The 121,896-nt window shown below is 36.1% G+C and overlaps 1 protein-coding gene across 1 annotated transcript; it reads left to right on the forward strand.

Moving 5' to 3' along the window:
* Positions 1-8,148: 8,148 nt before the first annotated feature.
* Positions 8,149-110,615, forward strand: swm (Zinc finger protein swm). Its single transcript, XM_089088471.1, has 12 exons — positions 8,149-8,256; positions 26,249-26,367; positions 30,943-31,145; positions 65,672-65,850; positions 70,195-70,412; positions 71,915-72,142; positions 80,755-80,865; positions 84,552-84,757; positions 94,732-94,904; positions 104,464-105,172; positions 106,899-107,129; positions 110,308-110,615. The coding sequence occupies exons 1-12, from the start codon at positions 8,198-8,200 to the stop codon at positions 110,371-110,373; spliced, it is 2,502 nt and encodes an 833-aa protein (XP_088944597.1). The 5' UTR covers positions 8,149-8,197; the 3' UTR covers positions 110,374-110,615.
* The last annotated feature ends 11,281 nt before the right edge of the window (positions 110,616-121,896 follow it).

A 121,896-nucleotide genomic window follows, 5' to 3' on the forward strand; every position in this document is an offset into this window, starting at 1 on the left:
TATTTTTATTTATTTCTTTTTTACTCTTCGTATTCGGAGGAAATAAAAAGTTTGAATTGAATTGAAACTTTACGATACGCACACTAACCTTTCCTAAAACAAATGATAGGAAATAAAAGGCTTGATATGACGATCTTCTACTCCAATGCCTTTACAATGACCAGTAGATAAAGGTAGTGCCTAACGCTACTCAAGGACCCCTATAATTGCATGCCTTGTAAAAAGCTAGGGCATTTGATATTTAGAACATCCCATTTTATTCTACTTTCATGTATTTCAGGCACATTCATGCGTTTCCAGAAGCTCAACCATTCTTTTATGGAATTAATTTAAAAAACTTTTTCAACAAGACAAGTTTTTCAAAGAAAATCGAAGAGCTTCATTGAGCCATGAATGAGCAAAACTGAAGTAAAATAATCTTCCAAGCGTAAAACTACCAGAAATCACTATCAATAAACAAATGAAACTTAAAATGAACAGAAATTACAAAAAATAGGCGAGTAAAACTCAAAACAAGCAAAAATTAACATGAGTAGGGCTGATAACTCCTATGTCTTTTCAAGATTAGAACAAAATTTGCACTTTACTGAAAAAAAAAATGACCGTGGATTGTCAGTTAAATTGACATACACTAAAACTTCTTCGTTAAGGTTTTGATAATTTTTCATTAATAAAAGTAAGAACATGAAAACATTTCAAGTGTATTTTGTTTTCAGTAAAGCGTAAATTGTGTTGGCATAGGGGTTATCAGCCCTATTCATGTTAATTTTTGCTCGTTTTGAGTTTGACTCGGCTATTTACTGTAATTTCCGTTCGTTTTGAGTTTCATTTATTTATTGATAGTGATTTCTGGTAGTTTTACGGTTGGAAGATTATTTGACTTTATTTTCACTCATTCTTGGCTTAATAGAGCTCTTTAGTTTTGTTTGATTAACTTGTCATGTGATAAAAAGTTTATCTAAATTAATTTTTGTTCGTTTTTTATGGACATAGTCTTTTTCATGGAAAAAAAAAATATTGTGTATCTTTTCAGTTTTCTTCTATAAGAATTCATAGTAACGGGTGCTATTTGTATGTTGGAGAAATTTTTTCGACAATTTTTAATCCCGACACGAACAGTATTTTTTAACTTAATTTTATAGCTTCTGAATCTTACCTGAAAAATATAACTTAATATCACTCCAAAAATATTTCATCTATGCTCTTTGACAACCTGGATACACTTACACTTTTTTTATTTGTTTAAATTATAAGAACAGAAGAAGTAATAGTAATATCCCCAAAAGTTATCAACTTAAATTCGTTCTCGATACATTGCTGAGGTGTCTTATTTGCAAGTATTTAACACAATGGCTTTTGATTTATTTTAAGAACAGCATTTAGTTTTAAAGTATAATGGGCCAATTGCATAATTTTGGGAGTTGACATGCCTAATATCCCTAAAGACATAGCTGCTGGACAGTTCTACAATGCTGAACAAAATGACTGTCTCGAAATTTTGACTGGATGCGTAAGGGAAAGGAATTGGCTTGAGAGAAGGGTTGGTTGCCCTCCAATCACTTGTTACTCGTAAAAAGGGCACCAGACACTCGCGCTGTAATTGGAGTGCAAGGGGGAGGACTTCCCCCTTCATTTATCTAGTAAAAACATTTTAAACAAGTAAAAACAAAGTGAAAACATTTTAAATATATTTCGTTTTCAGTAAAGTGCAAATTATGTTCTTGCCTTGAGAAGGCATGAGGATTATAAGCCCTATTCATGTTAATTTTTGCTAGTTTTGAGTTTGACTCGGTTATTTATTGTATGATTTAAATAAAATAAATACTTTTAAATATATTTTAACTTTTTTAACTTTAATAAATTAGAAATTCTTAAAGCTTTACGGAATATATATCAGTATATGTATACTAAACTGACAATCCACAGCCACCTTTTTTTCAGTAAACTGCAAATTATGTTCTGGTCATGAGAAGATATGGGGGTTATCAAAGACATAATTTCCAGACCTTTCAACTACACTGAACGAAATGGCTATCTCAAAATTTTGATTAAATGTACTTTGGGAATTTATGGGCGTGGGGGGTCTTGTTCCCCTTTTGACTAATGAAAAGGGCACTAGCCCTTTCAATTTCCAATAGAGCGAGCCTTTTTCTAAGTTTCTACGACAGCAAATGACGTAAACACATTCTAAGACCACACTGGCTATACATGACAAATGAAATTCAGAGAGGAAAGAAAATAACAAAATGAAAAATAAAATAAAAAAAAGGTGAAAAAACGAGGATTTTTCAGCCAGTGGCGAACCATGAAGACAAAGAAACAAGCAAATATTTCGACAAGGACCTCCGCCAAGTCGTCCTCAGTGCTAAAAAGAGATAAGAAAAAAGAAACCAACGAAAATCCAACCTTTCCAAGTTTGCCTGACAACGACGAAACAAAAACTAACGAATAATCAGGTTGGAATCAATGGAAAATAAATTCACCAAGAAGATTGAGCAATAATCCTTTGTTTTGATATAGCTCTAGATGGTCTATAAATTTGGTCTTCATTTTATGTGCAAACAGGTTCTCTCAAGTTAGATCGGGCGAAAATATTTATTGAGTCCTTCAAAATTAAACTGTTATAAATTGGGCTTAATGAAATATCTCCAATGTCTCTATTTATTGCTAGATTTTGGTTTATGTATTTTATTTATCTCAATTACGTCTTTAAAAGATTGTGGCCATTTACAGTAGATATTAAGGTTGCCTCGTCAAAAAGAACCAGATGTGTTGGAGTTTCAAATATATGCAGGGCCAATGCTGAATGAAAGTTGTCATTTTTATTTTCCAATCTCAGGGATTATCTATTGAAATTTTGTGTTCTTGCAAATGGTCACCTAGTTGTTGATGGGTCCTACCAATGTAAAATTTACCACATGAACACGGGATTCTGTAGACACCACTACCCAGTACATGGTCAGTTTTATCTTTTCCTGAGTTGAAAAAATTTTCAACTTTTTGTTCAAATCTGAAAGAAACAGAGGCATTATATTTTTTTTTTTCATTTTTTGGAAGTTTATCGCCAAGTTTTGGGATGTATGGTAAAGTGGTGAAAGTTTTTTTCTCAATTGCCCGGGTAACTGAATCAAGGGGGACGGGCTCCCTATTTTCTTGTTTTATCTTTTTTAGTCGTCTATCTATGATATTTTCAATTAGTTTTATTGAGTTGCCATTGCAGAATAGAATATCTTTGATATAGTGTAATTCGACTTGGCGGAGGTCCTTGTCGAAATATTTGCTTGTTTCTTCGTCTTCATGGTTCGCCACTGGCTGACAAAATCCTCGTTTTTCACCCTTTTTTTATTTTATTTTCCATTTTTTTATTTTCTTTCCTCTCTGAATTTCATTTGTCAGCAAATGACCATCTCAAAATTTCCGTCTGGTGCATTAAGGGAAAATACGAGGTTTGGAGGGGTGGGGTTATCCACCCTCCGATCACACTGAATCTTAAAAAGAGGACTAGAACTTCTGATTACGAATCCAACGAGCCCCCTCTGAAGTTCAAACGATCACTTTTGCTATAAATATATATATATATATATATATATATATATATATATATATATATATATATATATATATATATATATATATATATATATATATATATATATATATATATATATATATATATATATATATATATATATATATATATATATATATATATATATATATATATATATATATATATATATATATATATATATATATATATATATATACATATATACATATATATATATATATATATATATATATATATATATATATATATATATATATATATATATATATATATATATATATATATATATATATATATATATATATATACTCTCTCTCTCTCTCTCTCTCTCATCTACTACATCTCTCTCTCATCATATATATATATATATATATATATATATATATATATATATATATATATATATATATATATATATATATATATATATATATATATATACATATATATATATATATATATATATATATATATACTCTCTCTCTCTCTCTCTCTATATATATATATATATATATATATATATATATATATATATATATATATATATATATATATATATATATATATATATATATATATATATATATATATATATATATATATATATATATATATATATATACCCTCTGGTATAACTTACCCGCCCTAAGGGCTGTGGGGGGGGGGGAGAAGGCTGTCATCTTCAAAGACATAATTTTCGGTCCTTTCAATTACGTTGAACAAAATGGCTATATAAACAATTTTGATTGGATGTGTCAGGGGAAATAGTGGGTGACGGAGGAGGGTTAGTTGCCCTCCAATAACTTTCGACTATTTAAAAGGGCACTTGCCATTTCAATTTTCAATCGAATGAGCTATTTTTGAAGTTTATACGACAAAAAAAATAGCCATCTCAAAATTCAAATGTATTTTGGGAAAATACGAGGTGTGTCCCCTCCAAAGATTATACGATCACCCTTTCTATATATGCCTCATATACTCCAGGGCATAACTTACAACCCTTGCCCTGAGGGCTGTGGGGGGCTGTGATCCTTAAAGGCATAATTTCCGGACCTATTAACTACGCTGAATAAAATGGTTATCTCAAAATTTTTATTGGATTTTTTGGGGAAATGGTGGTTGTAAGAAGGGGGAGGGGATTACTTGTCCTCTAATCTCTTTTGACTATTAAAAGGGACACTAGCCACTTCAATTTGCAATCTAATAAGCCCTTTTAGAAGTTTCTACGACAACAAATGATCATCTCAAAATTGGTATCAGATGCATTTCGGAAAAATGCGAGGTGTGTGTGGGGGGGAGGTATCCACCCTCCGATCACTCTGAATATTAAATAATGCACTAAAACTTTTGATTCCCAATCCAATGAGCCCCCTCCGAAGTTTATACGATCACCCTTTCTATATAAACCTTAAATGCCCAGGGCATAACTTACGACCTAGAACTTCTGATTACCAATCCAACGAGACCCCTCTGAAGTTTATACGATCACCCTTTCTATATATACATACCTTAAACGGCCCCGCGGTATAAATTACAACCCTTGCCCTGGGGGCTTTGAGTGGGGTGTCATCCTCAAAGACATAATTTTAGGATATGTTAACCAGGGGCGTCCCGGTGGGGTTGGGGGGCTGGGAGGGGCACGCCGCCCTTCCAACGGTTTTGGCATTCGGTAAAATTTTCGCCGAACGCGGAAATTTCAGCACAAATTTTGCAAAATTACCCGAAATTTAGCAAAATTCTTCATTTGTGCAGAAAATTCGGCATAAATCAGGTATCGATTCGGTAACATTTACTGAAGATCACCCCCCCCCCAATGAGAGAGTCTCGGGACGCCCCTGCTGTCAACTATGTTGAATAAATGGCTATCTCAAAATGTGTTTGGGGAAATGGTGGGCGTGGAAGGGGGTTAGCTGCCTTCCGATCACTTTCTACTATTAAAAAGGCACTAGCCCTTCTAATTTCCAAGGGAACGAAAGAGCCCTTTGTGAATTTTGTACGGCAACTCCTTTGATACGAAGTGCCCTGGTCTAAGAAAAAACCATTGTACCCACATCACTCTTGACTTAGGAAATGCTTTTTTGCTGCCTATGATACCTAATATGCACCCAGGGCTTAACTTATAACCCTTGCCCTAAGGGATGTGGGGGGTTTGTCATCCTTAAAGACACAATTTCCAAGCCTTTCAATTACATTGAACAAAATGGCTATCTCGAAATTTTGATTAGATGTGTTTTGGGCAAATGGTGAGCGTGGGCGGAGGGGCTAGTTGCCCTCCAATCACTTTTGACTATTAGAAGGGCACTAGCCCTTTCAATTTTTAATTGAATGAGCTCTTTTCGAAGTTTTACGACAACAAACGACCACCTTAAAATTTCTATCAGAGGCATTTCGGGAAAATACGATGTGTGTGTGTGCGTTGGGGGGGGGGGGGGTACCACCTCCGATCTCTCAACATCTTAAACAGAGCTCAAGAACATCTAATTACCAATCCAATGAGCCCCCTCCAAAGTTTATACAATCATCCTTTCTATATATACCTTATATGCCATCAGGGTATAACTTACAAACCTTGCACTGAAGGCTGGGGGGGGGGGGATTCATCCTCAAAAACATAGTTTTCGGGCCTTTCAACAGCGTTGAACAAAATGTCAATCTCAATATTTTGATTGGATGCTTTTGGGGAAATGGTAGGCGTAAGAAAGGGTTGGTGGCTCTCCAATCACTTTCGACTATTAAAAACGGCGCTAGCCCTTTGAATTTGCAATCGAATGAGTCTTTTTTGAAGTTTCTACGATAAAAATAGCCATTTCAAAATTTCTATCAGATGTATTTTGGGAAAATAAGAGGTGCGGGGGGGTATCCACCCTCCTGTTATTCTGAATCTGAAGAAGCGCACTAAAACTTCTGATTAGGAATCCAATGAGCCCCTTCCAAAATTTATACGATCACCCTTTCTACATAAACCTTATAAGAACCTAGGGCATAACTCACAATTCTTGCCCTGAGGGCTCTGGGAGGGGGGGGGGGCTGGCATCCTCAAAGACATAATTTTCGGACTTTTCAACTACGTTGAACAAAATGGCTATCTCAAAATTTTGATTGGATGTGTTTGGGGAAATGGTGGGTGTAGAAGGGGTGTTAGTTGCCCTCTAATCACTTTCGATTAATAAAAAGGGCAAAATTCCTTCCAATATCCAATCAAATGAGCCTTTTTTGAGGTCCTTACGACAACTCCTTCCATACGGAGTACCCTGGTGTAAAAGACAAAAAAAAATAATAATAATGCATTGTGCCCACATTGCTTTTACATAGGCAGCGCTATTGCACCGTCTATGACAGATCAAATCGTTTAAAAAATACATTAGGCCTTATGGAATTATTTTGCCATGTGATTGACGCATTAAAGAGTGACTAGGGCACTGTATAATAAATAATTAAGGTTAAGTGACCTTTTTATCTATTGTGTATATTTTATGATATTTGAAATTTTAAGAACATGTTTGTTACATACAGTCAGTTCTGCAAATTTTTATGTTACTAAGATCAAAAGTTTTACACAGTTTTTTTTTTTTTTTTTTACTTTTGGTTTTTCTGTCGGCATAAATATGAATATTTTTTTATACGGTTTTCAATTCACCGTTTATGTCAATAAAGAAAAAGACGACAGAGAAGGAGAGCTTACAATTTGCTTTTTCGTCAAAAGATGACATTTATGTGATCAAAAGCTCTGATTTTGATGTCTGTAGATAGTTTTCTGACATTAAAATTACGTATGTTGAATCCTTCTGTGGCACAGTGGATTGATCTCTATTTAGCAATACAAAGCTCTCACAATACTAGGCAATACAAGGCCCTGAATTGTAAGGAAACATTGCTTTAATGTCTTCAATTAAACAAGGAAAAGAAGGAGAAGTAAGCATAAGTTTAAGATAACGTTAAACATTAAAAACATATGCTACTAAAATAATTACGTTTTAAAATTAGCTATTCTTGCAAAAGTCCAATTTTCGTAACTTGTAAATTCTACGCAATTCTTCATTAGCGTCATCAGAAAAGTATGATGTACAGGGGCTGAGGTACGCAACTTTGATGTCGTAAAGTCTCTTTTTTGATGTCAAACTCTTTTCTGCATAAATTATCTTTTCTCTCGGCATGTGCCCCACGGTTGACAGAGCTTATTACAGTTAATTACAATTAAGCGCAATAATTGATTGAATAGATATAACTACTGTTCTCGGTTAAACTTGGCTTGAGGATAAATAAAGGTTTTTTACAAGAACAAAAATTTTGCAAATCGATGGAACCTTTTGAACTATCCAAAAAGATTGTTAGCTTATACAAATATTCCAAGAATTTTCGTTCAATAGAAGGAAAAATTGCGAGCTATAAGGAACAAGAAACAAATAATGTTTCATAAATACTTTTCAACACCAACATTTAAAACCAAAAAAAAAGAAAAATTGAATAAGCTTATCTAGCGTGTGATTTTTTAAAACAAACGAATTATGAATGTTGTTGATGACGGCTGTTTGTTAAGTTTCACATCCCAGACCTAAAATAAAGAAGAAATAGAACAAAAAACTTCCAAAGCCCCCTGGGAGAGAAAAAATTGTCAATTGAAGTTAAATGTATATTGAAAACCCGGAAGCTTTGAAAGCGTGGCTTTCTAATATTTTAAAACCATTGTAAGCATTTATATTGGCTCAAAATCTTTGTTACGTCAAAGCAGATTCAAACTAAATAGGCTAGGTATAATTGACTGCTAGCCTAGTCTGTCACCTTAATGAGTTTGAAAGCTTGTGGTAGGCTATTTAGAACTGCATTCCTTCAGAGCTAATTTTAGGTTGTATACTAACTGTGTAGTTTATCCTTGGTACACTTGTAAACACTCCACTTTTCACTAGGCTCTATAGGAAAAGGGTTAGGTTGGGAAAAGCCTAACTGTTTTCCAATTTAGCAAAAAGTAGCTTGTCTAGAATGTAACTTTTTTCTGAACTTAACATTAAAGGCATGTAAATAAATTTGCAGCTTATTTCATTAGCCTACAGTAACTCAAATCACACCTTTGTGTGAAGTGGCCAAAGAATTGTTCATCCTATTTTACACTCCTCATTTTCCATTCAGATATAGCCTACTATATATGGTTAACTCTTGTGCTTCCCAGCTATGCTTTTTACCACTCCTTGTGAAAGTGTCTGTTTTAAAATTTAAGTGAAAATGGTCAATGGGCCACACTGTCTTTTTTTATGTTAGTAACAGTCTGCTAAATTTGCATTTTACAATGTAATTTGTGTAGGATGAAAGTGAATGTATTTATCACTTGATGCCTTTTTTTATATTTTCATAATTCAATAGATGCTTGTGGGGTAAATTCCATTTTGAGCCCTTAAACAGCTAAGAGGACTCTAAGGGATACCACCAGATGGCTAATTTGACAGTGTATATATAGACAAATCTTTGAATTAGCCAACAGACCAACCAGTAGGCTATTGGTTATTGACCAACCAACCAACCTATTTTAAGCCTAGGAGTCCAGCTGGACATAGGGAAACAGCCTATTAAGAAAACAATTCTTACTCCATAATATAGCCTACAGAATAATTCTAGTTAACACATTTTACAGGGGGAGAGCCTTTATCTTCACTTTTTTCCTTGTTTTTCCAGTTTTCTAAGAACTTCATGAATTTCTTAGAACCTATATATTCACAGAATATATACCTCCACCCCCCCCCCTAATGTGCAAATATATACCTAGAATTGCATCCTCAGTCTAAATATAACATCCATTTACATCACAAATGAACTTATTTGTAGCTGATTCAGGAATAGTAGGCCTAATTGTTATTTTTCCTTAGTCTTTATAGTAAAATTTTATTTTGAAAATAAATTTGCAGAATTTTTTGAAGAGCCTAAAACACCTTAAAAATGATGCCAGTTTTGCAATGATGTCATTTTTTTCAGGCTTGTCTTGAAAAATTATACAAGTTTGTTTTCTTTATAATATTATACTATTAAGAACAAGAATAATTACCATTTAATCATTGAGAAAATAATAATTTTGATTCCTGAATCAGTTGCCAATGGCAATTTTTTCTCCTTAGAGTTTTTTTTTTCTAAACATGCAACTAAACTTTTGGCAACTATGTGCTGTTTTACCTTTTGGGACCCCACTTAAGGGCTCAAAATAGAATTTGGTCCAGATACAATGATAAAACTATGAAAGCACATAAGAAAAGGGATCAAATGATGTATTCACTTGCATCATAGCTAGATTATGTTGTAAACTGCAAATTTGCCCAGTCTAGAGGCTAAAGCTCAAGAGTGGCTACTCTCAAGGGTACATTCTAAAACAAAAAGAGAATAATTTTTCAATTGCTAATTTTATAACCTATTTTTATGGTTAAAGTCATATTTTTGTGATAGCTCACCTTACCCATCATGATGGTCCCATGTTCATCCCTAGGATATAGGCAATCAAGCTAAAAAAAAACAACAACAACACTAAAACATTGAAATTTGTGCTTTGTATTATGCAGCATATGTATTTTAATTGGATTATCATGTTTTCTTCTGTTATTATTCACATTTTTGTTTTGTTTAAAATAGTATTTTTATCCAATATTCAACACAATCACTCAAGCTAAACAAGGTACAGGGCAGCCAGTTTTACAGTAGTCTAGATCAAGCAATTTAAAGAACAGCAAGTTCATATATTAGTCTTTTTTTTTTTTAGCAAATCAGTATGCTAAGGTTTTACATCTTTCAAAACAAAAAATAATCTTAATGTAAATCTGAGGACCAATCTTATCTTTTAGGCTTAAAAAATCTTCCTTTATTCTACTCTTTTCAGTAGCCAAAAGTCCTTGATGAGATTGTCATTAAGTTATCTTTTGAGTCTTCTATTTTACAGTAAGCTGTAAGATATTAGCATTTTGATGAAGCAAAAAACAATAATCTGATAAAAAATAAGATCTTGGATTAACATCTTAGCACTTATTGAGTAAAAAAAGAGTATTAAAGTGTTGATATTTTGTATCTTTACAGAAGACAATTTTAACAGAAATCTGAGGACTCTGATCTTACCTCTTAGGCTTGAAAAAAACATCTTTCTTCATTCTACTCTGATCATTGGTCTAAAGACTTTCATGATATTGTACTCAATGTTTTATTTGGTAGTCAGTTGCAAAATCTTAGTACTTTGATGAAGCAGAAAACATTAGTCTATGGGTTGTATGGTCTTAGCACTTATATGAAGTGAAAAATGATCATCTGAGCATGAAGAAGTAAGATCTCAGATGTAAGACTGTAACACTTTGGTGAGAGAGAACATGTGCTTATTATTTGAGCTATAACCTTATTGCAGCTTGGAGCAAATCTAAGGATTTTTCATCCTTATAATGCTCTTTTATGACTTCTGTAAATTGTTTGCTACATTTGGGCTAAGGACTCAATGGCTTCCCAGTTATACAGGAATTCTTACTGTAGCTGTTCTTTGTGAAGATTTTGCTTGGATGCACCTGTTGAATCAGCAGCCACTGTATCTTCAGAGAGTTGATTCTGCAAGTTTGTTACTCACTGGCTGAAGAAATGGCTTCCTTTTTGGATTGAGGTGTGCTTCTTGAAGATTTTCTTGGAATGCCCTCTAGTCACAGAACATTCTGGGGGGGGGGGGGCAAGGAGACCAGGGAGAAAAACTTTTGAAATAATTTTGTGGGCCATAATCATGTTGCCATGTTTCCCCCAGTATGCAAGAGTAGGAAGCTTTAAGTGATGTAAAGGCTCTTTGTATGGCATTTGTTGAAGCCCTTTGACCATTTTGGTTGCTTTTTGTTGTACTCTTTCTAGTGTTTCTTTGTCCTTCTTTAAATAGGGTTATGCCAGGGACATTCCAACCTCTAGGCATGGGCAAACTAGTGTCTTGTAGAGCTTCATAAACACACTTGGGCATCTGCTAGAGATAGTTCTTTTGGTCATTCTGAGAGGTTGGAGGAGAGACAACAATACAGATTTTGCATGGGTGTTGAACTTAAGTTGACTGTCAACAATGACTCCAAGGTCTCTTTCTTTAGAGACTGCAAAAAGGGGCTATCTTGGAGATGGTACTGCTGATGTCTGTTATGACTGCCAAAGTGGATTACATGGCATTTATCAGCATTGAAAGAGAGGAGCCATATATCAGCCCAAGTACCAAGAATGTCAAGGTCCTTTTGGATAGATTGCAGGTGAGAGGTTGTGGCTGCTTTACCAACAAGTTTTGAATCATCAGCATAAAGAGTGAAGAGGTTAGAGAGAAGATTGGGTGCACCATTTATCCTCATGAGTCCTGAAGTACTTCCTGATGTTCAATCTTCTTGAAGTTCAAATTTTCCCAACAAAAAAAAAATTGAAGATTAAGTTAATACCAATAAAACAAATTTGAGTTCCAAGGGGATGGGGGCTGTTGTCCAACCAGAAGTAATAATCAGTTACAAAATACTAAAAAAAAATTAAAAATATTTGGCTGTTATCTTATTTTTACTTGTGGAAAACAGTAAAACACTTGCATATGTCTTTTCCAACATGAAAGCACAAGAATAGCTGGCACTGCTCACAGAAAACTTTTTTTTTTCTTTCAACTGGGTAAGCAACACCTTACCAAAATTTTCAGAGTAGAATCAAACCTTGGCAAATAATTGGCACCAATTGTTCTTTCATGGCATTATAGTAGTGAACATCACCATCTCCTCTTACTGGATCCACCTTCATCCTCCTTACCTTCAAGGTGATTCTTGTAGTCTGGGGCCATTGCTATTTGATGCCACATGATCTGCTTTGAAAGCCAAGTATTCTCCAACATGAAATCTGAAGTACTGTAACTGTATGTACTTGTCCTTGGCTGCTATTGCATCTTCCCAATACAGGAGCCAAGCATTAGACAGTGCAAGATTAATAAAATAATGTATGATTATGAAACCACTGAGACATTGCAATGGTGTTATTTTCTCTGACAAAACTAAATGACATGCCTCTCCCTAGGCACTTCAGATCCCTTTCATTTTTCACTGGGACACCTTCCCGATGGTTCTTCATATGTGCATTTACTTTGGCCAGTTGCATTTACTTTGGCAGCTGTGAGCTCTTCTAAAAGCTGGATGCTGGTGAAATACCTCTAAAAATGGAGGTAAGGGCCCTCTTTCACCTCTTTCAAAAGATGAAGAACAGCTGCAGTTTCTAATCCTTTGCAGGTCTGGGGGGAAAGTGGTTTATACCTGGTGAATCAGGAGATCATACAGCAAGCCTGAGGATCCAGCCAACACAAAATTCTTCAGTCCAAGGGAATAAGGTTTGTTAGGAACATACTGTTTCAGACTGCACCTTCCTGTGAACAGAATCAGCAGCTCATCTATACTCACAAACTGCTCTTGCTTAAGTTTCAAACACTGCTTCTAGTAGAAGCCTGACTTTCCACAAGCAGTCTGTCTTCTTTGTCTCTTGTTTGACATCTTCATAAACAAGGAACTTTAAATTCTGTTGTATTTGAAAAAATCTGTCTTGAGACATGTTTTGGCAGACAACGGGTACTTTGAACTTCTGGCTCCAGTACATATGTATTCTCAGGAATTTCTGGCTGCTCATAATAATTGACAGACCAAAAAAAACCTTCAGTTCAGAAGACAATACCAAAAGGTATTTGGCCAGATTTTCTTTCAGGAAATTGTAGTTCATGGCAAATGTAATTGTGTCTGGAAAGTACTCAAGGAAATATTGATACAGTTTCCATTCAATCCTTGGAGAAATATCATCAGTAGTTGTTGGCAGATACTGAAAGGGGTTGTTAAGTGAGGACAATTGTGTCCATTTTCCAAGTGGGTGATATACTTTGCCAGACCTAGTCTCTCCTGCACCACTACTTAGAATACCTGGTTTGTCTTGCACATTGGAAGCTGAAGGATCTTCCTCTTCATCATCAAAAAGAACATTGAAGTCCCTGATGCTCAAAGTTTCAAGAACTGGCTCTTCTTCAGTATCAGGTTCATCATTGTTACTGTCTTCTAAGTCACTGAAATCACTTTCATCAAGTATTGACAGTGTATCTTTAACCAAAACTCGAAAAAAAGGCAAATTTAGGCAACTGAAAACTTGATTCAGATTACTTATCAGCAAGAACAAAACCTGGTTCAGCTAAGTTAAATATATCCACCATATCAACATACAAAAGCTACCAAAAATAGGCCTCTTAAGGCAGCGTTTTAACTGGAACTTCTTATGCACAAGCACCCATCCATGCTTAGAGTAAATTCCCTGGAATTTTCATTTTCTTTTAAGTCACTGAGTTCACTGTCATCAAGTAATGACAGTGCATCTTAAACCAAAACTGCAAAAAAAAAAGGTGAATTTAGGCAACTGGATTCAGATTACTTATCAGCAAGAACAAAAAAAAACCTGGTTCAGCTAAGTTAAATATATCCACCATATCAACATACAAAAGCTACCAAAAATTGACCTCTCAAGGCTGTGTTTTAATTGGAACTTTTTTTGTACAAGTGCCCACCCATACTCTTGAGTAAATTCCCTGGAACTTTCACTTTCTTTTAAGTCACTGTCATTAAGTAACAACAGTGCATCTTTAACCAAAACTGCAAAAAAAAGGCAAATATAGGTGACAGAAAACTGGATTCAGATTACTTATCAGTAAGAACAAAACATGGCTCAGCTAAGTTAGATACATCCACCCTGTCAAAATACAAAAGTCACCAAAAAATAGATCTCTCAAGGTAGCGTTTTGATTAGAACTGCTTTTGCACATGCACCCACCCATGCTTTGAGTGAATATGTCATCTGGTTCTGTCAACACTGATTGGCTGCTGTTAATAATTTACATGAAGGTTTTGGGCATTAACATGGTTGTCAGTAAACTAAAAATGACTACTGCAATCCTAAGGTGGTGCCTATGGGTTAAGGACCCTACCTTGGTTTTCCAGCCCAGGAACCTCAACTTGTTTTATCAGCAAGAACCTCAAACGCCTTGAAAAAAACAAAACAGTCCTTCTGGTTGGACTTCTGTGTTCAGACCAAATGTCTAGTTGGTTGGACATGAAGAAACATTGACCAGTAGATTGCACTACACTTGAACATTATCAATGATCTTGGCCTAGAGCAGTAGCCTAGTCTCAGTTTGTACTTGCCAGATTTTTTGCAGCCCCCAAAAGTATAGGCTACTATAATATTTTTTTTCAAATTTTTCTTACCTGGGCCCCTTCCTCAAAGTCCAGACCAAGTTCTCCGCCATTTCTTTTAGAAGTGAGAAAAAATTCATAAATGGCCCTTAAAGTGTCTTCTTTTGAGCTGTGCTATCACTGAGACCAAAATTTGGTCAGTTTGGATGAGAAAAATTATGAAGCAAACGTCCAACAGGTTGGACAGCAGGTCCCAGGAGGCCCAAGAATGGGCCCCTGGGAATGCTGCTTACAAGAGTTGTAGACAAGGAGAAATGAGGGACACCTTGAGAGTTCTGAACTCTTACAACTTGGATTCTTTCTGAAAGAAAACCCTGTATCCACTGGACAATAATATCATCAACAGCTGCTGCTTTTAGTTTGATGATGAGGAATTCATGACAAACCCTGTCAAGTGCTTGAGGTCCAAGAGCACCATGTCGATAGGTATACAATTATTCAACAGTGATGTAACATACTTGTATGTGTGTATTAGATTATTATCAACCAATCTTAAAGACCTGTAGGCATGTTGAGTGGAAGTGAGGACGTTGTTAATTTCCAAGTGCTGAATTAGAGCTCTGTTGACAAATCTTTCAAGCACCTTTACAACTACAGAAGTGTTGCTGATAGGATGGTAATTTTCTGCATGATCTTTGGGGCCTTTTTTGTGGATTAATTAAAAAAAAAACTTACCGAAAAATAAGTTTTTGAAAGAAAAAGGCCATTTTAAACTTGAGCTCAGGAGATACAAATACCTGTTAAAATTCAAACTCAAAACCACCAGAATTTACTATTAAAGAATAAACGAAACCCAAAACGAACAGAAATTAAATAAACAATCATAGCAAAAAACATACAACAAGTAATAATATAAATGAATAAATAGATCTTATAGCGAGTAATGCTTGGATTGAATATGAATATCAAGCTTAAAACGAAAACAAATATTTTGCTTTTAAAGTAGAAATGAAACTCAAAACGAACAGAAATTAAATAAACAATCAATGCGAACAAACATACAATATATATTAATGTAAATGAATAAATAAATCTTAAAACGAGTGAAACTTAAATTGAATATGCAAATCAAGTTTGAATTGAATAAAACTAACTACAAACAAGAGTTTGGGTATCATCTCACTGCAGAAGCCTAAAACCTACTGCATCATTGGCGCTTTACTGAAAACAATTCTTTGGAATATTTTCACTTTTGTAACTTTAAGAAAACAAGAATTAACTAAGATTTTAAAGAATAAATATCAGCATTTTTATATTAAATTGAAAATTCACATTTTTTTTCATAAACTCATTTGAATTTTTTTCAGTAAAGTACAAATTATATTCTGACTTTTAGAAAGCATAGGGGTTTTGAACCCTACTCACATTAATTTATGCTCGTTTTGAGTTTGACTCTAATAATTATTTTAATTTTTGTTCGTTTTGGGTTTCATTTATTTATTGATTCTGATTTGGGGTAGTTGTATGCTTGGTAGATTATATGATAGTCCAGACGCCAGGTGTTGAAAATGTGAACCATACCACAACGGAATGGGGCTGCTACAAGAATTAGCCAACCCTCCACCCCCTAAATTGACCTTGCAGATGGAAATATACCAATGGCACTTGCTTGCGAGTGGTGGAACACTCCAAAACTTGACATTTATTATATTTTCGTGTTTCAGGCAAGAAAATGCATGTTCTACAAAGTTTGAGGTGCAGTTTTCCACTCAAATAGAAATGCCTAGAAGCCATAGAATGTTTTCATAACAAACTAACACGATTAGTGACAAAAAATGGCAGAGTTAAAAAAAATGGCAAAACTATATGAGTCTTGAACAGTCTTGGAAAGTATAAACAAAATCAAATTGAATATTAGATATATAATGATATTAATTGTTGAAAGATCCATCAGTTCAAATTTTTTTTTTCAAAGTAATTTTTATTTTCATTTTCAATGCTGTAAGAACTGGAAAATAACAAATTTTTAATATATGAGTAATTCGTTTTCAGTGAAGCACCAATGACGCAGAAGGCTTTAGGTTTTTACAGTTAAAGAAGGGGGCAGTATCCAAATTTTGATTGTAGTGAAACTATATTTGTCTTGACTAATCTTGAAAAGAACTAATAAATTAAACAGAATATTTGATGCATAAGGATACTAATTGCTAAAAGCTCATCAGTTCCATATTTTACTGTAATTTTAGTATTTATTTTCAATATTAAGTACAAAAGAAAACATTTGTAATATAATTCGTTTTCAGTAAAGCGCCAATGACGCAGTAGGTTTTAGGCTTCTGCAGTGAGACGATACCCAAACTCTTGTTTGTAGTAATTTTTATTTAATTCAAACTTGATTTGCGTATTCAATTTAAGTTTTACTCGTTTTAAGATTTATTTATTCGTTTACATCAATATATATTGTATGTTTGTTTTCATTGATTGTTTATTTAATTTCTGTTCGTTTTTAAGTTTCATTTTTACTTTAATAGCAAAATATTTGTTTTCGTTATAATCTTGATTTTAGTATTCAATATAAGCTTTAATAGATTTAAGATCTATTTATTAATTTATATTATTGATTGTTGTATGTTTTTTGCTATGATTGTTTATTTAATTTCTGTTTGTTTTGGGTTTCATTTATTCTTTAATAGTAATTTCTGGTGGTTTTGAGTTTGAATTTTAACAGGTATTTGTATCTCCTGAGCTTAAGTTTGAAATGGCCTTTGCTTTTCTTTGAAAAACTTATTTTTCGGATTTTTTTTTTTAATAAATTTTTGTTCGTTTTTGATTGCAAAAATTTTCAAGTTTTTATGGCATGGGGGGGGGGGTGTTCTTACTGTCCGATTATTCTTGACTTTTAAAAAACGGATCTACAACTTTCAATTTAAATGGAATGAGGCTTTTTTCAAAGTCTATATGATTACCTCTTTGATAAAAACCTTATATATGAACAATAGACAGCTTGCATAACTTGTGGACAGCGATTGACAACAATGAATGGATTGAAAAAATAGCTCCAATAAGGGGGTTTAGACTATTTCACTTGTTGACAAAAAGGGATCACGACTGTTTGGAATTGACCTTAATAAGAATTTGTGTGCCAAAACAATTTTGCATCTATCACAGAGTATGTATTTTAACCTTATAATTGGATAATTATAATAGATTTCCTATGTACTCTTCCCATACAAAACCCCTTCCCCTAAGTTATAAACCCTCTTTAATAAGTTATGCCCCAGGGCATAACTTACAACGCCTACCCCTGGGCCCTGGTGGGCTGTTTTGACACCGGAATTTTTTGTTATCAGAACTTTGAACTATTTTAACAATATGTCTATCTCAAAGTTTTTATCTGATGCATTTAGGGCATGGAGGAGGTAGAGGGGCTAGTTGCCCTTCAATCTCTTTTAACTCTCAAAAAATTAACAAGAAATTTCAATTTTCAATCATTTGAGCCCTTTCTAAAGTTTATAAAAGCATCCCTTGCAAAAGAAATAATATTAAGGATTCAGAGAATCCTTAAATTATAACCCTTGCCCTGAGGGCTTTGGGGGAGTTGTAATGCTCAAAGACCTAATTTCCAGAACTTAAAACTACGTTTAATAAAATGGCTGTCTTAAAATTTTGATTGGATGTGTTTGGGGAAAAGGTGGGCATGAGAGAAGGGTTAGTTGCCCTCAAATCACTTTCGACTATTACAAAGGGCACTAGCCCTCGGAATTTCCAATCAAATGAGCCTTTTTTTGAAGTTTCTATGACACCACCTTCTATAAAAACCTTATATGCCCCCTGGGCATAACTTAAAACCCTTACCCTGAGGGTTGTGGGGTATTGTCCTTCTCAAAAATATACTTTCTATCTGGAAATAAGCTACGCTTAACAAATTGGCTATCTGAAAATTTTGATTGGATGTGTTTGGGGAAATGATGGGCGCGGGGGGAGGGGATGGGGGCTAGTTACACTCCAATAACTTTTGACTATTGAAAAGGGCACTAGCTCTTTAATTTCCAATGGAATGATCCTGTTTTGAAGTTTCTATAACAACGCCTTCTATAAAAACCTTATATGCCCCCAGGGCATAACTTAAAGCCCTTGCCCTGAGGGTTGTAGGGGTGTTTCCACCTCAAAAACATATTTTCTATGTAGAAATCAACTATGCTGAACAAAATGGTTATCTCAAAATTTTGATTGGATGTGTTTGGGGGATTGATGGGCATGGGGGGGGGGCTAGTTGCCCTCCAATCATGTTCGACTATTAAAAAGGGCACTAGCCATTTAATTTTCAATCGAATGACCCTGTTTTGAATTTTCTACGACAACTCTTTCTATAAAAACCTTTTATGCCCCCAGGGCATAACTTAAAACCCTTGCCCTGAGGGTTGTGGGGGATTGTCCTCCTCAAAAACATATGTTCTATCTGGAAATCAACTACACTGAACAAAATGGCTATATCAAAATTTTGATTGGATTCAATCTGAAAATGAACTATGCTGAACAAAATGGCTATCTCAAAATTTTGATTAGATGTGTTTGGGGGAATGATGGGCGTGGGGGGGGCTAGTTGCCCTCCAATCACTTTTGACTATTAAAAAGGGCACTATCCCTTTGAATTTCCAATCGAATGAGCTTTTTTTGAAGTTGCTACGACAACGCCTTCTATAAAAACCTTATATGCCCCAAGGGCATATCTTAAAACCCTAGCCCTGAAGGTTCTGGGAGAGTGTCCTCCTCAAAAACATATTTTCTATCAGGAAATCAACTACGCGGAACAAAAGGGCTATCACAAAATTTTGTTGGGATGTGTTTGGGGAATTGATGGGTGTGGAGGGGGGGGGCGAGGTGTATTCCAATCACTTTTGACTTAAAAAGGGCACTAGCCCTTTAATTTTCAATCGATTGAGCCTGTTTTGAAGTTTCTACAACAATGCCTTCTATAAAAACCTTATATGCCCCCAGGGCATAATTTAAAACCCTTGCCCTGAGGGTTTTGGGGGAGTTTCCTCCTCAAAAATATATTTTATACCTGGAAATCAACAACGCTGAACAAAATTGCTATCTGAAAATTTTGATTGGATGTGTTTGGGGAAATGATGGGTGGGGGGGGGGAAGGGGTCTCTCTCTCTCTCTCTCTCTCTCTCTCTCTCTCTCTCTCTCTCTCTCTCTCTCTCTCTCTCTCTCTCTCTCTCTCTCTCTCTCTCTCTCTCTCTCTCTCTCTCTCTCTCTCTCTCTCTCTCTCTCTCTCTCTCTCTCTCTCTCTCTCTCTCTCTCTCTCTCTCTCTCTCTCTCTCTGCTAGTTACACTCCAATCACTTTCGACTATTAAAAAGGGCACTAGCTCTTTAATTTCCAATCAAATGAGCATGTTTTGAATTTTCTACGACAACGCCTTCTATAAAAACCTTATATGCCCCCAGGGCATAACTTAAAACCCTTGCCCTGAGGGTTGTTGGGGAGTATCCTCCTCAAAAATATATTTTCTATCTTGAAATCAACTACGCTGAACAAAATGGCTATCTGAAAGTTTTGATTGGATGCGTTTGGGGAAATGATGGGCGTGGGGGGGGGGGGGGGCGAGTTGCCCACCGATCACTTTCAAATATTAAAAAGGCACTAGTCCTTTAATTTCCAATCAAATGAGCCTGTTTTGAAGTTTCTAAGACAGCACCTTCTATAAAAACCTTATATGCCCCCAGGGTATAATTTAAAACCCTTGCCCTGAGGCTTGTGGGGGAGTGTCCTCCTCAAAAATATATTTTCTATCTGGAAATCAACTATGCTGAACGAAATGGCTATCTGAAAGTTTTGATTGGATGCGTTTGGGGAAATGATGGGCGTGGGGGGGGGCTAGTTGCGCTCCAATCACTTTCGACTATTAAAAAGAGCACTAGCTCTTTAATTTCCAGTCGAATGAACGTATTTTGGAGTTTCTACTAAAACGCCTTCAATAGAAACCTTATACGCCCCCAGGGAATAACTTAAAACCCTTGCCCCGAAGGTTGTGGGGGAGTATCCTCCTTAAAAATATATTTTCTATCTGGAAATCCACTACGCTGAACAAAATGGCTATCTCAAAATTATGCTTGGAGGTGTTTGGGGGAAGGATGGGCCTGGGGGGGGGGCTAGGTGCCCTCCAATCATTTGAGGCTATTAAAAAGGGCACTAGAACTCTCGATTTCCAATCGAATGAGCCCCTTGGAAGTTTCTACGACGACCCCTTCCATATGAAGTGCCTCTGGGAAAAAAAAAATAATAATAATAAAACATTGGAGCTGTACGGCCTTTACTATAGGCAACGCTACAGCGTTACCTCTGATTGGTGTGATGTAGGTTTTTTTCCAACCTGATGGTAGATCTCTGTTTTGTAAGGACAGCTGGAAGAGTCTACACAAGGGAGAACTGAGAAAAATTGAGCTATATATGTGTTGATTGATGGGGGGATGGAGGGTGCATTGTTAGGGAAATTGCTATTATGTTGAAAAAGAGCATAAAATAAGGAATCTAATGGTACCATTTGCATTTTATGGTAGTTTTATATATAACCTAGAGCTATTTATAGGACCATCAGGGGTTGGGGTGAATTGGCACAAACACAACTTTAGCCATAAAAATAGGATAAATTTGGCAATCTAAAAATGTCTCTTTTTTGTTCTGGCATATATCCTTTTGGAGAGCTGCTAATCTTCAATTCATTCCCTGGAGTTATAGATCTTCTTAGGAAAACATCAAATAACATAAAAATAGTACATGCATCAGTTTAGAATTCTTGCTCTCCAGAAGTGAATGCTGTAAAAATCTAAAATGCTTACTTGTTCATTAATTATTGAATATTCTTAAGGAATACCAATAAACTTACCCCTCCCCCCTTCTAATAGACAAATATATAGCCTAAATGAAATATATTTCGCAAATTTTCCATTGATCAAGTCTTTTCTTCACATTAATTTAATGGTAAACAAGCAAGACAATGGCATCAAGCAACAGGGAGTTGGCCTGTAGAAAATTTATAGAACATATATACTTCTATAGAAAATATGTATGATATATATATATTTTCTATTGAAAGTATATAAAGTATGGGTGAATAATGTATATATTCCTTGCTGTGCATTGCCACTACAATGATTGCATTTTCTTTAACCAGGGATTGTTTTTGTTTAACTTCTGGATAGCATTACATAGTTTTGAAAGAATAAGAACAAATGGATGGATGGATTCTATAAGGGTGGGTAGGATATGATGTCAAATTTAGTATGAAGAAGGTAGCTCATAAGAAGGTAAATTGGTTGTCAGACCCAATGAAGAGGGGACTGGTATTTCTAAGAGGTTGAGTATAATACATAGATACAAGCAGTAGCTCTTGTACAAGTAAAGAAGGTAGGGGTTAGTGAAACAAAGGAGGAGGATTCATGTTTAAGAAAAAAATTTTAAACACTAAGTTGTGCACCAGGACCTCTGATGGGGATTTCTTTGAATGGGTATCATGTATTAAAAAGGGGGGAGAGTGGGGCAATTCTGACAATTCTCATAATTTATGGACTGATACAATTTTCTTACAGATGATAGATATAAGGAGGTAGGGGCTACCATAATCCAAGTGTTAGTAGAACCAAAACAGCAACTGCTGTAAAAAATGGTCCAAACATACTAGCATCTCTTCATATTTTTTTTTATTTTTTTGACAGATCTGGTGAGTAGCTTGATTTGCTACTTCTTGAACTTGTATCAAACTTCTTGAAATGTAGTTATCAGTTTTGGGTTTTTGGCAAGAAGAAATTAGGAAAATTACCAACTTATTGCTTTAGCCTGCATATTTTGGTAATTACTGCAACTTTGAAGATCTTTTCTCTTTCTTTTTTTCTCTTGGCCCCCTTTCTTAGGAAATAGCAAAAATTCAAGTTTTCGTTTTAATCTATTTGTGGTATTAACAGTTCTTGACCTAGTCACAGGCAGAACAGAGGGTCAAGACCCTTTTTAGAAATCCATTGATTATACCCACTGGAAATTTTTTTGAGTTTCTTTGTCACAATAAAAAAAAGAAAAAAATCACCAAGATTCCCACCTTCAAAGCCAATTGATTTTAAGCCATGTTTTTTATTTTTCCATAAAAAAAAAAAAAAAATTATCCAATTTGTTTCAGCCAAATTAGGCATATTTCTTATTCTCTGTTAGTTTTAAACTCATTAAACTACTCCTCCCCCCCCCCCTCATCCCCTCCTAGAGGTCTTGTGTTGAAAAAATGTACCTTAAGTTTCAGAGAAAATTTATTATATTGACAGACCTAATTGTCCATTTTTTATTTTTGGGAATACTAATGTTGAAAAAATCACTAATTTGCTGTTTTATGCTGTGTATTAGGGCTTTAAAGACTTCACTGACAAGCTCTTTTTAAATCAATAAGCCTTTCTTCTCAAGGATTAGCAAAATTCAAGATTCCCTGGAATTAAACAATTTTTGACTTAGTTATAGGCAGAATAGGGGGTCAGTGCCCCTCCCAGTAATTCATTGTCCTTTTGCCCTAAAGAAAATCCTCTGAGCATTCCCATCACAGCCAAAAAAAATTTCCTGTCTAAAGTTGTCTTTATTTTGATTGTTGGTTTTTTACAGATATGTGCTTCCCTTAGTCTTCTCTGAAATTTTCTGTATACAGGCTTGCATAAATAGTCCTACTTTTGAATAGGTAGCACTTAAATTAATAATTGGCAAGAGATCACATTTTTCAGCTTTTAACTATCAAACTGGTGACACGTTTAATATCCTCCATTAATTTTGAATCAAATTTTAATCAAGCCTATTGTTATTGTGAGAGCTGTTTCTTGATGAACTTTACAGACTGCCTAGACAACTGGCTCTTAAAAGTTTTGCAAAACATAAATATATACTCTGCAGTATTTGGAGCCTTTTGCCTACTAGCAAGCTTTATTCTTTGGAAGATTAGAAAAGTTTTATGAAAGTTTGTTCAGCTTTGTGAGGGATTAACCCAAAATCAAGCTGAGCTTTTTAACAGCAGAATGGGAGCCAATGGCATATCCAAGATTTGTGTTTTTTTTTGGGGGGGGGATGGGGTGGAGGGGGAGTGCAAAAAAACTTTGTCAAACAAATAAAAAGTTTGTTTATTTGCATTTTTATTACTTTTTTACAAGTTGGACACAAATTTTAGGGAGGGTTTCAAACCCGTTAACCCCCCCCCCTCCTGGTCACAGCCTTGATTGGAGCTTTGGATAACAGCTTGCAGATTAAAGTCACATCAAAATCAAGATCTGGGCCACCAAATGCAACGTAACTAAAAATTTAGTAGATGTTCTAAATGCTTTAGATAATTTCGGAGACCACACTGCCTTTCCATGACGATAAAATAAAAGTACAAAATAGGAATAAAATCCTTTTTAATAGACAGTGTATAGAAATTCACAAAAATATCCAGATATTTCGGTTACATATACAATGACCGTCATAAGTAGTAAAACTAAACTAAAACAATTTAAAACAAAAGTTTATATACGAAATCTAATAAAACTATATATTGTTCAATTCTCTAATTCTTTTCAAAGTAAAGGCGGAATCTAGCCTCTTTGACCTTCTTGAGTTCAGTTCATTAGTGTTCAGTGGTTTAACATTTGGACAGAGGTCAACTACATTGGGTGAATTGAACTTTACTCTGTCAGATTTTAATAAATTATCATAGATAGAGTTCAGCCCAAATTCACCTGTATCCCGATTCAAAGCAATATTCTTGAATATGATTTTCTTTATTTCAAGAGTTTCACGAAAATTTTGCTTTAAATCCCGATTCCTAGAAATCAAAGAGACATTCTCAAACAAAATAAAATGGTCTGGAAAATTGAAAATATGTTCTGAAAGGGCTGAAGTAAAATCTTCAGACTTTAGAATCTTGCTTTTAAAGCAGTTGTTCTATTCACTGTGATTATTAAAGCCCCATGGATTGCTTCACAGAGACACTTGATGAGGGATTGCTTCACAGAGACACTTGATGAACTTGGGAGTGCAGAAATTGGAAGCAAGATGTTCAGATAACCAGTTTATTTAGACCCAAGCATCTAAAAAATAAGCAAGCATAAGGAAATAATAATAGGGCATGCACAAGCAAGGAATAAGCAATTACGATATAAGCATGAGCACCTCTAGTAACTAAATAAAATACTACATAGCACAACTGTTTCAGGGAGGTTTCAAGAATGTCTGGTTTATATGGATATTCATTCTCTTCCAATTAGTTTAAAGATGCTATTGAGTAAAACTCTTCCAACCATCTTCCTGGCTTATACCATGGTGTTCTACAAAAATTATCTGTAAGACCACGAAGTCTGCTTTGGTATTTTGTCCAGGCTAAACTATTCAAGCCAAAGTTAGATCCCATTAAAGCCTGAGCTTAAGTGAAAGAAAGATCCTGAGCTGTTTGAAAGATTAAAGTTGAAGGTTGCCAATGAACCTTTAATTCACCAGTGAATGTCCGAAATTCCTTTTTCTCTGCTTGGCTTTGCAAATCAGCTTTTTCAGTCTTATGCAAGCTTTGGTGGTAAAAGTTAAAGGTGGGTTAGGTTAAGTTAAATTAGGTTACAAATCTCATAAATGGGCTAAAAACCTAACCTAACTTAATCTGTCACCATCAAACCTTGCATAAACTGATAAAGTTGACTGGTAATGCTGACTAAAACCAAGGAGAACAAAAGGTATTTTGGGCATTCATGGTAATATATATATATATATATATATATATATATATATATATATATATATATATATATATATATATATATATATATATATTTATATATATATTTGAAGCTTTGAGGAAATTAAATTATCCTTTAAATTATTAAATTATTCAAAACATCTCTTATGGTCTATGTAAATCAAAAGCGATTTTTTTTTCTCTGTTCCAAATTAGTTGCCTCTCAGTGTTTTTTTTTTACTAGTTTTTGAATATACTTTTCTCCTTTAGATCCATAACGAATTTGTCAGTATTTGCTAAACAAATGGTTAGTGTAAGTTGTAATTGCTGCCCCTTGGCTAATTGTTGTTGCTAATGTCAGGGCTGTGTCTCCAAGGCAAGGGCAAGCTATTTGAAGCCCTCCCCCCGACCCCAAAGCGTTGTTTTAAAACTAAATCATAAGGCACTGTGTGTATGGTTGCCAATCAGACACCACAGCAATATATCAAGAACAATCAAATTGAATTATGTCTCCAGAAAATAAAATTCTGTACCTCTTCTAGATTTTACAGAAATAATTCTCGAAGATTGATCCCAAAGGCTGAATTCTAATTTTTGGGTTGTTTTCTGAATCTTATTTATTTGATGCCTTTGTCCAACTCTTAAAGAAGTTTCAAAAATATTTATATATAAGCAAATTTTGTTGCGTTTTGTAAAGTTTTTTGCCCCCCCCCCCCCTCCCCCAAACAAATAATTTTGGGTACGCTCTTGGCTGTTGGGGTATGTTTTTAATTGTTCATTCCCTTTCCAGATGTGAAGCTGACCCCTCTGCCTTGGCAAAATATGTCCTAGCCCTTGCAAAGAAGGACAAGACAGAAGAGGATCTTAGGGCTTCAATGATTAGTCAGTTAGATGTCTTTCTTCAAAAAGGTACTTTTTCAGATGAAGCTTTGTTTTCTTTAAAGTCTACAAATTTGGAGAATTCCACGGTTGAGTCTACAAGTTTGATTAATATGTATTTTATATATCTAATTCTGATGTTTTTTTTTTTAACTTTTTTCAATGGAAATGAAACTTAAAGTCTTCAAAGAAAATACCTAGAATAAATCTAAGAGTGGGTATTCCCCTCCTAATTGACACTATTGCAAAAAGTGAAAGATATCAAAATTTGTTATAGCTTCATTTTTAGCTCTGTTTGTTAACACAAGTATTGACAGTAGCTATCCTCTTTTTAAATTCCTCAAAACAAAAATTAATTTTCTATTTTTCGCTACCTATTTACTTATCAGTAGCGTTAGGACTACTTATTATCAGCTAACATTTTCCAGTATTTAGTCAAGGACCCACGATACAGAAAGATCGCTAGAAAATAGTTACCAGGCTTAAACAAGCCAAAGAAGGTTTGAATATGGAATCTAGGGCAAAAATAAGCACTGAAAACGAATATCTGGTGGCGCATTCAAAATTCCTTGCCCCAATGGCAAAAAGGGTGTTTCTGCAGAAAAAGGAAAAAAAAAAAAACAGAGATTGGGTATTTTTTCTTGGGAGCTTTTATGAGCAGTTTGTCTGGTAAAATATTTTTCCATGAGTGCAAGTTCAGATCCAATTCCATTAATGAGGGATTTCAAGAGTAGAGGGGAGGTCTTATCTCTCCACTCTACTTTTCACATTTACCTTGCCTTAAATTTGCATTAAGAATTTACGAGTTCTTCAACTGATTGACATCAGCGTGAAAAAGCTATACTATGTGCAATACCAAGTGTTTTTGCAAGTTTTGTCCCCTCCCCTGACCCTATCTCCCCCAATATGACCCAGATCTTTCTACACTCGGATACCCTCTTTGCACTGCACTTATGTACCTAGAAGAAACTTTACATGATTGCTACCTAGCAATGCAATCCCATAGCATGAACTTCAATGTCATCACTTTATTGATAATCTAAGATTATATTCAATGTGAAAAGGCGACCAGGCTTGTTTAACCTTGTGCCGCCAGATCATACTGTTGAATCCACCATAAATAATAATTCAAAAGAATTTCTGGTCTGATCGATGTTACAACTACCCAACTATCAGTCGCAAAATGGATTAATACCATACCTTTTGTGGCCTTTGTTTTGTCTGCTTTGTATGACCTTATTAATATAAATGAAACTTCAGAGTTTGATTCTCCGCACCACAAAGATAGGTCAAAATTTATTTAAAAGTAGATGATACTTGTAAAAACAGCTGTGTCCTTGTTTCACTATCACAGACCAATTTACTACAACTGAAGAGATGCTTATGAATGTGATAACCAATGAGCAGGCCAGTCCATCGGCTCCGAGCTCAATACTTGCAGCTGAGGAAAGAGGACTTGAAGCTGTATCCATGCATGTCAAAGGGGATGAAAAAGCCTTTTCAAAAGTTAAAGTAGCGGAAATTCTGTTGCAGCGGAATGGATGTTGCTTCAAGAAAATTGGGATCAAAAACAAATGCCGTTGAAGTTTCTTCAGAGCTTATGACAGTGAAACGAATCCTGTGTGGGATAGATTCCGGCACTAACAGTGGACTGAAACAGCTAAAAAATATTCTGAGCTTTGAATTCGTTTCATATGCTCCTTCAATTTTTGAGCTCAGGAATTCTACGTTGACGCTTTGAAGTGGTTTTAAGTCTACCGTGCTCTACTTTTTGAGTGAAGCCAGTGGCTTGCGTGAATGACCTGAAAACCCGAACTTCGAAGAGGAACGTTGCTTGTATTGGCGGGAAGCCTTTGTTATCGTTTTAATTACACTGGTTCGCCAAAAGCCACTAGCTGTACATGAAACTGTCGAAATCTATGTCATGTGGTTGCTTAAAGCCGTGTTGAAAGGGATACCTGAAACAGCAATTGAAATTCATATCATGGGTCACACTGATACAAATGGTGGCAGTATATCTTTGAAGTACTGCAGTGGGTGTCACCAGTTACGTGGTTGGTGCTCGACAGTCAACTCCTTCTTGGCGAGCTCAAAAATTGAAAACTGGACAAAGATTGTTGGAATTACAAAGAGCAAAGCAAATTGATGAAAGCAATTTATGAAACATGGGAAGCAAATGGATTTGACTGTATAAGCAGCCTATGTACTACCGACACCTTGCGTGTATGGCTGTCTGGAGGATTACAGGATGAGAGCTGTATAGTCATGATGTTGATTCGCTCAGTTTTGAGGAATTTCTGTGTAGCACACATGAGGAAGCGGACACCAGAATGGCTCTGCACGTTACCTTTTGTTTCTAAAACATCTTTAAAAGGGTGATTGGTTGTGCTAATGATACTGATGTAGTTGTGACACTAGTGGACTAATTCCCTCGTCTCCCTAACATTTTCCTGTGGAGAATGTTATGCCTTAACTTCTCGTGAAGTTTCCAAATTATTATGTCCCCGTTGATGTTTTGTTCCAGAGAATGGAGAAGCAAATGTTGAACTCCCTGGGGTTCGTTCACTGCATCTCGGGATATGACACAACGAGTTACTTTTTCTCTAAAGGAAAACGAACATTCTTAGCGTCCGCCAAGAAGAGCGGTATGTACATGGAGATTCAGTGTGAAATACAGAAGTTGAGAGATGAAACCTTCACGGAAGCCAGTATGTTCTCCTTCCAAGATGTTGCAAGAACGCTGATAATCAGCGCTTATGGAAGTGATCCTAATAAGTTTCCCCTCAGGGATTTACGTGTACGCTTGTACCCTTGTAAGAAGGAGCTGAAACCGTTGCCTCCTACAGAGAGGGCGCTTGATGAAGATTTTAAGTGTTTTTACTATCAGCTTGCAATCTGGAATGCCTCATTGATTGCAAGACCATGTCTGCCAAGTCCTTTGAGTTATGAATGACAATTTTCTGGACACAAAGTTGTTCCTGTTGTTTTGAGCGCTTTCTCGCTTCCGTTGGGATATTCATAACTCTTATGGGTGTAGCAAAAAGTGCAAAAGAACTAAATGTCTTCCTTGATTTTGTGATGTTCTGTGTGCTTGTGTCGGAAAGGGTGATAATATGCCCAAAGAAGTGTAATATATGCTTAATTTCTGGTAATTTTCTTTAAGTTTTTTTTCTTTCTCTCTTTTCCCCATCAAGAGCTCTATTTCTGCAGATAATTTTTTTGTTATGGATGCACTTTTTACGAGGCAGGGATTCAATATCAGAGCATTTTAATTTATTCCAAGTGGCTTTTGTTTTGACGCCACTAACGGAATGGAGTTGCAAAGGTGTTGCCACCTTTCTGTGCAGCCCCAATTGCTCTGTTCCTCCACCTTTGAACATAACTCTAATGCAAGTACAGGAAAGCTGGTTTTTGGTGTCACTTCTTAGGTATGTTTTAATAGTGTGCAGTTAGTAACTCATAATTTTTTTTCTTTTCTCTCTCGGTATATTCTGTTTCACATTCTGAGTTCACACCTCTCATCTAGGTCAAAAAACAGAAAATATAGCTGATAACGTCATCGATAATGCGAATTAGGTGAAATCTCCTTTGGCACAGAAAATTTTCGTTGCGCCCGCCTATATTCGTTTTCACCAACCAATTCTGACCCTGATAAATTCCTTATACCTTTAGCTGGTTGAAGCCTGTGATGTTAGAATTCGTTGGCTGGGTCCCTAACTAATTGTTAGCACTAGTTAGGAGCCTTGATAAAGCATTTAGCTAAAATTCTTTCTTAAATTGCTTGTATGATTGTTAAATCCATTTCGATTACTTTTTTCAAGTTTTAAGCACCAGAAACATCCCAAATTTCTTAGGAAATTATCCCAAAGTGTAGGTAAAAATGCACCCATTAAGTCTTCAAAACGGAACTTCGTTTCCTTCAGTTGTACAAGTTGTGTTTGTTTGCCTAATTTCCAATAACTATATTTCCTTTAAAACCCAAGTTAAGCTCGCCTTTTTTTCTTTTGTTGTAAAGTTAAATACTTCTAAACTTAAATTAGAAAAATTTAGAAATTAAAATTTTTAGAAAAATGATGTTCAGATACTCTGCCACATTCCATATTAGTTGAATTAGTGAGGTCTATAAGGAAGTTATACAAATAGACAGCAGCTTATCTCTTCACTCTAGTTCTTGTTTTTCTTCATTTTGTTTTCTCAGTCTGGCAAACATTACAAATTTAAGCATTCAAACATGAATGTTTTAGTAATTCCTTGTAGCCCCGTTTGAAATCTTGGAATTAACTTTAATTACCTTAGAAAGCCTTGAAGTTTACTGCTTTGTCTTTTTAATGAACCTTTCTACGAGCTTACATCCTTCTTTTTTTCTGTTTTTTTCTTTTGCAAAATCCAGGAGCTAAGCTTGTAAAGCAGATCACTACCCCAACTAGGCCTAAAAAACAAACAATCATATAAAGATCACTAATAAGCGACTATACCACCCCTACTCTTTTTCCTTAACATTAGTCTTCCTAGCATTAGCCTGAACAACTTTCTATAAAAGATGTGCCTATACCCCCCTCCCTTCCAAGGTCAGGCCTATGCCCTAAATATGCTACATCTTTTCAGAGACTATACATTTTGTGGATACTCTTTTCATAGCATTAGAGACCAAGTCTTACATTCCTCCGGTTTTGGGTACAGAGTCCGTAGTACCTGAAAATGCACAGAACTTGGAATTTGCGACAGAAGCACAAACAAGTCCGCATGTTGGCTACAGTATGGATGGACCAGTTGGAAGACCTGAAGTACATATCAAGAGATCTGAAAGTGTAAGCTATTTAATTTCTTGTTCTTTTTTTTTAAAGAAAACATACGGTATTAAAGTGAACCCAGGTCTATAAAATAATTATCAAAATGTGAACCCTCGAGGTTTAACTTAAAACCCCTGTAGTACATTATAGTTGTATTTTGCATCAGTAGTGTAGCCTTGAACCTAACTAAACCTCACAGTGGTTATCATGGTTGCAGCATCAGATGCATCCTGGTAAAGAACGAAGTCTAGCCCCATAGTATATTACTTATTCCAATTAAGACAAATTGATGAGAATCTCAAAAAATGGCCTGAAACCTCCCAAAAACAGTGTTGGATCGAAATGAAACCTGCACCGATGGAACCACCATAGTCGAAAAACCTCAGATAGGAGAATCACAGTCCCCATCTTGAATAACAATGAAAAGCACCTTTTGTATTGGGAGAACTAATGTCCTCTTCTTTTTTTTTTGTCTTTGCTGCTAGTGGGGCATTGGAAAATTACAGCAAGCTGTATAAGGGCTTATTTGAAAGCTAATTTTTATAGTACGTGATTTTTGTAAGTAATTAAAGTTAATATTAAAATAAAGTGCCTTTTTTATGACGAATCTGTGGATTAGGATTCAGAGGGGTCTTTTTCTTACAAAAAGGGGGCTTGGGTTGCTGAATAATCCGTAAATCATAAAATATGAACAGTTGCAGTGCGAATTTTGAATTATAAGCTCTTGAACAATGTCACGAGTTGACTAAAGATGGTGAACATGATAATCATGACTTGGATATATATATATATATATATATATATATATATTCCAAGAAATATTGGGTTGATAAACGAACATGTATATATTTGATGTATATATTTGGATATATATACACGTCGATATAATTATGAGAACTGGCTTTCATACCAATTTGGGCATAGATTAAATTTGAAATAGCTGAATATTTAAGGTATGGGATTTAAAACCAAATATTATAAAATTTCTCTGATTCTAACTTCTTTTAATGTAGCTTTTTGCTGGTAATTTTACTGGCACTATTCAATTTAGATTTGTTCAGTATATAAGTGTCTGGTCAAGTTTATCTCGGCAGAATTTATGTCTGGCTTATTGCAATTTGATTCATAGTTCTTATCGCCAAAGTTATTATTTCTGTTTAGTAACTAAGCAGAATATTTCCCTCCATGAAAACTATAATACTAGATCAAATTACATTTAGATTTTAAACGAAGTTTTGCTGTTTTATTGCAATACGTTTTCGTTAAGCTAGAAGAAGTAGACCTAAATACATTCTAAGACCACACTGGCTGTACATGACGTATGAAACCAAGAGAGGAAAGGATATAGTAAATGAAAAAATAAAATCAAATAGGGTAGAAAGCAAGAATTTCGTCAGCCAGTGGCAAAATATGAAGACGAAGAACAAGCAAATATTTCGACAAGGACCTCTGCCAAGTCGTCTTCAGTGCTAAAAAAAAACCAGCAAAATCTAACCTTTCGAAGTGAACTTGACAAGAGGAGAAAAGATACTGAATCAAAAAATCAGCCAGAAATTAATAAAAAAGAATTCACCAATCTGATTGAACAAGTATTCTTTGCCTTGCAATTGATTTTGCCTGTCTGTAATTTTGATTTTCATTAGATATGTGGACAGGTTGTCTTAAATTAGACTGGGTGAAAATATTGATTGAGTCTTTTAATATTAAGTTGTTATAAATTGGGCTTAAGGAAATATCTCCTGCATCTCTTTTTATAGCCAAATCTCTGTTTATATATTTTGTGGTCTCAATTGCCTCTTTAAAAGATTGCGGCAGGCCATTTACAGTAGATGTTAAAGTTGCCTCTTCAAAAAGAACTAAATCCAGGATTTTCGAAAATATGCAGGGCCAAAGCTGAATCAAAGTTTTCATTTTTATTTTCAAACCTCAGGGACTTATCCATTGAAATTTTGTGCTCGTGTAATCGTTCCCCGAATTGTTGATGGGTCCTACCAATGTAAAATTTCCCACATTAACACGGGCTTCTGTAGACACGCTACCCAGTATAGGGTCAGTTTCATACTTTCCCTAGTTGAAAAATCGTTCAACTTTTTGTTCTTTTTTGAAAGAAACAGAGAGATTATGATTTTTTTTTCAAGTTTCTGGCTGCTTTTCGAGTTGTGTTGTAATGGGGTGAAAGTTTTTTTGTCAATTGCAGGAGCAAATTAATCAAGGGGGACGAGCTCCCTATTTTCCCTTTTTATCTTTTCTAATCGTCTATCTATGGTATTTTTTATAAGGTTAATTTGGGTAGCCATTGCAGAATTGAATATCTTTAGCATAATTTAATTCAGAATTTACATGATTACGGGAGCAGATTTTTAGAACTCCTAAAGAGATTATTGCCACTCTTTTCACTGAAGGGGGATGATTTAACGAGAAATGTAGATACCGATTATGCGGAAAATTCAAGGCTAGAAGTATTTTCTATAATTAAAACATAAAAGAGAGGGAGCTTTCCTGAATCTTCCAGTTCTATTGTGAATTGAAGATTTGGATCAGGACAGTTTAGATGTACCAAAAAATCTGTTAGAGAGTGCTGTACATGTTCCCAAACAGAAAGAATATCATCAACAAAGCGAAACCAGAGAGTGTTTTAAGTGGAAACTATTCAAAGCAGATTGTTCTATGAAATCTATCTCGCTCAAAATGATTGGCTTTGTGTGCGCTCGGAATGATCGGATGTGTGTGCGCTCGGACGTATTAATAGCGTACTACTAACATCGCCAGGCATCACAGGGCTAATCTGCAGTCCTGACGTCCTCCCACCACTGTGGTTTAAGAGGTATCTCCCTTATACTCTTATTCGTTCTTACTGCCGTCATAAGCTGAGAGGTCTTGGTCAACCTCTTTTGCATCCTCTCTTTACGGCAACCCTCTTAAAGTGTACATTGGAGTCGATCCTGTCACATACGTAGGGCGTGGCCAAGTTACGTCCATCTCCTACGTTTCAAAAGGTCAGTAACTAATCGTTGATCGGTTCGCCGGTAAACTTCAATATTGGTGACTTTCCTCTCAGGATATGTTCAGTATTCTTCTAAGGCATAATTTTTCAAAGGCAAGGACGCGTTTCTTCAGTTGGAAATTTAGTTTCCAGCATTCACTGGCATAGATGAGAATGGACACCACATTGCTGTTCATGAGGTGGAGCTTCAAGTGCATAGAGTATTTCATACTGCACCAGATTGGTTTCAAACTGATTTAAAGCTGATGTCGCTTGTTCAATCCTCCTCTTGATTTCATTGGCTATTTCATTGGCTATTCATTGGCTATTCGTAATAGCCAATGAAATCAAGAGGAGGATTGAACAAGCGACATCAGCTTTAAATCAGTTTGAAACCAATCTGGTGCAGTATGAAATACTCTATGCACTTGAAGCTCCACCTCATGAACAGCAATGTGGTGTCCATTCTCCTGGACACCCTCTATTGAATATAGATTATATTCAATCTAACTGCCGAGGTACTTAAATTCACTGACCTGTTAATTTGCTTTATCTTTGCATTTCAGTCTCAGCGGAGAATCAAATGTGGCCATGCTCTTTGTCTTACTGACATTCACTGTTTAAGTTCCGCTTTTTGACCTTTTCATCTATGATGTAGAATATTGTCCATGACACTAGCAAACAGAAATGGGGATAGGACAATTCCTTGTTTGACACTAGACGTTATTTTAAAGAAACGCGTGTCCCAATTTTCTCTGTGCACACAGCATTCACTATCTTCATAGAGTTCGATTGTCATTCACTATTACAAATAGCCAAGTTAGACTTAACTATCCATTTTAATTTCTGTTTGGTTAGGATTCATGTATTCATTAATAACAGCATATATTGTCTTTGTGTTTGATAAGACTATTCTTTGTTCTTTTCGTTTCGGAGTTCATTTTTTCATTCATAGTAAGTTTTGTTGGTTTTTGATTTGAGTCACAATTTGACTTCATTTTTGATCACTTCAGGTTTTAACATGACTCTCTGTTTTTCTTTGAATTAATTTAGGGAAAAAAATTTTTACAAAAGAAGTTTTTTGACCAAAATTAAAGATCTACATTAAACCAAAAATGAGCAGAAATAAAGTCAAATTGCAAAACTACTACAAATATCCATCAATAGATAAATGAAACCCAAAACGAACAGAAATTACACTAAATAACTGAGTCAAACTCAAAACGAGCAGGAACTAAGATGGGTAGAGCTGACGTCTCGTATGCCTTCTTAAGACGATAAAATGATATGCACTTTACTGAGAACAATCCTCGTTTCGAACTGAATGTTTCTGTTTTTAGTAATATAAAAAACAAAAATTAACGCCATCATAACCAAGATTACTGAAAAAAAATACTGTGAATTGACAGTTTAATATTTATATATGCTGATATTCATTCCTGAAAGTCTTAATAACTTTAATATTTATATGTGCTGATATTCATTCCTGAAAGTCTTAATAGTTTTGAATTTATTATAGTTAAAAAAGAGATTTATTATAGTTAAAAAAAATGTAAAAATACGTTTAAAGTGTATTTTGTTTTCAGTAAAGTGCAAATTATGTTCGAGAGGAGTATATGAAATAAACGAAAAGAGAACTAAAAACTACAAAATAACACTTCTGACGAAAAGGACGACAATAAATAACTCATAATTACTCATGAATAGATGATAAGTACCTCACTATAGCTCGATAACACATGACAATAAAGCACTCATAAAATAACCCCTTCCCGGAAAAAACCCCCCCCCCCCCCCCGTGCAAATTAAGGTTTTCCAAATTTGAGAATTTTATTTTTCGTAATATTTTTCATTTCTGTGGGGGGGGGGGGGACGAATTTTGGTACTAAAATTCGAGAACACACCAGTTTTGTCGTTAGTTTTTACGTTACTTTAGAAGTAAATCTGGGCTATAGATTTGCATATTAGAGGGGAGGGGGGTAAATTATAGCGGGTCTGCATGCAAAATGTGTTTGGTACAGTTATTCTGCATATTAGATAGATTGACATAGAAGTGCATTTTTAAGCCAACGGCCATTAACATAGTACGATAACATTAATGAAAGGCCCAAATAACATAAACTTTGATCAGTGATTATCAAAAAACACTCCATTGAAACACTACATTAACCTAATAATAGTAATTCATACTTAGAAAATGGGTCATTAAAAAAAAAAAACTTAACACTTGGAAAAAAAACACTTAAATGAAACATTACATTAAATTTATACTGGTATTTTTTTTTTTTTTTTTTTTTTTTTTTTTAGTTAACAAAATATCCAGATAACTCGCTATTTTTCTGTAATTTTTAGCGGCCATACCTAGAAGGAATTGTTTTTTGACTTCAAACTGTCCAAATACTTTACCCCCTCCCCTCCCCCTATGTGCAAATATATAGCCCCAATTATATATTTCCCATCTATTCTGTCACTTGTCTTTGTCTTGTCTCATGCTAAGATGAAAGAAACTAACGAAGAAACCGTTTTGTACTCGAGTTTTACACAGCGTAAACTTGAGTGAGTGGCGGATAATACAAAAGTACCAAAATTCCTTCCCCCTACGTAAATAAAAAAAAAAAACTCAAATAAAATTCTCAAATTTGGAAAGCCTTATTTACCACGAGGGGTATTTTATGCGGGGGAGGGGTGGAGGTAAACGCCGGCTACCATAATAAATAGCCCAGTTTTATTAAAGCTATGGCGACAAAATTATTTATCCATCAAACAAGACAGTTAAGGGGAAAATCGATTCTATTTTCTGTAGATTGTCTAAGAAATCGATCGTATTGTTGATCCGTTTTAACAGTAATAATCCATATTTTCGGATAGAAACGATGAAAAATACATGAGGTGCAAACATTGAATTATAAATTTTAGCAAGTGTTTGTTTATCAAAACAACCTTTCACCAGCAGTCTATAGTTTTCTAAGTTTTTCCAATACAGGCCATAACATCAACTTGCGCCGTAGCTTTAATTGTCGGGCCGAAAGGCAACCCAAAGTATTTAATGGATTCTTTATTAAAGATTTGTAGTGATCCCACCCTAATTGAAAGATGCTGGAAATCATTATTATTATTTGCCACTAGAAATTCTGTTTTATTAGGTTCAGTCTCCAATCCTATCTCCTGTAGATCTGATTGTAATGCATTAATCGCATTCTGCAATGATACTAAATTGTTCGAAAACAACAAAATATCATCAGCATACGACATTTGGCTAATGTCGATACCATCTATCACGTATGTGGGTAGGTATCGTGTGACTGTTCTAATTTCGTTATTAGATATAACGGGGCTAAGAACTGACCCTTGTTTTACTCCACGACGTAAAGAAATTCGGTCTGAAAGTCGCCCTCCCGAAGAAATTCTCACAGACGAATTACCATACCAACCTGTCAAGCACTGGCCTATAAATGGGTCCACTCCACTACGCACCAAGGATAAAAAAGTGTGGTTATCCAACATACTATCAAACGCTTTTGAAATATCAACTCCGCATACAAAAAGTTGTTTTTTGAGATTACGATGGTGCTCCAATATTTCTAGAAATATAGCTTGTGTATTTTGGACCCCTGCTGCACTACTTCGAAAACCCAACTGACGGTCCCCCTCATCATATTTTGTTAATAAATATGGCAGTAAAACTTTAATTTAACATACTCCTAAACATTTCCTGAAAATTTATCCTTAATACTCTTAGCATCGGTAGAAGTAACAGTCGTAATATTAGCAGTAGTGGTAACATGCTCATTGTTCTTTTTGGTTAATTCAACATCCTCTTCGACATGCTCTGAAAGTTTCAACTTAATACTCGTAGGGCTAAGCAATTTTAAAGATATCGGTTTTATGCCCTTTTGAAAGCCTGCATGCACTTAGTTTTTTCTTTATTTGTTTGACCTTTCCCCAAGTATTTCCTGAAAGTGTCAATTTAATGCCATTAGTCTCACTATTTGCAGTGGTTATAGTAGTAGTATGCACATAGTTTCGTTGGGTAGTTTAAAATTCGCCTTAGCATACACTGGAAGTTTCAACTTATTACTTTAAGACGTTTCTGAGATATTACCGGTACACCCTTTTGACAATCTGTATGCTCAGAGTGTGTTTTGGTGTAGTTCAACATCCCCCTAAACATTTCCTGAAAGCTTTAACTTAATAATCTTAGCTTTTGTAGTAGCAATGGTTGTAGTGGCAGTAGCATTAGTAGCAGTATGCACATAACACCTATTGTTTTTTCAACATCCCCCTTAACACAGGCTGATAAATTCAGCTCATATCCTTAAATAGTTCCTTGGGTATTGCTGATATGTCCTTTTGACACACTGCATGCTCATAGTTTGTTTTGATATAGTTCAACACTTGTCTCAACATTCCCTGAAATTTTCACCTTAATACCCATAGCTTTGGTAGCAATTTTACTGGCAGCTTTAGTAATAATAGTAGCAGTTGTAGTAGAATTAGTAGTAGTTGCATGCAAATACTGTCTTTTGGTTAGTTCAACATCCATACAATAAGCCCTGTAAGTTTCAACTTTATACTCTGAGCTGTTCCTAAGATACTATTGATACGCCTTTTTGACAACCTGCATGCACACAGTGTGTTTTGATTCAGTTCAACTTCCCCTCAATATTCCCTGAAATTTTTAACTTCATACCCTTGGTCTTAGTTGTAGCAGTAGTGACAGTAATGGTAGTAAGAGTATTACTAGTAGTAATAGTTGCAGTAAGATTAGTAGTAGCCTTAGTACTAGTTGCTGTAGAAGTAGTAGTTGGGGTAGTAGTAGTGGTAGTAGTATAAGTAGAAGCGTGCACATATTGCCGTTTTCGTCAAAAGATCTTCCCCCAATGCATTCTCAGAAAGTTGTATCATAATAACGTAAACCATTCCTGAAAAAAAGTCCTTTTGACAACCTGCATGTACATAGTGTGTTTTGATTTAGTTTAACTTTCCACTCAGTACTCTCTTAAATATTCACTTTCATACCCTTAGCCTTAGTAGTGCGAGTATCATACTAGTAGTAGTAGGGTTGTATTAGTAGTAGGTAGGTAGTAGTAGGTAGTACTAGTAGCAGCAGCAATGGTAGCAGTAGCATTAGTTGCAGTAGTAGTATGCATATATTGCCTCTTCGTCAATTGAACACTCCCCTCATCATGACCTTGAAGTTTCAGCTTGATGTGGTTAGCTGTTCCTAAGATATTGCTGATATAGCCGTTTGACATTCTGTATATACATGTTGTGTTTTGATTCAATTCAACCATCCCTTCAAAAACAGTAGTAGTAGGAGTAGTACTAGTAGTTATATTAGGCGTAGTAGTACTAATGTGCAAATATTGCCTTTTTGGTAAATGGATAATCCCCCTCATCGTCCGCTGAAAGCTCCAACTGAATACCTTCAGTCATTCCTGACTTAAACCCGTGTGGCAACCTGTATGCGCATAACGTGTTTTGATTTAGGCCAACACTTCCCTCAATATACCCTGAAAGCTTCACCTGAATACCCTTGGTCCTTTTGAACACTAAAGGACAAACATGCTTAATAAATACTGTATGCAAACAATGGGCAAAGTGCTATTGCACTGCCTATGATTCTTTTTTTGAAATTGAATTTTAAAAAACAAGTTTTTTTAACTGAAAGTAAGGAGCGACATTAAAACTTAAAACGAACAGAAACTATTCCGTATATGAAAGGGGCTGTCCCCTCCTCAACGCCTCGCTCTTTACGCTAAAGTTTTTTATTGTTTTAAAAAATAGAGTTGTGAGAAAGAGTCTAACTTTAGTGTAAAGAGCGAGACGTTGAGAAGGGGACAGCCCCTTTCATATACGGAATAATTTCTGTTCGTTTTAAGTTTTAATGTCGCTCCGTGCTTTCAGTTAAAAAAAAGCTTGTTTGTTTTATTTAATTTTTGAACATTTTAAAAAATTAATGCAGGTTTTGATTTTGGCTCACCGTATATGAATAATTAAAACAAAATTTGTATATTAATTTCACTTTTATTTGGTAAAATGGCTTCCACGAAAGTTGTTTAATTTTATTTAAGAACGTTTTTATTAGTAATAAATATACGTAACTTACGAATTAACTTACGTAACGAAATTCCATATTCATATATTTTTAATACGTATATTAGGGGATTCGCCCCCTTGTCAATACCTCGGTCTTTACGCTAAAGTTTGAATTTTGTTCCAATTCTGTAAAAATTACCCCTTAATCACAAAGATCGTTAATTTGAATAAATACCTCTTAGGAAAGTACTAAAAAATCTTTGGCGTAAAGAGCGAGGTATTGACTAGGAGGTGAACCCGGATCATATACGTAATAATTTCTGTTCGTTTTAATTTTTGAAGTTGCTCCTTACTTTCAGTTGAAAAAACTGTTTTTTATATCCAATTTCTGATCGTTTTTTCAAATAATGCTGGGAAATCCGGCGCCCCCTTCATAGCAATGTCCCTTCCCCCATGGAAACTTCCTCCATTGAAAGATCCTCCCACGTAACCCCCAACCCACCTCCACCCCCTCCCAATACCAGAAAAAATCCCTCCTGAAAACGTCTGTATACTTCCCAATAACCAATACTATATGTAAACATTGGCATGGGCGCCCATAGGGGGGGCAAGGGGGGTGGCAGCCCCCCCCCCTCTGGCTGAATGATGGTGTCATCTATTTGCATTAATTTAAAAAACTTTTTCTACCTAATAAGTTTTCAAAGAAAAGTAAAGTTTTCAAAGAAAAGTAACTATCAACAATTAAATGAAACTCAAAACGAACAGAAATTATAATAAATAGCCTAGTCAAACTCAAAACGAGCAAAAATTAACATTAATAGGGCTGTCAACCCTCATGCTTTGTCAAGACCAGAACATAACTTAGCCTTTACTAAAAAAAAAAGAAAAAAAAGACCTTGGATTGTCAGTTTAATATACCTATACTGATATTTATTTCTTAAAATAAAAAAAGGTGAACTAAAGAGAGAAAAAAAAGTTTTTACTTATTCAAGTAAAAAAGGTGAAAACTTTTAAACAGATTTTGTTTTCAGTAAAGTGCATATTATGTTCTGGTCTTGAGAAGGTTATCAGCCCTACTAACGTTAGTTTTTTGCTCGTTTCGAGTTTGACTCGGCTATTTATTCTAATTTCTGTACATGTTGAATTTCATTTATTTATTGATAGTGATTTGTGGTAGTTTTACGCTTGGATGATTACTTGACTTCATTTCTGTCCATTTTTGGCTTATTGGATCTCCTTAGTTTTCTTTGAAAAACTTTTTTTGTGGAAAAATTTTTTTTTAGATGAATTTCTGTTCGTTTTTTATTGACAAAGTAATTTTTATGCAAAAAAAAAATATATCTTTTCGTTTTTATTTCTATAAGAATCTATAGTTTGGCATAACTGTGGGGGTTTGACATCCCCAATATCTCTAAAGAAATAGTTGCTGGACCGTTCTACTATGCTCAACAAAATAGTTGTCTCAAAATTTTGACTAGATGTTTTTGGGAAATAAATTGGCTTGACAGACGGGCTGATTGCCCTCCAATCTCTTTTCAGTCTTAGAAAGGACCCTAATGTTTTCAGTTTTTCGTTTAATTGGAACGCCCCCTGAACACTTCCTAGAAGTTTCACCTTAATACTCTTGGTGTCATTAGTTACAGTAACTGTAGTAGTAGTGCTAAAAGTATACACATAGTACCTTCTGGCTAGTTCAAAATCCCCCACAACTTACTCTTAAAGATCTAACTTAATAATATAAGCTGTTCTTGAGATACTGCTTTGTCACCTTTTTGAAATTCCACATGCTCATAGTTTGTTCTGATTTAGTTCAACGTCCGCCTAAATATTTCTTATATTTGTTTACTGAAGACGTTATATTCTCTTTGGACTATTGGCTAAAAAATGGCTATCTTACAATTTCGATTGAATGTATTTGGGGAAAATAGTATATCAGCAGGGGAAGCTATTTTCTCTCCATCAAGTTTGACTCTTAAAATGGAACTAGAACTATGCATTTTAAATCAAATGAGCCTCCTCTAAAGTTCACAAGACCACCTCTTCCTAAAAACCTTACATCCCCCCGGGCATAACTTAAAACCCTTACCCCCCATGCTCTGGGGGGTCGTGTTAGCCTATTTTTTAACAAATGGCTATCTTAAAATTTCTATCAGATGCATTTGGGGAAAATATGACGTGGGGTTGGGATATAGCTGCCCACCGATAAATTTGACTTTTAAAAATGGCTCTTCAACTTCCGATTTTCAATCCAATGTCAATCCAAAGTTTATACGACCGCTGTTTTCATAAAAACCTTAAATGCCCTCGGGGCATACCTTACAACCCTTGCCCTGAGGTTTGTGAGGTGGTTCTCATCCTCAAAGACATAATTTCTGGACTTTTAAACTACGCCAAACAAAATAACTACCTCGAATATTTTTGACTGGACGTGTTTGGGGAAATGATGGGCCGTGGGAGGGGGGATGGTTACCATCCAATCACTTTTGACTATTACAGAGGGCACTAGCCCTTTCAATTAACAACCGACTGAACCGATGACGCATCTGATAGAAATTAAAATTCTATCAGATGCGTTTCGGAAAAATGCAACGTGTGTGTGGGGGGAGGGGGGGGTATTTGCCTTCTGATCACTTTGACTCTTAAAAGAACACTAACTAGCACCAGAACTTAAAAAAGTACTATAACTGGTCGCGGTCCATGAGCTCTCTTTGAAGTTCCTATGACATTTCTTTCTGTAAGAAGTGCCCTGGTCTAAAAAAACAAAACAATATATTGGGCCCACATCGCTCTTTGCTTAGGCAGCGCTATCGTGCTGCTTATGATATTTCGTCTTGAGATTTAAATTATATAGTATTAGAAGTGCAGATTAGACCAGGTAAGCCCATCCCCCTAAAATTCAGCCTGTGGGCGCCGCTCATAACTTTCAGCCCTTCCCCCGGTGACTGTGGGGGATTAATTCATCCTAAAAGACATAGTTATTGTATGTTTCGAGCATGCTGAACAAAATGGCTATCTCAAAATTTTGATCGGGTGACTTTGGGAAAAAAATGAGCGTGGGAGGGGGCCTAGTTGACCTCCATTTTTTGGTCACTTAAAAAGGGCACTAGAACTTTTAATTTCCGTTTGATGAGCCCTCCCGGGATATTCTAGGACCAATGGGTAGATACGCCCTGGGAAATAAATAAATAAATAAAAAAAACAATCATCCGTGATCTTTCTTCTGACAAAAAAATACACAATTCCACATCTTTGCAGATAGGAGCTTGAAACCTCTGCAGTAGGGTTCTCTGATACGCTGAATCTGATGGTGGGATTTTCATTAAGGTTCTATATCTTTTAGGGGTTGTTTCCCCCTTTTTTTCCAAAAACAGGCAATTTTTTTCAGGTGCGTAACTTTTGATTGTAGGACTAAACTTCATGAAACTTATATATTTGAAATCAGCATGAAAATCTGATTCTTTTGGTGTATCTATTGGTTTCAAAATTCCCTTTTTTAGAGTTTCGGATACTATTGAGCCGGGTCGCTCCTTGCTTACAGTTATTTACCACGAACTGTTTGAAAACATTTTTAAAATCGATTTTTATTCATTTTCCAAGTGTATAATTTTATTAATGGCAATTTGCAGTAATTTCTGTAAAGATTTTTATTTTTTCTGCTTAAGGATTAGCATATTGGAAAGTAATTTAATTTTGGACAAAATCTGAATATTCAGTAAGTGTTCCACCAGCCCCAGTTTTACGCAATAATTTTTTAGCAATATTTTCAATGCAAAATTTAGGGTGTAGACATGCTATTTTGGAAACCTTGATAGCTTATATGAAGCACCTGTAGATATATTTCTCCTCTCACCCTCTTAAATTCAAAATTGAAGCTCTACTTGGCCTGTTATCATTCCCTGAAAGTTTCAAATCGATCCCCCAAGTTGTTTCCCCCCAAAATATGTGGTCAATGTATATGAGATTCTATAAGTGACATAGGGACGAGTTGAACGTGCTGCTCCATTCCTTTTTGTATGCTCTTTCCGAACATAGTAATACATTCACTCGCAAATAGACCCTTCCCTCCTGAGAGTCCAATATATACCCCTATAAAGTATTTCTCCATTGCATCAAGGCAGTCATACTTTATAGCTTCTATAGCAAACCTGTCTGCAATATATTTCCGTGTGTGATTGAGTGTTTAGGTTACCAAAATATTATTTAAAACGATTGTAAACAATGGTATAATAATGGGAGGGAACAGGATAATCTGATAACTTGAAACGTCCTGCATAATATAAAGTAAGAATTTCATTGTTTTAGTATTTTCTTTTGGATATTCTTGGGCTGTATATGAGACCATCAGAAGGGAGGGGGTGTATTCTCTTGTGAATTGTTTTTTTTTTTTAGTTATTTGGAAATAGCATTAAAAAAAGGAATCGAGTTATGTCTTTTAAATGTCTCGGTTCTGAAAATCTTTCATCCATGCAACATCAGAATTTGAAATAGGCCTACTATCCAGTACTCAGTTCAGAAGGTACTTTTCTAGCCTCTACAAAAAAAAAAAAAAAAAAAAAAAAAAAAAAAAAAAAAAAGTTAAACAAGATTTTGCTTACGAATTCATACCAACAAAATGTCCGACTTCTTTAAATGGTTTGTCTATGCAAAATCAGGATTGGAAATGGGCGTAATATAGAATCCTCAGTACAAAAGATAGACTACATCTCTACCCTCTTCAAAAAAAAAATGGGTTATGTTAACCGACCCGATATTTTACTGACGAAGTCATGCCAACAAAATGTCCTAATTCTTTGAATATTTTGTCCATACTATCTCAGGAATGGAAATAGGCCATATCTACCCTATTAAAAAAAAATGGGTTATATCAACTAACCCGTCATGATTTTGCAGTCATATCAACGAAGCGTCTCAGTTCTCTAAATGTTTTGTCCATGGAACATCAGAATTAAAATAGGCCAAGTACCCAATACTCAGTACAGTAGGTACTTTCCTATCCTCTTTCTATAAATAGGTTATACCAACTAACCATACAAGCGGTACAAGATATTGCTGACGAAGTCATACCAACAAAATATGTTAGTTCTATAAACGTTTTGTTATACAACATCAGAAATGGAAGCAGGTCTAGCACCCAATACTTAGTAATGAAGGTACTTTTTTATCCTCTTAAGACAAATAGATTATTATCAACAAATTATTCCAACTTTTGCCACAGCAATCGAAGATCTAAGCACAGGTCCAGATTAGTGTAAAATCGTATTGTTCGACTCCCAGGAAAGGTTTCAATCATACAGTCAAATCAATAAATTCATTCAAGGTGAGTCTAGCTATTTTCTTAGCTCTCAGCCAAAATAATACTATTAGTAGTTTCTGTTGGTTTCCGGTTTGAGTCCCAATTTTACTTTAGTCTTGCTCATTTTAGGTTTTAAATATGACACTATTTTTCTTATAATTTTTTTTTTTTAGAAAACCCTTTTTTAATAAACTCATTGTTTTTTTAAAAGACGTATTTTTATTATTAGTTAATTTTGACAATTTTTGTAAAAATGCTTCATTGTTAATGCATAAGAATTAAAATGTTGAAAAGTCGTATAACTTTTGGGGAAAATCTGAATATTCAGTAAAAATTACCCTCCGTAATTTAGCGCAGAAATTTTTTAAGGTTTGCTAGTTCAATCCCAAGTTTCGCAAGGAAGGAGTTTCATGTTTATTGGTTTCAGAATTTTTTTTCTGTTTGAATCATTTTCTTATGTTTGGTTCTATCCGCCTCAGGACAATTTAAGATATGTAAATTGATAGAGTCAAAGTTTTTTTTTTAACTCCCGTAGTTTAACAACAAGGTGAGACAAGATCTTTGTTTTCTTTGGTATGCTTGAAACTTGTATCTGAAGGCCCTTGGATAAATGGAACCCTGGTTCACGAAAAAAGCGGAACCTAATACATAAAAAAAATAGTTTGGTGGCATGGTCTCCCGAAAACTGGTGCCCGAAAAAAGGGGCCAATAAATTTCAAACATGTTATACTGTTATCACTGTTGGATACATACTTTATATATATAAATATATATGTAAATATATATATATATATATATATATATATATATATATATATATATATATATATATATATATATATATATATATATATATATATATATATATATATATATATATATATATATATATATATATATATATATATATATATATATATATATATATATATGTTGTACTATCAATACATTGCTATGCTGTTTGGTTGTATGGATTTTCGTTATCGGCTAAGGACTTTGATCTGCATACTATCTGGATTTATGTTAGTACTAAATGTAATAATATCTCAAATGAAGTCACTGAGACATTTCGAATATGATTAAAATAGTTGCTAATGTTAACATAATGGGGCTGAATTTTAGTTTACTATATATAAGAAAAAATTAAAGAAATGGCACTAGACTTCATTGCCCAAACCAGTGGTGCTCATCTCCGTTTCACGTCCCTTCACCCAGGAATTGCAATGAGAGGCTTTGGGCAGCCATCTTGTGATTTCGCACACCTTTCTGTTTACATTCTCTGGCTTTTCCCTGGTGCTAATTTAGAGCTGGATTAACTCTGCCTAAGCTTTGTAAGTCACACATCTGACCCTTGTCCCAAAGCAAAACCGGGGACACCAGGACTCTTAAACACTAGCCATCGAGGACATAAGATTGCAAGTTGAGCACGTTAACTATTCGGTTAGGGCACACATCTGACCCTTGTCCCAAAACAAAACTATGAACACCAGGACTATAAACACTAGCCATCGAGGACATAAGATTGCAAGTTGAGCACGCTAACCATTCGGTTAGGGCACACACATCTGAACCTTGTCCCAAAGCAAGACCAGGGACACCAGGACTCTAAACACTAGCCATCGAGGATATAAGAGTGTAAGTTCAGCACGCTAACGATTCGGTTAGGGCACACACATCTGACCCTTGTCCCAAAGCAAAACCAAGGACACAATGACTCTAAACACTAGCCATCGAGGACATCAGATTGCAAGTTGAGCGCGCTAACCATTCGGTTAGGGCACACACATCTGAACCTTGTCCCAAAGCAAAACCAGGGACACCCGGACTCTAAACACTAGCCATCGAGGACTTAAGATTGCAAATTGAGCGCGCTAACCATTCGGCTAGGGCACACTTCTGACCCTTGTCCCAAAGCAAAACCAGGGACACCAGGACTCTAAACACTAGCCATAGAGGACATAAGAATGCGTTGAGCGGGCTAACCATTCGGTAAGGGCACACACTGACCCTTGTCCCAAAGCAAAACCAAGGACACCAAGACTCTAAAAACTAGCCATCGAGGACATAAGATTGCAAGTTGAGCGCGCTAACCATTCGGTTAAGGCACACACATCTGACCCTTGTCCCAAAGCAAAACCAGGGACACCAGGACTCCAAACACTAGCCATCGAGGATATAAGAGTGTAAGTTCAGCACGCTAACCATTCGGTTAGGGCACACACATCTGACCCTTGTCCCAAAGCAAAACCAAGGACACCAGGACTCTAAACACTAGCCATCGAGGACATAAGATTGCAAGTTGAGCGCGCTAACCATTCTGTTAGGGAACACACATCTGACCCTTGTCCCAAAGCAAAACCAGGGACACCAGGACTCCAAACACTAGCCATCGAGGACATAAGAGTGCAAGTTCAGCGCGCTAACCATTCGGTTAGGGCACACACATCTGACCCTTGTCCCAAAACAAAACCAAGGACACCAGGACTCTAAACACTAGCCATCGAGGACATAAGATTGCAAGTTAAGCGCGCTAACCATTCAGTTAGGGCACACACATCTGACCCTTGTCCCAAAGCAAAACCAGGGACACCAGGACTCTAAACACTAGCCATCGAGGACATAAGATAAGATAAGTTTTATTCTTCATTAAATACACATACAGTATTACATGTTATTAATCCCTCAAAGGCTCATTGGCCTGTACAAAGAGGGAAGACATATGAATTACATACTCAGAGATAAAAAACAAAAGAAAATTTGAAATGATCACCTGCTCACATATGAAGGAGAAGAAAAGAAAATATAGATAAAATGGAAACTATAGAAAAAATTAGAATAAATAAACTAAATTAATTAATTATATTAAATAGACTCAAAAAGAAAAATAATAATAATAAAAAAAAAAAAAAAAAAAAATTAATATAAGCGAATTCCTATCGTCGAAACACAATTATGTGTATTGTCAGGTAGAACCAACATCATAATAGCTGTTACGATATTATTAATAACTCTTATCCAAGATATTAAAATATCATAACTTAAACCATGTACAGCCCTTTTAAACTTATATTTAAAACTATATAAATCCCAGTTCAATCAGCTCTGCTTATTTCTGAGGCTAGGTAGCAAAATTGACGTTTATGGGTTAATTCAGTCATAAGGCTTATAATTATTGAACTGTAATAAAATGGTGCGAAAGCAATAAAATTTATCGTGAATGCTACTCCTTAGTGAACTATAAAAGTTTCAACAATAAATATTTATAGTCATACCTGATGCCTGGGAATCATACTGCATATATTACCACCGTAAAACAAACTAAACATTCAGGGGACATCAACTCCACAAAAAAAAAAAAAAATTAATTATTCTGTTTGATTCTTACTAAATAGTCCTTAAGAATTCTCTTGAAAGTGCCAAACGAGTGGCATTTCTGTACTGAAGAAGGCAGGGAGTTCCAAACCTGATGACAAGCGATGAGGGGATTGAAATCTGACCGCACAGTTAGAGTAGGAGGAATGCAGATATTATGTGACGAACGAAGGTTATATGGAGCTGAATCAGAAATAAACTGAGGAGTTTTTTTAAGAGATTTTGGAAGATTGCCATGAAGCTGATGAAAAACAAAAGAAGCACAAAAAAGAATGTAGATAGACTGTAGATTTAGACGCGGTGTTGGTGAAGAAGGGTTGGTGTCAATAATCAGACGCGTTGTTTTATCATAAATAACACAAAGCGACCGCAGTGTAGAAGGAAAAGTAGACATCCATACTATGGGGCAATAAGAGACAGATGACACGACAAGTCAGAAAAAAATAAGCATCAGAATATCTCCAAGATAGGTGTGATTGAGTTGTCGAATGACACCCACACTCTTAGAGGCCTTAACCCTAATCATGGCTGTACGGTGGCCAATTGAAAGGTTTTCCTCAAACAGGATACCAAAATACTAAACGAACCAATTCTTTGATCTACACAAGGAACCTTGTGACACCTGAAGCTGTGTCAGTTGAGGGAAAGCTACACCAATTCGAGAAAAAATAAGAAAATGTGACTTGGTAGCATTCAAGGCGAAGTAATTCGCCTCAAACCATGAAACTGCTCTCTCAAATATTGCCACCAGATTAGACCTGACATCACATTCGGTCCTCCCTAGAGTCCCAAAAGTGCTGTCGTCAGCAAAAGCAACGAGGCAATCTTCGTTAGAAGTAGCATTGGGACACGAAGGGACATCCGGATGACAAAGATTGCAGCATACTAGAGGACTAGTGTTCTTGACTGCTGAAATCAGATCATCGACATAAATCAGAAATAAAACGGGGCCGAGAACATATCCCTGGGGGACGCCAAACTCTGCTTCAGAAGAGCTCTGTAAAGGCAGATGTATTGAAATAAGTCTAACAGAAAGATATGATTCAAACCAATAGAAAGCATTTGATTTTATACCAATATGCGATAAATTCCAAAGAAGAATCTGATGAGTCAAAGAATCAAAAGCTTTACGAACATCCAAAAATAAAGCTACCGGGATAAGACCAAAATCTATTGCCGAATGAACGAAATTCAAGAGAGATGCGCAAGCATGCTCTGTAGAGTGATTCGCTCGGAATCCAAACTGGAGATCATGGAAAAAATTTTTGACATCCAGAAAACTAAGAAGCCTGGATAGCATAGCCTTCTCAAAAATTTTGCTGAAAACAGATAGAAGAGAAATTGGCCTATAATTAGCAGGATCACTCCGGGACCCACCTTTATACAGCACTATAACCTTAGCTCGCTTGAGTGATTCAGAGAAAATTCCATTCACGAAAGACATATTGACAAGCTTAGTCAATGGTGACAGAATAGCAGGAAGAACGGCACGGATAACCCTTGTAGGAATTCTGTCTGGCCCTGAAGACGATGAACCTTTAAGTAAGTACAGAATTAATAATTTTCCATGTCTTGCCAACATCCTTTCCACACTCAGAAAATTTACTGTGGTAATACTGAGACTTAGCCTACCGACACAGATAATTGAATATTTTCCTATAGGCCTTGAACTTCTGATGATGAGAAGCACACGATGAAGTCTTGTGTAATTTCCACAGATAATTTTTCCTATTCCAGATTTTATGAAGACATGGTGTCATCCACAGATTCAGCAATACACTCCTGTTCGAGGTATGAGGCTTTAGATTCCGGTGGCAAACTTCTAGGATACCTTCTTTTGCTGATTCATAAAAGAAATCAAAAGAGCGGTTAAAATCCGATTCAGAATCCAAACTATCCCGTGGCTGATCAGTCAAACGAGATTTAAGTAGACTGATCTCACTGACACCAAAACGAAAAAATGGGAGATTAGATGGCGAAACTTTACGCTGCAATCGATTAGCAGTCCTATATCGTGAAATAGCAGGGAAATGATCAGAAATATCACTAATCATCACCGAATTATCTAAGACATCTAGTGACGAAAAAATATTATCAATAAGTGATGCATGCATCTCAGTAACCCGGGGTGGTATACAAACTGAAGGTAGAGTTCCCGCAGAAAGCATCATTGACAAAAAATCTGCAGCCGAAGCAGAATTTTGATCCAGCAGGTTAAGGTTGAAATCCCCCATAAGGATTAGTTCGCAAGGATACTTTTGGACTAAGTCCAAAACTTCTTCTAGAATTTTCATAAATGAAGGAATAGATCCACTAGGGGATCTGTAAACCAAACCGACAACTAAATTTTTACAACCTGACTTAATCTCAATAAAAAGGGATTCAAAGATTCCTTCCTCATTTCTACTCAAATCACTTCGGAAATTATATACAAGATGATCGGTAATATACAGGGCAAGACCACCTTTCGCCATCCGTTTCCGGTTCATCGTCTCCATCTTAAATCTTTGGATATCTAAAAGCATATCCTTTTTTGAATCCAGGAAAGTTTCACATAATCCAATAACATCCGGAGTTCCACCACTGACGATCCGTTTCAGCTCATCAAAAGAGGAACAAAGTCCCTGAATGTTTAGGTGAAGCACAGAGAAAATACCATCTTGTTTAGAAGATGCAGAACCACTTAATTGCGAAACATATTTGCTTTCAATAACCGATTTAGGATCATTATAATTCCTATTTCTACTTCCAACAGAATTATTGATTATACTTTCTATATCTAAAGGAATATTTTGTAACTCAACAAAACGTTCCCCCAAAGAGTTGACATCACCCTGGTCACTAAAAGAATTAATCATTTTACTTACGGTGGATACATGGCAAGACCTTCCTTAGCCATCTTGCAGCGGTTTATACGTTCCATTTTGTAACCATGGATATCCAATAGCATTTCATTGCCAGAATCCAAAAACCTCTCACATAAACCCACAACAGCTGTCCATCAGAAACAATTTGTCTTAAATTATCGATTGACGAGGAGAGACCCTGTATGTTAAGCTTAAATGCTGTCAGAGAATAATTTCCTTTGGTAACCTCCTCTCCCCCAAAATCCGAAACGTATTTACTGTAACAAATAGGGTTAATATTAATCGGACTTTGATTATCCTGACCCACATAATTATTTACGATACTAATTACATCGAAAGGATTATTTTCAAGCTCGCAAAGCCGTCTCTCATGTCTTAAAAAATTCACAAAAACAGGTTTTACTTGGAGTCTATTAAAGTCACCAGATGAACCAAAAAGAAATCTTTACTTAAATCAATTGCAAAAGAAAAACCTGTCAAAGGATTACAAACAAACAAATACCTAATTGGACAGCAGGTATTATCGGAATGAACCATTAGCACGGAAAGAGAAACAAAAATGAAAAAATAAATAAAGTAAATAAATGAAAATTAATGAACTGTGGAAGACATTTACAAATTAAGAAAAATACTAACAAGTCACATACTAATGCATTCATGCAAATAGTTTATTTTATGTATACGAGTTTCACCCGGAACTTTGGCTAGAACTTGTCCATGATCAGACCAAACACTTCTTGGACCGAAGGTGCTGCGAGCCGCGTTTAATAGATCGCGACGCTTTTTAGTTAGGTTTTCAGACACAAATACACCTGACTTAACCAACTTACTTTTTGCTGCAAACACTTTTCGAGCAATATCCAAGTTTGAAAATTTTACCATGATGGGGGTAATTTTCACATTCTCAGTTTGAGTAGCAGGCATACGAAATTGATTAGCCTTTAAGAGGTCCATTTTTTTGAAATCTTGCAAGCCCATTATTTTTGTTATCACTTCAATAAGATTATCCATCAATTCCACATTGGGGTTTGGTTTCACACCGTAGAAAATTAGGGTGTCAAGTAAGGTATCCTGCTCAAGTTGGTCAACCCTGTCCTCTATTTTAGAAATTTTATTTTCAAATAAGTTCACAGCATTATAAAGTCTTTGAAGGGTTGATTAAATTTTTTCAAATTTAGCATTATATTCAAGGGAAATAGAATTATAAACTTAGTTCACAATATCTTCACTGATAATTTCAGAAGCTCGGCGATCTTTCATTGTGTCTGATACGACACGAGAAATGTCACTCATTAGGTTGGACTTAGTGTTGATTAGTTCCTCTTGAGTTTCATTTATTATTTCCTTTAAAGTTGATGCTGCTGCGGAAGTCGGAGTTAACGGCACTAGGCTGGATTTTACTTTAGTTTTTTGGGTAGAGACAAGTAGGTTTTACTCTTAGTCTTGAAAATATCAGGGAATAGGCGCTGCTCTTCAAAAGCCTTATTTACATCTTTATCTGTCCTTGTACAGGCTTCTTTAAAGTGCTCATTCCAGTTGCGGATATGAGCTTCACCTATATTATGCTCAGAGTTGGTACCGTAGCAAAAGACTAGGTGTCTAGCTTGATTTTTCTGGTCTTTGGTGGCTTTAATAACTACTGATGGCCATAAGGGGTATCCCTGAAATGAAGCTAGGACAAGATCGAACTCTTTGTGTTTTGCCATTATACAATCTGCAGTTACAAAGGGGGGGGGGCACTACAGGTAACAAACTTCAACAACTAAATGTTCCAATCTTCCAATCTAAACACTAGCCATCGAGGACATAAGAGTGTAAGTTCAGCGCGCTAACCATGCGGTTAGGGCACACACATCTGACCCTTGTCCCAAAGCAAAACCAGGGACACCAGGACTCGAAACACTAGCCATCGAGGACATAAGAGTGCAAGTTGAGCGCGCTAACCATCCGGTTAAGGCACACACATCTGACCCTTGTCCCAAAGCAAGACCAGGGACACCTGGACTCTAAACACTAGCCATCGAAGACAATAGATTGCAAGTTGAGCTCGCTAACCATTCGGTTAGGGCACACACATCTGACCCTTGTCCCAAAGCAAGACCAGGGACACCGGGACTCCAAACACTAGCCATCGAGGACATAAGATGGCAAGTAGAGCGCGCTAACCATTCGGTTAGGGCACACACATCTGACCCTTGTCCCAAAGCAAGACCAGGGACACCAGGACTCAAAACACTAGCCATCGAGGAGATAAGATTGCAAGTTGAGCACGCTAACGATTCGGTTAGGGCGCACACATCTGACCCTTGTCCCAAAGCAAGACCAGGGACACCAGGACTCTAAACACTAGCCATCGAAGACATTAGATTGCAAGTTGAGCCCGCTAACCATTCGGTTAGGGCACACACATCTGACTCTTGTCCCAAAGCAAGACCAGGGACACCGGGACTCCAAACACTAGCCATCGAGGACATAAGATTGCAAGTTGAGCACGCTAACGATTCGGTTAGGGCACACACATCTGACCCTTGTCCCAAAGCAAAACCAGGGACACCAGGACTCTAAACACTAACCATCGAGGACATAAGATTGCAAGTTGAGCGTGCTAACCATTCGGTTAGGGCACACACATTTGACCCTGGCCCCAAAGCAAGACCAGGGACACCAGGCCTCTAAACACTAGCCATCGAAGACACTAGATTGCAAGTTGAGCACGCTAACCATTCGGTTAAGGCACACACATCTGACCCTTGTCCCAAAGCAAGACCAGGGACACCAGGACTCTAAACACTAGCCATCGAAGACATTAGATTGCAAGTTGAGCACGCTAACCATTCGGTTAGGGCACACACATCTGAACCTTGTCCCAAAGCAAGACCAGGGACACCTGGTCTCTAAACACTAGCCATCGAGGACATAAGAGTGCAAGTTGAGCGCGCTAACCATTCGGTTAGGGCACACACATCTGACCCTTGTCCCAAAGCAAGACCAGGGACACCGGGACTCAAAACCCTAGCCATCGAGGACATAAGATTGCAAGTTGAGCACGCTAACCATTCGGTTAGGGCACACACATCTGACCCTTGTCCCAAAGCAAGACCAAGGACACAAGGACTCTAAAAACTAGCCATCGAGGACATAAGATTGCAAGTTGAGCGCGCTAACCATTCGGTTAGGGCACACACATCTGACCCTTGTCCCAAAGCAAAACCAGGGACACCAGGACTCTAAACACTAGCCATCGAGGACATAAGATTGCAAGTTGAGCACGCTAACCATTCGGTTAGGGCACACACATCTGACCCTTGTCCCAAAGCAAAACCAGGGACACTAGGACTCTAAACACTAGCCATCGAGGACATAAGAGTGCAAGTTGAGCGCGCTAACCATTCGGTTAGGGCACACACATCTGACCCTTGTCCCAAAGCAAAACCAGGGACACCAGGACTCTAAACACTAGCCATCGAGGACATAAGATTGCAAGTTGAGCACGCTAACGATTCGGTTAGGGCACACACATCTGACCCTTGTCCCAAAGCAAAACCAGGGACACCAGGACTCTAAACACTAGCCATCGAGGACATAAGATTGCAAGTTGAGCGCGCTAACCATCCGGTTAGGGCTACAATTGAACATTTAGAAATTGGAGTCTTATAGGCATGGGCTGTGCGTTATATTAAAGTGTTCAGTTGGGGGGGGGGGGCTGCCCAGAGTGCAGGAGCAATTTTTATTCATCCCTGGTCGGAACACAATACCCATTCAAATGCTGATAACGAGACCAGAGTAGTTTATTATTAATTCTATTACATTAAGTTTACTTTACTTTGTATAAAAATTAAGACATTTCAATCTTTATAGACCAGAATTTTTGCTGCATCGAAGTGCTATGCGGCCCTTATGGCCCCAGAGTAACTGTTTTGATATCCCTGGTCTAGAGACAGTGTTAAGCTTTTCTTACCCTACTATGATAACTCAACCTCCAGAAACAAAAAACAATAGGGACAAAGACCACACTGCCTTTCAATCACAAACAACAAAAACACGAAGAACAATAGGGAATTCTTTTTGTAAGACAGTGGAGATAATTTGAATGAATATTTCTGCCCAATGTCCAAGGGCCACCCCAGCAGGACAAAAATATATAAAAGAAAAAGACACGCTACAACATGCGACCAATCAAACCAAAAAGCAAAATTTTTCAGAGCAGTCCCTGCATCCTTACTTCAACGAAGTTCGACCAGGACTGATAGAAAAAAGTGAGGTAAAACAAGGCCATTCAATGAGATGAAAGAAAAATAATTTAAAAACACGTTCTTATTGCTAATTAAATAAAAAAAAACAAGTTTTTTTAACTGAAAGTAAGGAGTGACATTAAAACTTAAAACGAACAGAAATTATTCCGTATATGAAATGGACTGTCACCTCCTCAACGCCTCCCTCATTACGCTAAACTTTATTATTGTTTTAAAGAATAAAGTTGTGAGACAGAGTCAGACTATAGCGTAAATAGCGAGGCGCTGAGGAGGGGACAGCCCCTTTCATTTCTGAACGTTTTTAAATTAATGCAGGTTTTGATTTTGGCTCACCGTGCATGAATAATTAAAGCGAAATTTGCATATTAATTTTACTGTTTCTTGGTTAAATGGCTTTCTCGAAAGTTGTTTAATTTTATTTACGAACGTTTTTGTTAGTAATATATGTGCGTAACTTACGAATTAACTTACGTATCGAACTTCTATATTCGTATATTTTTATTACGTGTATTAGGGGGGTCCCCCTAGTCAATATCTCGCTCTTTACGCTAGAGTTCGATTTTGTTTTCCAATTCTTTAAGAATGGCCCCTTAAACACAAAGGCCGTTAATTAGAATAAATAGCTCTTATGAAAGTACTAAAAAACTTTAGGGTAAAGAGCGAGGTATTGACTAGGGGGTGAACCCAATCATATGCGTAATAGTTTCTGTTCGTTTTAAGTTTTGATGTTGAAAAGTTTTCAGTTGAAAACCTGTTGTTTTTTTTATTATTTAATTTCTGATCGTTTTTTTTTAAAAATAATGCTGGGGAATCCGGCACCTCCTTCATAGCAATGTCCCTCCCCCAAGAAAAATTCCTCCATGGAAAGATCCTCTCACGTAACCCCCAATCCACACCTCCCTCTCCACATTACCAGAAAAAATCCCCCCTGAAAACGTCTGTGTTCTTCCCAATAACCAATGCTTATATGCAAACATTGGGCAAAGTTCATAACCTACAGTCCTTCCCCCGGGGACTGTGGGGGGTTAAGTCATCCTCAAAGAAACAGTTATTGTATTTTTTCGACCATGCTGAACAAAATGGCTATCTCAAAATTTTGATCGGGTGACTTTGGGAAACAATGAGCGTGGGAGGGGGCCTAGTTGCCCTCCATTTTTTGCCGCTTAAAAAGGGCACTGGAACTTTTAATTTCCCTTCGAATTAGCCCTTCCGCGATATTCCAGGACTACTGGGTGGATACGATCACCCCTGGAAAAAAAAAACACAATTAAACACGCATCCGTGATCTTTCTTCTGGCAAAAAATAAAACACAAAATTCCACATTTTTGCAGATAGGAGCTTAAAACATCTACAGTAGGGTTCTCTGATACGCTGAATCTGATGGTGTGATTTTCATTAAGGTTCTATGACTTTTAGGGGGGTGTTTCTTTTTTTTCAAAAATAAGGGAAATTTTCTCAGGCGCTTAACTTTTGACTAACTTAAGCTTAACTAAACTTAACTAAACTTGATGAAACTTATATATTTGAAGTCAGCCTAAAAATCTGATTCTTTTGATGTATCTATTGGTATCAAAATTCCTTTTTTTAGAGTTTTGGTTACTATTGAGTCGGGTTGCTCCTTGCTTACAGTTCGTTACCACGAACTGTTTGAGCCAGGCTTTTTGGCAGCTAGCCTCAAAGGTATTTTTGTGATCGGTTCTGTGTTAATGTCTATTGTTTTTCTTTAAATATTTTGTAAGATCATTTTTGATTAAATTTGTGTATAGAGCATTTAGTGCATTTAGTCCTTATTTATGGAAATATTATTATTAATCTTAAGTCTGATTTCAATTGCTTCTCGGACTACCTGTTTTATGCCTAGGTCATTGCTAATATGGGCAACCGAGTCAAACTCAAAACGAGCAGAAATTAACATGATTAGGGTCATGGGCGTAGGGAGGGGGAGGCAGGGGGGCCGCGGCCCCCCTAGACCTTTAAATATACATTATATATGGCTGAAAAAGCAGATGGTTGGAAAAGCAGTTGATAAAATGTAGACGGTTGAAAAAACTGGGAATAAACAGAAATTTATTCAAACAAATTTATTCAATTCAAACAAGAAGCAATCATCCATAATGTCTTGGAAAGATTTAGCTGTAATCCAAGAAGATTAATGCTGAAGCATATTGATGATTTATAATTTTTGGTGATTACTTATTAATAAGGATTTCATAAGTATGATAGAACTTCCTGGCAATGTAAGGTTTTGTGAACTGTCAGTATAACTTCAGCCCCCCCTGCCTTCATCACAGAAGTGGCTGCCCCCTCCCCTAGGCAAGAAGCTACGTACGCCCATGCCGACATAACTTCATCCCCCCCTCCATCACACTATCGAATGCCCCCCCCCCCTAGACAATATGCTGCCTACGCCCATGATTAGGGCTCAAAACCCCTATGCCTTCCCAAGGCCAGAACATAATTTGCACTTCACTGAAAAAAGTATAAATGTTTTTACTTTTATAACTTTAATAAATCAAATAATATTAACATTTTAATTAACAAATATCAGTATATGTATATTAAACTGACAATGCACAGTCCATTTGTATTTTTTCAGTAAAATGCAAATTATGTTCTGGCCTTGGGAAGGTATAGGGGTTTTGACCCTACAGATATTAATTTCTGCTCGTTTTGAGTTTGACTCGGTTATTTATTGTAACTTTTGTCCATTTTGGGTTTCATTTATTTGTCGGTACTGATGTGAGGTAGTTTCACGCTTGGTAGATTATTTGATTTTATTTTTGCTCATATTTCGTTTAGTGAAACTCTTTGATTTTCATCGACATCCTGATTTTGTTCAAAAAGTTTTTTTTAAATTAATTTCTGTTCGTTTTAGACTCAAATATTCTTTTCAGGGAAAAAGAAATTAATAGTTTAAATCTTTTCTTTTTTTTTAAGACTTTATAGTTTGGCCGGCTATTTGTATACTAGAGAAAAATTTTTCAGCGATTTTTAACAACATGCACCCTTTTTAAGAATTTGTACATAAATAGTAGTGTTTAAACTAGTTTCGTACCTCCTCTAGTTGACCTGAAATAGTAAACTTAATACCATTCGCAAAAAAAAATCTGCTTACTTTCTTTGATAGCTTGCATACACTTACGCTATTTTGATTTGTTAAATTTTAAGAGCAGATGTAGCCCCGAAAGTTTGAATATAATACCCTCAGTCGTTCTTGGGATACTGCTGAGATGCTTTATTGGGAATTAGTATTAAGACAGTGCATTTTGATTTAATCTTAACTTACAACCTTTGTCCTGGGGACTCTGGGGGGGTTTGTCATCCTTAAATACATAATTTCCAAAACTTTCAACTACGTTGAACAAAATAGCTATCTCTAAACTTTGATTGAATGTGTTTGGGGAAATGGTGGGCGTGAGAGGGGGGGGGGGTCAATTACTCTCCACTCACTTTCGACTATTAAAAAGGGCCATTATAATTTCCAAACAAATGAGCCCTTTTTTAAATTTTTGCCACAACTTTCTATAGAAACCTTATATGCCCCCAGGGCATAACTTACAATCGTTGCACAGAGGGCTCTGAGGGGGTTATTATACTAAAATACCTTATTTCCAGAACTTTCGACTACGTCGAATAAAATGGATATCTCAAAATTTATATTGGATGTGTTTGGGGAAATGGTATGCGTGAGAGGGGGGTTAGTTGCCCTTCATTCCCTTTCAACTATTAAAAGGGCACTAGCTCTTTCAATTTTCAATTGAGTGAACCCTTTTTAATGTTTTTACAACATGGCTCTAAATACAAACCTTACATCCTTCCAGGGTATAAATTACAATCCTTGCCCTGAGGGTTGCTGGGGGATGGGGTGTCATCCTTAAAGACCTAAGTTCCAAAACATTCAACTACGTTGAATAAAATTGCTATCTAAAAATTTTGATTGGATGTGTTTGGGGAAAAGGTGGGAGTGAGAAGGGGGTGAGTTGCCCTCAAAATCAATTTCGACTGCTAAAAAGGGCACTAGCCCTTTGAATTTCCAATCGAATGAGCCCTTTTTCAAGTTTCTTAGACAAAGATTTCAATAAAAACCTTATATGCCCCCAGGGTATAACTTATAACTGTTGCCCTGAAGACTGTGGGGGAGCGTCCTGCTCAAAGGTATAATTTCCTGAACTTTAAACTGCGTGGAACAAAATGGCTATCTCAAAATTTTGATTGGATATGTTTGGGGAAATGGTGGGCGTGGATGGGGTGTTAGTTGCCTTCTAATCACTTTCGACTATTAGAAAGGGCACTAGGCATTTTAATTTCGAATTGAATCAGCCCTTTTTGAAGATTCCACGACAACGCTTTTTATAAAAACCTTAAATGCCCCCAGGGCATAACTTATAACCCTTGCCCTGATGGCTGTGGGTGAGTGTCCTCCTCAAAAACATAATTTCTATCTGGAAATCAACAACGCTGGACAAAACGGCTATCTAAAAGTCTTGATTCGATATGTTTGGGGAAAAGGTGGGTGAGAGGGGGGGGGGAAGTTAATTGTCCTCAAATAACTTTCGATTATTAAAAAGGGCGCTAGCCTTTAGAATTTCCAATCGAATGAGCCCTTTTTCAAGTTTCTTAGACGAAGATTTCAATAAAAACCTTATATACCGCCAAGGCATAATTTATAACCGTTGCCCTGAAGACTCTGGGGGGAGTGTCCTGCTCAAAGGTATAATTTCCTGAGCTTTAAAGTGCGTGGGGCAAAATAGCTATGTAAACACTTTGACTTGCAATGTTTTGGGAAATGGTTGGCGTGGAAAGAGTGTAAATCACCTTCCAATTACTTTTGACTATTAAAAAGAATACATGCATCTAAATCTGCGAATCGAAAGAACCCTTTTTGACGTTACTACGACAATATGTTATATTAAAACCCATTAAGCCCCCTGGGCATAATTCACAACCCCTGTCCTGATGGCTGTGGGGGAGTGTCCTCCTCAAAAACATAATTTCTATCTAGAAATCAACAACGTTGAACAAAACGGCTATCTAAAAGTCTTGATTCGATATGTTTGGGGAAAAGGTGGGTGAGAGGGGGGGGGGGGGGTTAATTGTCCTCAAATCACTTTCAATTACAAAAAAGGGCACTAGCCCTTTGAATTTCCAATTGAATGAGCCCTTTTTCAAGTGTTTACGACAACTCTTTCGATACGAATTGCCCTGGTATGGAGACTATCAAATATGGCACTAGACCTTTGAATTTTCAATCGAATGAGCCCTTTTTCAAGTTTCTACGACAAAGATTTCAATAGAAACTTATATGCCCCAGGGCATAACTTATAATCCTTGCCCTGGGGACTGTGGGGAGAGTGTCGTGCTCAAAGGTATAATTTCCTGAACTTTAAACTGCGTGGATCAAAATGGCTATCTCAAAATTTTGATTGGATGTGTTTGGGGAAATGCTGGGCGTGTAAGGGGTGTTAGTTGCCTTCCGATTGCTTTCGACTACCAATAAAGGCACAAGCCATTTCAATTTTTAGTCGAATGAGTCGTTCTTTACGTTTCTACGATAACGCTTTCTACAAAATCCATATATGTCCCAGAGGCATAACCCACAATCCTTTTCCTGAGGGTTGTGAGGGGGGTTTTAACCCTCAATAACCTAATTTGAAGAACTCACAACTACGTTGAATAAAATGGCTATCTAAAAATTTTGATTGGATGTGTTTGGGGACAAGGTGGGCGTGAGAGGGGGGTTAATTTCCCTCCAATCACTTTCGACTATTCAAAAGGCAACAGCCCTTTGAATTTCCAATGAAACGAGCCCTCCTTAAAGTTTCTAGGGCAAGGCCTTCCGTGAAAACCTTATCATGTTCTCAGGACATAACTTACAACTCTTTCCCTCAAGGCTCTGAAGAAGTGTCCTCCTTAAAAACATATTTTCTTCATGAAATTCACCTACGCTAAAAAAACTGGGTTTTTAAAAAATTTGATTGGATGCGTTTCAGGAAATGGTGGGCGTGGAAGGGGTGTTAGTTGCCTTACCATCACTTTCGACTATTAAAAAGGGCACAAGCCACTACAATTTCCAATTGAATGAGCCCTTTTCGAGGTTTTTACGACAAATTCTTCGATACGAAGTGCCCTACTCTAAAGGAAAAAAATAGTAAATGATACATTGTGCCAACATCGTTCTTATATGTCCTCAGGGCATAACTTAAAACCCGTGCCCCGAGGGTTGTGGGGGATTGTCCTCCTCAAAAACATATTTTCTATCTGGAAATCAACTACGCTGAACAAAATGGCCGTCTTAAAATTTTGATTGGGTGTGTTTGGGGGAATGATGGGCGTGGGGGGCTAGTGGTCCTCCAATCACTTTCGACTATTAAAAAGGGTACTAGCCACTCCAATTTCCAACCGAATGAGCCCTTTTCGAAGTTTCTACGACAACTCTTTCGATACGAAGTGCCCTGGTATGGAGGAAAAAAAAATATAATAAATGATATATTGTACCCAACATCGTTCTTTACTTAGTGATAGACCCCTCTTTATCGAGTAACTGGGGTTTAATCTTTACCAGAATTTAGGAAATTTATGATTTTGAAATTATTGGTAAATACTACATACAGATTATTTTGTGTGCAAACTTTTTTTAAGATTTGCGGTGATATTTGGGATGTAAGGGAGGTAAATTGTGTTTGAGGGCTTGTTGGGAATCTCACATGGTAAAATACCATTAATTTTACGGGAGTGTCTTTTGAGTCTACGGTTATTTACACTATTAATAGACAAAATAAGACACCAATTTCCAAAAAGTATGTCCCTGATAAAGTTCAGTTCTGCTGTGATGTGGGAATCAGAACAAATGTTTAGGGCACGATCGACGAGAGACAATACGACAACTCTTTTGACTTGTGGGGGTTGGTTTGATTTAAAATGCAAATATCTATTATTTTGTTCAGGTTTTCTATAAATAGTAGAATTGAGTTTATCGAAGCTACGAATAATTAACACATCTAGGAATTGGATTTTATTTGCGATTTCGATTTCCAAAGTAAACTGTAAATTTCTATCATATGTATTAAGGTGTTTAAAAAAAATCTAAGCTCATTTTCTCCATAAATCCAGACATCCAATCCCCCACATCCAATATTGGGAATTGGTTATGTACAGCCTTCAAACCTTTGCTTTACTCTCAAAATCATATATATATAATTCGGTAGATTTTGTTGAAAAACTCAAAAAAGTAAATATCTCAGAAAACACAATTATAAGTAGCTTTGACATTGTTTCAATGTATACAAATATTGATGTAGCAGTATCTGAACAATTATTAGAAAATAAAATGAAAGAAAATTATCATTTAATAGAAGCATCAGCAGCAGGAATAGACGTCGAAGTCTTAATGACCTTGGTTAAACTCTGTAACAAGTACTCAATGTATTTCCAATTCCGCAATTCTTTTTATCAGCAAATTAATGGTTTAGCGATGGGCGCGCCCCTCTCCGCTAATATTACTAGCGAATATGTACGTGGAACATATTGAAAATTGGGCGTTAGATTCGTATTTCTTGAAACAGATCTTTTGGGGACGTTACATGGAATCTGGAATTATGGGGAAAATGAACTTAGGGTTTTTTTAGATCACCTTAATACATACGATAGAAATTTACAGTTTACTTTAGAAATCAAAATTGCAAATAAAATCCCATTCCTAGATGTGTTAATTATTCGTAGCTTAGATAAACTCAATTTTACTATTTATAGAAAACCGACACAAAATTATAGATATTTGCATTTGAAATCAAACCACCCCCCAAAAGTTAAAAGAGCTGTCGTATTATCTCCCGTCGATCCTGCCCTAAACATTTGTTCTGATTCCCATAACATGCAGAACTATACTTTATCAGGGACACACTTTTTGGAAATGGGTATCCTATTTTATTTATTAATAGTGTAAATAACCGTGGACTCAAAAGACACTCCCGTAAAATTAATGATAGTTTACCATGTGAGATTTCCGACAAGCAATCAAACACAATTTACCTCCCCTACATCCCAAAAATCACTACAAATCTTAAAAAAAGTTTGCACACAAAATAATCTGTATGTAGTATTTACCAATAATTTTCAAGTCATAAATTTTCTAAATTCTGATGAAGATAAAACCCCAGTTACTCGCCAAAGAGGGGTTATTTTAAAGATAAATTAAAAATGCCAAAATAAATACTGTAAGATATTCTACCCCACTTCTTCTGTTTATAATATGAATTGGCACAATGTTCCAATTTCATTTTCTTCGTTACTTTTATTTGTCATACTTTGTCAGTGGCTGCTCAATTTTGTATGTGGTTGGAATTTTCCACGAGAAGTGGGAATTTTCCGAGGGGAAATAATGGTAGGCATGCTTGTGAATAAAAACTAAAAACAGAAGAGCAAAATTCTAAAACAAGAACTAAGAAACATATATCTTTTCAATAAAAATATCGTTTATTAAGGAAAACGTGAAAAAAAAATTTGTAGAAACATTAAATAACAGTAAAAAGATACAGAAATAATGTCTGGAAGAAATTCTCATTCGTGTCTTGAATATCAAGGTAAACCAAATGACATTGTGTGATTCAACATTATCAAAATAACGCATCTACAATGTTTCAGGATCCTCTTCAAGTTGAAGCAGACGATTTGTGGGAGTTTGAACCTTGGATTCCAACTTGAAGGGAGGGGTAAAGGGTAACGCTGTATCCAGGGGAAAGGGGGTATGGGTTTTGAGCCCACCACCTCGAAACTTTTGATGTGTTTTTATGCACTTTTAAACAAATAGTCCTATTAATAAGCCGTTGCTTGATTTGAATTCACTTTATATTTTTTCGTGTGTGACTTTCGTTTTTCTTCAATTGCGTGGTCATGTTCCTACGACCTTTAAAACTGGACCGTTTCTTGTCTCGGATCATTCTACGCATTATCTTCGTAATTTTGATAATATCCAGATTCTATTCAGTACATCAGTCAGATCAGACTTCAACCCCCCGACTGCTGCTTTTTATGTGTGTGTGTGTGTTTGTTTTATTTTAATCCTCTTCGTTTTTATCTACTTTTTTTCTCCTTGTATTTCCGGTCATAGCGCCTTACAGGAGGGGGGGGGGGTATTTGACCTATGGTATTTTGAGTTTTTTTTTTTTAATTAATAAATATTGTCTTAATCTTGGGTGCTTGTGTACCAATGAAGTGTCTCTGTTCTCTAAATATTTTTTTCATTCGATATCAGAATGGAAATAGGCATAATACTTAGTACAAAAAGTACTTCTATAAACTCTTCATAATAATAGGCTATATCAACCAACGCGTACAAAATTTTGCTGATGATGTCACACCAACAAAATGTTTCAGTTCGGTTAATTTTCTGTATATTCAACATCAGAAATGGAAATAGGCCTAGTACCCAATGCTTAGTACAAAAGGTACTTCTCTACCTTCTTAATAAAAATAGGTTATATCTACCATGGTTGCAGCTAACGCTGCAACCATGATACAAATGCGTTGTTTAAATAATATTTAACTGTCTGAATAATAGTTACATCATCTAAACAACAATGCATTTAAGAGGTTCCGTTTTTCAAATTTGCTCATTCAGATTACCAACTTTCAATTTTCTTATGACTTTTCATTCAAAATAAAAAGAGCTATGGATTCTTATCCAATTTATTGGAGCATTTATTTTCTCTGCTTCAAGCATTTTATTTTTTTTTTTCAGGATCGAGAGGATGGTCGGCGTGGAAGGAAACGGACCAGGTCCAGGGGATCGTCTCGTAGTTCAAGTCGTTCCCGTTCTCCGCGGGATAAATTTAGGAGGTCAAGAAGTATAAGCAATGATCGAGCTAAAATTGGGAGACCATCAAGGAGCCGAAGATCTCCTAGGCGAACTGTATATAGGTATTTAAAGTTTTTTTTCTTAAAGGTTGTGTTAGGAATTTAATATAATGTATGTATTTGTTCTAAATATAAATTGAGTGAGGTTGTACATTTGAGTTTTCTCTAAAGTTGTGTTCACATGTGTTTCTAGCTAGAATCTCATGTCTAGACACGTGTCTGGCCAGAAATCAATGTCTAGGAAATTACCGTTCACAAGAAAAATTCAAAGCTTAGCTAAAACTACAAATTTAGTTTCAAATAGATTAAAGTTGTCATTTCTAGGCAATCAAGAGAGCTTATGAAGGCAAAACTTTCAAAATTGTAATCCCTATTTTTACTGTCACAAGATAATGGATGAGACAAGCCAAAAATTGCCTTGGTGTGCTTCACTATTATGTCTGATGTTGCATATTTACCTAAAATGAAAAAAAAATTAATGAGAAAACAAAAATTAAATTTCAGTTTAAAAATATAAACAGAGATTATGAAAATAGTGGAACTTGAAATATTCTGATTGCCTGTAATCGAAAATCCTAGACTTTGAGTTCTAGAGTCTAGAACTGGATGCTTACCTGTAATTTGTCTAGCCAAGCACCAACTTGTGAACGATAGTTGTCTAGACATTGATGTCTGGCCAGACACATGTCTAGACATGGGATTCTAGCTAGACACGCATGTGAACGCCACTTAACAGTAGGCTGTATGAAAATTTTGGTTTAACCCCGCTTTCTGGGGCTATAATGAGAGAAAGGTTAAGATGACTAGGGCGCGTTCTGTGGATGAAGGATGAAAAATTGCGAAAGATTGTCCTTTTCGGCCGACCGCCTAGGGCTAAACGAAAGAAGGGTTGTCCTCAGTTGATTGGGAGGATGTTGTTAGAAAAGATTCAAGGTAAATGGGAACTTTCTGGGGGGGGGGGGTGTAAAGAGCGAGGGAGACTTTGAAGAGGTTGGGATGGAGGAAGAGCGTGCGTAGCTATGTTGGTACATGATACCAAGATCAAGAGTTTGTGGAGCTAAAATCAAAAGATAATCGCACAGTGAAACAGAAAAAAATGAAAATAGGTTTTGAGAAACAATCTCAATTATTTTTATACAAAACTGCATCAAAAGACCTGGAGAGTAATGACTATCAATCAATCAACTTATTCAATCGATAAATTCACAACAAAAAAACACTTCAACATATTCTCCCCCGTAAGGTTCTATGGCCAGGAAAATAACACTAGAGAAACAAAAATGAGAGAAAGACATAAATAAAACATTTAATCCATAATATCTCATATTTCTTTCAACGCCTTTTTCGCATAGTTAAAACATAGTTTCGCAGGATTTTTATTTTCGTCAATTATCTTTGACTCAATAGAGCCCTTGAGACTAAAAGGAAACTCAGAAGCTACTGAGCAAGTCATTGGCTATGCTGAGGAAAATTTTGCATAAATTTGCATAAATAAAATTTTGAAAATTTTGCATAACAATATATTCTCTATATGGATATTTCGGATATATAGACATATCCGAGATTCGCTCACATCTACTAGTGTTGCATTACTTAACCCTTAACATACCGAGGGGGATCCTCGGGGGACCCCAGAGGGTGATTCTGCTGTAAGTATGGCATCCAGTTTAACCTTGATTTTTCTATTCCTTCTGGTTGAGGTAACGATCAAAATTTCCTAGTTATGCATAAAATACATAAAAAGAATACGTAAAACGTTAAAACTGTAAAAAGAATAATAACCAGCATGAGGTCCCGGCAGGACTCCGCTTGTTATACTACGTTTCCAAATTTTTTTTTTTTTTTTTTAATTTTTCTTTACAGAATCTGAGTACAAATTATTTTATGCATAAATATAATGTATCTCTAGATACCCAAAACACGTAAACAACCTTGCAGAACAAATAGTTGAGAAATAACGGAAAAAATCAGGGGTCCTCAGAAGACTCCAACTTGATAAACAACGTTGATAAGATAGGTTTAGTATGTAATGGTTTAAGAGGGTGCGCTGTCTTAGAAGATTACCCTATCTCGACCATTATAAACTTTTTTAATTTGTAAAAACTACTTAGAACTGATTGGTCCGTCTTGCCATAAGTTGTAGAGCTTCGATGAGAGATCCGAATAAATAATAGAACACTAAAAGCCTTCACCTGCTTTCCCAGAAACTTTAGAAAAACCATTTAACTTCTCCCGTTTGTGCCGGAGATTGGGATATTGATTTCTAATAAAACTTAAAGCATAAAAAAGTGTAGATTTTATATTTTCGATTAAATCGAGCAAATTATCAATTTTGAATTTCAGGAAAGTGCAGTCTCTAAAAATGTTTTAGCATACATGCTAGGAGAATGCTAAAAAGCCGCCCATTTGAGCAATCTGACTGCTTTGGGAGTTCCCTGGAGTGTCACCTGCTTTGATTGACAAGCTCACCGACAAAAGGGACGTAAAATTTCACGGTCAAACCTCAAATTTTCGAGAGCTTTCGATGATGGCTTGTCCCATGTTCACTTTCGGCCCTTTGTCTTTGTGATGGTCAGTCAACGCTGTGGCTTGTTCAATGCTATAAAGCTTCCGTATCGCCTTAAAAAGATCAGAACCGGGACAGATCTGTTTTATAAAAAGACGAAAGGGATAGTTTTGTTTTAAGTTGTTCTTACGCTAATTATCATTCAAAACCCTAAAATATGGAATTGCTTAAAGTTCCATGACAAGGAAAAATTGTTGCAACAATTAATGAAAAAGTGTAAAAAAAAAATTTAATTCTTATTTTTGTAAGATTTGCTCGAATTTTATAAATTCATCTTTTCCCAGATAAATATGCTTAAAAAAATTAAGTTTTTAATGAATCTATGGATTCGAAATAAATATAATATTCAATATAAATTTCACATTAATATACATTTATGAATAAATATAAATTAATGTCTTTAAATTCTTTAAAGATACTTTGCCTTCAAAATCAATGGCCCTTGTGTTTGAGTAGCCTTTCCTAATGAATCAGGACAGAAAGTCAAACTTTAGCGTGAAGATTGAGGGCTGAGGAAGGGACATGTACAGAATAATGTCTGTTCGTTTTAGGTTTTAATGTCGCTCCTTACTTTCAGGTGAAAAAAATTGTTTTTCATCTAGTTTCTGTCTGTGTTTTAAATCACTAATCACTGTTTTTCAAATGACTAGTTTTCTGGTTATTTTCATCAATTAGTTTTGTTTAATCAATAATGCTCCTCAGACTGTCTGCTTAAAATTAGAATCGCTCTAATTTTATTCTGAATTAAGACTTCTTGTGCCATTACCATTGATTTTTACCATAAACTTGCAATTCTAAAACAAATTACTAATAAAAGCAAAAAATCACTAGCCAAAATAAAGTCACTAGGTAAGAAAAAAATCACTAGAGGTGGCAACCCTGGTATGAGGCCAACTAAGCAGAGCAAAGATGTGTCGGCTCTTTTGTATTTTTACCTTAAGGGTAGCCATTCCTCGAGGGTGACGACTTTTCGAAAGGCCTGTTTGAACTGCCATCTCTACAAATTATTAAGCGTCGTTTGATCCACAGCTGTTGCAAACTTCATGACACTGTAACTGTAGCTAGCAAAAATCACTAGCCGAAATAAAGTCACTAGGCAAGAAAAAATCACTAGAGATGGGCAATCCTGGTATGAGGCCAATTAAGCAGAGCTAAGACGTGTCGGCTCTTTCGTATTTTTTTTTTTTTTTACCTTAAAGGTAGCCACTCCTCGAGGGTGAAGGCGATTTGATAGGCCTGTTTGAAGTGCCATCTCTACGATTTAGTAGGCGTCACTTGGTCCACAGCTGTTGCAAACTTCATGACACTCTAACTGTCCCACGAACTAAGCTACTGGTTTTACGCCTAATTTTTAAATCCTAGCTTGTTTGGAAAAAAAATAATATAAAAGGATACTTAAAAGGCAAAACAGTATTGCCTACCGGAAGTAAGTCCTTGATTTCCAAAATTTACTTGAGTTTTTCAAGCTTTAATTGCGTTTTTAATATATCAAGACATTCTAAAAAAGAGTTATTCAATTGAAATTATTATTTAAATTTTTATTAAATTTTATTATTATCAATTTATTATTGGAAAATAAATAATTGTTTATTGCTAATATAAATTAGACTCTGAAACTCCTACACCCTCCAAAATAGAAGATAATACATTATACCGTTGTAACATTTTTTTGCTTAAAGCCACTTTTTGTGCACTTTTACCTCTAAAGGCTCATATTACCTTTCAGGGAGCACACTTTATTACACAGAGCATATATTCTGAGCAATCATAGAAATAATGTATCCGAACTGTTTATTACATTGTCTAGTCATTTCTGAAATTTTTGTTTCCTCCCTTTGTAGGAGGAGAACACCTGTTTATCGTCGATCGAGATCAGCTTCACGAAGGTCCCCTGCTAGAAGGAGTAGGTCTCCTCTCCGTGTCAGGGCGCGAACAAGGTCTCCTGACCGCAGGCGTGACGAGAGATCTGTAACTGGAGCAGCAATTCCACTACCTTTAGATGTGACCATACCGCCTCCCCCTTTGCCTCCTGGAAAGCAAAGGTGTCGAGATTTTGATGGTAAGGCTTCCCATTGAGATTATATACCAGTATTTTTTCTCTCCGTGCAACAGTAATTAAAATAAATGTTTTGTTCTCAATATTGTTACAAAGGCGTTTGTTTTTTCTGTCTGTCTTTTTTTTCTTTGGTGTATGATCGAATTTGTAACAAAAATGGGTAAAAGGTAAGTTAAAGAATACGGCATTGGATATTGCAATCCCTACTGGCGGTGTGATCTCTGTTTCATGGCCCTTCAGCCAGGAAGTTCAATGGGGGTTGGTGGCTAGTCACCTCGTGCTATCGCAGTCCCTTCCTGTTTACCTTCCCCAGATTTCTCCAGGTGCCAGCTGAGTCGACTCTTGACTGATCTTACAGAGTCCCGCTACTGACTCCTGTTCGAACCAAATAACCAGCGACACCAGGACTCGAACCCCTGTCCTCACGAACAAAGGGTCTCAACAAAGGGTCACTTCATCCGCTACAGATTGTTAATGATGATAGTAAAAATTAATAAAATAATTGGCTAAGACGGCCATTGCTACTTGGCTAACCAAACTAACCACTTTGGCTAAGACGGCTATTGAACACTTCATCCGCTACAGATTGTTAATGATGATAGTAAAAATTAATAAAATAATTGGCTAAGAAGGCTATTGCTACTTGGCTAACCAGACTAACCACTTCGCTAAGACGGCTATTGAACACTTCATCCGCTAGAGATTGTTAATGATGATAGTAAAAATTAATAAAATAATACTTTTTTGTATAAAAGGGACTTTTTTTTATTTTTTTTTATTTTATCCCGCAGGGAAAAAACTATTTGAGAAGGGTTACAAGGGGCTTATGCAATGAACTTTCTTATTATACTTTGGGATCGTTTCTAAAAGTACAATTTTCCTATTATTGCCTTGTCTTTTTTGGCATTAAAGTGCTACATAAACTAAAAAAAAATTACTATTGATTCAGATATAATATAGCGGAAGCAAAATGAGTTGACATACGACTAGTACTGCCGTGTAATTTGTCTTGTGTGAGTAATTAAAATGGTGATTAGAAGAGAGGGGTGGGTGTATGTGACACTCAACGTTTTAAGTAAGATGCTAATTGTGTCCTTGTATGTATTTTAGTATCAGTGAAAGATTTATTAGAATTGGTGTAGTGTTTTATGTTTAAGTATGATTTCATCTATAGCTAATTATGTCTTTGTACACATGATTTATCAGCAGAGTACAAAAATATGAATTTAAGAGGTTGCACCGAGAATTTTGATTTGGGGGGAGGGTAACTATAGAATAGATCTCTTACACATTATATAGCCGACGTGTATGTAATTTTTGACATTTCGGGGGAGTGGGGGGACTTTAAACCAGAAGTCTAATGTTATTGCACAGACAGTGAATAAATAAAGTAAGAAAGAGGAAAGTGTATCACAGAAAGATTTCTGTTTCATAATTTCTGTCAGTTCTTTTCTCCTCAATTGTGTACTCCACTCACTTATTTATTTCATTGTTTCTTATTTTAGAAAAGGGTTTTTGCATGCTTGGTGAATTGTGCCCTTTTGATCATGGTACTGATCCGGTCGTGGTTGATGATACAGACCTCCCAAGAGTCTTGAATTTTACTGGTCCTTTGCCTGAAATTCCTCCACCATTACACGTATCACATGTTGCTCCACCACCACCAACAGTCGCTGTAGAGCCATATAATCCCGATGTACCTGCAATATCGTGGCCAAGAGCTGGTTACCCTCGTAAGTAGTTTATTTTTATATCATATTTTACGCAAAGATGTTTTACTGTCTACAAGTGAATCTATGGCTGAGGTGTTCTTTAATGCTATTGGCTGGTTCGTCCTTCATTGATAACCGAACCCCTCCCTCTAGCATACGTGTCTAACCCTTGTGAATCAAATTTATTTTAACTAAATTCACTTTTTTTTATTTTGTCCTAAGCGTATCAAGTTTATTATTCTAATTGTATTCAAGTGGTCTGTATTTTATTTGGTTTATTAATATTCCATTCTTTTTGGCAATGTATTCATGTTTAAGCTATGTCGGCTTGTTTTTTTTTTTTTTTTTTTTTTTTTTTTTTTTTTTTTTTTTTGCCTCACAAGACTATAAAAATTTGACCGAATTGCTGGTTCAGTACGTTCATTTGTTTATTCATGCTTCGTTGGAAAATTTATGAGCTGATGAATGCAAATACTTCTCTTCATCCATTTTGTCGTAGGCGCGTCAAACGGGAGGGGGAGGAGCTGCTTCCTCTGCCCCAGGTTTTTGAAAGCACTTTTTGGCATTTCCATTGGGAAAGATTGAAAAAACAATAAAATTGCCTCCCCCCAGATTTCAAGATGTAATTTGCCCCTCCCCCCTCCCGTACATCTTCTTAAATTGACGGATCTGTTCTGTTGGTTTGTATTTTCTATGTGCATAAAGTGGATAACGAAGGTCTTCACCAAAGTTAACATTCTGAAGTAAGTGAGCAAGTTATTAAACAAAAAAAAAGTTGCGAAAAAAACTACCAATAATGTAAGAGAAAGAAGGTTTTTGAAGAATATGTGTCTGAAATAGTAAACTTTGAATATGGATTCTGGATCTGTAAAAACATCTGAAACACAAAGAACTGCTTCCTTTTTTTGACTCTCAAACAAAAATGAACTTAAGAAGTAGTAGCATAAAAAAGATAGTTACAATAGTATAGTAACACATGCAAGAAACTAGCCGGGGACTTGCTATCTGGCAAGACATGCATCCTGCGGGTTGGCTTTACTGCAGAAGATCGTGCTATAATTTTCCATTGAGGAAAATATACTAGCAAGTGTTTGCTCACTAACTAACGAGTTACTAACTAGTGTTTGACCTGTGAATATTAAAACCTGTTATTATTGTTCCGTATCTTTGCTTTTCAAAAGATTATTGCTTGAATTTAGTCTGATTATTTTTCATAGTTTTGGATTCTTATCTAACTAAGTACTACTGTATATAAATAATAGACAGTATGATCATTCCTCATTTCAAACATTATACAAACCCGGACCGAGATGCAAGTGCTCCGGAGAACATTTAAACAACTATAAACATAAGCGACATTCGATTTTTTCACGGGTAGACAAGTCAGATTTCTCTTGAACGCGAAACTTGGCTTCACTTCTGTAACACAAAATTTTTAAGAATCTAATTTTAAATTAATTTATTCCAATACATATTTAAAAATCGGTAATTAGTAGTGCAATTTTATTATTAGATGTTTTTAGGAATTAAAAGTAGGTTTCGAAGTCTCGAGTTGGTTTCAAATATATTTTCAGAAAGTTTCTGCGTAAATACGTGTTCCAGGGAAATTGGACCGCTGATGGCAGATCAAATGAGAGGAGCTGTTTTTACGCGGAGCTGGTATATATATATATATATATATATATATATATATATATATATATATATATATATATATATATATATATATATATATATACGACGAAAACTTTACGAAAAAGAAAGTTTTTTTTAAGAAAAGTAAAGGCCATATTAAACTTAAGATCAGTAGAAATAGAAGCCTACAATATCTCAAACTCAAAACGACCAGAAATTATTATTAAAGAATAAAAAAGGAAAGGAGAATAATTGGTATGGCGGTAACACTGCATATAAATTTATGTGAATGTATATATAGTGGGCTGTAATAATGCAAAAGGTAAGTATAACATTGGTTTAAGAATGGAAAGAAAGACAAAGAATGAATTTACAACGATAATCAAGTTAAAAATAAGTTTTATTTGAACAATGCCATAAAGCGATGACATTTGATTATGAAATTTGGGGCTTCACATTGATATTTCAGTTCCAAAGTTTTATCAATTTTTTCTCAAAGGGAAATTACGTGATGGGCACGAATGCAGACTTGCAGCTAAATTAAATATAGTCACTTCCTTTTTTCACATATGTTTAATGATCTTTGTTGGATTTTTATTGTCTGTAGTACTGAGGAGCTCATTAAAGAGATAATCAAATACAAGCTTTTAAAAATTTTGCCCCTTTGTTCAAAAAAGGTAAAATTGTAAAAAAATTTTGGGGCAAATTTCAAGTAGTCCTGCCACTTGGTGGATCCCTCTCCACTATGAAATTCTGGCTATTTCCCTGTTGCAATATTGATTAGAAGTTAACACTAGAAATTTCTTTATTGTCACAAATTTAATCAAACCCCCGCTCCCTTTTCAGAAATCCTACATAAGTCAATCAGTTAAGTCTGTGAGCCAATCTGTGAGATGGGACAATAGCAAACCACTTCGCCGGCTCACCAAGTTTCTTTCTGCTTTCGCAATTACAAATAATACAAATTTGCATCATTATTCAGTGACTGACAAATATACACTGACCCGCTAATGACAGAGTAAATGGGAGGAGCTGATTGTACGGACCGAGGATGTAGTGCCAAAAATCACTAAGCCTTGAACTTACTGTTATGTTATTTATATACAGTGCTAAGTACAAGTTAATTTCTTCTTTAAAAAGTTTGCAAAGCTCCAACAATGGATCGTTATTCTGGATAATGTAAACATATAATTTGGTAAATAAAATAACCCAAAATATTTTTTTAATATCTCAACCGACGCAGACCTATCAAAAAGATATCAACACCCTTAAAAGAATCTCGAGATTTATCATATGATAAGATTTATTCCTTTATATATATATATATATATATATATATATATATATATATATATATATATATATATATATATATATATATATATGTATAAATTTGTGATGCCATCTATATCATAGATGCCACTAATTTCTTATCCATTTTACGCACTAGGTTTTATGCATATGTTAAGCCTTCGTTTAAAGTTACCAAGATTTGGTTTGGTGGAATGGTACCTCCCTCAGGGAGACGGCTCCAAATGGATTGGGAATACCGATCAACGCCATTTTTAAGTGCTCATTATGTGTTTCCTCTTTAAAGGGCTGGGCACACGTAGCTTGATTTCGGGAACTGATTTCCAAATCAGCACCGTTTTTTTAAAAAATCGGCGTCGATTTAGCTTGAAAAATTTTCTAGTTTTCGGTGCCGATTTACAAAATCAGCGCCGATTTTCATCATGACCATTACAAAAAAAAAAAAAAATACGGATACAAATAAATAGTCAGCCAGAGATGTATGTGGTGAAAGACCCCGCTACTGAGCTGAGAACTAAACGGAGAACTAGGCTGAGATCGCTCATTCAACTATTAATAAACTCCAGTTGCCGATTTCTGTCCATGATTTTTTGTTTTGAAAGTCTCGCGCAATAAATTTTTCTTACCGCTATCGTTTGTCCACTGATGCTGAAATCGGTTCCCGAAATCAGCTACGTGTGCCCAGCCCTTAAGGGGGTCAGAGCCAGCTATATTTACGCGTGGGTCTAGATGTTAACCGGTAAAAGGCCCTTTTCTCAATGGTTAGCCTAGTAAAACTTCTGGACTCCAAAACAGACATTGCATTCATAGATGGAGGAACGGTCGATGGTGCCTTTTGCTCATCTTCAGTAAGACTGATGGTAACACTCCTAAAATAACCTGGAGCCTATACCAGATCACACCTACCTCCTCAAAACTTTGTGCTAGCATACAGGACCGGATTTAAAGCTTTGACACTTCTAGGCCCAAGTGTTTTTGCCTGTTCCGTTTCTGCGAGATTTTTGGGGAAATCCCTGAAAATTGAGGGATAGTGGAAGCTCTAAACAGAACGCAACTGACGAGCCAAAAGTAATAAAAAAGAAAGGTGATACCGAACTCTCAACTGCCATTTTTGGGCTTCATCAGACAGTTTATAAGTGGCTACGGAATTCCTGTGTTGTTTTAAAATCCCTTTTCTGTGAATAGGCAGCGCGGTGGCGGAGTGCAACCAGCACTTTGACGGTAAATCACATTAGTCCAGGTTTTTGTTTAAAAAAAAAATTTCTCAGAGATAATTTTGTACCCCCCCCCCCTTACATTGTGTGCCCCTATGCCCGGCCCTAGTGGGTCTATTGATTAATTTTCGCTAGCATATCGTTTGAAGTTCAGGGTCCAAAACTGCAAACGACAAATTTAAGTCCCTTCGTTTTTTTTTTTTTTTTTTTTTTTTTTTTTTTTTTTTTTTTTTTTTTTTGGCTTTCCTTTCAAACACCACATTATCAATAAAACGGCAACCTGCTCATATTACTGTCATCATATATATTTGGCAAGCCATAGGGAATGCGGAGAAGCTCGAACACTCCACTTATTATAATCAATACAGCTCCTGAGATGAAGAATCATATGTCAAGGAAGAGATTTACTGTTTTCTAGCTTAATGAGTGTTTTGCTGAAACACCATTGCCTAGCTCGGCTATCCTTTATTTAAATCCATATTTTTCACGGTCTGTTGCATCAGACTACAGTAGAAAAAAAAACTGAATGTTCAAATAGCGTTTATTTTAGATACTGAGACACTATTAATGCATAGCATAACTAAATTAGTTAGTCACTGGCTATAATTGTTTTTAATTAATGTATTTTAAATTATAGTAGCACCAAATAAGCCTTATTTCTCATATGTTATATAGCAATGGTATTCTTTTTGTGTTGGCTCTAGGTGGTATTCCTATACATTTTGATGTAAAATTATGTTTGATTTCAATTTTTGTTTAACTCTCTTTTCTTATTTTTGGTTTCAAGCTTTTTTTTGTCATGATTTTTTTTTTTTTTTTTTTTTTTTTTTTTTTTTTTTTTTTTGCACCATGGATTATCAGATGGTAGAGTTTCTGCCAAAATAACTACCTTTCTTCATAGCTATTACTAACTTCATTCTTTATCCCACCCACTAAGTTCTAATTTCCTTTAAATCCTTCCTTATGACCTCTTCCACCCCATTTGGGGACAACAACTGCGTTTTGTTTGGCCCCATTTAAATGGCTGAAAAACACAATCATTGGAAATATGTCATCCTTCATCTGTAAAGCATAGTCTTGCCATAACCTTTCTTTCATTATAGTCCTAGGTAACCACAATCCAGCCACCTTTTTTCGTATAGCTTATTGGTTGATATACAGTCAGTGAAACGAGTACTTAGAACTATCCTTAGACGATTCATCTGGAAAACATTTAGAATGTCTTCTTCAGTGTTTTACTTAACCACTGTCAAGCTTCACCGTGGCTTCCAATATTCTAATCTTACTTCGTAGACTTGTCTTCCTATGCTTCCAAACTTTTTCAAGTGGGACTTCATTTGCTGAAAAAATTGCCTTCTCTTGTTTTTCCGTTGATTTTTGAATTAAAATCAAGTTGGTGGACTTTGCTGAAAAAGTTGAGAGCCATGAATAATTGGAGAAAAAGCCAAGACAGATAGTCTGAGTGAGAGGCAGAACCGTCATAAGCCTTTTTCAGAATAGGCATGGGATAAGGGTAATTCAAATAGTCTGTGAATTCGATTAGCCATTTGAAGGCAATTGGAAACCCCAAATAAAAGGTTTACAACTAAATTTTGTTGAGTGGCAATTTGATATGTCATTAAATATTTTGTTCGATTTATCAGCATTAAATATTTTGATTGCTGCTCAACAAAATTTATTTATTTTCTATCAAATGGCCACTCAACAAAATGGCATTTCTGTTAAACAAAGCAAGAAAATTAAAAGTATTTCTGAAAAGAATTTGCAACAGACACAAATGTCATATTTGGATTCAGGATGATATTCTGTTGCTAGGGGCGAGTTTGCTTCTTAAGCTATCTGAATTGTCTATTAATATAAATATTTACCGATTATTGTGCATATTATGAAGTAAGAATTGTTTTCAAGGCAGTTGGAAACCCCATTGGCATTATGCTTTTTCAGAATTGTATAAAAATTATGTCATTTCACATGTTGATAGATAGTCCATCATCCATCCATCCTTAGGCAGAACTAAGGTAGATAGGCATGGAATAAGGTTAATTTGAAGGCAATTAAAAAAAAGAAAAAAATTAAAATTCATATCTACTAAAAAGCATCCCTTTAATTACTATCTTAAACGAAGAAATATCACCTATATTTTTTACATTTTTATCAAGATGGTTTCAACTTCTGATCCCCCTATGAAGCAAAGAAAACATAGATCGGGCCGAAACAACCAGCGGAATATTAATCTCTACAGATGACCTAGTATCATAATCATGGACGGAAGATCTTAGGTTTGCTAAGCTGTCAAAACACGGGAGTAATATACCCTTTTGAATCCTAAAAATGAATATAGGTGTATACAATTCCCGTAATCTGGAAGCTGACAGTATCTTTACACGCTCATACGCGTTTCGTACTGATTCCAGGTGTTGTAGGCCATCTAACAGCCGAACAGCGTTGTTTTGTAGAACTCGAACTCGGCAGAAGAATAGAAGGAAATGTTCCAAGCCAAACGCTACGACAATACAATATATATGGATGGATAAGGGAAAAATAAAGAAGACGCATAACAAAAGGAGGAAAAAAATGCTTAAGTTTTCTCATTATACCCAGGTTATGAGACACAGTTTTACAAACATACTGTATATGGCGCTTGAATGATAAAACTTCGTCAATATAAACCCCCAGGTACTTATAAGAACACACCCGCTTTAAAGTTCCATACTGTGTTACAATATCCTGAATCCATGGATAAAAATCTTGTGAATGGGAAAAAACAACAAAATTGGTCTTACCCAGATAAATCTTTAGCCTATTTACCCTCAACCAGGAATTTAACCTTTCAACAGTATCTTTCATCGATGTCTGAAGTAATTCTTCTGTCTTCGCGGTACTAACAGCAACTGTGTCATCAGCAAATAACGATATTGTCTCATTCCGGGGATTTTTAGCCATATCACTAACATTAAAACAACAACTTGGGATACAATTAGGCATATCATTAATGAACAGTAAAAAAAGAATCGGACCAATAACTGACCCTTGCGGGACACCACAAACCACTGGGCGAGGTCCTGATTGTATACAAGTCATCTCTACAAACTGGTACCGGTTACTAAGGAAACTCCGTATAAGGTTAAGAGCTTTACCTTGGATCCCATAGACCTCGCAGTTTTCCAGGAGTAGGCCATGGTCAACTGTATCAAAAGCCTTCTGTAGGTCTAGAAACACTGCACCAACTTTAAATCCTTCATCTAAAGCTATGTTAATTATACTAGTCAGAAATATCAATGCATCTTCTGTCTTCCTGTATTTTCTGAAACCGAACTGATTATTATTCCACAAATTAAACTTCTCTAAAAAATGGGTCAACCGATTACTAAAACATTTTTTAATAAGACGAGAAATAACTGACAAGACTGATATTGGGCGATAATTACCCAAATCATTTCTATCACCACCTTTATAAACCGGTGTCACTCTTGCTTTCTTTAAACAATCTTGAAACCTTCCTTGACGGAAGCAATCATCAATCAGCGATGTCAGAAAACCAGATATAGAAGAGAAAATACATTTCAGAATTTTAGGCTCACCAGGTTTTTTCATCGAACTACCGGACGAACTATTTTTCATACTATAGATAATATCCCTTAACTCATCAAGTGTAATCATCTTTAGATGTAGTGATACATTTGCAGGAGATGGTAGGGTAGATCCAAAGTGTGGGTCTTCTGGAGATGAGGAAATCATCTCGGCTATTTGTAGACCTATTGAAGAAAAATGATTTAGAAACTCATTACATATCCCAGTACCATCTGTAATTATAACCTCATTAACAGTTACTTCATTTGGTAGAATATTAGACCGCTGACCTATAACATTATGGATTATTTGCCAAGTTTTCAACGGGTTACCTTCAACATCCTTAGACTTCATACTAAAATATTTTTTTTTTTAGCCTCACGGAGGAGATTGTTCAAACCATTACGAAAAGCACGGTATCGCTCTTTATTCTCATCCGTAGGTTTTAAAGCTTGGGACTTAAACAGTCTATCTCTTACATTTATTTTTTGAAGAAGATCATGCGTTATCCATGGCTTCCTCCCATAATGTTTTCGACCTTTCGCATTCTTCACTCTGCTCCGGTTTCCTTAACCATTTCTAAAAGCCTCTCATAAAAGAGTGTAAATTTACTGTTTACATCACTCTCATTTCCAAACGGAGATACCCAATCAATATGATCCAAATTATTTTTTAGTTTCAATAGGGCACTACGATCAAAAACTACAACTCTTTAACACACTTTTTCTACAACTCTAAGGAAGCATTACTTTTTTGCTGAATGTCCTACATCTGGGACTTTGTTTATTGGTGTGTTTTTTTTTCTTCTTATTTCTGAAGGTGTATCTTACTTTATTATTATGAACAAACATCTCATTTTGCAACAGTCATATCATTATTAGTAAAAAAAAATTTCTCTTGTAGCCCTAATGGCACCCCTTCCATATCAGCCGACCATGCGACCGACTGGACACCGTCCTTACATTAGAAGAAGCATGACCACACCAATGCAGGCCGTCGTACCTGCTGGATCAGGTAATTGCTTTTTTGGATTCAAATAAAAAGTTTTTAATTCTTAAGTAAATACAAAATTTGGGAAAGATCGGGAAGATTGTCAGTTCTAGTAAGTTTATATAGAACTCTACACACGAGCTAAATATGGGTCGATCCATGCCAAATCATCTAATTTGGATGGTGTGTAAAATTCTCTCGCATAGAAATGATTGACATTTTTGAAGCCGACAGGATTTAACTGGGGGAGTCGAGACTGGGTTCTGAGCAATACCTTTTTGGAGGAACATTTTAAGAAAAATGTCTTTGTTTTATATTTTCATTGAAAAATTAAAGAAAACAACAAAATTGCCCCTCACTAGATTTTGAAAAATACACCCCCTCCCCCCCAAAAAAAGAAAATTCTCATGAATTGACACCACAGAAAACGGAGAGATTGTCAAAAGTAAATGAAAACACATTCCGAATATAGCAAAATTCAAATGAAAGTTGGGAAAATAGTTATAATAGCTTGTATTTCAAATTTAGCTCTTGTCAATGTAGAATAGAATAACTTAAAGGCGACAACTTGCCTGTTCTTTCTCAGTTTAAAACATAGTCCTAAGTCTTCCAACAGTTCAGTTTTGCTTCGAATTTTAACTCGAACTCCGTTGCTGTAAATAAAAAAATGGATTTATAGATTCGTGTGAATTTGTTGTAATTATAGCTATACTCTAATTGAATGTTCTAATTTACAAATCTAAAGATTAATTAGGCGTGCAGAATATGACACTGATACCATGAGTCTGGGGAGCTTAAGGTTGAACAACTTCCCAAATAACATCTGAGTTTCAGATGCCAGGTGAGGCGGAAAACCGCTAGTCGTGCTACAAGAAGGAGAATATGAAAATGAGCAGTACACAATCATCCACAGCGTTTTCTTTGGTCCGGTAATAAAACACTTGGTGATAATATAAAAATCCTTAGTGCTTCAGCAGTCGCGGTTCTGGCCTCTCTTATGCCCGTGGAAAAATCTTGATTATCCCCCCCCCCTCTCTCTCCCTCCCTCTTTTATCCCAAAAGCTTTCAGGCCAAGTTTTAACAAAATTTTATCTATTAACAAAGTCTTCCTTTCATTTAAATCTGACTTTTCTTACTTTAGCCTCTACAAAATTATTCATTATCTCTTCCCAATTAATTGCTTCTAATTCTCCGTCTTCTAAAATTGGTTTAATTCGATCTACTTACTTTTATTTTCAAGGATTGGTGATGAAGATATCCAATGAAGATAAAATAAAAATAAAATTTCTACAATTACAAAATGATGCCGTTAGATTATTTATTTGAAATTTCACACCCCTGAAATTTTTGCACCCGGGGCACGTGCCCTCTCTCCTACCTCCCTAAAACCGCCTTTGTGCTAAAATATTGAAGTTCCTGGGATGGGATGTACCATTCTCCAGTATAGTCAAAGAAACAACAAACTCACCCTCTCCTTGAACTTTATAATGAGTTATGGCTCATTAGCCCTGTGGGTAATAGTAAAAATTAACAGTGTTTTCAAGATGATGGGGTTTTGTCCCAGATCGATGAATTTTCGGCTTTATACATGTGGCCCAATTTAGGTCCTGGAAAGTTATTTTCAAGACATCGTCTTCGTTCCTTACCATTAGGTTTTGCTTTGAGTCTGTTTTTGCTGGATTGTAGGCCTGATCCAAGTGGTTTCATGGGCTTAACTGAGATTCGAAGGCAAATTTTCTTCTTAAAGTAAATATATTCTCACTTGTCTTGGGGTAGAGAGGATAAAAACCTTCTTGGGTCCTAATTTTGGCTTTAGATCTACTCCTAAAAGTTCCTTCTAGTGGTACTGTACTATAATAGTAGGAAAATAGTAGAACCATTTTTGAAATTTATGAGAAGTCACAGTTCTAAAGGGATAAACGAGCTGAGGTGAGAATTTTAAAACGCCTTCTTGGTACCTATCTAAAGCTACCATCTGTCTTTGCAGCTAGGTATAAAAGAAAAAATATCTGTGCATTTTCCTTCTGAAAATACACACTGGAAGAGAGATTAGTAAGAACTTTAAGAAGGACTCTATTTTAAAGAATAAGAATTTTAAGAACGAGAATTTTAATAAGAGAGATTAGTGAAGAGCCTTAGAACGACTTTATTTCAGAGAACGAGAATTTTAAGGACGAGAATTTTAATAAGAGAGATAATAGAGATTAGTGAAGAGCATTAGAACGACTCTACTTCAGAGAATAACAATTTTAAGAACGAGAATTTTAATAAGAGAGATTAGTGAAGAGCCTTAGAACGACTGTATTTCAAAGAATAAGAATTTTAAGGACGAGAATTTTAATAAGTTTTATTAAGAACATTAATAAGAGAGATTTTTGAAGAACTTTAAGAACGACTCTATTTTAAAGCATAAAAATTTTGGACAAGAATTTTAATAAGAGAGATTAGTGAAGAGCCTTAGCACGACTCTATTTCAAAGAATAAGAATGTTAAGGACGAGAATTTTAATAAGAGAGATAAGTGAAGAGCTTAGAACGACTCTATTTCAGATAATAAGAATTTTAAAGACGATAATTTTAATAAGAGCGATTAGTAAATAGCCTTAGAACGACTCTATTTTAGTTAAGCTTTTTTAATTAATTTCTGTTCGTTTTATATTGACATAGTTTTTTTTGTGTTTGGGGGAATGAGGGGGGGGGGGGGGGGGCTAGTTGCCCTCCAATCACTTTTAACTATTAAAAAGGGCACTAGCATTTTGAATTTCCTGTCGAATGAGCTTTTTTTGAAGTTTCTACGACAACGCCTTCTTTAAGAACCTTTAATGCCCCCAGGGCATAATTTAAAACCCTTGCCCTGAGGGCTCTGGGGGAGTGTCCTCCTCGAAAACATATTTTATATCTGTAAATCGACTACGCTGAACAAAATTGCTATCTCAAAATTTTGATTGGATGTGTTTGGGGAAATGATGGGCGTGGGCGGGGGCTAGTTGCCCTTCAATCCCTTTCGATTATTTAAAAGGGTACTAGTCCTTCGAATTTCCAATCGAATGAGCCTTTTCTGAAGATTCTACGACAACGCCTTCTATAAAAACCTTGTATGGCCCCAGGGCATAACTTAAAACGACTGCCCTGAGGGTTGTGGGGGAGTTTCCTCCTCAAAAACATATTTTCTATCTGACAATTAATTACGCTGAACAAAATGGCTATCTCCAAATTTTGATTGAATGTGTTTGGGGGAATAATGGGCGTGGGGGGGGGCTAGTTGCCCTCCAATCACTTTCGATTAAGAAAAGGGGCACTTGCCCTTCCAATTTCCAATCGAATGAGCCCTTTTCGAAGTTTCTACGACAACTCCTTTGATACGAAGTGCCCGGGTATGGAGAAAAAAAAAATACATTGTGCCCACATCGTTCTTTACTTAGGCGCGCTGCCTATGACTGCTATTATGGTTCTTTTTTCTTTCTCTTTCCTTTTTCATCTTACAATTTCACGTTTTCTTTTAACGTTGCAATTCACCTTTTGACCTTATAATTATTATCTTGCTCACCTTACTGTTACCTGCAATCTGTACGATGCAAAAGAAACGTTGCTTGTTTTGTATCATTATGTGCTTAGCACATAGTCATTTCCCATTTTTTTTTTCAAATTGTAAAGAATCAAATAATTTTGTCTTTTTATAGCTAACCAAATTAAACTTTTTTTTTATTTTAGTTGTACGAGAAATACGTCCGATAAAGGTAGACGCTGAAACAGACGAATCTGTGGGTACGGTAATGGCAGAGGCTCGACAGAGGCGAATGGGTGCTCGGAATCCAAACAATTGCAGTTTAGAATTGAGGAAGGTTCCAAGAGGTCTGAACAATATAGCTCAGCTGAATCAGCATTTTTCCAAGTTTGGACGTATTGTAAACCTACAGGTAGCCTACTTATTTATATAAATGCTACCGATCAGACGCGAGTGCAACATGCATGTAGAAAAAATTCAATTTCTCAGAAGTAGGAAAAGACACATTTAAGAACGATAACTGCTGGTGGTGGATCTGAACAACATGTTTAAGGTTTATAGCGAGTTTGTAAATTTCAACGTTAATTTATAACGAGCGTGACACAGAACATGCAGTGTTTCTCAGTTTCAAGGAAAAGTAGGTGATACCTTTTGGTGATGTTGTATCAATAGTTTCCCAGAAGCTTCGGGGGGAGGGGCTGTACTATTTTACGGGGCTCGTTGATTTGAGTATTGGTAGCTCCTTAACTTAACTTTACCAAATTTATCACATACAAGGTGTGCAAGCAACGATCGCAACTCCACCGGTGCTTAAATATTGTTAGCCGAGATTCTTTTGCAAGATCTTTTTTTTGGGGGGGGGGGTAGAAACCGCTGGCTCTTGAAATAGTATGATTCCTCGTTATAGGCTTTCTGCTAATACCGCTGCTCTCGCCAAACGGTTTTTTGTGACTTTTTTTTAAAGTAGGCCCTTAAAATATTGTTTTTCTCAAATATTTTTGATCAATTTGCTGCATCATTGGACAACAAGCCTGGCAGATATTTTATTATTGAGTTTAAGTAGCCCACCATCTTACCCTTCTTCTTCTCGGGAAAAATTGAAAAATAATGATGTAAAAAGAAATATATTTGTGGTTTGACACAAGTACAGCTCATAAAAGAGAACACAAACCAATAGAAGAATTTTGAAACAGAAAAAGAAAAGAAAAATCTTACGTTAAAAAAAAAAAAAAAATACCTGAGAATTATTTGTAATATAAAGCATTTGATTTCGACTACGTATTTACTGGAAAAAAATAGAGATGTCAGTATTAAAGTTTTGCAAAATTTTGCAAAATTGTTACCATACATTGCATATAGAACATTAGGTCTGACCAAAAAAAGGAATATAAACGTTAAAGTAACAAATTCGACGGAATCAATAAGAATTCCAAATAGGGATAGGTCCTTTTATTAGACAGTGAAATGAAAATATAAAGCAAAGACTAAATATTTCGGTGACACAGTCGGTCATCATCGTCAGTAGAGTTACTAAGGCAAGTTACCGGTCCATTGACTTAAAAAGTTCACTAACTGTTCTTGAATTTTTTAATACTGCGTTGAGCAAAGGTGGTACAAGTTTCTTCGAAATTGCAGGTCAGAACAGGCCTGCTCTGACCTGCAATTGACAGACCAACTTTAGAATCAGCAACATTTCATTTGCTATTAGAAGAATAAAATGATAAATTTAGCACCTGTAAATTCAGCATTATTTCATTTTTAATTAGAAGTATGTTCAATGTAGTATTACAAGATTCAAGAACAGTTAGTGAACTTTCTAAGTCAATGGATCGGTAATCTGCTCTGACATGCAATTTCGAAGAAACTTGTACATACATTCTTGAACTTCGTTCAGTTTTTACTGGAACTCCCAAATCTTTGACGAATTTTAGTTGTGTCAGAGCTTAATATAAGGTTTAATGCCACTGTAGCTATGAAATAATTTGTCACCAATTAAACATATTTATTTAGATTCTTTTTTTGATATAGATAGATAAATAAATATATTCGCCAAACAACAATTCAACTTCACGAATCCGTATCTTGGAAATTTTTCTCCCTATGCTCTTATACTCGATATAAACGCTTGGACTTCCATTTAGTTTTTACTGGAACCTCCAAGTATTTCACGAATTTTAGTCGTGTCAGAATTAATATAAGATTTAATGCCACTGTAGCTAAGAAATAATCCGTAATCAATTAAATATATTTATTTTGGTATTTTGTCGATGGAGATAGATTGATAGATATTTAAATACTTGTGTTCAACCAACGACAATTCAACAATGAATTTAAACAATACATTCAACTACGTTATTATGTACAAGGTTGTGTGGCTGGGAGTGCAGAGAAAAAGAATAATAATAATAACTTTTATACATAGGTTATAAATTTAAGAATTAAACAAATACTCCTAACTTTTATTCCTCTAGAAGCCCTAGGGCTATGGCAACACAAAATAAAAAATCGATTCTATTTAAATGGCACTACATAATTAAAAACATTACACAAATTTAAAAATGTATTTCTATGCTCCATTGCTTGCCTGAGAAATCGCCTTAATCTTTCTACAGTTGCGAAACTCTCGCCCCTCACTATACTCGCAAACCATCTTTCATCTAACCTACTTTCTTCAAACACTTTTTTTCGTGATTCACTCACACACCCAGCTTATGACCCACAGTCTCATCCATACCTCTATATTCGCCCTCAATCGAATAATGCACTTTAACTCTTCCTTTCTTGAATTCACTTAAAAAAATATCCCTTCGCCCCATGTCTCCTTTGCCACTACGTAGAGTCGAGGGGAATGTGAGAAGCTTTTTTCATACTGCCGAACCTGTTCCTCTTAGTCACGTAAAATACTTCCTACCATCTTTGCCTCCTCATTATCTATACTCAGTCCATTTTTCCATATTGCCCAGTTCCGCAATCTTGTAATCTTCCTTTCCTGGTATAGTCTTGAACTTGGAGCCTCATCTCTAAGAGCTTCTAAAATAAAATTGATTTAAGTTCTGGTTCTGTTCAGTTTCTGCTTCTCGTCAGTTCTGGTCCAATTAATATTGGTTCTGTTAGTTTTTATTGTGATTTATGTAATAGGACGACTGATAAGTTTCATAATTCGTTCTTTTTTTAGGTTTATTATTTGAATTTCCAAATAAGTCTATTCGGAATTTTATTTCATTTTACACAAAACCAATATAACAATGTTAGTTTTATGCTTTTCGTCAGTGTCTTTTTTATGTTTTTGTTTACTTCGTCCCTGCCAACATATTTACAGTGTATCTTTGCTCACCGGCTAATGAATATCCTCGTCTGCTAGAAATTGTGCGGTGTTGTCGTAAAATGTTTCTTTTCTGCCGTTCAGACAAAAGCTGTTAGCTAAAAAATTTCCCAACAATCACGCTTTTGTCGTCCAAACAAAACTGCTAACAAACATCCTTGAAGAACTTCTCTATCAAATCGAATGATTGTTCTAGAATTTGAAGCGCAATATTCAAAAACCAGATAATGCAGCAAAGCAGGGTGACTATTGTCTATGCTCATAACCTTGACGGAGAGTTCAGGGTTGCTAATATTTCTTGACAGAATTTTTTCGACAAATTGCAGACGAAACTATCCAACAAAGCATATGCAAAACCTTTTTCGGCTATTCTGACTTGACTAATGGTTGGATTTTCTTTGTTTCCTTGAGGTATTCTGACTTGACCAATGGATGGACTTTTTTTCTCCCTTGAGGTATTCTGACTTGAACAATGGATAGACTTTTTTGCCCCCTTGAGGTATTCTGACTTGGCTAATGGATAGACTTTTTTCTCCTTTGAAGTATTCTGGCTTGACCAATGGATAGACTTTTTTTTGCTTCCTTGAGGTATTTTGGCTTGGCCGATGGATAGACTTTTTCGTTCCCTTGAGGTATTCTGGCGTGGCCAATGGATATAAGATAAGATAAGATATTTTATTTAAAAAAAAATCGCTATCACAAGCCCACAAAGGGCCGAATTCTGACTTTGGAGTCGACAATATAAATGGTTACACTAAAAATGCAAAGAACAACAACAAAATAGAGAAAACCATAATGAACAATCATTTAAAAGTCAATAATTAAAACCGTAAAAAGTCAATAAAAAAATTAAAAAGAAAAAAACTTGCCAAACTAAACTTAGAGCGAGACATAAATGCATTTAAATCAAAAGTGATACTAAGAAAATGTCAATAATTCAACTACAGTAAATCAATAAAAGAGTTAAAAACAATAAAAACTGGAAAAAAAAACAAGGGGGGGGCAAGCAAATGAGTGCAAGAACCTGGGCAGTACCATCAACTAAAAAACAAAAAAGAGGGTGGGGGAAAGAAACTATTGAGATATTTTATTTATTTTTTCTGTAATGAAGGGGATAAAAGTTCTTTCGTATCTGGAAGTAACGCAGCGAATGGGGGACAAAGCAGGGATGGGCTCAGAAACAGTTCGAGGCGGCCGTAATCTGGATGGGGAGTGACGTTTGGGAAAAATACTTACCGTCCGAGGGTTTGTTATGGCATTTTTTTGCAAAACGGAGGCACAACGAAACCCTCCTTTGCTCCAGGGTTTTACTTTTTGGCTCCCTTAAGGTATTCTGGCTTGCCCAATGACCAATGGATAGACTTTTTGGCTTCCTTGAGGTATTCTGCCTTGGCCAATGGATAGACTTTTAGGCTCCCTTGAGGCATTCTGACTTGACCAATAGATGGACTTTTTTTTTTCATTGAGGTATTCTGCCTTGGCCAATGGATAGACTTTTTTGCCTCCTTGGGTTATTCTGACTTGGCCAATGGATGGACTTTTTTTTGTTCCCTTGAGGTATTCTGGCTCTGCCAAAGGATAGACTTCTTTTTGCTTCCTTGAGGTATTTTGACCTGGCCGATGGATAGACTTTTCTGTTCCCTTGAGGTATTTTGGCGTGGGCAATGGATATACTTTTTGGCTCCCTTAAAGTATTCTGGCGTGCCCAATGACCAATGGATAGACTTTTTTTGCTCCCTTGAGGTATTCTGACTTGACCAATAGAATAGATTTTTTTTTACCTTAAGAGATGTATTCTGACTTAGACAATGGATAGACCTTTTTCGCTCCCCTAAGGGATTCTGATTTGAACAATGGATAGACCTTTTTTTTTGCTCTCATGAGTTATTCTGACTTGGCCAATGGATAGACTTTTTTTGCTCCCCTCATGTATGCTGACATGGCCAATGGCTAGACCTTTTTTGCTCCCTTAAGGTATTCTGATTTGACCAATGGATTGCCTTTTTTTAATTCCTTCGAGGTCCTCTTGCCCCACAAGTAATCCCTGAAGTTTTCACGCCTATTTTACAAGCCTTTTTTCGTCCAATTACTATATTTCTGCGGATTGTTGCCTAACAATTTTTGTTAGCTAACAGTTGTAATTCCGCCGTCCGAACAAAAACTGCTAACTAATAATTGGATTGCGGGGAAAAGCCTTAAGTTCAGCCAGCTTCACTGTGAAGGTAATCAACACCAATTAATGTGTGTGACGTGCCTTTTCTATAAATTTCTTCATTGTATTTTTTTACAGTTTATTATCCGATTCATTCAAAAATATAAATCTGCCGGCGTTTTTACACATTACTTCTCTTTCCCTATATTACTATCGACTAAGGGATATGCAATAGCCATGCTAATACCCGGTCTGTAACTGAATGAATGGAATAGAATCCCTCGTTAAAACACCATCAGATGCGACAACTCAAACACGTGGTATGTGACATTTTTTTGTGGAACTACTGCTCTCAGTTAATGTTTTTAAACTCAGTTTGATCTACCGTTTGTATTGATCCGTTTTCTTATATTTTATTTGAGGATTTTTTCTAAAATATCCTGATTCTCCTTTTTTTATCATTTTTAGGAATAGTTAGAAAATGGAAGTTGGGTATGAAAATTGTTTCGCCCCTACTACAAAATATCAATCTGTCATTGCAGTTTACTTTCGTTACTCTAGCATATTTTGTCTATACTGCAATCATAGTTCATAGTTATCATTCTATGCTGCTAATCATACCTGGATATAAGGAGGTCCGAGGATTTTTATTTCCTTGTCCCCTACCTTCCCCCCTTATAGACCTCTTCAAAAAATGATACACATGTTAAAATGGACAGAAGTCTTTTTTTTGTATCCCCACTCTGAAAAATGTCTGTTTGCTTAAATATCATTCTCCTAAAATATATTAGCAGTCCAGGTATAGACCTGTACTGCTTATTTCTATTGTCATCGCATTGCCGCTATATTTGCTTCTTTCTTTATCCCGTTTTGTCCAATAGTATACTTACGCAGTAATACCTTATCTCAAGTGTTGCCAGTGAGGTCCATGTCTCATATTCAAGAAGATCAGTTTTTTAATGCAGTCATATCTGCTGAGTCCTCAAAGAATTGAACCCCTATCCCGTTCTCTGAAAAAAATTACAGTGTCGCAATTTTTGTGGGGGGGGGGGGGTCGTTATAGCAAGATTCATGGCCAGCAATTCCAATAACATGCGGGAAGTTTTAAGTTGTTGTTTTTTTTTGCGTGTAAAATGTAAATAAAAGCTTAAATTATGCTATTCACTTAAGGGGAAATTTCTCAACCTCGGAGGAATGCAAACCCCAAGAAAATAGTTCAAAAATCAGTCAACGTTTAGATTGACATCTCTTCCTCTCATGGATATTCTTGAGTCAAATCTTTAAGGTATTTAGATAGATTTGTTTATTTACATATCAACTAAACAGATTAATCCATATTTCCAATAGAGCTTTGCTCATAGGATTCAAAAGCTGCCCGCTTATGCTCTCCCTTGTGAATCAGTAAAGCATATATGTTTGCACGAAAGGGCAGGGGCCTTACCCCCTAAGATCCGTTTTAACTTTTGTTTTTAGATTAGTGAGCTAAGGATTACACTTCATATGCGCACTTTTCTGATAAGAAGCAGTATGATTATGAAGAACAGTTTGCTTAATGCTCTTTATGCTGGAATTTGACAAATGTGGTCAAAAGTGGTCTGGGCAGGCATATGCGCATTGTTTCCGGGGGGGGGGACTTAAAAAATTTGTGAATTTTATGGAAACTCAAAGAACTTACAAGAAAAATCGTTAAAATGTCAAAATTTTGGGCGAGGGGTACAGGTCTGAATTCTTTCCCTCCCCTCCAGCACACGTGTGTAGTCTTGAAATGCTTGATTTTTCAAGAAAGTGGATGTATTCCTCCCATAAAAATTGTTTTCCTTAATTAGGTGTAAGCATAACCGCCATTTTGCAAATAATAGGTTAATTTGTAAAAATAAATTTTTCCTCCCATAAAAATTGTTTTCCTTAATCAGGTGCATTCATAACCGCCGTTTTGCGAATAATAGATTAATTTGTAAAAATAAATTTTTCCTCCCATAAAAATTGTTTTCCTTAATCAGGTGCATTCATAACCGCCATTTTGCAAATAATAGGTTAATTTGTAAAAATAAATTTTTCCTCCCATAAAAATTGTTTTCCTTAATCAGGTGCATTCATAACCGCCATTTTGCAAATAATAGGTTAATTTGTAAAAATAATTTTTTCCTCCCATAAAAATTGTTTTCCTTAATCAGGTGCATTCATAACCGCCGTTTTGCGAATAATAGGTTAATTTGTAAAATTAGATTGTTCCTCCCATAAAAATTGTTTTCCTTAAGATTGTGTATTCAGATTTTGTTTTGCAAATCATAGGTTAATTTGTAAAATTAAATTTTTGCTAAATACATTTATAAAAATTTTTATGTAGCCAGTGATTATTGTTAGGAAAAAGACTGTACTAATAAAAATTCATGTGTAAGGCGTTGCTGAAGCAGAAAAGGCGCATTGCTATTTGGCAGAATTTTAATCATAGACTATTTACAAAGCAAATGAAAGGGAATAGCGCTTGGCAGATTATCAACGTCCCTGTCGCCAAAGCTGCTTAAAATCATGAACTTCTCTCAAAATTAATTGCTTCTTCAATTATCTCAAGCTATAATTTTCATTTCTCTGTTTAAGCATCCCGGTGCGTGAAAAACAAGCGCTGAGAATAATTAAAAGTGAACAATTAGAACTTTTTTGAAATGTTCAAAGTTGGATGTATTGCTATTACTAGATTAGGTAGAACAAGAAAATTTCAAAAATTGTTTCAAATTGAGGATTTTCTCTTGTTTTTCTCTTATTTTCCGTTAAAGCTATGATCTTGTTCTTTTTGTTTTGGAGTTAGTAGCAATTTTAGTTCATTCATGCGAATTCGTGTTTATAGTAATTAAATGTGCGTCTGGACATTCTATGTCGCATTTTCTATTAGGATAATTAACCAACTCGCGCTCTTTTTTAGCTAAATATTTCAGAGGCCAATTTGACCAAGTACATACAACAAAGAGTGAAAAATTTAAAAAGATGGTTTGTTGTTAATTTTTATTTCAGTTCATCAATCATCTGACGGAAAAGAAAATTCCAGAATTGTTATTGGTGTGCGTGGACAAAGCCGTATACAGGTGGGATTACCGAGTTTGACCCCCCCCCCCAAAAAAAAAAATCCTCCCCCCGAAAAACATAACCACCACCACCTCCAAGAACAAAAATCTTGGATATGCCCTTGTGCGTGTGTATGGAAATTGTTCTTGAGTGAGTCTTACTTAGCAATATGATACTTTTTAGACTGAGAGATGCCGTAGACAAAGTTTTAAGAGAATAACAGTCCGGTTTTAGAAAATGTAGAGGATGTGTCGACCAAGTTTTCACTCTTAGCTTAATAACTGAGAAGAGCCTGAGTTGTCAAACACCTTTGGTCCTCAGTTTTATAGATTATGAGCAAGCGCTCGATGGTAGAAGAGCTTTAGTCAAGGTTTTATCCGTGTATGGTATACCAGACAAATACATTAAAGTGATTAGTGCTATGTACGAGAATAACACTGCTGCAGTTAAGGTAGAAAATGAGGTTAGCCGCTGGTTTTGTATTAAATCAGGAGTTAAGCAGGGTTGTGTCCTATCCCTCTTTATATGGATTATTTTGATGGACTTTGTCTTAAGGAGCACAGGAAAGGCACTGGGAGACGACGGAACCAAATGGGCATGAAAAAGTCTCCTGGACTTAGATAATGCTGATGATTTAAGCATCCTAGATGACAGTATGAGCAAAATGAATGAACTTTTAGAGGTTTTGCGAGTTTATGGTGCTAGAATAGGTTTGAAAGTTAATGTTAAGAAGACTAAGTCACTAAGGCTAGGAATAAGTGAAGATGAAAAGGTGACGTTGGGTAATGAAAAGATCGATCAGGTGGGCAGCTTCACTTAGCTTGGTAGTATTATTAGTAAAGATGGTGGGAACAGTGAAGATGTTAAAAAGTAGAATAGCCAAGGCTCAGGGTGTTTTTTCACAGCTAAAAAAAAGTTCGGAAGAATAGGAAGATAAGCCTGCAAACCAAGACTAGAATATTAGAGGCTACAGTAGGCTACAGTGATGACAGTGGTCAAATATGGCTCTGAAGCATGGGCGCTTCGAAAAGCGGATGAAGATTTACTAGATGTTTTCCAGAGAAATTGCTTAAGGATTGTTCTGGGTACCCGGCTGACTGATCGTATTTCAAACAAAAGGCTGTACGAAAGATGTGGTTCAATACCGCTCTCTAGGGCTATAATGAAAGAAAGGTTGAGGTGGCTAGGGCATGTTGTGTGGATGAAGATGACAGATTGCTGAAGATTGTTCTTTTCGGCCAACCGTCTTGGGCTAAATGGAAAGCAGATCGTCCTCGTCTGGGGTGGAAGGACGTCATAAAGAAAGATTTAAAGGAAATGGGAACTTCGTGGGAGGGTGTAAAAAGGGAGGCTTTGAATAGATTGGGATGAACTAGGAGTATGTGTAGCTGTGTTGGCATCAGGCGGCTTATGCCTGCGTTGAGTTGTTAGTAGTAGTAATAATAATTGGTTTTTATTGGTTGCTGAATGAAAGACGACAGTTTTTTCTTTTTTAAGTCTTACTCTTAGTTCACACAGACAAGATTTATAGTGATAGGAATTTATCCCTCATAGCATCAGTGAGCTATGTCAATTGTCTTTGTGCTCACACAGGATTATGATATCATTCAGTTTTGTGCTCTAAGCTATAGTCTTCCATGGTTGTTGCTTTTGTGTAGAAAAAATTGCCAAATTGCCCGATCTAACTTGAATTTTTCTTACTCATTAAATTGCTTGACAAAAAATAATAGAATTACCAAAATCGGCGATTGTTTATATATTAATTGCACTCTAAGATACTTGAATAGTCGTATTGCGTAAACAAATTTGAATTAAAAGATAAGCCCTGAATATAGTTTGTTTTGTTTTACAGATAATGTATGGCGGTGACCCAGAAGCAGCTGTAGTCACTTTTTCAAACCACGGGGAAGCATTGGCTGCCTATCGATCATCAGAAGCAGTTATGAATAATCGCTTTATAAAAGTTTTCTGGCATAATGCTGACAAACAAGAAAACATACCGCCGCCACTTGGGTCAACTCAAAGGTACAATTTTCTTTTCTTCCTTTTTTTTTCTCTTTTTTTCTGTTTTGTTATAATATTATTTAGGGGCTAGTATAGTATTGGCCCCTATTTTTGCCCTATGTGTTAATGTGTGAATGAGAATTTATTTTATTTTGTATCCGAGTGTTTGGGAGTGAACGCTGGTTAATTGTGCGGATGGTTGAGAGGAACGCATGTGCTATTACACAGTAGTGTCAGTTTCTTCGTTTAAGGGTAAATATAGGGAATCATGTTTGAGGGGATAGCTTGTTACGGCTCTTAAGAATTGAATTTCATTATGATTGGCGTCTGTCGGTTAAAATGTTAAACCTCGGTGTGTTTTTTTTTCTTTGTGTGTTTTTTGTTTTTTTTTTGATATTATCTAAAGTTGTATTTTGTTCCTGAGCTTTGTTTGTAGACTGTATTCTGTGTTGCCATGGCCTGCAGGCTTTTTGAAATAAATCTTATCTTATAAAGAAATAATCATGCTTTTAAACTGTAGCTCTAAGAATGATCCCATTATGTCGGGTCCATTAATTGGATCAATTCAAAGGAGCTGTTTTCTTTTATTTATTTATTATTATTTTTTTTGCTTTTATCTGTTTTGTTTATTTTTCTTCTTTTTTTTCTCTGTTTTTTTTTTTTTATTTTTTGTAACGTAGAAAAGCAATATTTTATAATTTTTGTATAACATAAAAACAATAATGACTGTGAAAATATAGCTTTAAGAATGAAACTCTGCCTGCAAGTATATTAGAGCCAAGCTTAAGCCTGGATAAAGGAGGAGAGTTTTGCAGTGGTTTAGCAACCTGCCCCTGGAAAAAAAAATATGCTAAAAGTAACATCCAAGAAAAATATACCCGGAATTCCCTTTTCAATGACGACTCCCTGTACCCGCCCAACGGACAAGATTTTTGAATGCGAAAAATACCACTAAAAATTGGATTTTGGAAAGTTTGGACGCTAGCACAGCTGTCGAAGGTGGAACGGCTAGAGAAGGAGATGACCCGCTATCGGCTAGACATCATGGCCCACTCGAAAGTAAGATGGCCGGGAAATGGAAAGAAACTGCTCAGCGGTGGAAACACTTAAATCTTCAGTGGCCATGAAACACGACGAGAAACTGTAGTGGCCGTAGTCATTTCAAAACCTGTGTCAAAATGACTAATTAGCTGGAAACCCGTGAACAGCCGCATTATGACTGCTCTATTCCATTTGGAACATGTCAAAATTACCCTGGTTGCGTGCTATGCACCCAATAACGAAGCCACAGACGATCAGAAAGAGACGTTCTATCGAAGGTTGTCGTTCAGTGGCAGCACGTGGTACCAGAAGAAGAGGACGCCCCAAAAACACCCTACGACGCTGCTACCGGGCTGATCTTACAAATCTCAATGCCGCAATCCAACCTGAATGGCAAGATGTCTGGGTGGCCGCAGCGATGAGAGAAGACTGGCGACTTTTCCTGAATGCCCTAAGCGCCTCTGGAGGCCCAGGAGGATCTAAGGTAATGTAAAGAAATAATCTTCTGCTTTTTCTTGCAGCATGACCAGGCTTTTCCCACCTCACCTGGCATCTGAAGTTCGATGTTACATGGGAAATTATTTAACCGTAATCTTCCCAGACTCACGGTGGCTGAGCTTGAAGAGTCACTCACCACTAACATCCACTATAAGGGTTGTTTAAGAATGATTCTATTATGTTCAGTGAACTGTAATTTTTTTTTCTTTAGGTCTCTGTTTTCGGTTTTTTTCTGTTTTTGGTTATGCTCGGAGTCACCTACTGAGTCATCTTCTCAGTAGAGACCTTCCCGAGGCCACTCAGCGCGTCCCTGGGTGGCGGATAGGGGAATGTCTGACAGATATGTTGGGTACCTGCACTAGGAGGCGCTGACCAAGGGAGGGGGGCCTAGTCTCTGTGCTGACCCCAGCTTGTCCCCGGATATCTTGACGACGGTGATCAAACCACCCGAAGATTGAACCTCCTTGGAAAGAGTGGTATGAAAATTGCTACTTGAAACATTCTGACTCCGAGTTTTCCAGGCGCTGAGTTACTTCTCGCTAATGAACTCAAGCAGTATTCTGTAGCTATTGCTTGCATTACAGAAACGCATTTGCCAGGAAAAGGTGAAAAATTCATCAGCGACAATTATAGTCTAATTTGGTTGGGTACTGGAAACACAAGGAGAGCTGGTGTTGGTCTGGTTCTTCATAAGAGAGCTAGAAATGCACTCATATCCTATAATGCCAAGGGACCAAGCTGACCAAGGGAGGGGGGCTTAGTCTCTGTGCTGACCCCAGCATGTCCCCGGATATCTTGACGACGGTGATCAAACCACCCGAAGATTGAACCTCCTTGGAAAGAGTGGTATGAAAATTGCTACTTGAAACATTCTGACTCCGAGTTTTCCAGGCGCTGAGTTACTTCTCGCTAATGAACTCAAGCAGTATTCTGTAGCTATTGCTTGCATTACAAAAACGCATTTACTAGGGAAAGGTGAGAAATTCATCAGTGACAATTACAGTCTCATTTGGTCGGGTACTGGAAACACAAGGAGAGCTGGTGTTGGTCTGGTTCTTCATAAGAGAAATAGAAATGCACTCATATCCCATAATGCCGTATCAGAGCGTCTCCTCGCAGCTCGCCTGAAGCACCGTCATGGAAGATTCTTTCTAGTTGTATGCTATGTACAAACAAATGAGGCCTATTCCGATGTTAAGGAGCAGTCTTACACAGACCTCATGCAACTGATTTCTTCTGCCTCTCCTCATGATATGTTGCTTCATTATGGGAACTTCAACGCTATCGTTAGTGATCCCACAGGCGTATGGAAAGACGTCATGGGACGTGTTACCCCGGACGTAACTAATGACAATGATTATCGTCTGCTTCAGCTCAGCAAGGCCCATCAGCTTGTTATCTCCAAGACAGTTTTTGAAAGACCTCAAATGTATCAGTATACTTGGTATAGTAACGACGGCTTCACAAAGAAAATGACTGAATATATCATCATCTCTCGGTGATGGAGGTCGTCGGTATCTAATTGCCGCTCGTTTCGTAGTGCTGACCTTGGTAATAGTGATCACCGACTTGTAGTTGCAAAAATTCATCTTAAGCTGAAATTTCAGAAGGTTTTTGCGCATTGCAACGCTAAATCTCCATTGCAACGCTAAATCTCCGCAATCTTGATACTCCTGCGATAAAAAAGTGGTACATAGCTGATATTAAAAACCGTTTTGAAAGCCCGTCCCTGCTTTCGGATATTGAAGCCATGTGGGACTCGTTTAAAAGTGGAGTCAGCGACGCAGCTAGAACAACTCTTGGCTTGCAAGTTCAGGTCAAAAAACCTTGGCTGTCACAGGAGGCTGTGGACGTCATTACATTCTCAATGCAGGCCAGACTGCAGGGGGATAAGAAGACCTATCGACATCTGAATGGTGTGAAGAACAAGGTGATACATAGAGATCTCAAGTTGTTTGTCGACGCCAAAGCTGAAGAGCTACAAAAAAAAACTGCCACAAGGAAGGACGTTGGGGCAGTGTACAAACACTTACGTGAGTTTTCGGGCCAGTGTGCTCGACCAATAGAAAACGTACTGTCTGTGGACGGAGAGCTCATTGAAGACATAGTGTCCAATTTTTTAAGGTGGAATGAACACTTTTCATCTGTGCCTAAGGTGTCCTCTCTCTCTATCTGTAGCTACTCCTGTCATCCCTAACCTGTGATCTATAATAACCTGGGTTCTCAGTGGTAGAAATTCCGAATGCTGCGAAGAAATTGAAAAACTGCAAAGCTCCCGGCATTCGCGGAATCTCCGCGGATCTGCTTAAAACGGTGGTGGCACTATCCTGTTCTGGTTCCAAATGTTATTCAATTCAATACGGGACTTGGAGATCATCCCGAAAGACTGGCGTACAGGAGTGATCCTACCACTGTGGAAGAGAAAAGCTTCCAGGAAGGAGTGCAAGAACTATGGAGGGATAACGCTTTTCTCGGTACCAGGCAAGCTCTTTTATTTGGTTTTATTGCAGCGATGTTTTTCACACCTTCGATGAAAGCGCAGAGTAGAGCAAGCGGGTTTTATGCCTGGCCGATCAACGACAGAGCAGATATTCTCCATAAGACAAGTCACCGAGAAGGCGAACGAGTTCTGCCAGTAGGCTTTCATTGCTTATGTCGATTTCAAGGCAGCATTCGATTCAGTTGATTGATAATCTCCATGGAATATTCTTTCTAATGCTGCCCTCCCGTCAAAATATGTCCGCCCACTCAGAGCCATGCATCAAGAGATTAAGAGCTGTGTGCAAGTAAATGGTATACGTACCGCGTTCTTTCCAGTAAGAACAGGAGTCAGGCAAGGTTGTTCAGTTGCTCCTGACCTATTTAACTGTATTATTGACCATGTTATGAGTTGCACAACCCGGAAGTTGAGCTTTGAACTCAAGTACGGGGATAGAGTTGTCACTGATTGTGACTTTGCTGATGACATAGCACTAGTCATCAACCTCAAGTCACAGCTGCTCGTGGATCTAAACACGATTCTGTGTGAAACTGCCAGGACTGTCCATTAACTGGAAGAAGACGAAAGTCATGGTAATGCAGCCAAAGTCTGACGCCGACAATTTTAATTACTTGGTCGCTGGAAACCGAATCGAAGTGGTGGATCACTTCACTTATCTTGGTTCTATCATATCATCGGATGGTGGCTGTATCGACCATGAAGTTGCTGCCCGCTTGGCCAAGGCCTCTTCCGTCTTCGGTAGTCTGAGCCATGTTTGGAAGAAGCCAATGATCAAACGAGTCACCAAAATGAAGATCCTTGAAGGGTCAGTCTATTCGATCCTGCTATACAGAGCTGAAACTTGGCCTACAACTGCATCTGTCCGGCGCCGTTTCGACACTATTTAATCTAAGTGGCTTCCCACAATCGACGAAATCCGATGGACAGACTTTATCAGCTACGACTACCTACGAAGTATGACTTCCCAATCACCTTTGTCACACCTGGCTGCCAAGCGGACCCTTCGTTGGTTTGGACATCTTTTGCGATTGCCGGCTGACGCTCTGGCTCGGATTCTTTGCGACTTCGACCAAACCAGTAGTGGCTAGAAGCGTCCAAGAGGAAGACCCAAGTTCTGGTCGAGTGATAGTCTCTGGATTTTCTTGGATCAAGCTGGAATTTTGCTGTCTGATGCAGAGGCCCTAGCTGGAGACCGCCCCACGTGGAGAAGGCTGACGACCCTCTCAACGCCACCCTGGCATGAGGATTAAGTTGTACCAACCAACTTTCGCTTTAGAGGTTTCTTTTGTTAACTAAATGTTCTCATCCTTACCTTATTCATCTGTTATTATTTATTTGGTAAAAAAAAAAAAATGAAGAAACCAAGAAAGGAGGGGAGATCTTTTGAAAAAAAACGACCTTTTTAAGTAAACTACAAAAAGATAGGAGAAGCAGTCGGAAGGTATTTGTTATTTATTCAGAAACTGCACTGCTTCAGAAACTTGTCACATTATTGGCTCATTTTTTTTTCTTTGTTTTTCTTTTCTCAAAGATTGTCTTTTTCGATTGTTGCTAGCGATGAAACAATGTCCAAATCCTAACAGATTCCATCTTACAGTCCGGATCCGATGTAGATCCCGATTTTTAGCCTAATTGATAATGGAATACTGTAAATATATTTTATGTACACTTAGTGGAAGGTTGAGGACGTGATAACTCCCTTCTAACGGAAAGTGATTTGCTAGTTGTTTTGAGTTTAAATATTCTATACTTTTATTTTCGTTTTCAAATCTAGGGATTTTGTTTAATGTGTGTCTGTTTTTCTTTTTTCTCCACCAAGAAAAATGTTTACAAGAAAAATCTATTACTCAAAGACAACCTAGTCTATCAGTCTTTTAAAATACCGAAACCCTAAAAAAAACGTTCGATCAGTCATGTTCACGCACTTTAAAAAGCTTTTGGAATGTTCTGTCGAATGAGTGTTATACATTCCGTTCTAATTATTTTTTAAATTACCATAGCTGTTTGAAAGTAAATATACCTGCATGGTCTAATTATTCAGATAAACTCTTAAGGACTGTTCAGGATTATGTAAGAAAAAACAATAAACTGTACGTGTATAACCCTTATTCTCCACGCCCGTTCATAATTGGAAAAAATTGTACACCAAGGGTTTTCAATTATCCCAGCAAGTTTAAAGTTGTTGTTGTTAAACTTGCACAACTGCCATTTTGTTACATTAGCAGACTCTCTTTCTCATAATGTCAATTAAAAAAAACTCCCAAAATTCCATTGATTTTCCAGTTCATTAACTCATTTTTGGCCAAATAAAATATTAGACTTTTCTTCTTTTTGTTCTTAAATACACACGTGAAGCGAAAGTCGGCTGCCTATTGGCTTCGAGTAACCCACGTACAATTTTTAGCCCAGAAAATAGGACTTGCTTCTACTAATTTTTAAAACACTGAGAGAAGTGTGTAAAAATGTTACCACAGATTTCGTGTACAGGGCGCAAAATTTTATGAATTATGTGCCTTGTTCACTAGCGGTAACGGTTCCTTACTTTCATCCCGCTTAGCCTTTATGCACGAAATGTGATCTTTGTAAAAGTCCCACTGGAGACTCGTCTTCAGATGTGGCTCTTCCCTTTGTTCTTGGGTTTTGAAACTCTCTTAGCACCACTCTAGAGAATCTAGAATAGGATAGTAGAACAAGTGGAGTCATTGAGGGTCTTTTACAGGTACATCCCCTTATCCCCTTCTTTTATCAAGGTGGGAAAATAAACGCATAGCCGCACATTTTTCTTTTGATTATCTTGAGGGAGGAAATATTTAGTCAAGTACTAATAAAACACCTTTGACCTGCTCATCTGTTTGGGTTAGTCTCCGTATGGTTGGGGTATCCCATCAATGGCATCTGTTAATATCGTTAAACAATGATCTGTGGGAGATATTCAGCCTCAAATGAAATAGGTAAAGTAGTAGTGTAGCGGTTATTTATCACGAGCGTCGAGGCGACAATTATGTCATTAAAAAAACAATACTGATCTAAACCATAAACTAAAACTGCTCCATTCGACCCATGAAGGAATTTTTGTATGGGGAGGGGGGGCAATAATAAATATATTTTTGTTTTTTTAATTCGAATAACAAGGGCCCAGAAATTCAGTAAAATTTGGCATTCGGGGGAAGGGAGGATTCAAAGACGTAGTGGTACCCCTCCCCCTAGTAGTATCCCTGGTTCAACCTTTTACTGAACTGGATCTTAGTGGTATTAATTTTTGGTCTTATAATACTTAGTAATACTTTGGTATAATCATACTTAGGGGTATTATTAGCGTTAAAAGACTTTGGTGTTTTTCAATAAAAAGGTATAACTGAGATAACAATTTTTTATTGACTTTTATACTCCTTAGATGGGCTGAAATGCAGACAAAACATACTGCAAGAATTTAGCCTGTTACAGAGAGGAGAATGGTCTCTTTGTTTAACATCTTTGAAATGATTTTTTTTTTTTTTTTTTTTTTACTACCACCTAACTCTATTACTATCTTTTTGTAAACCTGGTACTTAAAAATTACTAGCGATGATAATTCTTTTTGTCTCAGCTATGTCTCTGCAGGTGAGAACAAGTGTTTGAGATTTTGCTCGAGTCTTTTTTGTTCCAAATTTTTTTCCAAGTTTTCTTGATATCAGCAATGTTGCATGTCAAACGCGCACTCAGTCTCTAATTACTTCCATATTGCTCATGGTGATTATAGTTTCCTTTTTAAATCAAAATTATACCTGCATAAAAAGCTCTGAAAGAATGTTCAATTCCGCAAAATTCGCACGATAAAAGGGTTGCATAAGTTGATGGTTATCGTGATTTTTTTTTTTGTGTCAATCAAACAGTACGACAGGATGATAATACGCTTTTATACCTACTGTAATTGCTATGTCCCTGAGATGTATGACATGTGTTTCTATATTTTGCTTGACAGGTCGTCATCTAAGTTTTTTTCTTTTATACCATTTATATATAAAAAAATTAAATATATTTTCTAACCAAATATTTCAATTTGACAAAAGAATACAATATAAATTTTATCAATTTACTAATTGTTACTTTTAGTGGTATATTTAGGAAAGATCGGGGGGGAGGGGGTTTCAACCATCAATTTGGAAATTAAAAACTTCTCTAAAAACATGTTGTTTTTATTATACAATGGATATAAGTAAATATACCTTTTATAAAGAGGCGGTTCTAGGCCTGGTCAGGGGGGATGGCAGCTGCCATCAGCCAGTTTTTCTGAGATCTGGCGTTAAATGCCTTTTGTTTTATATTGTTACACTCCTATTAAGGTGCCTTGCCCCCCCTGAATTATGAGGCCTAAAACAGCTACTGCTTCGACCTCTCCCTCAGAATTTGTTGGATCATTATAGATGAAATCAAGTTTATGTTCAATGTTTTTGTTGACTGATAAATATTGTACGGCTACAACGAACGTAAAGTCAGTAGCGTCAATGGGGGGTGTTTGTGCCGCCCCTTCTTAGATCCACCTCCCCACCTGGTTAGATTGCCTTTTTTATTATTTTCATTGAGAAATTGAATAAAAACACTAATTTATCTCCCTTTCTCCCCAAATTTTCATATATTGACGCCACTGCGCAAAATATAATTGAAACAGCTGTCTCCCTGTTTAAATTTAAAGATTTTGTTGTAAATCCACCGGGCAATGAGAGTAGATACATTCCATTCGTCTCGAAGTTGTTTAGATTTTTTTTTTTCTCTCTCTCTCTCTCTCTCTGTCTCTCTCTCTCTCTCTCTCTCTCTCTCTCTTTCTTGCTAGCTTCTCTCTTTTTTATCCTTCTTTCTAGTTGAAAGAATCGCTATTAAGTGTATTGGTCTGAGTTTGAAAAATTGACCTGAAAAAGTGTTTTTATTTTTTTAGACTTTAATCACAAATATCTTCAAGTCAGTGATTGGTTCTCCCCAAATCCGAAAATGGCATGCAAACCATGAGATACTTTTAATTTTTTAATTTCTGTGTAGTATGGTTAAAAGAAGCAAGAAGTCTTCCGCCTTTTGCCTGCCGACTGCGATGGAAGGTGAAAAATGCAGCCATCAACTTTGGCTGCATCAGAAATTCACAGTACATACAATAGAATTTTGTGAAGCTGGCAGCATTTTAGTAGTTTAGTGTGAAGATCATATTACAATTGTAAATTGTTCAAACGGTAAGAACTATGCTTAAGGAAAGACATAATCCAAAAATCAGTTATGCTGGTTGTAAGTTTTCATTGACTTGGAATGAGATTTATTTTGTTTAAGGTTCCACCTTGAGGGCATGGGGGTAGATTTTTTTTTAGTTGGGGGGGGGGGGGTTCAGAATGAGAAAATTTTCAATTCTAGGCCGTTGTTTTCCAAGGAATCCTTCGAACCTATCTCAGGGGGAATATCCTTACCCCCCCCCCCGCCCCCACCTTTAGAGCAGCAAGGGTCAAGTATAATTTACGGGGGAAATGCTTCTTCTTTTTTCCTAGTTTCAGTGCACTTAATATAGTATATATGTTTTTGCAGGTCTTTGAAAGATCGTCTCGGACCAGTTCCGCATGATCAAGAAGTAATGGACTATGAGGAAGATAAAATCCAGAGCACGACGTTTGTCAATAAAGAGGTGTTGGCGAAGCAGCAGGAGCACCAAAAAGCGCAGGAGCTGGAAAGCATCAAACAGGCTCAAGCTTTATTAGCTGCGCAGGAAGCAATGAGGAAGAAACAAGAGCAGAAGAAAAAAGAAGCTGCCAAATTGCAGCTGGACATTGTGAAGCGAAAGCAAGATCTGCTTGAAAAACAGATTGAACAACAGAAAATCCTTCTTGCAAAACTTGAAAAGGGTGGCAAAACTATGAAAAAAGATGAGAGAGACACTCTTGTGAAAACAATCAAAACTGTACAAGAAAGCATAGAATCTTTAAAAAAAGAAATAAGTGCACCTTTGAAAAGAAATTTGGAAGACATACAGAAGGAATTATTCCAGGCGGAAGTCGAACTTCAAACAAGATTGATGGCTCCGGCCGAATATGCAGTGGCTAAGCAGCGACTTGTTGGCCTTCGTCAAGAGCTTGCGGCAGTGGGTGGTGCCACTGTTCGTGGGAAACCAGCAATTCGAGCAAGGGGTGGTCGAGGTGGATTTATTGGGCCAAAAATCTCATTAGATAGACGCACAACAAAACTTTTAGTTTCTGGTTTTAAAGAAGAGGACACTGGTGATGTGCTTGCCTTTCTTGCGGTAAGCTATTTTGGCACATATTTAAACACTTCCTGGATTATATCAGACGGTTGTTTATTGTAAAGAAATATAATAATAGTATTAATAGTTTACATCTATCCTCTGTACAAAACATTAAAAATGTTTGTTATAGAGGATTAAATAAAGGGAAAAAGGAAACACACCAATACAATATAAGAAGTATAAAAAAAAACGAAAAAGAATGAATTTACGTATCAGCAGTGGCGTAATTTCGTCAGATCCTGGGGGGGGGGAGTTGAAGCCATGTAGTACCATAAAGGCGAAGATATAATAAAGGAAACTGACCCGTTTCTGTGGATGTTTGAATTATGCAGATTTATCTGAGTTTTGACAAGATCTTTGAAGAAACTAAATCTTATCTGGGGGGGGGGGGCAAATCGGGGTCTGGGGGACCGAGGTGTGGGAGGGGCAGTTTCCCCCCCCTGCCTTATAGCAAATTACGCCCCTATGTATCAGTCAGCAAAACTGCAGTAGAGGAAATAAGTTGTAGTTTATGTCGTACAGCTTGTTTATTGTGAAAAAAAATAATTACAATAAGCAACCCTTTTATCATACCTCTGATAAATGTCAACACTATTTAAATACGGATGCAATTTAGAGGAAAATCAACGATATGTCTAGTTCGGCTTAAGGCGTCAGTACAAAGAAGAATGTGTAGCTTCATTTTTCCCTGCTTTAATCATTGTTTATGTAACACTAAGTATCTTGGCACAGAGAAGTTATACCTTCTCCCCCTACCCAAAATACGTTCTTAGCCTCCCCCCCCCCCCCTTTAATCCACCCTCCCGCACCTGAAAAATAAGAATTAGAACACTTTAAAATGCCCAAGAATATTTATCACTCTCCCTCTCTCTTTCCTTTTTTGCATAAAACTTATGTTTGCCTATTGATGACAATGCTGTTTTTCTTCTTTTTTATTTGATAAGTCATATCCTATATACAGTATTAAATAGTCTATATTTTGATAGTACTAAATATGATATATCATGGTTGCAGCAATAGCTGCAACCTAGTAAACGGCGAACCCTATAGTAGCCAAAAATATAGTATACAACTGGAATAAGTCTATTTTCTTACTTGTTCAATCTAACACTGCCTCAACGTGACTACCAAAACTTATTATTTTTCAGCGCACAAAGAAACTACCTTCAAATTCTTTAGTAGGTAAAAAAAAATTTAAAAAGCAATTGAACAGCTCAAAAATATCTTCTTTTTTCATTGAAAGAGTGAACTCAACCTACTTGGCCTTATTTCGTTTTAATTTTCTCATCTTTAAATAAACGGCTGTTACATTTCTCATTGCAAATTGGTCTTGTACTCTACTGGGTTTGACACCCCCCCCCCTCTCCCTCTGGAAATTTTTCTCTGACTCGCAAAAAAGTAACAAAAATGCACAAAATTTTCGTGTGTTTGTATCGTTCTTTTCTACCCCCCCCCCCCCCAACAAAAATCCTGTATTCGGCCTTGCGAAAGCTGATTCAGTTGCAGGCTCATAGCTTTGGCGAAGGGGGGCTAATGGACGAAAATGTAGGGGGGGGACAATTTGTTTGTTTTTTTTGGGGGGGGGGGGTTATGTTCAATGGAAATACCAAGAAAAGTATTGTAAAAAAATATAGGGGGAATTGTTATTCCACTGGTGAGGCCGTCCAAAGGCCGTCTCCAGACGGCCTTTTTTTTCCTTCTTTTAATTTTAATTTTTCTTCAGCAATATGGCGATATAGTGAGTCATATGTCGGCTGAGCCAACAGATCTGATAGTGGAGTACAAATATCGATATGAAGCGGAGACGGCTCTCAAAGAAATTGTCAATCAAGAATTTTTGGATACAAAGCTGAGAGTGAAATGGCACCCTTCCCCTCCCGCGTTGAAAGAGCAAGTTCCAGTATCGAATACTGTCAAGGAAACACGAAGTGAAAAGCTAATGGATCTTACTGAGGTAAATTTTAAACCATGTTTCTATGAAAATTTGAAATTATGTCTCAACCACTGCTGGCAGTCTTTCAAAAAGTAAACATGGTAAAATTTGAGCAACAACAAGTCTGCGTTGCGCAGGTACCGATCTCCTGATTCAATGCCTTCGGCCGGGAGTGCAATGTATGGTTGGGGGCAAATCTTTCGACGCTTCCTCTTTTTGTTTATCAGATTGCTCCGGGTACTCATTTAGAGTTGGGTTGACTCTGGCTGAGCGACACCAGGACTCGAACCTATGACCTCAGGAATCCAAGTCTGGAGCGCTAACCACTCGGCTAGGACGGCTCAACAGTAATGGGCCTGGGACAAAAAAAATGCCTTATTTAAGGCTTCGTTTCTCATCCTTGGGGTTGAGTTTATGAAAACTTAGGGTTTTAGAATTCTTAAAAGAACGCTTTTGAACTGTTTCAACGTTTGTAATTTTATATGTTTCAGCAAATGTAGATACAAGCACACGTGTTATCTAAAACTTGTTAAAAAACATGCTGTTTTTGTAATGTAACGGATATACGAAGATAGACCTTTGATCTCTCCACCGAAATTTGTATGGCAACAACGGATGTAAAATCGTGGTGTCATTAAAAGGGGGACTGTGCCTAGATTTCCCCTCCCCTTGATTTTGGAAAACACCGTTTTTTGGAGGTGTTTTCATAGAAAATGCCTTACTGGTAATTTCATGGGAAAAAAATAAAAAACGACAAATTCCCCCCCCCCCCCCCGTCTAAATTGTCATGAATTGACGCTAATCCATAAAACGTAATTGAAATTTGAGCTCATCAATCAATAAATATCAACCAAATGTAGATGCAAGCACGTACAAATACAAAAATAAAACTGAATAACTTTATACGAGTCCTTTATATGTTAAATTTATGTAGGTTTTGTTTTGTAATATACAGCATAGTTATGCCATGATAACCATTAGGATATCATTTAAGTAGAATCTAAAAGATTATGGTAATTTCAGAATCATCTTTATTTCTTTAAAAAGAAGGGATGATCTCCTACCGTAATTCATTCATGAAATTCTTGTTTAGGATATAAAACAGGAACTTTGTCCAGTAGCGATACCTTCTTTCTTTTGAGTCTTTTTCTGTGGTGTGACGCAGTACGGATTAGTGGGAACCCATGGTTTTATGTTTTATTTAACAATAGAACCGATAAATTACCAATTTGTTACCAACATGTATTAATATTACCAATTGAACCATTAACCAATATATATATATATATATAAATATTACCAGCACAACCCATTACCAATAAAACCAATATATTTTAATATTAACAATCGAACCCATTACCAAGTAGATTCAATAATTTACAGATAAATTACCAATTTATTACAAATATGTAATACTAATACAACTACCATTAGTATTTTAGGATAAGTCTGAAAAGGCAGTTTTGCATTCCGTCGTGATTCATCACATTTGACGTTTGACTGATTAGTATCATTTAAGAGCCAAAAGAATCAAGTTATCCCAATACTAGGCGAGTGTTCCTGGTTCGTAATAACTATCACCCTTTTAATTTAATTGTTCTATTCTCATTACTTTCTGTGGGAACTTTTATCGAGGGTTTCATTTATTTCTGTCTTTTAACATGCTTTTTGCTATTTTAGGTAATGATTAATAAATTGAGTTTTCATTCTGACCATTTTATTTTTGCATTCGCTTGCCAGTTTTTCAGTTTTTATTTTTTGTGTGTGTGTTTTGACCCCAAAATTCGAATTCGGCTCTTTGGGGCTTGCTATTGTAATTTCGTAAAATAAATATCTGATCTCAACTAGTAACATCTGACAACGCCACCCATAGATCAGTTGAGAGAGGCAGACTGCCCAAAAAAAAAAGTACTCATTTTCTTCAATTTACAGACAGCGGCTTAAGCGTTCTAATTCTCTGTCATTGCAGTCGAATAGATAATGTCCGTTGGAGCATTCAATATTTAAATAAACCTGGTCCATTTTTTTCGTTTTCAAATTACCGCTCAAATAGGCATAAAACGAAATACTTCTCGTATTTTCTTTAACCAGGCTGCAATTCTCGGATTAACCGGAATAATTGGGTAATTACTGAAGTGCTGCCAGAACACCTTACAACGTTAACATTCAGTTAGTGTTGGTTTGTTTTATTGTTTTCACCTTTTACCAGAAAATTACCCTACTTTTCATGGCATATTGCAATCGGGTCTTGCAATTGTTCACTGGTCCTACTAAATTATATCCTAAAGACTTACAGAAAAAGAATTATACTGCAAAAATTTTATTTTGTACTTATTACAGCATTGAAAATAAAAATTAAAGTAAAATATAATATTGAACTGCTGAGCTTACATCAATTGATATCATTACATATCAAACATTCAGTTTAATTTTATTATTTCTTTCCAAGACCATTCAAGACACATATAGTTTTCAGTATAGCTATCCCGAAATTGTAAAGACAATGTAAAGAAAAAACTAAATGTGGTCCCTTTTCAGTCCTGGACCCTGAGACCCTAATATGCGGAAATTTACTTTTGTAGCCTATGTTCACTTTAACACTGAACCCTCTAGCTATAAGGGAGTACTGTCATACTAATAAATTTGGTAAATATTGAGCAGTTTACATGAATGACCTACGAAGAAAGTGAACATACAACTTGAGGCCTTTTTTATGCTCTTTCTGAATATAATAATCGTTTTGTCAGAAATTCAATTTTAACCTAATCTAACCTTTCTAGCCTTACCCAAATATTAAGCCCATATTATATTTTTTGCCCAATTTAGCCCATATTATATATATCCCGTGCATTTATTGATTCTCAGTTTTGGCATCGTCGATTCAGTTTCCGGGTAAAACGGTTTTAAAAAGAGTGGCGCTAACAGAGGGATATAAACTGTATCTAAAACAAGTGAAAAAGGTATCATCTTCGAGGGTTCATAAAGGGCTTAAAGTTGAATTTGTGACAAAAACGATTAATATATTCAGAAAGAGCATAGAAAAGGGCATCGAGTCGTATGTTCACTTTATTTGTAGGTCATTTATGTGAACTACTCAATATTTACGATAAAATTTGCTGCTTAGCTAAACTTGGTTTTCCATTTCTTTGTATGTAAAAGGGTTTTAATTTCAATTTTATTTTGATAATTTTCATTTTAGGCTCCAAACGATGAGTTGCTTGATTATGATAACGAAGAAATGGAAGAACTCTCCTGGAAGCGATAATAAAAATTCAAAATTGTTATTCTTTTTTTTTCTTTTGCCACTGGCTAGGATTTTGTATTACTTGTTTTGCTAGTGATTATGTGCAATGATTGAAAATCATTTTTAATTGCATTTGGTATCATATGTATATTTTTGATATTATGAAGGGCTTATTTTGAAATTCCTTTATTCTCTATTCGTATGAAACACTAAGAACAAGTACGGGAGGGGAGTGGGGCAAGGCCGTGCCCAGGATTTTTTTTTTCGGAGGGGGTTTTACTCAAAGATTTTTTCGGGGGGGGGGGTACACAAAAAAACTAAAAAACGCATAAAAAATTTGTTTATATCCATTTTTGTTACGTTTTTACCAGTCAAATAAACATTTCGGGAGGGATTCAAACCCCCCTACCCCCCTCTCTGGGTACAGTCTTGGAGTGGGGAGAGACATTCTTCAAACTAACTTAGTCATTGGTTGTTTTAATAATTTAGTGTTGAACGGAACCTATCCAAATAGAACGGTTTGGAGAAACCAAAATATTAGTCCGATTATACCCAAATCTGTTTGATGAATAAATCCAAAGAGTGTGGTTAACTTAAAAGAATGGGAACTGGCGCTACTGTCGACATCTACTGTGGACATCATGGAGGACATCCAGCATTTGGTGTTTCTTGGTATTTTTTCAAGCTTTGTTATCGCTTCGGAAACTGAGATCATACACTTATTACTACACTAATTTTACTAATTAGTGTAGTAAAATTATGTGTAGCTCATAAGCGAAAACAAAATGAAATAAAGCAAACTGATGATTGGTGATATAAAATGAATCCTGTTTTGAATTTATTCTACTGTTGTTGTTAAAAGAGGTAGATTTTGCTGCTGAACCATCTACATTGAGACCTTTTTTAAATTATTAATAGGCCTTAAATCGCCATTTTTTTATTATTATAAGGGTAAAAATAATGCATTTATATTTAATTTATATTATATGTTATTAGGGCATAAATAGTTTTTATGACAATGATTGTTGCAATAAAAAAAGAACACTATTTTCAACACATATTTATTCTTTTAACCTTCTTTTATTGAATAAATCCTAAGCCAATGCATATAGATGAGCTCGAGAGTGTATCAAAATAAGAAAAATAGTACATTGGTGAGGCCAATAAAACCGTCATTTATTTTATGTTGTTTTGAGGACTACTATATAGCATCTATGGTAGGGAGATGGGGGGGGTATTTTCAGCGGCGGGTAAACCCTCCACCCCCCTAATGTGCAAACATATAGCTGAAATTTGTTTCTAAACTATTAATTTTTCATCTTTCTGTTATAATTTCAATTTTATGTAACAATCCCGTATGGACATCTAGCATTTGGCTAGATGTCCTAGATGTCACTAATTTTACAAATTACTCCTATTAATAACAATTTTTCTAAATATTACACTGAAAACTGCAAATAAACGTCAAACATTAGATGGCATCGATGGTTTTTCTGTCCGCACTTGCGCCGGTTTCCACTCTTACAAGTTAGCCATACTCTTTGAATAGATCTGTAAATTTCAGCCATAATGAAAAGCGGTTACCTTCTTCTCTGAAATGTGATCGCGATCGAGGTGTCATTATATAGCATATAGTTGCGTGGCAAAATTTGAAAAGCAATATACAAAATACCTGAAAAATATAGAAAATTCTGGGGGAATTATTGAACATCTTAACATATTAAAAAATTCCGAGATATCACGAGAGACGTTAAAAATCGAATATTTCATACCTTCGCGCATGGGGGAAGGGCATGAACACCCTCCAGGGATTTCCTGGAGATATCATCCCCTAAGATTCGTGAAAACCCAGATGGTTGACATAATTCCCTAGTCTTGGTTAACTCGAGATATTATCGAATATCTTAGAAATTGGTCTTAGAAAGTTGCTTGTAATCAACATCTAGGCAGGCGTGCCTTTGCAAAAACTAACACACAAGTACTATCCAATAACAGAGTCATACTTACTCCCGCCATTTACCCGTGCCATTTAAACAGTTTTGCCTCTCAATTACTCGGACTATCTGTCTTGGCTTTTTTCTACAATTAGCCATGTCTTGATGCCTACTGCAAAATACTTGATTTTCCATTCAAAATCAACGAAAATGAAGTTTGAAAAAGAATTTTGATGAGAAAGTTGTGGAAAAGTTTAAGAAGAAAACTTTTTGAAGGTTCAATAATCAAAAAGGGACTGAATATTGTAAGTGCGGCGTCTTTGTATGTGATTTTGTAATTTTTTACGAAGTTAAAAATAGTGAAATTTCTATGACGAAAAAACTTAGCCTTTTTTCCTGGAGTCTCTCATGTAAGTTTTTAGATGTTTAAATTGAAGTTTTTTGTTTTTTTTTGTAACGAAGTTAAGGATGAGAAAACTACGCAATTTATATTGATTGAATATTTGCTTTAACTCTTCCTTTTGTATATGTAGTATTGAATCAAAAGTTAGAAATATCATTAGTTTTTTAGTATTTTTAGTATTCAGATATTGAATTCTCTTATTAGATAAAGCTCGACATTGCATAAGTTTCATTCAATAGACTTGCCTAGCTTTTATATGTTTCTAAATTAATATACTGTGGATGCTCGTTTAAATCCTTTACAGATAACACCTCCAAAAAATTTTGATTTTCATATTTGTCTTTTCATTTGAAAACAAGTAAAAAACGGGAAAACTTTCGATCCAGAAGTGAACGGTATATTTCGGCAATTATTTACTATCTTTATTAAGCGTTTTGCTACCTTTTCATTTAAATTTTTGTAATTCGTCTTTTTATTTAATTTTTTACGTATTTTCCCGTAATTTGCAACATTGCTATTGTCAGCTTATCGTAGCACCAAGTCGCATGAGGCCGACAGAGGTGTACACACTCCTCTCCCACCCCGATGTGTTTCGCTCTTTACTCATCTCAAGAGGCTCTTATTTATTTACATTTTCTCTTGTTACCTATTCCCACCTCACTCCTCCCCGTTTGAGGACGCCCAGCTTTTTGTTTGGTCACACTTGGGTTGCTGGAGAATATGATTTTCGGCAACCTCTTATTCTTTACAGCGATTCAAATAGTACTTAAAATCATCCTTAAGGCCCATTCACAATGAAATTTTGCTAGTACCGACATTTAGCTAGTGCTAATTTAAGCCAATTAGAATTTCCTGATTGGCTGAAAAATTTTACAAAAATTCGCATTGACTCAAATTAGCTTTAGCTTTTTCCCCATATAAGTAATATCTCATTGTGAATGAACCTTTAGATACCTCCTTTGGAAAACATCTAACATGGCATAGTCATTATTTTGAAGTACCCACAGCCATACCCGACTGCCGTCACTAGCTCTAATGGCGTTAACAAAATTTACATAAATATCCCCTTCGGATATGTTCATCCTCATTTCTAACAAAGTAAGCCCAAGAATTTAAAATTTGTTACCCATTTTCTTTAATACAATAACCCAAGTTTAAGTAGTACTGAACTTTTTTCAACCGCAAGTCTTGTGTATTTTCGGTCGGGTAAGTCCAGCATTCGACTGTCACACTCATCAGACGTCATAAAAATTACAATAATTAAAAAGCAATGAAAAGGGTAAAACTTGAAAGACGTACAATTTTACATTACATGGTTTCCGAAAAGCATGGGCGCATGGAGAGGGAATAATACCGGGGTATCTTTCCCTTTGTATAGCAAACGAGGTATCAAGCACGAAATCTTGTAATATTCTGTAGAAATAAATCATTTGTGGAAAATTGGACCGCATTTTCAGACCTTTTTTACCCTCCCCCCCCTTCTGGCAGCTTCGATTTAATTTTTTGATTAACGGAAAGGTTTTTCGGACACTCCTGTATATTGTGAGTAACTAGAATCTACATCAGTTCAAAATACCTAGCCTTTGGTATGTTTTTTTTTTTTTTTTTTTGTTTTCATTTTTTTTTTTTTTTTAATGCATTGTGTGATATGTCAATTTATAATTCGGAAGTCTAGAGAATAAAGGTTATATTTGTTTTAGTTTGTATCGTTAGCTCGATTTTTCAAAAATAGGGCTCCTTTAAATGGCAAATTCAGGATATTTATTAGGAGTTGGAGGGGGTACGAAAAGACGCATAAGAAATTTGCTTATATGCGTTTTTTGTTACGTTTTTACGTGTCGGACAAAATATGTTGGAGGGGGGTCAAACCATATGGATATGGCCTTGGCTCCTTTACTCGGGTTTTGTGCAAAGCTAACAGAACCGGACAACTTTTTGCTTCGCTGTTTGCTCGATGATAAGTCACATTTAACAAACAGTGACGGATCCACGTGGTAAACTGGGGGGGGGGGGGGCTTGGTTGTGGTTTAATTTCGTATTTACTTACAATAATGGGAATCTATAAAGCAAAGAGAAGAGGGTTACACTAACATCTGATCTGTCACTGCTAACAAATGACGCTATAACATAGCAGTCTATGACCTATCAATCTCGACAGTCTTTAGCTATGACCTCGTCATCGATTGTAAGTGGTGTTTATTTTGACAGGGTTTTGTTTACAAAAGGTTCTACAAACGCAAACTTGCCTCTGCAGCAACCATAGCTACGCTGTTATTTTTTTGCTGAACAAATATGTGAGTATGGCATAAAATATAGAAATGAAGCGTATAAACTGCAGGAGGTGACACTGATGACACCCGACACTAGCTGTTATATTTTACGCTTTTGGTTTTGACTTCTCAGTCGATCTGGTTTCTGTTAGCACTCGGCCGAACGCTTTGATTCTGCGGAACTTTCGAAAGGGTTGTGGGATCGGTTTCCTACTATTCCTGAAATTTCTTTTTCTTTCTGACAGTTTATTTGATGTATTTTGTGTATCGCTGTCAACTTATATCTAAATTTGGGTTCTTTGAAAAATATTATAGCCTATTCTGTCCTCCTGAACGTGAAAGCACTTGAAGATGTCCTTTCTTTTGGTAATGATCAATTTCAATAGTGCCTATTGAAAAACAATCCATATCGTAGCCTATTCTGTCCTCCTGAACGTGAAAGGACTTGAAGATGCCCTTGCTTTTGGTAATGATCAATTTCAATAGTGCCTATTTAAATTGAATTTTGCCTATTGAAAAATAATCAATATTATAGGCAATTCTGTCCTCCTGGACGTGAAACTACTTGAAGATGTCCTTGCTTTTGGTAATGATCAATTTCAATAGTGCCTATTCAAATTGAATTTTGCCCATTGGAAAATAATCAGTATTATAGCCAATTCTGTCCTCCTGAACGTGAAAGCACTTGAAGATGTCCTTGCTCTTTCTAATGATCAATTTCAATAGTGCCTATTTAAATTGAATTTTCCCTATTGAAAATGATCAATATTGAAAAAACAAAGCGAATATTTCGAGAGGACAAACCCCTCTCTTCTTCAGTGCGAAACTAAATGATGTAATCCAGGAAAATGCCGAAGAAAAAAACAACAAAAACAAACATAAAGATTAAATGTGAAAAGAACCAAAAAACCAAAAACTATACATATGAAGAAAACAAAATAACAGCCAAAATTTATAAGAATTAAAAAAGGATACCTAGACTACATAAAAACAAGCTATTTACCTGAATCTATAATATGCTAAAAACCCGAAATAATTATGAGCTGTCATGAACGGATGATAGCGAACAACTGACAAAGATAAGGAAACACTTCATTCACTCAAAAAACAAAGCGAACCAGCAATTAAATAAGTTGGAGAACTATGTCATTTGATTTCGGATTTTAATTAATGCATTTCTTGCAGACACCCTTTGAGACCTAAGGGGTTGTTCACGTGTTTGATTAGATGACTGGGAAAGTGGTTCAAGGTTTATTTCAGGGAGTAATAAAGGATCGGCTTCTCTTTTGAGAAAACGGAAATATGACTCGTTTATTCTTAAATCACCGGAATCTCTGTTTAAAGCTAGACCTAAATGTTAGTATTTATAAATTTCAACAGCTTTTCTGTAGTGCTGTAGTGATGGCAGTTTCAGCTTTTCCTTTGTCATGCGAAATTAGGCTAGCTTGATTAAACAAAATAGTATGGTCTGGTTTTTCAAAAATTTGCTCTGCAAGGGCAGAGTCAAAATTTTCTGTTTTTTTCGCTTTTTAAGTGTATTATTAATTGAACTAGAGTGCTGAGTTAATCTATCCGTTAGTCGCTGATCAGTTCTTCCGATATACCAAAGAACACACGAACAAGGAATTCTGTAGACACCGGAGTTTCCACCTATCGGGATAGGGTCTTTACCTTGATAAATTTGGGACCTGATAGTTTTTCTGGGTCTATAATAAGTGTAAATGTTATTTTTCCTTAGATTTTTTGAAACGTGGTCTGAAACCCCTTTAACGTATGGGAGACCAAGATAAACTGAATTTTTCCTTTGATTTGTGTTTTCTGTGGAACTATTTGATAATCTTTTAATGCATTTTGCAGCTAACAATTTTATTGATATAACTAGATACCCATTCCCGAATAAATTATCACACAAGCGATCGACCTCTGAATTGAGGAAATACACTGACAAAACTTTCAATGCTCTATCCATAATAAAGGTGACGCTACCCTTTTCCACGGCATGGAATTATTGGGGGAATAACTTAAGTAACGATCATTATGTGTGGGTTTTCTATACACACCAAACTCAAAACATGAATCATTTCGGTGCACCAGAACATCTAAGAAAGGAAGACGCTTCTCTATCTCTGATTCCTGAGTAAATTTGAGTTTTGGATCCAAGGAGTTGACCCGTTGAAGAAAAGAACCCAGAGACTCGTCACCATGCTCCCACAAAGAAAGTTTTGAATCTGCCCTTGCAGAGCAAATTTTTGAAAAACAAGACCTTACAATCAAGCTAGCCTAATTTTGCAAGACAAAGGTAATGACTGGCAATACAGAGAAGCTTTTGAAATTTATAAATACCAACATTTAGGTCTAGCCTTGAACAGAAATTCCGGTGATTTAAGAATAAACAAGTCATATTTCCGTTTTCTCAAAAGAGAAGCCGATACTTTAGTACTCCCTGAAATAAACCTTGAACCATTTTCCCAGTAATCTAATCAAACATGTGAACAACCCCTTATGTGTCAAAGGATGTCTGCAAGAAATGCAATAATTAAAATCCGAAATCAAATGACACTGTTCTCCAACTTATTTAATTGATCGTTCGCTGTGTTTTTTCTTCTTCGCCTAGCAAAAGACCGTGAAGCATACAGAAGGCACATCCACGCCGTTACGAAGAAAGAGGCCCCAAGACGACCTTCAAGGACGGATGGGACTTAAGTAAGTAAGTCGCTTTGTTTTTTGAGTGAATGAATTGTTTCCTTTTCTTTGTCAGTTGTTCCCTAGTATCCGTCGATGGCAGTTCACATTTTTTTTGGATTTTGTGCAAATCGCGGATATTGGCGAATAACTCGCTTTTATTGTTGTTAGGCATTTGGTTTTGATTCTTTTAATTTTTTGCGTTTCTTGAATTATATTTATATTTTAAGTTTTTGGTTTTTACTTTGGTTTTTTGATTCTTTTTAAATTGACTTTCAGCTTTTTTTTTTTGTTGTTTTTTTCTTCGGCACTTTCTTTGTAAACATTATTTTGTTTCGCGCTGATGAAGAGAGGCGTTCGACCTCTCGAAATATTCGCTTTGTTTTTTCAGTATTTTCATTTGGCCTATAAAAACCCCATTTTTGCTCGTTTTTCTTTCTTTATGTGATGTCAGGCCAATGTGGTTTAAGAAATTATCTTGATCAATATTATAGCCAATTCTGTCCTCCTGAACGTTAAAGCACTTGAATATGTCCCTGCTCTTGCCAATGATCAATTTCAATAGTGCCCTTTGAAAAATAATTAATATTATAGGCAATTCTGTCCTCCTGAACGTGAAAGTACTTGAAGATGTTCTTGCTTTTGGTATTGATCAATTTCAATAGTGCCCATTGAAAAATAATCAATATTATAGCCAATTCTGTTCTCCTGAACGTGAAAGCACTTGAAGATGTCCTTGCTCTTGCCAATGATCAATTTCAATAGTGCCCATTGAAAAATAATCAATATTATAGCCAATTCTGTCCTCCTGAACGTGAATGCACTTGAAGATGTCCTTACTCTTGCAAATGATCAATTTCAATAGTGCCCATTGAAAAATAAGCAATATTATAACCAATTCTGTCCTCCTGAACGTGAAAGCACTTGAAGATGTCCTTGCTCTTCCTAATGATCAATTTGAATAGTGCCTATTTAAATTGAATTTTGCCTATTGAAAAATAATCAGTATTATAGCCAATTCTGTCCTCCTGGACGTGAAACCACTTGAAGATGTCCTTGCTTTTGGTAATGATCAATTTCAATAGTGCCCATTGAAAAATAATCAATATTATAGCCTATTCTGTCCTCCTGAACGTGAAACCACTTGAAGATGTCCTTGCTTTTGGTAATGATCAATTTCAATAGTGCCTATTTAAATTGAATTTTCCCTATTGAAAATGATCAATATTCCTAGCCAATTCTGTCCTCCTGAACGTAAAAGCACTTGAAGATGTCCTTGCTCTTGCTAATGATCAATTTCAATAGTGCCCATTTAAAAATAATCAGTATTATAGCCAATTCTGTCCTCCTGAACGTGAAAGCACTTGAAGATGTCTTTGCTCTTGCTAATGATCAATTTCAATAGTGCCCATTGAAAAATAATCAATATTATAGCCAATTCTGTCCTCCTGAACGTGAAATCACTTGAAGATGTCCTTGCTCTTGCTAATGATCAATTTCAATAGTGCCTATTTAAATTGAATTTTGCCTATTGAAAAATAATCAATCTTATAGCCAATTCTGTCCTCCTGGACGTGAAACCACTTGAAGATGTCCTTGCTTATGGTAATGATCAATTTCAATAGTGCCCATTGAAAAATAATCAATATTATAGCCTATTCTGTCCTCCTGAACGTGAAACCACTAGGGATGTCCTTGTTTTTGGTAATGATCAATTTCAATAGTGCCTATTTAAATTGAATTTTGCCTATTGAAAAATAATCAATCTTATAGCCAATTCTGTCCTCCTGGACGTGAAACCACTTGAAGGTGTCCTTGCTTTTGGTAATGATCAATTTCAATAGTGCCTTTTATCGAATTAATACAAATCGTATCGCTCTTATATCAGAATGTGAAAAATCTAGAAGCATGGTCATGGAAGCGTGATTTTGTTTTATTTTTTGCCAAGGTGATTTTATCGAGCTAGCGGTTGTAGAATATCAGGAGAAAGCTTGTTCTAACAGAAATTTTTAGTTTTAATGACCTTTCAGCAAAAATTGGGTTACATTAATGTGCTGCTTTCGGCCATTTTTTGCCAAACGATGCCAATTTCGGACCAGACACAGCTAAAACGAAACCGGGTGTAATTTCAGGATATTCAATGATTTTGAACTATTCAAGGGTCTTATGTAAAGCGTCATATTTTCCAGGGATACATAGAGGTGGCAGGGACATGATGATGACTCATTTCGTCCCTATGGCACATGGTGGTGGTATATGTATAGTCTATAAAAAAAATAAAAATATTTCACGAATGAAAGATCTTAAGCCGAACTGGCCAGCCATGACAGAAAACTAACAGAGAGAAAAAACTCAATGAAAAAAAAAACAATCGTTTTTGCACAATGAAAAAGACCAATGGGTAGTTTCTTTAGTTCTGGAAAAGATTTAACCCAGGGGAATTTAGTAAGTGGGATATATAAGATCCCGTGTTCTTGTGGAAAGTTCTATATTGGTAGGACTCACCAACAATTTGTTGAAAGATTTATTGAATATCGAAATTCAATAGAAAAAGCCCTACAATTAAGCAAGCCTCCGGAAACATTTGCTTCAGCCTTAGCAGAACATATTTGGTTTCAACCAGATCATTTTGTATAATTTGATAAGGCCTTAGCTATTTCAAATGATAAAGGTTAAATTCAATGGGTGAGAGAAGCCATAGAAATTAAAAAAAACATATATTCGCTACCCTTTCGATAAATAGGGACACAGGTAATTTAAATATTGACTCAATTTATGATAATCTTTTGGAAAGTGAATCAACAGTCAATAAGGGAATTAAGATCTTAAATAATCACCAGGGGACTATTTTACCTACTAGACAAAACGATTTGCTTCAAAAATAGCCAGTGGCGGATCCAGGGGGTAGAGGGGGGTGCGCCCCCCCCCCCCTAGTGTAGTCTAAAGTACTGTAATTTACTTAATTAACTCAAGTTTGCGTTAATTAAACTTGCTCCTCACGCAAGTTTATCGCATCAACCTATTTTGCGCCCCCCCTTAAATTTTTTTTGTCGGATAAACCTATTTTGCGCCCTCCCCCTAAAAAAAATTCTGGATCTGCCCCTGGTAATAGCCAACAAGAGGATTATTTCGCAACAGAATAATTAACGTAATTTCCAGTTTTTTTTTATTTTACCTCAATTACTCTGGTGTTCTCACTGAAGTAACTCTAATAGCTTCTTTTCCCTACGTACATTATTTGCGGCAATTCGATGGTGGTTTTGCTTGTTTTTAGTTTTAGTTTGGTTTTTTATCTTGTTCTTCTTGTGTTTCTCTCGTGCTGAAGACGCCTTGTTTTGATACAGGCGAAATACCCGCGTTGTTTTACTTTTTTCGTCTCCACTGGCCGCAGTCTCGTTAATTTTTTTTTTCATTGTGTTTTTTTTTCTCTGTTAGTTTTTTTAAAATATTTTACAGCCGATTATTTGAAAGCTTCATTTGTATGCAGGAATGCCTTTGTAGTGCAGTGCATAATTACAAAATAATAGTTCCCTTTGTCAAAATTTTCTTGGGAAGTGGTTCAAAAAAATCTATAAGACAGGCGTTTACATGCGAGGAAAGGGTTACATTTCCTATGCGTTCATATTTGTTTTTTTTCTAATTCTCATATATTTTGCCTATTCGCCTTCTAGTGATAAAAAACTGAAACAAAACTAAATATGAGAAGCAATTAAAAAATATAAAAATATTAAAGTAAAAAAATATAAAAGGAAAAACATTAAAATAAAACGATGAATGTGAAAAAAAAAACAGACAATAAAGAACAACATGGAAAACAAAGAAATACGTCCCGCGTGTAGGGCTATATAAAATGTAATGAAGATATGCAAAGCATAAAATTTTAATTCAGACAGGGAAAGAATGGCTGAATGTTTCGGCTTAATGTTCGTGACAAAAGAAACTGGCATCTAAAAAACTACATTCATTGTTTTGTTCGAGTTCTAAACAACTCCGATAGGGTCACTAAGCACTAAGGTCCAGTGCCCACGGGACAACTGTTTCAAGACAGAGGTTGGAAACTAGTCATCTGCAACTGGTTTACAACCAAAATGAAACGTGTCTCCTCCCACGGGACGCGAGTGGTTGTGGATCAGTTGTGCTTATCTAATTGAGCAGTGCAATGTGGTTAACTATGTTGAGTTCCGACGAGGAAGACTTAATTGATTACTATAAGTACCGCAGGTTTCGTAGGGTTCAGAGGGAGTATTGGATCCAT

The sequence above is a fragment of the Artemia sp. Qi Xiang Cuo genome, chromosome 4 (assembly GCF_049724085.1).
Source record: "Artemia sp. Qi Xiang Cuo chromosome 4, ASM4972408v1, whole genome shotgun sequence".
Lineage (NCBI taxonomy): Eukaryota > Metazoa > Arthropoda > Branchiopoda > Anostraca > Artemiidae > Artemia > Artemia sp. Qi Xiang Cuo.

Coding starts and splice junctions, on each gene's coding strand:
- swm (XM_089088471.1), top strand. CDS start 8,198: ATGTATATTGAAAACCCGGAAGCTTTGAAAGCGTGGCTTTCTAATATT. Junction 65,851..70,194: donor CCTAGGCGAACTGTATATAG/GTATTTAAAGTT, acceptor CTCCCTTTGTAG/GAGGAGAACACCTGTTTATC. Junction 94,905..104,463: donor CCACTTGGGTCAACTCAAAG/GTACAATTTTCT, acceptor ATGTTTTTGCAG/GTCTTTGAAAGATCGTCTCG.